Source organism: Phyllostomus discolor, chromosome 8 (genome assembly GCF_004126475.2).
Source record: "Phyllostomus discolor isolate MPI-MPIP mPhyDis1 chromosome 8, mPhyDis1.pri.v3, whole genome shotgun sequence".
Lineage (NCBI taxonomy): Eukaryota > Metazoa > Chordata > Mammalia > Chiroptera > Phyllostomidae > Phyllostomus > Phyllostomus discolor.
Window position 1 is genome coordinate 109930161 of NC_040910.2, and position 120852 is coordinate 110051012.

The 120852-nt window shown below is 62.7% G+C and overlaps 5 protein-coding genes across 12 annotated transcripts; 4 read left to right on the plus strand and 1 right to left on the minus strand.

Annotated features, from left to right (window-relative positions):
- The first annotated feature begins 12114 nt into the window (after positions 1 to 12114).
- TTYH2 (tweety family member 2) lies at positions 12115 to 43671 on the plus strand. 2 transcript variants are annotated; one of them, XM_028520188.2, is made up of 14 exons: positions 12115 to 12342; positions 19569 to 19741; positions 22509 to 22620; positions 27413 to 27633; positions 30954 to 31049; positions 31479 to 31551; positions 35736 to 35805; positions 36037 to 36092; positions 36591 to 36683; positions 36910 to 37002; positions 38788 to 38930; positions 39553 to 39738; positions 40103 to 40181; positions 41803 to 43671. In XM_028520188.2, the coding sequence occupies exons 1-14, from the start codon at positions 12214 to 12216 to the stop codon at positions 41881 to 41883; spliced, it is 1605 nt and encodes a 534-aa protein (XP_028375989.1). In that variant the 5' UTR covers positions 12115 to 12213; the 3' UTR covers positions 41884 to 43671. The 2 variants fall into 2 exon arrangements, with proteins under 2 accessions (XP_028375989.1, XP_035889976.1); XM_036034083.1 differs by having other exon boundaries at positions 12141 to 12342; positions 35736 to 35800; positions 36032 to 36092.
- A 955-nt stretch (positions 43672 to 44626) lies between these two features.
- DNAI2 (dynein axonemal intermediate chain 2) lies at positions 44627 to 62312 on the plus strand. Of its 4 annotated transcripts, XR_004904953.1 has the most exons (14): positions 45463 to 45583; positions 46636 to 46829; positions 48498 to 48659; positions 49616 to 49737; positions 50265 to 50407; positions 51264 to 51377; positions 53264 to 53403; positions 54276 to 54398; positions 56550 to 56773; positions 58335 to 58470; positions 58781 to 58927; positions 59603 to 59827; positions 61550 to 61770; positions 61815 to 62312. XR_004904953.1 is itself a non-coding variant. In XM_036034081.1 (13 exons), exons 2-13 carry the CDS (start codon positions 46647 to 46649, stop codon positions 61670 to 61672), a joined length of 1842 nt encoding a protein of 613 aa, XP_035889974.1. In that variant the 5' UTR covers positions 44627 to 44807; positions 46636 to 46646; the 3' UTR covers positions 61673 to 62312. The 4 variants fall into 4 exon arrangements, 3 of the variants coding, with proteins under 3 accessions (XP_035889974.1, XP_035889973.1, XP_035889975.1); XM_036034081.1 differs by lacking the exon at positions 45463 to 45583 and adding an exon at positions 44627 to 44807 and having other exon boundaries at positions 61550 to 62312; XM_036034080.1 differs by having other exon boundaries at positions 61550 to 62312.
- Positions 62313 to 67743: 5431 nt separating this feature from the next.
- Positions 67744 to 90135, plus strand: KIF19 (kinesin family member 19). Of its 4 annotated transcripts, none has more exons than XM_036034084.1 (20): positions 67744 to 67908; positions 69573 to 69653; positions 78571 to 78681; positions 79195 to 79282; positions 79609 to 79745; positions 80738 to 80863; positions 81118 to 81312; positions 81713 to 81859; positions 83048 to 83170; positions 84313 to 84478; positions 85334 to 85508; positions 85622 to 85820; positions 86399 to 86669; positions 86755 to 86879; positions 87348 to 87481; positions 87687 to 87792; positions 87970 to 88066; positions 88605 to 89005; positions 89214 to 89373; positions 89609 to 90135. In XM_036034084.1, exons 1-20 carry the CDS (start codon positions 67870 to 67872, stop codon positions 89737 to 89739), a joined length of 3012 nt encoding a protein of 1003 aa, XP_035889977.1. In that variant the 5' UTR covers positions 67744 to 67869; the 3' UTR covers positions 89740 to 90135. The 4 variants fall into 4 exon arrangements, with proteins under 4 accessions (XP_035889977.1, XP_035889979.1, XP_035889978.1 ...); XM_036034086.1 differs by having other exon boundaries at positions 88608 to 89005; XM_036034085.1 differs by having other exon boundaries at positions 86758 to 86879.
- Positions 90136 to 90504: 369 nt separating this feature from the next.
- On the minus strand, positions 90505 to 96252 carry BTBD17 (BTB domain containing 17). The gene is made up of 3 exons (XM_028520911.2): positions 95437 to 96252; positions 93684 to 93960; positions 90505 to 91984 (listed from the first exon to the last, which is right to left on the minus strand). The coding sequence occupies exons 1-3, from the start codon at positions 95579 to 95581 to the stop codon at positions 90910 to 90912; spliced, it is 1497 nt and encodes a 498-aa protein (XP_028376712.2). The 5' UTR covers positions 95582 to 96252; the 3' UTR covers positions 90505 to 90909.
- A 3712-nt stretch (positions 96253 to 99964) lies between these two features.
- Positions 99965 to 103317, plus strand: GPR142 (G protein-coupled receptor 142; the record flags this gene model as incomplete). The annotated part of the gene is made up of 3 exons (XM_028521466.2): positions 99965 to 100139; positions 101134 to 101292; positions 101967 to 103317. Coding segments are annotated over 3 exons (1227 nt in total), but the record flags the coding sequence as incomplete, so codon positions are not given.
- Positions 103318 to 120852: the final 17535 nt, after the last annotated feature.

Genomic DNA, 120852 nt, shown 5'->3' on the forward strand with positions numbered 1-120852 from the left:
TCGAGAAGAATGTCCGTTCGGCTGCTTGGGGATGGGACGTGCCGTGCGCATCAACAAGGCACATTTGCTCTCATGTTTCCGTGTTGATTTTCTGTCCGAATGATCCGTCCGTCGTCCAGAGTGGGCACTGAAGTCCCTCACTACTGTCACATTGCTGTTTCCCCCTTTAGATCCCGTAGCATTTGCTTAATACACAACACTTAGGTGCTTCGATATCGGGTACCTATGTATTTATCATTATTATGTCCTCTCGATAAATCGACCCGTTTGTCGTTACCTCCTGGCCTCCCCTGTCTCTCCTCACAGTCTTTGGCTGAACGTCTGTTTTGTCCAACACCCTTGTGGCTGCCCTTGAGCTCTTTCATGCGCACCTGCATGGAGTGTCTTCTCCCTCCTGTTCCCTTCAAGTTCATGTGCATCCTTCAACCTTGAACGAGTCCCTTGTGGGCAGCAGATAGTGGAGTCTTGTTTGTTTGTTTGTTTGTTTGTTTGTTTGTTTGTTTTTTAATCCATTCATCCACTCTATGTCTTTGGGTTGGAGAATTGAATCCATTTCCATCTGGAGTAACTATTGGCAGGTACGGACTTAATGAGGCCACCCGATGAACTGCTTCCTGGTTGTGCGGCGGCTCCCCAGTTCCCGTCTTCCATTCCGCTGCCTTCCTTCGGGAACGGACGCTTTCTTACGGCGGAGTGCTTTGGTTCCCTCCTCTTTGTCTTTTGCATGCCTACGGTGAGTTTTTGCTTTGTGGTTACCACAAGGTTTACGTAAAACATCTTATAGCTGCAACAGTCTATTGTACGCTGACAACAATTCCAATTGCATGCAAAAACTCTACCATTTTAATCCCCCTTTTATGTTTGTGATGTTACGACTAACCTCTTTTTTGTATTGTGTGATTATTCATGAATGACTGCATCCATAATTCATTATTTATTTTAAAAAATTTTTTAGCACCTGGCTGGCGTAGCTCAGTGGATTGACTGTGGGCTGCGAACCAAAGTGTTCCAGGTTCAATTCCCAGCCAGGGTACATGCCTGGGTTGCAGGCCATAACCCCCATCAACCGCACATTGATGCCTCTCTCTCTCTCTCTTCCCTCCCTAAAAATAAATAAATAAAACCTTTAAAAAAATTTTTTTAGTTATTGATTTGAGAAAGAAAGAGACAGATTTCTCGTTCCAATTATTTGTGCATTCCTGGGTTGATTCTTGCATGTGACCAGGGATTGAACCCACAACTTTGGCATATGGGGACAATGCTCTAACTGACTGAGCTCCCTGGCCAGGGTGCTGTATTTATTCTTAATATTTGCGCCTTTGAACCTTTATTCTAGAGTTCAGTGGTTCATACGTTGTCACATTACAGTATTAGAATATTCTCAATCTGACTGCACGCTGACCTTGTCCAGCGTGGTGCATATTTTCATGTGTTCTCATGTGACGAATTAGTGTCCTTTTGATTTCAGCCCAAAGGACGACTTTCGGTGTTTCCTGTGAGACAGGTCTAGTGGTGACGCGTCCCCTGCAGTTTTGTGTGTCTGGGGAAATGTCCCCTTCGTCTCCGAAGGGCGACTTTGCCGGACGGTGCTCTGGGTGGACCGGTTTCCCTTCGACGCTTCGATGCTATCAACCCATTTGTTCCTGACCTAAGGTTTCCGTGGAGGAAATTTGCTGATAGCCTTTCAGGGGTTCCCCTGGAAGTTACAAGCTCCGTTTCTCTTCCTGCTCTTCAAAATATCTCTTGTCTTTGGTTTTTGACAGTTTTATTGCACTGTGCCTTGGAGAAGGTCTCTGAGTGTGTTTGGGGACCTACGAGCTGCTTCTCTGTGCAGATCATCGCAAAGGCCCTGTCTTCTCGTTTAAAATTTTTTTCCTCCTTAATCCATTCTGCTGTCGATAACCTCCACTGCATTTCTTGTTTCAATCATTGTGTCTTCAGCGCTAGAATTCTTTTGCGTGTGTGTGATTTCTATCTGTTAAACTTCGAATTTTGTTGTTGTGCTGTTTTCCTTGTTTTGTTGAACTATTTTTCCTTGTTGTCTTGTAGCTCATTGAGCTTCTTTAAAATGGCTATTTTGTGCCCCGGCTGAATAGCTCAATTGGTTAGAGCATCATCTGGATACATCAAGGTTGTGGGTTCGATCCCCAGTCAGGACACATACAAAAGGAAAGCAATGAATGCATCAGTATGTGGAACAACAAATTGATCTCTCCCCCCCCCTTCTCTCATCAATAAAATCACTATTTTTGAATTCTTTGTCAGATGTATTACTGATTTCCTTCTCTTTGGGGTCAGTTATCAGATTACTGTGATTCTTCAGTGATGTTACAGCTTCTTGATTTGTGGGGGGAGGGGTGTCCTGAAATCTTGTATTTTTTTAAGTAAAAGTTACCTGCTCCAGTTTTTAGCGATCAATTTCAGGAGAGAAATACCTTCCATCAGCCCTGCCAAGGATTCTGCCGCTTTCTCGGAAGGGCTAGGGGTGCGCCTACTCCGAGCTTCTTGCTCCCCCTGGTGGCAGATTTCTGCAATTTGCCTGCTTCCTCTCAACCATGCAGCCCGCCAGGCCATTGCTGACAGCCTCTCTTTTGCTTTCTCAGGGGTTAAAGGGGAAGTTGGTGGTCTCTCCCTGGCCCACAGACGCAGGCCCGAGTTCTGTGCATGCTCCCAGGACCTCTGCCACAGCTGTCTGTCACCGAACCGGCTGGTCAGCTCAGTGTCCCGGCCGCGAGAGGACCCAGGAAGACAGGGCACACACTCATCTGTGCCTCCAGGTCTCCGGGGGGGCTCCCGGGAGTGGGCCCACGGGAAGCGGAGCCTTCCCCGTTTCAACACCCCGAGTCGGAATCCTTGGGGGTGCGCTGATATTTCTAAAGGAACTCAGGTGACATTAACGCACAGGGAAGTCAGAGGCTGAGTCCGGGACCTACGAGCCCACTGATGGAAGGTGACTGACACCAAGTTGTCTCGGAGTTTGCCCAGGGTCTCAGGTCCGGACCTCCAGCGCCAGCCCACGGCGCCCAGCTGCCCATTGCAAACCACCGCCTGCCCCCTAGCCGTGGGAGTCGGGGTCCCACCCCCTTCCCGAGCAGCAGCCCACAGCCGAATCCAGTTCCTGGACACTGCGCTGTGTCACCCGACTTGGCAAAGGGGAACTTTGCAGATATGATTACTTTGAGGATGTTGAGATGGTTACATTATCCAGACGGAACCAATATAATCACAAGTGTTCTTTTAACACGGGCGGAGCAAGGAGGAAAAGAATCAGAGATAAGATGTGATGACGGGAGCAGAGGAGGAGCAGGAGGAGGAGGGAGAGGAGGGGGAGAAGGAGCGGGGGAGAGAGAGTTAACATTCAAAGAGGCTTCAAAGAGGCAGGAAGGGGCCCTGAGCTGAGGAACGTGCAAAGCTCGTATAAACCCAGAAAAGGCAGGAAAATGGATTCTGCCTCCAAGTCTCCAGAAAGACTTCCGACCTCCAGAACTTAAGATAACACATTCGTGTTGCTTTAAGGCATTTATTTCATAGTAATGTGCTACAGTAGCAATAAGAAACCAATGCAGATTTTTGTAGCTAGACAGAGTGCTGCTGTAACGGTTTTAAAAAAATGGAGACGTGGCTTTGGAATTTGGCAGTGGGCAGAGGATGGGAAAATGTTGCGCCTGACGGAAGAAGCCCAGATTCCCTGGAACAGACCGTTGACGGCAGCAGAGAATGAACTCCCCCTCCTTGGCATGCCCGCCCAAAACAAAGCCCGTTGCCAATGAGCTGCGCTCCCTTTTCTTCAGGCACCAAGCAAGGAGTCCCGTGCGCAGCTGGTTTCACAATGTCCTGAAAGTAAATAGATGAGGCTTGAAGAGGGAACGTGAGCGGGTGACTTTGGGGGGCGGGGGGTTGGGCACTCGGGTCCACGGCCTCGTGGCCTCCCCTCCCTCTAGACCCCACGCCTCCATCTTCCTGGCGTGCTCCGTAAACTGCGTAATGACGTCCCACTGACTTGCACTCCACTCCCTGTGGCCCTTGGTACCCCCTGCCCTTAGCGATGCTCTCCTGACGGGGGTGGAGGCTGCAGATGCAGGAGGGGGGGCGGGCAGGGAGGGCTGCACGCCCAGCACCAGAGTCAGTGAGCTCCAGCCACAGCTGACTGATGCCTCCAGGCACTCGGGAAAGTGTTACTTGAAGCTTTGACGGCGCCCCCTCAGGGGGAACAGGACCCCCTCTCCTCCTCTCCTGGGCCAGCCAGGCAGCATTGACGTTTCCCAGGAGACAGCCTCTCAGATCTGAAGATCTAGGCCTCACTGGGCCCCCGTGTGTGTGTCACACCATCCTCCCTGTTTTACTGACGGAGACTCGGAACGCCCAGCCGGCCCTACGCAGCGGAGTGGGCCGGTGCCGGTTCCGCAGCCAGAACCCGCGTCCCTCTGGCAGGCCGGGGTCCTTCTCCCCAGCTCCGCACGCTGCCAGGGGCACCCAGCAGCCCCTGCCCCCTCAGACAGGGAAGGCCCGTACCACACAAAAGCCATCCAGCAAGGCCAGACGCCTGCTGACAGCTGGCGCTGCCCGTGCCCAGATGGGTCAGATGCCCCCCGCCCCCCCCGGCAGGTCGGATGCCATGCCAGGGGGCGCAGACTGTAGGCGGGCACTCGGGATAAAAAGTCCTGTCCATGCTCTGGACGTGGCCCCTGGGGGTCGGTCACATCGACGGTCTGGCTTCCAAGAGGACAACCTGCCGAGTGGCCCTCACCTTCCCCGGTGTCCGTCCCTGAGCCGGAGACACTGGTGGCTCTGCCTGGGAAGCAGCAGCAGCAGCCGACACCCACGGGGGCCCGTCCTGGGAGGAGGGGCTGAGCTGTCTCCGGGGAGCGTATCCGCTGGCTCCCCTCCCTCCGCTTTGCCATTTCCTCCTGGGTCGGACCTGCAGACGCACCAATGAGCCGGCTAGAGAGACCCCTGGGAGGAACGCTGCTCTGCCACCCACCCCCCCGTCCTGTTATCCACCCCGGGGCCCAGGGCAGCAGCTGCCACCCCGAGCACAGCTGCAGGCACCTCCTTCTCCGGCCCCGTGGGGGCCGACCGTGAAGCTGGCTGGTCGCCGGCTAGAAACATGGGTTTTGTCCTGACACCGCTGGGCCTTGCCCTGGATTGTGGGAGCTCTCCCCGTCTCCCTGCTGTGGTCACCTCAGGACACCTCGTCCCTCTGCTGGGGGCCGCTGAGGAGCCCCTGGAACCCCGTCCCCCTTGGGCTGCAGTCACATGGGAGACAGGGTGACTCCCTCCAGGGTGGGGAGGCCAGCTCTGGACGGGGCCTCTAGAGACACGGCCAGAGTTCCTTTCCACCCGCAGTTTCTTGGAGGCGAGTGTTTAGAGATGCCACTGGCCCCGAGGCTGGTGGCCAGGCGCCAGGAGGGGCAGGCGACCCTGGGGGGAGGAGGGGTGGAGTCCTCCTTCCCGAGGCCCTGTGTGTGCATCGGTGGCAGGAACGGGGAGTTTACTCTTTCAGGAGTCGTGTTACTGAACAGAAATTGGGGACCTGCTGCCCGCCGCCACCCTCGAGGCAGAATTCCGGAGGCGAAGTTTTGGTGATAAAGGGAAGGGGTGTTTATTCAAAGGCTTCACAATTTTTGAACAACTGCTTTCCACTTGCATTGGTCCCTTAAGCCTGTCAATTAAGGCTAAACTTTTTTTTTTTTTTTTTTTAAGAGAGAGGGAAGGGAAGGAGATAGAGAGAGAGAGAAACATCAATGTGCAGTTGCTGGGGGTTATGGCCTGCAACCCAGGCATGTGCCCTGGCTGGGAATCGAACCTGCGACACTTTGGTTTGCAGCCCGAGCTCGATCCACTGAGCTACGCCAGCCAGGGCCAAGGCTAAACTCTTTAACTCTTTAGCCTCAGCTTTAATCTCGGAAACCTACCAATTAAGGCTAAACCCCAACACCCGAGTTCTCCTAGCATTTCCCCCTGTTTATTTTAATTACCTTATTTCTCGAAGGTTCGTTTGAAAACCAAAACAACATCAGACGCAAAAGCTGCACGATGTTGGAAGAACGGCAGGCTTCCGCCTCAGGGCCCGACCGCTCTGGAGCACCCCAGGGAGAAAAGCCTGCACCCTCGGCCAGGCCGGCTGGGTCCTGGGCTGCGCGGAGCTCCTTCCCATCAAACACCGTCGTCCGCCAGGAAACGCGGCCGGGGTGAGCAGTCCGATGGTGCAGCTGCGCCTGGGGGCGGGCCTCGAGGCAGAGTCCGACCGTTATTTCAGCCTGGGTGTGGCCTGCAGGTTCCGTCTTCACCTCGCCCGCCCTCGCCCGTCTGGGTCGCAGCTCTGGGAGCCCACAGGCTCGCTCTAGCCAACATGAGTAAAAAAAATTAAAAAATTAAAAAAAAACCATTGCTGGAGAGTGTCTTTGGAAAGGGGGAAAGACCCAGTGACGACACGGCAGAAGACTCTCAGACTGCCAACAAAAACAAAGCTGCATTTAGCCCTGGCTGGCGTAGCTCAGTGAACGGGCTGCATTCAGAGCCAAACTGGACTTAGCGGGGCAACGAGTGGACGCTGGGACTTGGGACGAGGTTCACACGGGAAGGAGCAGAGGGTTGGACAGAGCCGGCGCTGGGGCCGTCTCTCCCCCAGCTGGTCTGGTGCGCCATCACCCGTCTCAGCTTTGAGAAGAGTCCAAGTGTGGTCACGGCCCCACCCCGAGGGACCCCGGCTCCGGGAAGGAGTGGGACCACCACGCATGTGTGCGTGCCGTGTGCTGGGGGAAGACGGACTGCTTGAGGTTGCAGATGCCGGTGGCCTTCCAAGTAGGTCTGAGACGACTTCAGATCCCCCCGCGTTCCAGGTGAAAGCTGAGGCGAAACACCCTGGGGTGCCCACAGACGCACCGAGGAGCCTGCTTCCATTCCCAACGCCCCGTCCTTGTGAAGCTGGGTTCTCTGTGGTGGCGGCGTCCAAAATGAGATCACGGAGTCCGCTGGGCGTAAGCAACACACTTCGGGGGTCCCTGTCTCCCATCACCCCCAAAGGGACCGTCTAGTTGCAGCAACACCAGCTCAGGACTCCCACTGGCTCTGCGTCGTCCCGGTGAGCTGTACAATTACTTCATTATACGTTACAACGTAACGATAATAGAAATAAAGTGCACCATAAATAAATGTAGTGCACTTGAATCATCCCGAAACCACCTCCCTCCCCACCCCCATCCCTGTCTGTGGAAAAAAACCGGCTTCCACGAAACTGGTCCCTGGTGCCAAAAAGGCTGGGGACCGAGGGAGGAACCACAGGGCCCGTCCTGGTGTGGCGGGACCAGGGAGCACAAATGGGGGGTCTCACGGCCGCCTCTTCCCGGTGGACAGGTAACCAGTCAACCAGTCTGCTTGGCTTTCTCAGAACGAATGGGGACCTCTTTATAAAGGATTTTTTAAAAAATCAAACACTAAATAGTTTAAGCAAAATCTCCCCGTTGGGCTTAATTTCTGATCTTTGTGAGCCCTGTTCAGCTAAGCACAAAATCCAGACAAGCAACAGTAGCTCAAAATGTACCCTCTGGGTTCCTCACCTTTAGGTTTGGCAGCGAAGAAGGAGCTGAAATGAACCAGGCGGGTGGACCTGTATCAAAATGTTAAACATTCTTAGTGTCTTGTCTTTGGGACGGGCAGGGAAGTGTTGTTACCTGGCGACAGCTTCTGTGGGGGTGGGAGGGAGCTCCCGGCTCCAACCTCCTCCCCACACTCCTAGTCTTGGGCTGCGGTCCCAATGGAGCCCTCCTTGCCTCAGCCTAAATTTGAAAATAAATAGGTGGAAATAGGCAGGAGGGCCAGACGCTTGTGGAAGGAAGCCAGCAGGCGGTCAGGAGATTTAGGTCACTCCGCTAAAATGAGCTCCCCGTAATGGAAATGATCGTTAAAAGTGGGAATTGCGCTCTGGCGGGTGTAGCTCAGTGGATTGAGCACGGGCTGCAAACCAAAGTGTCACAGGTTCGATTCCCAGTCAGGGCACATGCCTGGGTTGCAGGCCATGACCCCCAGCAACCGCACAATGATGTTTCTCTCTCTCTCTCTCTTTCTCCCTCCCTTCCCTCTCTAAAAAAATAAATAAATACAATCTTTAAAAAAAAAGTGGGAGTTGCTGAGCCTTCTTGGAAACCATCCTTGGACAGTGCAGCTGCTCTCACGCCGGCCAGGCTGAGGCCGAATCAACGTTCTATCCTGAGACGCCGTGCGGTTCCCACGCGCCCTTCCTGACGAAGGAGCTCGGGGACAGGACTGGCGCGTTGAGGCTGGTGCCGGTGAGAGCACAGTTTAGATGGGGGGCTCAGAGGGGGAGCCGCTCACGCTGAGCTGAGGACCGACGAGGGGGTGTCAGCCTCGCGGCATGGGCGGAGGGTTCCCAGGACGAGGGACCGTCCTGAGACTGGGAGGGAGACCTCGCACCGGAGGCAGAGACGAAGCTGTGAAATCCGCGGACATTCGAGGGGAGGAGCCTCACGGCAGTGGGGTGGAGGTGCAGTTCACGGGGCGGTGGGTGTGCGGAGGGAGCACTGTGCAAACACCGGCAGGAAGCCCCAACCCCAGCACGGGGTGGGTGGGGGATGGGGCGCAGTGTAGGTCCCAGCCAGGCCTGGCTCCTTGGGGACTAAATCCTGGTTCCAGCACTTGGTAACCCGCATCACCTGGGCAAACCACCTCGCCCCTGGGCGCCGTGCAGAGACGGTGTTCACGGAGCCTGAAGCGTTCCAGGCCCGCTGTGCACCGTGCACCGTGCACCGCGGGGCCTGGCTTCCCAGACTGTCGTGTCACAGAACCACGAAGCCTGTTTCCGAGGTGTGCTGTAAGGGTTCAGGGGCGTAGCCTCAAAGGTTTAGAAGAGCTCTCGGCGCTAGCAAATCCGACGAAGACGGGGTAATGTCAGGATCGACCACTAGGTGGAGACATACTCCAACAAATGAGCCCCTGGCCGGGCCGGTCTGGAAAGGGTTTACTGGCTGCAGTTCACTCCCAAGTAGCGAAGCGCCTCAGGCCGCTGATTTTTCTGTTAAGAGTTTTAAAGGCGTAAGGTAGTTCTTGAATTGGGTCATGAGAGACGTGGGTTTGTTGCCACGGGTGCTCAGTGACTTGAGGGCCCCAGATGCAGAGGCACCTCCAGTGAGCTCAGTCTTCCCCTTTCAAAGTTCAGTTCCCAGGAGGGCGGGTGCACCGGCTGGGCATCCTTAATCCCCGCGGTCGCCCGGAGACCAGCCCCTGCTCCTAGGAGACAAACCCTCTGTGCATCCTTTCTGCCCCGGCTCTCCACCCCGGGCCTTGGAGCCACAGTCTGCCCTGGCGGCCGAGGCAGGTTCCAGAGACTGTGGTTAAGCTGGTTAGGGGTCCAGGTGGGTTTCTAAGCCCTCCGGCGGCCAGGTCCACTGCAGCCTTGCTGAGGTCAGCCCGTCAGCCTGGGGAGCTGGTTCTGGCGGCACCGCGCAGGCCACAGGAGCCGGTTTGGGGAGGGCAGGGGTGCTGGTCTCCCTTCAGCTCCCTAACAAGTCCTGCGAGGCCCCCGTTCAACCTCTGCGCCCTGGCTCCCCCGGTGAGGTCCCAGGCCCCCGGGGGAAGCTGCTGGAATGCTGCTGGAATGGGAGCACACCAGCCAGGCAAGTCCGGGCGTTCCCCTGTGCCCGGGGGGCTGCAGCGAGCGCCCTGAGAGCCAGCTTCTGCAGGTGTTGCCGTCTCCACGTGGTGTTCCGGCCTCCCCCTCCCCCACCCAGCCCTCCCTGGGGCCCAGGCGGTGCCCAGCACCACATTCAAGGTCAGTCCCAAGGGTGGGACTCCCTGCACTTGCCAGGACGCAGACCCCTCCCTGGCCCCTGGTCCTGTCCCTCCTAGAGGACTGACAATTCCCAGTTGTGACCCTAACCTTCCTAGAGGAATGCCCAGTCCTCGCAACCTGCCAGTCCCCTGGGAGGCTTGGCAGGGACCAGCAGATGTCGCTGTGTATTACTGTGGACAGAGAGGGAGAGGGTCAGTGTCCATGTCACCTGGCTGTCCTGGTGCCGGAGGTTCCCGGGACAGCGTGAGCTGCGGTGGCTCGGTCCTGCCTGTCGTCACTGCCCACGGAGGGCCCCACGGAATTGCTCCAAGTCCCTTTTCCTCTGCAGCCAGCAGCAGTGGCTTCAAAGACCGAAACCCTTACCAGGGCCTAGGGGGCCATGTGGGACCTGACTTGGGCAAGGCTACCTCGCAGCCTCTTTTTTCCTTAAAAAATAAAGGTATGTCTTTTATCTTTTTATAAAGGTATGTATTCTAAAGCAAGGCCTCTTGGGGGTATAATTCACAGTGACATGCCCCCTGCTCAGTGGGCCAGTCTCTGAATTTTGACAAGCACCCACAGGTGTGTGACCGCCACCGAGATCGAGAGTATGTGTGCGGCCCCCCGAAGTCCCGGCACACCCCGGCCCGGGCACACCTGTTCCCTGCAGCTTCCAGCCTCTCCTCGTCACTCCCCTGACTTTGGGGTCTGCCCTCGCCTGGTTCCCCTTCAGCCCCCCCCACCCCCCACCCACTGTGGTCCCTGATCTTGCAGGTACTGCCCCTCTGCGCAAGCCCCCTGAGTCCCCGCCCCTCCATCACCTTTCTGCTCGCACCGTGTCCCCTGCTCCCGGAAGCATCCCTGCCCCACCCCGCCCCCGCCACACCCCCTCTGTGACACCCTCACAGGGACCCTGTGTGGGACCAGAGGCAGCCCCCGCCTGTCAGGCTGTAGACCCCCCCCCAGACAGGGGCCTGTGTGTTGTACTCATTCCTGTTCCCCGGACACAGAGGGCGCTCCGTCAACATTTCTAGAAGGAAGGGGAGCCCCTATGAGAGAAGAGATGTTTCTGGCCATCTGGCCACGTGCGGGCACCAGCCTTGGGCATGCGTGGACGAGAGGTACCCCCCCTTCCGGCCCTGTTAAATTCTGGGAACTGAGACTCACACTGACAGCCAGGAGGAGAGGCCCGACACGGGACAGGACCCCCCTCTCCTGGCCCGGGGGTCTCTGGAAGCCCAGGGCTGCTGAGTGCTGTCCACGTGTGTTTGCGTCTGTGGGTGTTTGCAGACCCCCGCATCCACCTGGTCCCTGGAGCCAGGACCCTGGGAGTCTCTGCAGGGTCTCCTGTGTCACCGGTGTCTGCCCCTGTCACTACCGCCCCTTAGGCTGGCTGTCAGGGCGCGTGCCCCACCCCCTGGCGGCGCCTTAGGCTCCTCCAATCCCGTCTTCCCAGCCGCAGCGCCCCTGTGCCCCCTGCCCGAGCCTCCCCCTCCCGCCCTGGCTGCCTGCCCGGTGTTCCCCGGTCACACTGTGCTCCTTTCAGGGGCAGACCCTCGGCCTCTCCTGCTCAGACCTCTGCAGGCCCTCGGAGGGCGGAAGGGGAGCGCACCTGCGAGGCTTTACCGGGTCTGCGGCTGCCCGCAACCGTGTGTGTCGGCGGACCCTGCTCTGCTTCTGCTTTTCCCCAGAGCGCCCCTCGACTCGCTTGGCCGCCCCTGTGCGTGGGCTGTCGCCACCGCCCACCGCAGCGCGGCGCACCCTCTGGGCAGGGGCTTCCTTTGCTCTCGCGCACTGGTGGGACGAGGGGGGGGGGCGGGGGCGCGCAGTAAGCGGGGGCTGCGGACCTTCCACGCGCTCCCCCTCTGCTCGGGACAGCTCAAGGGGCCCTCCCTCCAGGAGGCCCTCCCTGCCTCGCCTGCCAGGGGGGATCACGAGGCTCTCCTCGGTCCCCGGTGCTCCCTAGGCGACAAGTACCGAGCGCTGCTCCTTCTCGTCTCCGTCTTTCAGTTTCCCGCGCTCTAAAAGCCCTGGAGGCCGCCAGGCTGGCCTCTCTCTCGCCGGGAGTGCTGGCTGCGCTCACCGACACTTTCTGTCCTTAATTAGATAATAAGTCATTAATGAGAAGCCCAGGGGCTTAGAGAGTGCTATGAAGAAACAGATTTTTTCTTTTTTCACTTCTCCCTCCCTTTTCTCTGGCAGGGCCAGGACGGATCCCAGACCACAAAAGGGTTCCTGGGCTGGCCGCCCTGCAGACCGCTGGCGCCCAGGGGGCGGGGCCAAGGCCGGGGCGGGCTGGGGGTCTGGGCGGGGCGAAGTCGGGGGCGGGGCGGAGCCTGGGGGCGGGGCGGAGCCTGGGGCCGGTTTGCTTCCTGGGCTGGTGGCTGCTTGGGCAGCGGCGCCGAGCGGGCTCTCGCGGCCGAGCCATGCCGGCCGCACGCGTGGAGTACATCGCGCCCTGGTGGGTGGTGTGGCTGCACAGCGTCCCGCACCTCGGCTTGCGCCTGCAGCGGGTGGACAGCACCTTCAATCCCCGCGATGAGAATTACCAGGAGGTGAGTCGCGCCGCCCCAGATCCGAGCCACCCCCTCCTCCTCCCCAGCCCACCACTCTCCGCTAGCCTCTCGGACCTCCCCCTCCACCGCAGCCGCTTCTCTTCACCCCGCTCCCCCTTTCCCCCAGGCCCCTCGGCCCTGGGCCCTCCCGTCTGGGAACCTCGTGGGCCCGGGAGTTGAGCCGGTGGCGATGGGAAAGGGCGCGCAGACTGCCTGCGGGGGGTGGGGCTGGGCCTCCAAGGGGAGGGCCTTAGTGCTTGTACCCTGGTATTTCCTGCACGGGCCCGGGGGGCCCGGGCGATCTCCTTCTCCTGCGGTTTCAAGGCGAGCGCTCTCTCTCCGGGGCTGGGAGATCCGGGAGAAGTTTGGTCAGAAGATAAGGGGAGTCTCCCAAGTTCGACCCCGCAGCACCCCACCTCCCCAGCCCAGGCCTGCAGCGCGAGAGCCGCTGCCGACTCGTTTCTTCCTGGGCCACAACTGGAAGGCAGCAGGGCTGGGGAAGGCGGAGGCGGTGACTTCCTTCTGGTCCCCTGAGAACCCACAGACACGTGTGGATGTTTTGGGGGAAGGATGGTGGCCTCGGGCCCGCCCCATCTCACCGGGTGGCACCCTCCCGCCCTCTCCACACACACCGCCCCCACAACCCCCCAACTACAAACACGCCTCCACCCTGAAAGTTCGCGGTCTTTGCTTCTTGGCCAGACACTGCCCTCCCCGCTGCTCCTTGCACTGCTGCCCTTTCCTCTGTGGACTCTGCACTCCGTGGGCGGGGTGGGGGGAGTGGGGTGCTCCCCAGACCTCTGGTCCCCAGCAGAGCTGCGGAATCTTCCGGCCTTCGCATGTCTGGCCTAACCCCACTGAGTCAGTTCTGTGCAGAATCAGAGAGTTAGGCCGGGCGGCCAGGGGCCAGGGGCGGGGCCTACTTGTTTAGAGCTTTGGGGCCCTTTCGGGACTTTGACCCTGGGGCGCCGGGCCTGCAGTGTCAGGTTCTCAGGCAGCGTTTCCCTGTGTGGGGCCGTTTGTTGGGCCAGCCGGAGGCTGAGCCTGCGGTCAGCTGTTCGCCTCTTCCTGCCAGGCCTTCCTCCTGCAGGGCTGGGGACCGCGATCCTGACCCGGAGGGTGGGCCTGCCGAGTTGACTGGGACTCTAATAATAACCCCTGTTGCCCCCAGGCCCGGGCGCGCCGGCTCTTCCAGAAGGAACAAGAATCATTCCTCTCCCAGCCTGCAGCTGGCAGATCCGCAGATCTGAGGGTTTGCTGGCAAAGCTCCCTCCTAATCCGTGCTTGCCCCTCCCACTCCCATGTTTGCCCCGCCCTCTCCCGGAGCCTGGCGGGTGAAAGTCGTGTGCCTGAGAAGGCTGCTTGCCTGTGGGGACAGGGACAAGGACGGCCCTGGGGAATCTTCCCTCCCCCTCCCTGCACTTGCAGGAAGAGAGGCGATGAGATTTCGGAGACAGCTGGGTTGCAGCGTTTGCGCCCGTCCCAAACCCTGTGCCCCAGGTCGCCTGCTCTTGCGCCCAGGGTCTCCCTCCCGTCGTAGTTTCCCCACCCGTCTCCACTGGAGGAAATCTGAACTCCTCACTGGGTCAGCTGGCTCGCCCCCGAGGCTCCCAGAGGCAGCACCTGTCTGGCCGCCAGCTGTGGCTGGCACGGCCTGAGCCTGCTCCATCCCCCTTGGTTCCATGGAGAGGTGTGGCATCCGAGCCGGAAGGACCCACTCACAGCCCTGCCGCTGTCTTCCCGGGATCTGGAGCCTGGCACACTGCTAGGCACCAAGAGACCAGAGGGCATTGCCTTCCCCTGGGCCACTGCCCCTGGGCAGCCAGACGCCCAGCCCCACCCCACGCTCCTTGTCCGACTCAGGCCTCCTGAGGACACGGAATGGGGGATGAGTCGCTGGGCTGGGCCCATCCGGGCGGGGCTGGGCAGTCTGGCTCTGGGTGTTATTTAAGGTGGCTCCTATTTTGGTAAGTTCCCCTGTTGTCTGCCCTGGACATCCCCTTTGTCCATCCCCTTTGAGTGGCAGCCACAGCCAGTCGGGCAGCAGGCCGGTGAGCAGCGCGGGCTGGGCGCTGCTGCTCTTGGTCACCTCGGCGCTCAGCAGACTGGGCTGGAAACAAGCTCTGTGTCGGGTGTGGGCAGTGTGCTGACCCAGGGAGCCGGGGCCTGGGGCTGCGCCACCTGGCTTTCCGGGTTGGAGTCCCAGTTTCCTCACCTCCTGCGTGACCAGGGCAGGTGTCTGCACCTCTCTGAGCCTGTCCTCCCTCACCTGCGAACATGTGGCAAGGTGTCCCGTGTGCCATGCGTAGCACCTGCAGGGTCCCGTAGCACAGAGTAGGACCAGTGATATGAACCGTTACTCGGACTGGCGTTGAGTTTCGGCAACGTGTTCGAGTACGTGCCCCACCGCGGGTGCAGGGGGAAGACGTCTGCAGGCACCGACCAGAGGAGACTGGGAAACGGCTCGCACACCTGAGCGGTGCCGGCTGGCAGTGTGCCGGGTGTGTGTGTGTGTGTGTGTGGACGCAGGCGGGGGCAGGCCTGGAGCAGATCGCGGGAAGGAGGTGAGGAGCAGGCCGCCTGGAAAACGGACTGTCCTGAGCCACCCCAGTTCCCAAACTTCCCGGAGGAAGCAGGGGCCCCCACCCCCCAACTCTCTGGGGTCTTGGGGAGCTGTGGAAGGCTCCTGGTAGTGTGTCCTTCTTCCACCCCTCCGCCCCAGTGGACTGGACCCCACGTCCTCGCTCAGGTGCTGGGGAGGTGGCACTGGAGTCAGCAGAGCCAGGTCAGCCAAGCAGGGTGGAGGAGGGGGCTCCGGCCCCGCAGGACCCCCGGCGTCATGCTGCCCAACCTGGCTGCGTGTCCAGAGGGGAAGCGGCCGGAACTCCTAGCCTGAGTCTCCTCCCCTTCAATGGGCGGGAAGGAGCAGAGACGGAGTTGAGAGAGAACCCGATAAGCTAGTGGGTGTAACGCGTGTGGCCAGGGCCTGGAACCCCGTCGACTGCCACGGGTACTGCTGGCCAGGTGTGTCTGCTGGGCAGAGGCGAGGGCAGCAGAAGGGGCCCCCAGCACTGCCTCCGGCCTTGTCTCCTGGAACTAGCCACTTCACCTCCCCCCTTCAGTTGCCGCCGCCGCCCTCCCCTCCCCCACCCCACAGGGAGACCAGACACTAGGCAGCCAGTGTGCCCGAGATGTGCCGGTGGGTCAGTGGGCCCCAGACGGCTGTGCAAATGCGCGCCGTCGCTCTGTCACTGAGCAGGAGCCGCCCGTGTGCCTCCGGCCGCCCTCCCGGTCAGCGGCCCGGCCGTTCTTCTGGGGCATGCGTGAAGAAGCAGACGTGTTTTTCACTGTTCATATTTAGGCATGTATGTTCATGTCTTGACTTGGGTGGTTCTGTTTGTAGTCTCCCCAGAGGGTGCCAAGTGTGTGTCCCCAAGCCATGGGAGGGGACAGAGTGGGGCCTGGACCCAGAGCTACAGGCTCCCCTCCCCCACTACCTGCCTCCCCGCCTTGGGGGCAGGTCTCGGGAGGAAAGGCCAGGCAGGGGCCCCCCAGAAGGATCTGAGAGGAGCCTGGGATGAGGAAGCCCCATCCATCCCGTCTGAACATTGAGTCATGGTCATCAGACAATCACGCTGCACCCTCCCCCACCCCCAGCCCCCAGAGGGGAGGGGAGGGGAGGGGGACAGGCTGGTGCTTAACCCTTCCAATCTGGGACCTCCAGCTCCCCTCCCCCGACCTCACCCCTGGGCTGGCTCACTCTGTCTCCTGGTAGGGTAGAGGGGCTCAGGTGGTTGCCCCTCCCCCACTGTGCGCAGCAGCCCCTTGGGGTCCAGGTCTAGCCTCAGCCTTCCCAGAATGCACCTCGGCCCCTGCTGCCCCTGCTTGGGTCCCCGGTTCCCGCTCCGGGTTTCTCGTGGCAAAGCGACAGACTGGAGCTAACCCAAGTCACTCGGACGAGGAGAGACGCTGGGGGCTGAGCCCTGGCGCGGGGCTGTGGGCGCCGTGCGAGGTGCTGGGTGGGGTGGTCAGCTGTCCTTCCCAGGCTCTGGCCGAGCAGAGCTCCTGGCTCCCTCCACACGGGGCTCCTCCCTCCTCCGTCCGCCCCTTACGCCTTGCGTACGGGGACTGGCAGTGTTAATTAGAAGCAGGAACATAATTGCCTGTTCGAGGACGTCAGGGGACACCGAGGTGGCTGCGGAGAGGGTTCCGTGGTTAACCGTCCCCCGCCCCTCCCCTCCTTCCTCCTCCCGTCTTCCCTCCCCACCTGCTGCTTTCCCAGCCCCCTCTGCTCTGGCCCATCCTAGCCCCACCCCCAGGACCAGGGAGAACCCCAGAGGTGAACTGTTTACAACGCCCTCCGAGTCTGGATTCCCCACGGCTGCGCTGCATTGTCTGTGACCTCAGTGGGGCCAGCTGTCCGGCCCGGAGAGGCCCCGTCAGCCACCCACCCCACTGGGTTCCTGGGAGGTCAGGAGGCCCGGGTGGACGGTGAGAATGGGCAATGAGGGGGCCAGGAAATGGGGGAGCCAGCGCAGGGACCGATGGTGGGGGGCCAGGGGCTGCGCTTGGAGAGAAGAAAACGGCACAGCCCACAGGTCGCACGTCTTGGGGGCCCTACCATACAGGGTGGGGACGTGTGGTAGAGGCGGTGGCCTTTCCTGTTTGGGGCAGACTGGGGGGCCGGGGCAGAAGTCTGGGTGCTAACCAGCCTCTAATCCATACACAAGGCTTGTCTGGGTTCAGGTCACTTGTTTCCCCCACTAGGGGTAACTTACAGGAAAGTGAACAGGGGTGTGGGGGGGAGTGAGTGTGGGATGCACTCCAACCAGAGTCTATTTCTGGGCCCCAAGAGGCCCATTCCCGCGGGCTCCCCCCCAGTCGGTGAGCCCCAAAGGTAGCTACTGTTCAGACTCTGCCCCCACGGATGCACTTCTCTGACTTGGCGGTTTACATGAATTGAAGTGTGCCGTCCCTGCTGTTCTGTTTCCTCCAACGTGGCGTCTGGGGTCATCCACGTGGTCGGGGGTAGCCACGCATCGTGTTCCACACCGCGGCTGTAGCACACGCTCTGTATCCCTGCCCTCGCTGTGGGCACCCGGGGCGAGTCCGGTGTTTGACGTGGCCTCTGTATTCGGCTGCTGTGGACTTTCATGTGCGTCTCCCCTGGGGGGGGGGGGGTGAGCCCTCCCTTCTGTGAGGTGCACATGCAGGAGAGGGGCTGCTGGGTGCAGCGTGGGGCGAGCACGCGGCCCACTGGTCTGCCAAGTGTTCAGGGATCCCCGGGCTTTGGCTGCAGGGCCTCAGAGCCCTGCCCTTCCGCCCACTCCCCGGTGAGGCCGGCAGGGTACCGGTCCCCGCTGAGCCTGTCTGAAGAAACGGCTGAGCCATGTGGGAAAGGGTGAGAAAGTCTGGTGACACCGATCAGTGCCTCCCGGACTTGAATGGGGGACAAGTCTCCTGGGGCGTCTCCAGACGCTGGGCCCCGATTCGCTGGGTCTACGGCGGGACCTGAGAGCCCATATCACTCCCCAGACCCTGCACTCCAGACGGCGGCGGCAGTGCCGGCCAGTGCGCTGCACTCCGAGTAGTGAGGTTCTAAACCGCCCCTGTGCTTGGCCCCTTGACCTCGGTCAGACTGAGGCTGCAGGGACTCCCCAGAATGCCGTGGGCTGGGGGCAGGAAGCGGGCCGCTCCTCCACCTTGTCCCGTAGGGCAGGGACCCATCCCCTGCCTCACTGTGAGGACTTCCAGCCGGTGACACGGGCAGGTCCACTAGGCCTAGTCCCCCCTCGGCCTGCAGGGGGACTGAGCATCCACGCTGGGGAGTCGGGCAGGCGAGTTCTTGCTCACACCTGTGACATCTGTCCCAGGCGAAGGTGGAAGCCACACTTCAAGTCACATTGACCTCCCCGCTCCCAAATGAGCCACCTCCTCCGTCTTCTTCTGGGATGTCCCCACCAGGATGGTTGTTGGTGCCTGAGGCTCAGAAGCCTGTCGGTCCAGGTGACCAGCAGAGCAGGTCGGGTCAGGGATCCAGGAAGGGTGGGTGGACCCAGCAGGCGGCCTCACCACTGAAAACCGCCCCGAGCACCGGGGCTGCAGCCACCAGCCTCCAGTTCCCAGGCGGGTCGGGTCTCGGTGGTGCGTGTCTTCTGTCTGTTTGCTGCATCAGGCTTGCCTCCCCTGAAGCTCCGAAAGGCCCCCACCTGCCCCCCACTCTGCTGACTGCCCCCACCAGCGGGGCGGCTCCCTGAAACAGGCTGCCCACCCCTGACAGCCCAGACTGGAGCACCGGGGGCCCTGGGCCGGAACCCGCTGGGGGGCCTGTGGGAAGCCGGGTGAGGTTCTCACCGCAGGAGCCTGACTCCCAGCCAGGTCCAGCCCTGGCCGGCGGCCACCAGTCCTGGTGCCATCTGGTGCCCATCTGGCTGGACACAAGATTGGAGGGCACAGCGTGGGGCCCAGGCCCCCCGACAGACAGCCACTTTCTACAGGCCCCTGAGGTCCTCCATGGGCCTGAGGCCACACCTCCCCCGCTACAGAATTTGGGGCGCTGCCGCTGCCACTGGCCCGTGGGGGTTGCAGTCCTGTTCAGATGTGGTGAGAGGGACTCCATAGGTGTGTGTGCTGACGTCTCCCCGCCCCCTAGCTTAGCGCTGGCTTCTCCTTTCTCTGGATGGACCCTGACACCTGGGACAAGGCCCCCGAGAAGCAGACCCGCCAGGCCGCCCCTCCCTGGCCCTGGCCCAGGTCCCACTGGGCCTCTGAGCTCACCAGGTGGCCTCGATGCCCCGGTCCGTAGGGATGGCCCTCTCCTGTCTGCTTCCCTCTGCCACACCTGTCACCTGCAGCCCTCGCTCCCAGCAGACGCCTCCTGCCTGGGGCGCCCATCCGGCGGGCCTAGTCCATGTCTCCGTCCGGGTGTGTCAGCCGCAGCCCCCGCGGCCGCCCTTCAGCTGTTCCTCGTCCCTCATCTCCTGCCCGGCTCACCACAGCCTGCCCGTTCGTCGTTCTCGGGGCCTCCCCAGGCCCCGCCGCCCGAGTGCCTGGCGCTGTGCTCAGAGCAGGAGCTTGGGTCAGGAGGGAGGACGGCAGACACCCCACGCGCCCCGCTCCTACACCCATCGCCCCCAGGGGGCTCCGGGCCTGAGGACTGGACCCTTCCCCCCACCCCACCCCCACTCCGTGGGAGCAGCGCTGACCCCGGTCCTCTGCCTCTGCAGTCGCTGCTGTTCCTGGGGCTGGTGGCCGCCGTCTGCCTGGGCCTCAACCTCGTCTTCCTCACGGCCTACCTGGTCTGCGTGTGCTGCTGCCGGCAGGACGGCGCCGTGCAGACCAAGCTGCGCAGGTCTTGCTGCGTCACCTGGTCGGCCGTGGTGGCCGGGCTCGTGTGCTGGTGAGTATCCCTCCGCGCCGGACCTAACGCACGCGGCTCGCGGTTCTCCGTGTGCAGGAGGCGAGGCGGACCCAGTGGGTGGGAAGCCCACCTGACCCCCTGCGTCTTGCCCACACTTAGCCCATGACCGCGACGCCCCTTCCTCACCCTCCACCACCAGCTCTCCCCACAACCCCCAAACGGCTGGTCTGTGGCTTTCTGGCCCCGTTCTCCTGACTGAGCTCAGGGACCTCCATCAGAAAGCCTGTCCCTAGGGTGAGCGCTGTCCCTTTTACTGCCAGGCAACAGGAATTAGATGCCTGGATGGGCGATGGGGACCTTGCTAGTTGCCTACCCCCTGCCCGGGTGTGAGCCTGTCCAGTCCGGCAGCCCCACAGGTAGCTCCCTGCTCAGTGTGTTGAGTGTCACGGCCGAACAGCTCTGCCATCTGGGTCCCTGTCCCCTCCCAGCTGCTGCCTTGAGTCTGTGAGGTCAGAGGAAGTCCGACCCTGGCCCAGACCTGTTCCACCTTCCGGCTGGACCGACAGGGCTCACTTACTGCCATCGGCAGGGCCTTCTTCGCTTCGGGTGAGGAAGCGTGGACCTCTAACTCCAGGCGAGAAGTCCACACACACTCTGGCCCTGCTGTGACTCGGGGCATTTTTCTCACTTCTATATCTACAGTGGTTTCTTCCAAAAGCCTCAGGTCTCCGCCCGGAGACCTGCTGGGGGTGGTCACCCTCCAGGGGTAGAGTCCCTTACAGCTTTAGCATCTGTTTCATGCAAGACCCCGTGGCGGGAGCCACTGCAGGAGGACAGAAGGGGACACCGTGAAGGATGCTCTGCGTCCCAGGAGGCCCACCTGCCACTGCAGCTCCCTCTGTTAGGGCACGTTCCCTGTCACATCCTGCCTGCAGCATCTCAGGGATTGCGAAGCGCTGAGCATATCCCCAGGGCAGGACGCCAGGCCAAGTGAGACAAGCAACTGGGGCCCGAATCAGAGATGTGGAGGCAGGAGCCCTAGCCCAGCTCTGGGGTCTGAAGGCCGGATGGGTCCCTGCAGACAGCAGCTCCTTCGGCGGCACCACGGCACCGGGCTGCCTGCTCCTGGGGCTCAGCGCACCCAGGTGGGCGGGAGGGGCGGGGCGTGAGACGGACAACAGGAGGAAGTGCTGGCATGCAGGGAGCCCTCTCGTGTGAGCTCAGTTGGGTTTTTAAGATTTTATTTATTGGTTTTAGAGAGAGGAGAAGGAGAGGGAGAGAAACATCCATCTGTCAGCCCCAAACGGGGACCCAGCCTGCAACCCAGGCATGTGCCCTGACTGGGAATCGAACTGGCGACCTTTCGGTTCACAGGCCAGCACTCAACCTGCTGAGCCACACCAGTCCGGTCTGACTCAGACTTTTTTAAAAAGCATGACAAAGGACAGAAGAAAACTATGGAACAGTAAAAAATAACTTTGGCGGGTCTGTTCCAGTAAGAAATCAATGACCTGCCATTGAAGGAAAACTCAAAACAGAAGGATGGCACTTGGCATGACTCGTTCTAGAGAATTCCACGTGTCATTTGGGCCGGGCACGAGGGAGCCAGGGGTAGGAGAGGCAGGCGCCATTCCTGCCTCCCTGTCGCTCCCGGTGTACCGGGAAAGACATGTTCCCAGACCACACCCGTACGTGGGCGCGGGGCGGGTGCCCCCCACCTGCACTTCCAACAGGCCCTCCAGGTGGTTCCGCCCTGTGCCCCATGGACCCCGTCCTCAGGAACACCGAACTAGGGGTCCAGGGCGCCTGGAGGGAGGTAGGTTTCTGTAACAGTCTCCCAGGAGATTGCACCCTAGCTCCTGTCCTGTTTAAAGGAAAAAGGGCCCCCCACACGCCTGCATGTGTGGGTCTGTCTCCCCCCGCCCCCCCCGGACTGGTGTTTTGGAAAAGACCTCAGGAGGCTGCCTGGTGAACGTTCATAGGACCCCCAGGGGGTGGGCCGCATAAAATGTGACCGATGCCAAAGGCAAGGTTTGAGGTGATGTGTGCAGCCTGGAATGTTGGACTAAAACCAGCCAGGTGAAGTCCCACAGAGAGACAAAGGGCTCCCCTTCGTGAAAACAAAATAAAAACCAATTCAGCGCCCAGGAAGGAGGAGAGACTGGGCTTCGCAGCAGCTCCTAGGAGGGAGCCCAGGGTGTTGGGGGACCCCCAGGTCAGCAGGGGGTGGGAAACGAGGGTCTCAGGACACCGGCACCCCCCACCCGGTGCCCAGAGCTGTCTGGAGCACTTGGGGCTGGACGTCTCGCTCAGAGGCCATGTTTAAGGGCAACCTTGACCAGTTAGAGGGAACCTGGAGCATTGCAATGAGGTAGACGAGGGTCTGCAGGTCGCGTGTCTGACTTGGAAGCAGGAGAGAGAGGGCGACCCAGAGACACGGTCAGGGGTCTGCCAGGGCGTCTTGCAGAGGTGGGGGCTTCCTCTGGGCCCTGCACGGTGGACGCCTGCCATGACGCATCGTCCCGCCCCTGGAATGCACATGGCGCAGGAACCCGGATGTGCCCCGTGAACTTCAGTGATGTGATGTGTCGATGTAGGTTTGTCCGTTGTAATTGTCGCCTGGCTCTGGGGGGCGCTGTTGACAGTGGGGGAACCTGGGGGTCAGCAGGGAGCGGCAGGAGATATACGGGTCGTCGCTGATCTTTCTGTTCAGTTTTGCTGTGAACCTAAACCTACTCTTAAAAATAGTTTATTTAAAAAAATGCTCTGGTGTTCCCTCTAACTCCATCTGGGGTCTTCCCCCTAGTGCTGCGGTGGGCATTGGTTTCTATGGAAACAGCGAGACCAACGATGGGGTGTACCAGCTGATCTACTCCTTGGGCAACGCCAACCACACCTTCTCCGGGATCGACGCACTGGTAAGGCTCTGGGCGGCCGGCCGGGCCGGGCTGGGTGCCATCCAAAAGGCCAGTGTGGTTGGAACGGGGGCCCCGGTGGGTCCTGCCAGGAGCAAACAGGCAGGCAGCCTCTGCTCCTCGGGCGGGCGGCATGTCAGGGGTGTGAGCAGGGACCAAAGCGGTGGTGGGGTCAACCCCACTCATCTTCAGGAGAGCCACACACTCTCCCGCTGGGCCTGGGAGACCCTGGACTTGGGGCATGCGCCTCATGCTCGTTCTGCATCCACATTAAGTGCTGCATATAGTCCGTTGTGGGGTCCAGGACGTGGCAAGGGAAAAACTCTTCAGGGACAGGTCAGTGCCCCCCGGTGGGGGATGGGGGGCTGGTGAGACTGCCCGAAACCCAGCGAGGTGTCCTCCGGCCCTGGGCGCCGTGGGTCCAGCTGGGGGCTCAGGGTGAAAGGCTGTGCTTGGCTGGCCAGAGGAGGTGCCGGACATTCAGGGAACGAAAGAGCTACTCTGCTGAGCCTTCCGCCCGAGCGACCGAGACCGGGAGGGCGGGGAAGCTGGGTCTCATCAAGTGTAGACCCTGACCCCCAAGGGTGCGTGACCTTCGTCGGAAATACCAGGTCCCATGGGCCGGGGTTCTAGGCAGTCCCGGTAAGGGCTCCAGGGGCAGCTGTCAGGAAAACCGGTCCTTGGACATCATGCCCTTCCCAACCCCTCTGGCCCAGCAGAGGGTGACCTCCTAAGCAGGTGGCCCGTTAGGGTCAGATGGCCTCAACCGTCAAAGGCAGCCCCAGCCGGAGCGTGGGGACGTTGCCCTGGCACCGCTGGGAGAGGCTTCGACCTCATTGCCTCTCCTTCTCCCTTAAGCTCCTCTAAGGCCTTAATCTCTCAGCCCTCCAGGAGGGGCGTGCCTTAAAGAGACAGCGGGGCTGCTTCTCAGCACCCCGGGTGGCAGGGGACCGTGGCCCTGGCCTCCGAGAGAGCCTTTCTGGGGCGCTGAGGGGCACATGCCTGTGGGCACTGGGACCCGTCCCTGCAGAGTGGGAGCTCCCTGAACGCTGGGATTGGGCGGCTCTGTGGGGCGAGGAGAAGCGGCCGGGACAGGGACGCTGAGGGTGGCCCCGTGGGCCGAATGCGCGCTGACCAGCGCAGGGAGGCCTAGGGGTGGCCTGGCCTGCCGGGAGCTCGCCCCCGGGCCCTTCCTCCCCCTCCTCCACGCGGCAGCATCGGGACCCTGGAGGAGGAACGCGGCCCCAGAAGGAGAATCCCCTGCCCAGGGAAGTCCCAGACCCGTGACCTTCACTGTGCACTGGCTGGCTCGTCACCGTTGTAAGGAGTGGCCCTGCCTCCCCCTGGGGTTGAGGGGGAAAGCCCCAGAGCCCTCGTGATGGGGGCCCTGGAGCACCTGACACCCTGATCCCACCGGAGGAGGGCTGTGCAGGGGGCTGAGCTGGGAACGAGACCCCCGTGGGGTCCATCCGCCAGGCCAGGGGTGAGGGCCCCGGGCCAGGTCCAGGCGTGCGCAGCAACCCCGTCCCCTCGCTTCCCTCTTGCTCCCAAAGGGAAGAGCTCTACCTGTCTCTGGGGCCAGCCCCTCGCCCTCCCTCCACCATTTCTGAAAAGGGAGGGCAGAACCCCCAGCTTTTGTGATGGTGCAGCCAGTGGGACGGCTTTTGTTGTGACCACAGCCAACTCCTGGGCTCCGCGGCAGAGGCAGGGCCTCCGGGGCTGCTTTGGGCCTTGGGCTGGGCACCCCTTGTTCCCGGTCCCAGGGACTCTGGGGCAGGCGGCAGATCCCGAGGGCACCCAGGTGCGAGGGGCGCAGGCTGAGTGTCAGATGAATGGTGTCAGAGGAGACACCGTCCCTGACGGTGCCTGGCAGTCTGCAATGTGTCCTCTGAACAGGGCTGAGGGTGATGCTGGGTGTTATAGTAACTACTGGAATCAGCCATATTACCATAATCCGCTTAGAGGGCAGGGAAGGCCTGAACTGGCGGGGAGGACACTCCCCGAGGTGACTCGGACCTGAGCCAGAGTGAGTCGGGCCCTCCCGGGTCCCTTTCCTGGACCGGAAGCCCCTCGCGTGTGCCTGGGTGGGAGGGGGCCGGGCTTGAGGCTCCGGCTGGCGGAGCAGGGTTCTGGGTCAGCTACACACTCTGACGTGGGGGGTCAGAAAGGGTCACTTGGGACCCTGCCGGTGGTCCTTTCTCGGGATCCAGTGCCCCCCATCTGTGTCCCAGTTACCCAGGGGACCTCTCACCCCTCGGGGTCTCAGCCTCAGGGGCTGTCACGTGAGCCTGCAGCAGGCCTGTGGGCAGAGTAGCTGGGGCACAGGAAGGTGGCGGCCCTGGCCCAGGCTGGAAGCTAGCGTCTTCAGAGCAAGAGCTAGGACGCAGGAGGGGTCTGGTCTGCACCCTCCCCTGCAAGGGTTTGGGATGGGGCTCCTCCCCACCCCCCTGCCCAGGCTGCACCCCTTCGACTGCCCGCTCAGCTGCCCTGCTGGAAAACCTCATTAAGCGGAGAAGGTCCTTCCTCCCAGAGGCTGCATCAGGGTCCCCCCGAGGGCAGGCCTCATCCCACATTTTCTCGTCCTGTAGGTCTCCGTGGGGCCGGGGGTTTGCATTTATAACGAGTTCCCAGCTGAGGCCCCTGCTGCTGGTGGTCCAGGACCACCGCTCCATCCGTTGGGACAACAGCTGCCCCCACCTGCCCATTGGCCTCTAGCCCACCCCAACCTGGGCAGCTGAGCTGGCCCTCTTGTCTACTGACCCCGTTCCCCTTCCGGGGTGTCCCCCCTCTGCCTCCCTGCTGGGAGCTCTGTCTGTGCTGAACCTCCAAAGAACTGGGGGAGGCATGGAGAAGGGGGTGTAAGCAGGTCAGGACTGTATTTTCATGTTTTTATTGTTCTGTTCGCTATGAAAAGACACCAGGAGGGAAGAGAGGGCCTGGCACGTGTCACCGGCTTTTGGTTTTTATCCGAGGAGGGATTTAAGAAAATAGAGAAGTTAAAAATGTAGAGAGAGCTACAGAAGGGGAAGAAGTGGTCTTACAGGAAAAGTTGACGGATCTTTTACAGCTCCTCGCCCTCACGGGCGTAGTGCAGGAGTGTGAAAACGCCACGTAGCACGAGGTTGGCACGAAGGTTAGCGTTTAGCCGTAGCGCCTTCTGGAGCCCTGGCTGCCACGCACGTGTGCACCGTTCTTCCTGCAGTAGCCCAGGACGGCTTATCGGGGCGGGGCTCACTTTCTGTGTTCCCTTTCACACGGCCTTCGCCCCCCTGGGAAGCGTCACGCCCCCAGATCCCTCAGGTGCAGGCGCCTCTGCGCCCTGCGATCTCGGGGTGCCAAGGCTGCTTGCGAGAACGAGGAACAAGCGGGAGAACGGAGCCAGCCGCTGGTGGTGGAAAAAAAAAAAAAGAAACAGCGAGACAAAGAGGGCTATTCTCCTTCCTGGAACCAGGAACTCGGAGAGTGGTGCAGATGTGAGAACCCGCAGGGCCGAGCCGCTGCCCCACCCCGCCTTCGTGGGGGGGCAGAGGGGGGTGTCGGCGGCTTCTCCTGCCGAGCGCGGGCTGTGGGAAGCGCCTGCCCCTTCTCCTGAGTCATTTTTATGTTCCCTCCGGGCCCGGGATCATCAGCCGCGCTCCCCCTCCCAGCCGGTTGTGCGTTGTGCCTCCTGGTTTCAGCGCGACAACCTTAGATCAGCAAAGCTCTTTCTGCCCTTGGTGCCAGCACGCTGGCCCCCAGAGGGAGGGCTGTGCTGGGGGCTCCTCGGTGGCGACCCCACGTCCGAGCGTCTTCCCGTGCCACGCTCTGTGTGTTCCTTCCTGTCAAACCTCAGGCGGTCACTGGTGGTCACTGCTGTTGTTCTTCCCTCTCTACCTTTTTTTTTTTTAAAGATTTTATTTATTTTTTTAGAGAGGGAAGGGAGGGAGATAGAGAGAGAGAAACATCAACATGCGGTTGCTGTGGGTCACAGCCTGCAACCCAGGAATGTGCCCTGGCTGGGAATCGAACCTGCGACACTTTGGTTTGCAGCCCGCGCTCAATCCACTGAGCTACGCCAGCCAGGGCTGCTCTCTACCTTTGAATGGCAAGTCGCTCTCCTTGGAGTCCTCCCGACTTCGGGCCCTTCAGGCCCAGCCAGGGGACGGGAGCCTGTCTGTCCGCCTGCAGGACAGACGGGCGGGGCCAGGGCGCAAGCACACAGAGAAGGGGCTGGTGTCCTCCCCCCCCCCCCCCACACACGTGTCCAGGAGGCGGGGCTGGGCTGTCTGTCATTTCGAAGCTCCATTGTCTGCCTCCACCCAGGCTCAGGAGCTGTCGCTGTTGCTAGGTGATGGCAGGGCTTCTCTTGAGGGCCCTTCCCAAACCCCCAAACCCTGTCGGGGGAACCCAAGGCCGGGCAGCAGCCGAGGGACTCTTCGGCTTAAACGTGGGATTCCCCACTCGAAGAAAGAACTCGTTATCCAAAGTGTTTAAAAAGTTTTAAGAGCACCTGCAAGGCAGAAACCTGGGTATTCATTCATTTCCCCTTTAGAGTAAGGTGCTGGGTCTCGGGGCCCGGGGCCTGTCCCCTGGGTGCAGGGACAAAAGGGCTGGGTGGGTTGTGGGGCTTCTCTCATCCACCTTCCCCCTGGGCAGCAGCCCCCCGAGCCCTTCAGGGCGGGGGGCAGCAGGCATGGGAGGAAGCCCAAGCAGCTGTTTCCGCCACTCACAGGCCCCTCCAGAGTCAGAGCCCAGGGCTGGGCCTCGCTGGCTGCCCTCCGCCCGGGCCGGACCCCCACCCTCAGCCTCCCCCCAGGTGTCCGGAACCACCCAGGAGATGACGGTGGACCTGGAGCGGCACCTGGCCCGGCTCAGCGAGATCTTCGCCATGCGGGGCGACTACCTGCAGACGCTGAAGTTCCTGCAGCAGATGGCCGGCAACATCGTCGCCCAGCTGTCGGGGGTGCCCGTGTGGACAGGGGTCACCGCCAAGCTGACCGAGCTGGCCGACCAGACGGGCTACGTGGAGTACTACAGGTGAGGGGCCGGGCGGGGGCAGAGGTGGGGCGGAAGGGCTGCCCTGGCCTCCTTCATCCGAGCTTGAGTCTTGGGGGCCAGGCAGGGACGCACCACCAGGCGGTCATACTAAGCGCTTAACTGAAATCGGAGAACGTGAGAGCTTTCCGGGGGCGGAGGGGTGGGCATGTGGAACAGCCTCCTGGCACGCAGCGTGGCGCTCCCCGGGACCAGCATTCTCCCCGCTGGGGCTGGGTCAAGGGCAAGGGGTTTGTATGTTCCTCCCCTGCCGAGGTTTATGGGGCAGGACCCCCTGCATCTACAGGCTCAGCCGTGGATGCAGGGGTCGGGGAGATGGTGGCCGCTCTGCCTGCACCGAGTCTCCCCTGATGGCGGTTGCTTCGCAAGCCCAGAGACGCCCCCCGGCCCGAGTGCTGGGGGCTGCGGGAGACCAGCGTACCTTTGCCGCGTGCTCAGGCGTGCAAACTCACACCCATGTCGTCTGTCTCTTGGGGGTCTGTTTATGTCTCCCCTGCCTCCGCATTCCTCAGATTCCCCCCCCCCCCACCCCAGTGCAGACACTGGACACAGGTCAGCTGACCAGGGGCCGGCTTCCCTCCCCTCCCCCTTGCACAGGGTCTAGTGAAGGTCTGTCTGCAGAGAGCCAGGGAGGGAGGCCGAGGTCTGGGCTTTGGGTGTCTGCTGGCTGGGGGTCGGCACGCACTCCTGAAGTGCACGTCACCACACCCAGAGCCCAGCGCGGAGGAGGCTGGTGAGGGCGGAACGGATACCGAGTCCTGACCAACAAGTACCAGCTCTTTGGAAGCCCTCCCCGCCCGTTTGTTGGCTCCTTTTCAAACCCTTTGCAAAGGTCAGACCCTTGACGGCAACATTGCCCAATTTACGCTGGTGCTCTGGATTCATTTCCCCTTTCTGAGAAAGCCCCAGCCCAGACTGAGCGGAGACGGTAGAAAATGCTCCTGGTGGCCGCTGGCCAGAGACCTCCTTGCCCTGGGCGCTCGCCTCCCCCCACTCTGCAGCGCACCCAGCCCCTGTGTCCCCGGGGCGTCACGGATGGCTGGATTGAGAGGGACCTGGTCCGGCTTCCCCCCAGCTGAATGCTCAAGGGCAACAGTGCCTTTCTCCCAGGTGACAGGAAGAGGCCGTCAACTCAAAGGCTGTGACTTGTGACCCAGAACAGTGGCATCTGTTTAGTCCTGTGACACGAGGGCCATTCACTGCCTGAGCCTTCGAAATCTCTTTGTTTCCTGAGGGGTCGGGGAGGTCAAACGTGGGCATCGATTTCGACCCTGCTGTTCCATCTAAGCGGACCCCACGTAGGGCCGTGTACACTTAGGGACCTGATGTGGGCATTTTGAAAATGACTAGGAGCCCTGGCTGGCGTAGCTCAGTGGATGGAGCGCAGGCTGCGAACCAAAGTGTTGCAGGTTCGATTCCCAGTCAGGGCACATGCCTGGGTTGCAGGCCACGGCCCCCAGCAACCGCACATTGATGTTTCTCTCTCTCCTTCTCTTCCCTCTCTAAAAATAAATAAATAAAATCTTAAAAAAAAAGAAAATGACTAGGAGGAAATAAGTCAGAATGTCTATATCAGCAGGAACTTATTTTTAAGGTGATTTCATTTAAAAAAGGGGAGGGGAGGGAGGTGGCAATGGCCCAGAAGCTATTTCAGTCTGGCTGATGGACAGGGACCCCTGGAACTCCCAGCCCCAGCCCCCCCCCCCCCCCACCCGTTCAGGTCCGGTCAGCAGAGGTCTCCTCCAAGGTGAGCGCCTGTGGCTCCTGAACACCGACCACGGTGCTCTGTCTCTTGTCCTCGCCTGCTGCTGTTTGCTCGCTCCCTCTCTCACCCGAGCTGCTCTAGAACAAGGCTTTACTTTATTCTTTGACAATCTTTTTTAGATTGTCTTTATTTTTGGAGAGAGGGGAAGGGAAGGAAAGAAGAGAAATATCGCTTGGTTGCCTCTTGCACGCCCCCTACTGGGGACCTGGCCCACAACCCAGGCGTGTGCCCTGACTGGAGATCAAACCCGTGCAACCTTGGTGTACTGGGATGATGCTCCAACCAGCTGCGTTGCCCGGCCAGGGCAGGGCATCCCCGTTATTTTATTCTTGCACTAACCAGCCTCGGGGGCTGCGTCTCCCCCACACAGCCTCCCCACTGTTGCTTTTTGGATGGTTCTGAAGCACAGCCATCCAGCTAAGCAATTATACTTCAGCACTTTTATTCGAGGCCTGGCTAAGTGTTAGAGGCGATAAAAAGCCTGAACAGACTACCCTCTGGGAGAGGCTCCTTGCTGGTGAGCGAGCACCTGAGAGCTTCCCCGGAGGCCGGATGTGGGAGGGGTGGGGGGAAGCAGGACGGGAGAGGCCCCCCTGAGAGCCCCCGTCCGGTTGGGAATACATCCCTGGGTCATCAGCGGCCCCTCTGGGAAAATGCACCTGCCCGGTAGAGCTGTTTCCCAGAACTCCTTGCAGCTCGAGCTGCAGCTGCAGCTGCAGCGCGAGGCTCCCAGAGGCAGCCCTCGTCCTGCAGAGTGAGTGAGAAGCAATCCTAACTGGATTTCCTGCTGAGGGGGAGAGAAGTAACAAGAAACCTGTGGGTTTGAAACATGAAACCAGAGCGTTGAGAGGGACCTGGTGGGCTGGCCTGGTCTCTTGCGGGAAGGCAGGCGGGAAGAGGTGGAGAGGCGGGCCATTCCCAGGCCAGGCGCCCCTGCCGTCGCCTCAGTGTTCCAATCCGTGAATGTGGGGTTCTCACACCAGACGGTCCCCCAGATTCCTTCCAGCTCTGACTCTGATTCCGAGAAAACTGGCTCCTTGGTAGCCTCATCCTAGTAGAGGGCGGGCTCTGCCCGTGCCCCAGAGCCCCCGACTCCATTCCTGGGCCCCTGGTAGGGGGTCTGCCCTGCTCTGTGCAGGGAGTGAGTGTTTTGATGGGGCTCTCTTGGGGGCGGAAAGGATGCACATGGCTGCCGGTGGCCTCCAGCGTGCTCCCGCCCCCTGGGAACCCCTTTCTCCCAGCTCCACCCCCCTTCCCACCCACACTCCAGGCTCTTTTCCCTCGTTATGGTATCAGTGGAGCAGAACACCCTTGCTGGGGAGGAGGGGTCAATGAATTGGTTTGGCTCTTGCATTGAGAAAAATAATGAGTACAAGACTTCCCTTTGAGGGGCTGGGAGAGGTCCCTTCTCCGCCCCACACCCCCGCTCTGGGCAGTTGTTGTAGCGGAGGGTCAGCGGGCCTGGGGGCTGCTCTCGGGCCTGCTGGATGGGGAGCTCTGCCCTGCTCCACCTGAGCGCCCCCCTCCCTCCTCCCAGATGGCTTTCCTACCTCCTGCTCTTCATCCTGGACCTGGTCGTCTGCTTCGTCGCCTGCCTGGGCCTGGCCAGGCGCTCCAGGTGTCTCCTGGCCTTGTGAGTAGCCCTGCCGGGGGGCCTGGGACAGAGAGTGGGCAGGCATGTGGGGCAGCAGCACCATGGTCAGAGAGATGCAGTGGGGGCAGGCAACAGCCTGAAGCCACCAGCTCCTTACCTGGGCACCAGGCAAGGACTGGGCTTTCCTCCCTGTGTCCCTCCCCTCCTGGGTCCCCCCAAGCAGCAGAGCCTCCCGCCATCCCTAACCAGGACCCCGCCGCCCCCCCCCACTCAGCTGGTGCCCTCACAGCTGCCTGTGCAGCTCAGGGGCCTCATCCCAGGCTGGGGTCCATCTCCCTGTCCCAGAAGTCAGCAGGGGCCAGCGAGGGCAAGTTCATGCTGAAGTCGGTGGGCGGACAGCCGTCTGGGGGTCCCCTGCCCAACGACCTCCGCCTGGGTCCCGCCCACCCACGGCCACCTCTCTTCCAGGACGCTGTGCTGTGGGCTGCTGGCCCTGCTGCTCAGCTGGACGGCCCTGGCCGCGGACACCGCTGCTGCGGTGGTGAGTTCGAGGGTGGGTGGGGGTCGGCCTGACCGGGACCGTCTCAGGGGGTGGCACATCAGTGCGTCCTGCCCAGCGTCCCTAGGGCGGGGTCAGCTTCTGGCCTCGGTCCCTGAGCTAAAGCCCCAGAATCTCAGAGCTGAAGGGGCTGGGCTGTTCCGCACTGGGCCTGTCACTCTTTAGGGGGGACACGGCCCGGAGAAGGAAAGGGGCTTCCACAGGATCATGAGGCGTTTAGGGCCAGAGCCCAGGGAAGACCTCGGAGGCCTGTCCCTTTGTCACCCACTGGCCTGCTCCCAGCCACCTGCTCACTGCTCATAAGGACATGCCCTGGTGACCAGGTGACTTCTCCCTGGTTCTGGTGGGGTGGGCGGGGTCTGACCCTTGGGCTGGAGGAGCCCCCCACCCTGGCTGCAGCTGCACAGCCCGGAGCACTGGGATTGTGGGAGGTGGCACGTATCTGGCTCCGCCCCTTGCCCTTGGTCTCACACCCAGTCTGACACAGGGGTGCGAGTTCCTGGGGGTGGTGCCTCAAAATGTCAAAAAGCTCAGGTGGGGGAGCTTCCTATGGAGGTGTTTGCGTTAAGCTGTGTGCATGAGTCACTCGTTCATTCATTCATTCATCCGTTCGTTCAGCTGTTGCTCGGCTCTGGGGCAGCAGGGTGCCTGGTGCAAGGACGAGTTCTTGGCTGAGTGGCAGCCTGCAGGAGACAGACTTGGGGCCGGGTAGTTGCGGAGGTGCCTGCTGGGGGGTGGCAGGATTTACCGGGGGATCTCGGGGAACCCCTAGCCCACTCAAGGGCCACAGACGGACCCTGTGCCCTGCGTCTGCTCTGCCCGAGCTCCCTGCGGATAAAAGAACAGGGCTCCTGCTGGAAGCCCTCCACCCAAACTCCAGCCTCGCCCAGTGAGTGGCCAGGGGTGAGGGGGAGGTGCCTGGCCGGGAGCTCAGGCCTTGGGCAGCTGGCCCCGTGGTGCCCACGGAATGAATGGGTCCTGGTGCTGCTTGGCGCACGGCAGCTTCGGGCAGAGCCCCTCCGGAGGGGAGAGGGGGAGGCGGGCAGCTCCTGTGTGGGGTCGTCTCCCCAGCCGTGCAGCGTCCTCTTTGGGCAGGAGGGAGAGCTGCACAGGCAGGAGCCCGTGTCCCGAGGGCGGGGGCCCCTTCAGATATAGGGAAGAGCAGGCCGGATGACGGGCCCTCAGCCCGAAAGCATCCTGACGTCGTCGGGAGCCGGGAGGGCTGTGCACAGCGCAGGGCAGCGGCTGCTGGCGGAGTGACAGGCACAGCTGCCCGGCCCCCCCCCCCCCCCCGGCCCCGCCTCTCCTCGGGGACAAGGGGAGCTCAGGGAGGCTCCCACGTGGTGCGCCTCCCTGGGGCCCCTCCTGCCGCCTGGGCAGCCCCGGCCCCCTGGAAGCAGCAGCAGCAGCAGCATCCAATGCGCCCCCATAAGCTGCCCTTTGGGAAGCAGCCCCCTCCTGGTGGCTCCTTCTCACTGGGCTTTGGTGTCCAAGGAAACCAGAGGCGGGGGTTTAAGCTCCCAGCTGAGCACTGCGGAATGCGAGGGCTCCCAGAGAGAGAAAGGCCATTCCCCTGGCTGGCTCGGTCAGGCCCCTGGTGCCGGAGCCAGTGTGAATGAGCCTTTGATTGGGTTGCGGGGCCTGCTGCATGTCAATAGGGAATGGGGGGAGGAGACTGTCAAAGGCTGGGGCAGGCAGCTTTTGTGGCCTCCCTGCCCTTGCCCTCTGAGGGCAGAGCCCCACAGCTCTCCTGGGCTGTGCCCTGCCCGGCCCCCACCCCCTGCCTTTGCTGTTCCCAGAAAGAATCCCGCCCCCCCGCCCCCAGGGAGGGACGAGGCCACTGGGAGCTTTGGCTGCACACCAGTGCTAACTTGAGGGGGGGCCCCCTGGAATCTGGGCACCCCTCCCAGCCGTGCAGCCCTGGGGGAGTCACGGAGGTTCCCCAGGCCTCGGCTTCCCCCCGAGTGAGGCGAGGCGGGTCGCATCCCTCACCACAGAGGCTTGTGGGTGGGGTGAGGTGGGTGGCCAGTCTGTGGGAGGCAGGCAGGAAATGTTCGGTCCACGGCAGCCACCACTGGTTCCCACGCGGTTCCTGTCATTATGTGAGGGTCAAGCCGAGTCCTCAGACTGTCACCTCTGCTCTCAGGAGCTGCCCCAGGCTCTGCCACCGCCCGGGCTGGGCACCGGGGGGCTCCTGGACCTGCCCTAACTGTGCTCAGGGCCCCACCCTCACCCCGGTTGCCTGCCCTAATGCACACCCAGGGCCACATCCTCGTTGGCAGGAAAGGTGAGTCCTCATGGGACAGTCTGAGGGCAGGACTGGCCTGAGGAGGGGACAGGGAGGCCACGTCCCCAGTGGAGCCTCTGTCGGGGCCTCCTGCCCGTCTTGGAGTCCCAGACTTCTTGGGGTGACCCAGACCCAAATGGTGGCCTTGCTTTCTCTCCACCCCCAGCTCGGGGTGGCTGCCCTCTCTTCAGTGACGGGGTGGGGTGCGCTTGGGCCGGCCGGTGCTGTGGCTCCAATAATAGAGCAGTAAACCAGTCTGGTCGCTGACACACGTCAGCGATTTGCAGAGAGCCGTTCTCACCAGACCCTGAGCCCGTGGCTGTTTGCACAGGTGCGTGTGTGCAGGCATACGGCTCGGGAGGGGGGGAGCCCTGTATCTGGAGGGGTGTGTTAGTCCCCAGATACCTGCATTTTCTAGGCCGTCTCATGGTGCAGCTCCCACAGGGCATGGCGCCTCGTAAGCGCTCGGTAGATATCTGTCAGCTCCGTGGGTGAACGAGGGATGGCCCAGAGTGGACCCTGGGGCGGCCGCCCCTGAAGGGGAACAGGACACTGGCCAGTGCAGGGCCGTGGGAAGGGGTCCCCTACTCAGGAGCACACGCTGGCACAGGGGTGGCCCCTAGGACCAGGCCAGAGGGCTGCAGCTTACCTGGCCGCTCTCAGAAGTGGAGGTCCCCTTTACCGGGGCCCCCGGCTGGGTCTGGGGATGGCTGGCTCAGCGGGTGGCATTCTTGCTGCCACCTCTCCCAGGGCCTGGGGCTGCTCCCTGTGGTCGCCTAGCCAGGCCGTGCCGCATGGCCCGAGCCCCCCGTTCACCGCCGGCAGAGCCTGGAGCTCCTGCCCTCTGACTCCCGGCCCCGCAGGGTTTCGTGAGCAGGACCCGCCCTTGAAAGCTCAGCGACGGACTCGGCGCCAACAGAGTTAGATAGAGTCGGTCCCGGGAAGGCTTCACAGATTGACACCCCAGACTATGGGGGACTTGATACCAGCGAGACAAAAAATAAAGTAGAGATGAGCCAATGACCCCCCGACGCCCACCCTACAGTGCACCCCCGGCCCAGGCCCGCCCCAGGCCCTCCCAGAAGAGGCATTGGGAACATGGGCTACTTTACGTAGATGAATTCATAAGGGGATGGTGTTTTTCTCTACACGTCATAGGGGAGGCACCTGAGACACAGAAAGAATGAGTCACCTGCCCGAAGTTACAGAGCCAGGACCCAAACCCAGGGGGGCTGAGTTTTCTGGGTGTTCTCCTCCCTCTGCCCAGGACGGAGCCCAGAGGCCCAGCTGCCCAGGGCTGAGGGCACAGGGCCCCTCCCAGGGCCCTGGTGCTGTGCCCTCCCCGACCCCTCTTACTGTCACAGGTGGGCACAGGTAACCAGGTTCTTAGCGATCGAGGACAAAGAATTGAACCGAACACACAAAGTTTATAGCATAAAGAAAGAGGGAAGATTTATTAAGTGATAGTACACTCCACAGGACACGGGAGTGGGCCAGCCCTGAGCAGAGAAAAAAGGGGCACGTGTGCTGGGGAATTCTATTCTTATAGGGCAGAAGCCCCCTTGCTAATCGTTGGCGGGCTTTTCCTGCGCAGGTACAAGGAGTTGGATTTCAAAGCTACTGCGCCTGTGTGGTTTCCCATGATTTTCTTGATTGGCTACTGGAGAAGGGAGTCCCACAATGTTATTTCATTATAATGATATTATCATGAATCAGGGGTAGTGCGCAGGCGCATTCTATGATTCAGAGTTATCCCAGAAAACAGGAACAACCCATCTTAGGGGGTCTTTGTCATGTATAGATGTTTTCTACCTCAGCCCTGCGGGGGCCTCTGGAGCTTCCTTCCTATCTCCTGCCTCATTACCTCTCCCCGGCTTAGGGCGCCAGCGACTTCTGCGCAGCTCCCGACACCTTCATCCTGAACATGACGGAGGACCAGCTCAGCACAGGTAAGGAGCGTGCGGGCCTCCGGTCAGAGCCGTTGTGGCCGGCCCCACTGTGCGCCGCTCACCATCTCAGCCCGGTGGCCACCCGGTCCCTCCCAAACCCCGCCCTCCGGGGCCAGCGGCCCCTCTGGGCCATTTCACAGGACCTGCCTCCTTGGGGGGCTCGGGAGTGGCCTGGCCCCTGAGGATGGAGGAGGGCCCAGTCCCCTGCCTGACGTTGTGTTTGCCTTGCAGAGGTGACCCGTTACTACCTGTACTGCGGTCAGAGCGTGAGCAGCCCCTTCCAGCAGGTACGGCTCGCCCTGCCCACAGCCCCCTTCGTCCGCCTGCTCTCTCCAGACCCGCGGCCCCGGCCCTGACCGGGAAGGTGGAGGTGGCGGGGTGCCCTTTGCGCCACCGCGGTCCTCCGAGGGAGGCAGTGCTCCTGGCCCAACTCCAGATGGGTGTTTCCCGCACGTGCACCCAGCACCCAGAGTGCGGTTAGCACGCAGATGCTGTGGAGCAGGTCCGGGGTGGGGCCTGAGGGTCCGCATTTCTCACAAGCTCCAAGGCGAGGCCAGTCCGAGGTCCACTCTGAGTGGCAAGAAGCAAGAGGCCTCTCCAGAAGCCTGAGGGGCGAGGGGAGGCTCTCCGGCAAGCAGGAAGGGCCATCCGTAGTCAGGGGTGTGAGTGCAGATGCAGCGGGGGGGGGGGGGGGTGGAGGGGGGCTGCAGAGGGACGGGCCCTGGGCGGCTGGGGGGCTTGGGAAATGCGACCTCACCGTGGGGCTGCGCTCTGTCCCGGCCCAGGCGCTGACCGTCTTCCAGCGCTCGCTGACCACCATGCAGATCCAGGTGGCGGGACTGCTGCAGTTCGCCGTGCCCATGTTCCCCACGGCACAGGTGAGGCGGTCTCCCCAGCTGCTTCCGCGCCGGAAGGGGGCGGAGCTCCGGGGTCAGGGCTTGGGAGAGCCGGGCTGTAGGGGGCGTCCTCTTCCCAGAGTCTGGCGCCTTCGTTTGGCTTTGAAGGTCGCTGTTTGTGGTTTTATCCACAAGCCCCGCCCCCACCGCTGTCTCTGTGTCTGTCTGTCCGTCTGCATGTTTGCCTCTTTCCTTCCTCCTGCCTCAGAATGAGCTGCTCAGGATCCAGCTCCTGTTAAACTCCTCGGAGTCCAGTCTTCAGCAGCTGACGGCCATGCTGGATTGTCGCGGGCTGCACAAGGTGCTGGGCAGGCCCAGGGGGCGAGTGGGGGGTCGGGATGCCCTCGCTGGCCGCGCGTTCCCAGAGAAGCCAAGAGGGGCTGGAAGAGAGACCCCCCTGGGCTCCCCGAGGGCCTGGGCAGTGAGGAGGGAGCTGGACAATAGGAAGGTGGGAGAGGGCCTTGGCTCCTTGCTGCTCTCCGGTAGCTGAGACAGGGAGACCCAGTGAAAATAGCAGGACTGGATCAGGTTACCTGCAGAACACCGGTGACGGCCATCTGGTCAACCCATCCACCTCCCCGGGTTGCAAGCGGGCATCCCGATCTGCTTGCCAGGGCCGTCTCTCTGGGGATTTGAACGGTCAGACACTGATGCCGGACACACACTGGGAGTATGGGAGCCCTCCCTCCCCCCAGAGCAGCCCGCCAATGTGTGCTGACAGCGCTCACATCTCAGGTGGACACAGGGCAAACAGTCGCGCTCACAGTCGTGCCTGCCTCGGTCCGAGGACTCGGCTGTGCACGCCACCTGGTCCTGTGCACATTGTGTCCGACGTGCCCTTCCATCCTTGCAGTGGAACTGATGTGGAAAAGTCACTCACACTCGAGGAAGATGATGAAGCACAAACTTGATTACCCAGGGGGGCCCAGAGGGTTAAATCCCCAAATTCTGAGCCGAAAAGGCTGGGTTAGGGGTCCTTTTTATATACCAGTTACACAGGCAGAAAGGGAGGGGGAACCAGCTGCTGAAAGCAAGCATTCAGAAGCAGGAGCAAGGTCAGTGGCCTTGAGATAACCAGCCGTTGCCTTGGTGACAACTGGTCAGCTTCTCCAGTCCTGTGTGAAATTTTGCAAGTGTTACAGTCACAGAGGAACTTTTGGAGTTTTTCTTTTCCTGCCACAGTACTACCCAGCCCACATCATTTCATGGGGAGTTTTACAGACGAGGGAAGCGTCTGTGTGGATGGATAGGTGGAAAGACCAATGGTTCTTTGTGTGTAGATAGATGATAGGTAGGTAGACAGATACAGACAGACAGAGTGTGTGCGACTCGCTGAAGATTCCAGAGTTGCTGAGTCAAGCTTGGGTGCTGGGTCCTGGCTGTCTGGCTTAAGAGCTGAGAACACGAGCATCAACCCGGACCCTCCCTCCCCGTCCACGGCCGGTCAGCCCCTCAGCCTGCACCAGCCGCTGCCCTCTCAAACACGTCCCGAGTCCGTCCGTATCGCGCTCCGCCGCTCCCACCCTGGCCCTGGCTTCCTGCCTGGTCTCCCGTGTTCTCCCACCCCCTTCCCACCCGTGTCCTTGCGTGAGCAGCAGCCAGAGCAGTTTGAATTAAAAACAAACTGGATCACGGCCCTTCCACCCCAAACCCTCCGGTGTCTTCCATCGTGGTGTGATAAACTGTGAGCCCCGCGACGACCCGGCACCCACTTAGCCCATCTCCTGTTGGCCTCGTTCCTCTTTCCCAAACCTTGCAAGCTTGACCCTGTGTGTCACCGCTCAAGGTGCCGTCCGCTCCGTCTTGCCCCCCAACCCCCGGCCTCAGATTAAACACCCCACTCCTCTGGCTCCCCTGCCCAGACCCCCACAACCTGGCCGTCCCTGTTCAGAGCCAACCCTCCAGGGCCTAGCACACAGTAGGTGTTCAGCAGGTGTCTATAGAGTGACCCCGAGGAGCCCCATCGTGTTGGGATCCAGAGTGTGGGCCCTTAAGGCCGTCGGGGTGCTGAGGATGTGAAGGGTGGAGCTCCGGGGCCAGGCTACACCCCGCTCCCTTCCAACCATGTGTCCTTACCACCCCTCAGGACTACCTGGACGCCCTCACTGGCATCTGCTACGATGGCATCGAGGGCTTGCTCTTCCTCGGCCTCTTCTCCCTCCTGGCCGCCCTGGCCTTCTCCACCATGATCTGCGCGGGGCTGCGGGCCTGGAAGCGCTGTACCACCAGGTGGGCTGCCTGGGGGGTGGGGGGGCACTTCCCCGGGGAGCAGGCGGGAGGCTCTGCCCTGCCTGAGCCGAGGGCTGATAACCCAAGAGGGACCAGAGCAGCCCAGGGCCCAGGCGTCTGGCCCCGGCAAGCTGCCTAGCTTTCTGCTGAAGCTTCCCCGAGAGTCCAGACAGACCCCCCAAAAGGGTGCTCTGCAGGAGCCCGGGCAGGAGTGGGTCTGAGGAGGGGGGCAGCCACTCCTCTCCTCCTCCGCAGGACTCCGTGGCGTGAGGTAAATGAGGAGAGCTTTCACTGCGGGGCAGGGCGCCCCCAGCAGGCCAGGGAGCACAGGTTGTATCTAGCACAGTCACCAGGGACCTGCAGTCTCACTGGGGACATAGACGGAGGAGCAGGTTAGGGAAGGTCAGTGTGCACGTGGTCAGCACAGTGGGCTGCCTGGAGGAGGTGGGTGTGAACTGGGGATGTGGCTGAGTGACCTGTGGGAGGCGCCGCCGAGGACCGTGTCTCAGAGGAAGTTCAAGGACACACCCGTGGCCAGAGGGAGCGTCCTGGGCCGGGACCCCACCGCCCTGGGAGCCTCCCTCGCCCTCCATGGTCCGCCGTGTTCTGCGTGTCGTTGAAGGGACCGAGACTATGATGACATCGATGAGGACGACCCCTTCAACCCCCAGGCCCGGCGCATCGCCGCCCACAACCCGCCCCGGGGGCAGCTTCACAGCTTCTGCAGCTACAGCAGCGGCCTGGGCAGCCAGACCAGCCTGCAGCCGCCGGCCCAGACCGTCTCCAACGCCCCCGTCTCGGAGTACATGTACGGCGGGGGCTCCCGGGGCCTCCCCCCCCACCCTGCCACAGCCTGGCCCAGGGGAGATAGGTCTGCAGGTCCAGAGAGCCAGGCGGGGAGGGGGGCATCGAGGGCAGGCGGTGGTCCCCTCACTGCAGCCTAGAATGCCTGGGAGGAAGGCAGCCCGCGAGCATGTGGTCACGTGACCCCTGCACAGCCTTCCACACGTGTGGGGTGAAGACCTTCCCAGACAGATGCCAGGCCTCCCTCCATGAGCCCGCGGGGTGGGTCTCGGGGCCGAGAATCGGCATGTCTCACAGGCCCTCGTCTGAGGACATCTGAGTGCCTTCCCCACGCCTTCCCCTCCTAAACTCTCCTCTCGGCCCCCCAGGAACCAAGCTGTGCTCTTTGGAGGGAACCCCCGCTATGAGAACACGCCGCTCATCGGAAGAGGCTCGCCGCCCCCCACGGTAACCTGGGCTCCCGCGGAGGGGGTGGGCGGAGGAGTGCCTGAGCCAGGCGCCGGTGGGGGAGGGGCCTCTGCCCTCGCTCAGCCGGACGCGGCGCTTCACTCGCCCCTGCAGGGGGTTTGGGAGGGACTGTCCCGAGGATAAACTGGGAGCCCGGGAGACCCAGGGCCCTGGTGTCCGTGACACCGGCCTGGCCCCTGAGGACCAGGATGCTCACGGGTGTCCAGCAAGGGCTCCTGGCGAAAAGCACAGCGCCAGACCCTGGGGGAGGAGACCGGACCCAGCCCCGGTCTTCAGGAAGCGCATGACCCGCAGGAAGGGAAGGTCAGCAGAGCTGCGGGGAATCGGTGCCACCGGCACTGGAGGGGGGACCGTCCCCGCTGCTCTGCAGGACCTGCAAAGGTCCCGTGGAGTAGGTGGTGCCGAGGCACATGTACCTCAGAGCAGCGGCCTCACCTGGCGATTATGCCCCCCAGGGGAAGTTTGGCCACGTCTCCTGGCATTTTGGTTGTCACCTGGGAGTAGCTTCTTCCGGCACCTAGTGGGTGGGGACCAGGAGTACTGCTATGCCCCCTGCAGCACACGGGATGACCCACCACACACTGTGACCGGCCCCAGGGGTCCCTAGCGTGGAGGTTGAGAAACTGCTCTGACCAACCACTGCTCTCTCCCTGCGTGACCCCGCCTTGCAGTTTTTGCCCCGGGCACCTCCCCCACTAGACCCAGGCCGAGCTCTTTGAGTCCAGGGCCCCAAGGCCGGGAGGGTGAGTGGGTGGGTGGGTAGAAGTCAGCACCTTTGGAACAGCCCCCTAGTTTTTCTAACCAGAAGCCTTGGGGTTCCTCTTCCTCGCCACCTGCTGCAGGGGACCCAGGGGTGCAGGCTGATGTTCATGTGGATCTGAGCACAGATCATTAGGGGGAGTCTGCCGCGGTGAAAAATGAGTTACTCAGAGCACCGCAATGCCAAATAAAAATGACTTTCAGATTACCTTCCGCTCTGAGAGATCCAGGCCACTCTCCCTGACGTTAGCAGACACCAGCAAGGACTGGCCTTATTTGCAAGGCTCAAGAACAGGGAGCAAGGCTGAGTCAAGGGGGACTAGGCAGGCACCTCGGAGGGAGAGTGGCTGGCCAGTGCGGGCACCGTGCATTCGAGGCTGGGAGCCAGGGGTCCCAGTGGTCCCTGGGGCAGGCTGCTGCCCGGGCCACTCTAGTTCCTCGGGTCCCCGTGATGCCCTGTCATTAAAACTTGGTGCCCGCCCCGAGGTGCAGTGGCCCAGTTGGTTGGGTGTCCCACAAAGCAAAAGGTCACCGGTTGGACTCCCGGTCAGGGCACACATGCCTGGGCTGCAGGTGCGGTCTCTGGTCGGGGCGTGTAAGAGTGGCAACCAATCGATGTTTCTCTCCCTCTCTTCTTCCTTCCCTTCTCTCTTGCAATAAATAAATACAATCTTAAAAAACAAAAAAATCGTGGTCCCTGACCACTGTGGCTAACGAACTGTGGCCGGTCCGGCTCTCTCTTCCTCAGAAATTCCCGGCACCTGTGCTAGGACGGGGTCCAGGGTGACTGGTGATGTGTATGACCCTGATCTGACCGTCCCCGCCCCTCTCTCTCCCACAGTACACTCCCAGCATGAGGGCCACCTACCTGTCCCTGGCGGATGAGCCCCTGAGGCACTACGGCCACGAGTTCCCCGCCTAACCGCCTGCCGGAGGGCGCTGCCTCCTTGGCCCGCTCTGGTCTGTCATGGACTCCCACGAGAGCTGCGCTTCTTTGGCGGAAACCAAAGGCATCTGGAAAACGGTCGCAGGACTGGGAAGGCCCTGTTCCCACAGAGGGGCTGCCGAGGGTCAGGCAGACTGGCCTGGGAGCAGCTGCCCTGGGGCAGACAGAAGACCAGCCCCTCCTGCTGTCGGCCTCCTCTCCACGCCAGGACTGTCCCCAGCTGCTTGGCTGTCCCTACGCTGGCAGCCGGGCTCAGCCCACCCCTACACCCCGCCCTGGCCAGGTGGGGCAGAGCAGTGAGGAGGGGCCGGGTCAGGCTCTCCCCGAGAGCACAGCCGGAAGGCCAGGCGACCACTCTCTGAGTGACCTGTCTCCTCCTGGCCGCGTGGGTGGCAGCGTTTCCCTGTAGGCAAAGGTGGAATTGTTGATCGGGAGATGCTTTTAAGGAAGGCGGTGTCCCCAAAGAGATCAGAAACTGTCCAAATCGGTCCCCCCAGGGCCTGGTGGCCTCTTCCGGGCCACAGAGAGAAGGTGTTGGAGAGCTCTGTGGCCCCAGGGCCGGGGGACCGACCCTGGTAGGTGTCTACAGTGATGCCAGGTGGGAAGGGGGTGGAGCCTGCCCCATCCCGCCGGCCTTTCTGCAACCCTCCATTCCAGAGCGACGCTGTGAGTTTGTTCGCCGCAGGTAGGGCGGTCTCAGGTACTAACACACACTTTGAACTCAACTGTAACTCTTTTCTCCCCCCCCCCCCATGTTTTAAATACTTTGATGGTCCAAAGACTTGAACCTCATAGCACAACCAGTTTTTACAATAGACTTGGGGCTCATTCCTTCCACTCGATTTGTCTGCCATTCTTTTTCAGAGTTTGCCGCCCCCAGCCAGTTCTGTAAGGATCTGGGGGTGGGGGAGAGGGGAGCTTTAAACAAAGTAAAGATCAGTGAGACTTCCTGTTCTAAGCTGCTGTTTGATGGGAAGGTGGGTTCATCCCCCCACCCCCTGCACCCCCACTCCAGATCCTTTAAGGGAGGAAGGGAGGGCAAACAGCGTGGACGGCCCCCTCCAGAGGAATGAGTGGCCGGGCCAGGGTCCCCTCCCTCTTGTCTGCAAGTCAACTCGACAGTGAAGGTTTTAGCAGAGCGGGACAACTCGGTATCAGGTGTCTTCCTCACCTCCCCCATGCTGTTCTGCCAGCCCCCTGCGCGACACCTGCCAGGTGAGGAGGAGCTTGTGAACCAGGAAACAGTAATGACCCATCCCTCTGCCCACCGAGGAGCCAGAGTTCGGGTCTGGTGCTGCCAACATCCTGCCCAGTAGTTGGAGGACCCAGCCCTGGAGCCTCCACAGCCTCACACGCCAGAGCAGGGACAGGGGCTGGCATGGCTTGGGACAGGGGCTCTATCTGCATTTTGGAAGAGCCACCTTCTCATCAGAACAATGACAGCAGTGTGGGTCTCAGCCCCAGCCCAGCCCCCACAGCAGAATGGGGCCGCAGGGCAGCCAGGACTCAGGGGCATTAACCTGGAAGAACGGTCTGCCATGAACACCCCTTTGTGTGGCCACGTTGTGGGCAGGTAGAAACACTGTGACAACAAGCTGTTGCTTCTTAATCTTTCATCCTTGGCCACTACAGAGTTGTTTTTAACGCATGTAAACTAAACTAGAACCCTCGCGTGGTGCCCGGAGAAGCCAGGCGGGCGCAGCGCTCCTTGGCGCACGTGCGCCCCCACCTGGACAACAAATAAACCACTTGTACTAAAATGTGCGCTCGGTGTCTAGTTTCCTCCGCGGCGGGGATGAGTGGTGGGGCAGGGCTGCGGGGCCCCTTTTGGCTGGGTTATGTGTTCGGAGCTTCAGAGCAGATTTCAGTATGAGGACTGAGAGATGGGGCTACCGAGTGAATGTCGTGGCCTCATTTGGCCCCTGGCTACTTTGCCCTCAGACCTCGTTGCTGCCTGTCTTTCTCCAAAGGTCTCTGAAGCAGTCATCGCTCTTAATGTTGCTGATAAGAAGCCGTGTGCATGGAACCCCTGCCCTGTGCCAGGAACTGTTCCAAGTATTTACGTCACCTGTTCATCAAACCCACAGTAGCCCTATGGAGTCCCTCATGTTGCAAATAAGCCAACATAAGCGCAGAGAGGGTAACTTGGAGCAAGTGCCAGAGCCCCAGCTGGGTGCCTCTGCAGCGCTGTGGAGTTGGGAGTTGGGGTTGGTGGTCACACAGCTGGCTGCTGCCCCCCTCCCCGCGCCCCCGACCCCGGCTCTGCCATGGGTCCTTTCCGTGGTGGCCATTTGGTCAGATTTCAGATTCTTACATGACACGCTCAAGGGGGCGATAAGGCAATCAGAGTGGAGGCTGGGGTTTTAACTCCCACGTAGTGGCTGAGGGAGGGCCCTGCAGAGTGGGGAGGCAAACGACCTGCCAGATCACACGCAAATCAATAAATATCAGAATTCGGCATCGGCATCACCAGCCAGGGCTCAGGACTTCGGAGCCCTGATTACAAATGGGCGTTCCCTCCGGATCCTGCCCAGGGCACGTTTGAAGACTTGGCTGCAAACGCTCTTCGTGACTGGCGTTTGGCTAACTTGTTGCTTAACTTCCCTCCTAACCCGAGAGACCTCCAGAGGAAGGAGGAGGGATCCGCGGCGCTTGGGTCTTTCTCCACTGCGAGGTCACGTGCTCCACTCGCCCCAGCGCCTCCGCGTCCTCGGGTCAGGCAGGTTGCTAGGCAACGGGTAAACGCAGCGGCCAGGAGCCGTTTGAGCGACGCTGGGGGGCAGCCCTGCAGCTCGCGCGCTTCCCCAGCGGCCCGGCGGCAGCAGAGCCCACGGAGGTTAAGCGAGGGCGCTGGAGGACGTCAGCGGCTGAAGAGGGAGTGAAGGCGGGAGCCACTGAGGGTAATAATCACCGAGAGTGCAAGGAATTCCTGATGGGGGCATCCTCCGGGGGTAGCTCCGACAGGTGGCGGATGCCAGGACTAGCGCTCTTAGGGTGCCCGCCTTGTTGGTCCTCGATGCCCTCGGCGCCCTCCAGTCACAGGGCCCTGCAAGTTATATGAACACCTTGCCTCCTGAACCCCTGCTCCCAGCCAGCAGTCCTGATCCCCACGATCTGTCTCCTGGAGGGGTCGGGAGACCGCCAAAGGGTTTTACGGCTGAACGCAGGGGGAACACGGCCTGCGCTGGGGTGGCGCGAGGGTGGGCGGCCAGGAGGAGAGCTTGCTGGTGCGAGTGGAGGGCAGGGAACTTGCCGCGAGTGGGCACCGGCCGGGCGGCAGGTCCTGGGAATGCACCCTCTGTCTAGTCCTCGGGGCTAATCGCCGCTGTAGAGCCGGAGTCCGGCGCCGGCTCTGTCTGGGCTGAAGTGCTGTGACCTTGGACAAGGTACTTAATGTCTCCGGGTGTCGGTTTCTCCATCTGTAGAATGAGAGTTGTGATCACTGTTCGGGGGACTGTGGGAGGCACACAGAGGGCCTGTGCACGCGTTCACAGGGCCTGGGACCCATTTTTTACAGAAGGTTTTATTTATTTATTTATTTATTCTTAAAGGGGAAGGAACCCACACCCTGAGCCCTCGGGGACTCGCGTCGGAGGCCCGCTTTCTGAGAGGTAGGAGGGGCCCGCACAAGGACAGCTCCGCTCCGCTCCACTGTGTAGTGGACCGACCCCGTCAGGTGACCAGCAATTTAAGCCAATGAGGAGCATTCGGATCCCACAGAGTCTGTCGGCTGTGAGGGGGGTTAGTGGGATCAAGGGCCCTTTTGGGGTGAGCGGAGAACAAGTCGTAGGAAGCGTCCACCGCATATCTAAGACTTCCAGTCGGCACCAGTAAGGAGCACACTCCCTTGCACTGCACCCGAGCACTTGCGGTTCACGCTTCTCCCAAGGGTGTCAGGTCTCCCAAGGACTGCGTGGCCCGGCCAAGGTCAAACAGCTGGTGAGCGTCAAGGCCAGAACTTGAAGTGCAGACGGCCCGGTCTGCTTTCCAATTCCCCAGCGTCGGTCATGACCGCCAGTACAGATCCGAGGGCTTCTCTAAGGCCTGACCATTCTGCCGGTTCAGGAAGTGGTCCCGCCTTCCCGGCTCCCATCCTGGGCGGAGCACGGTGGGGTGGGAGGAGTTTCCAGGGGGTTCCCCGGAGGGTGGAGTCCCGTAACCTAGAACTGCGGAATGGTGAGGCTTTGGACAATCCGGTGGTTGAGGGGGAGACTTTCTAGAAAGGCCCAAGGCCCTCAAACCTGTGTGCCGTGTGATCAGGTCCAGTGCCGGCAAGGAATGTAGCCCAGCAGAATCGCCGTCAGGACTTCCTCCTGCTTTGCAACCTGCATGTTAGCTCAGTGCAAACCGGGTCCTGTCGGCGGGGCGGGGGTGAGCGCTTTGGAGCCGGGCAGACCAGCCCTGCCACTAGCTCTGGGATCCGAACACGGCCTCGGGGCATCTCTGCGATCGGATGCCTCCCGGGTGAGATGGAGATTTTGTGGTCCCCTCGGAGGGCCGCGGCAGGGGCTGAGCAAGGTGACTGATGCCTAGCGCGTCCTCATTACTGAGGGAATGATTTCTTAAAGTCAAGATGCAGCTTCTGGACAAATCCCCGAGAAGCCCTCCCCTCAACCAGATAGGGAACCTGGAGTGAAGTTCCTCCCGGTAAAGCCCACGCGGGGACCGGGGAGCAGCAAGCAGCAGAACGGGACGCCTCACTGCACCCCCTCCCCCCTGCCCCCGCAGTGGTCGTTACCATGGAGATCGTGTACGTGTACGTGAAGAAGCGAAGCGAGTTCGGCAAGCAATGCAACTTCACCGACCGCCAGGCGGAGCTGAACATCGACATCCCGCCCAACCCCGAGCTGGCCGAGCTGTACGTGGAGCGGAACCCCGTGGACACGGGCATCCAGTGCTCCACCAGCATGTCCGAGCACGAGGTGGGTCCCCGCGCCGGGCCTGTCCTGGCCAGCGAGGGTGTGGTCTGGGTGACTTCCGCCCCCCGGAAGCCGGGTACGGTGAACCACTGTGTATGCTGGAAGGGTGGGGGCAGGAGCGCCCCACAGTGGCCAGGGGCCGAACCAGCCCCTAGCAGTCCCTGGGCCAGGGGGGTGCTGGTCAAGATGCTCTCTCCCCCAGGGTCTCTGGCCTCCCTTTTAAGGCTCTGGAGTCATTTTAGGCATCTGGTACAGATGGAAGAGGTATTCTGAGGGGGGTGGCGTTTTATTTTATATTATTATTATTATTATTTTTTAGAGAGAGGGAAAGGGGGAGAGAAAGAGAGGGAGAGAAACATCAATATGAGAGAGAAACGTTGAGTGGTTGCCTCTCGTACACACCCCACCGGGGCACTGAACCCACAACCCAGGCACACGCCCTGACCGAGAATTGAACCGGAGACCTTTTGCTTTGCGAGGCAAGGCCCAGCCCGCTGAGCCATGCCAGCCAGAGCATCAGGGCACAGAGATTTGCATCCGGGCGATGCCCAGCTGAGCCAGGAAAGGTTGCCGTAGAAAGTTCTGGTCAGAGGGGCCTCCTCCGGGACAGGAGAACTGGGTCACGTTGCCGATCGGTCTCCTGGCGAGCCCCTCCGGCCTGTCTGAACCAGGTGGCCAACTCCCAATTATCGGGGGGGGGGGGGGGGGACTGCCAGGAGGAAGCTAGACAGAGGAGATAACCCGTTTACCGTGTGTCCCGAATCGGCCGAGTGAGAATCAGAACTCTGCTTTAATCAAAGCACACGGTGAACGGGGTAAACAGTTCCGATGAGTCCCAGCTCAACAGGGACAAACACAGCGTGCTCCGGGGCTAATCATGGTCACGGGGGAGGGGGGGCAGGGGCAGTTTTGTCTGTGGCGTAGAGGTGGCCAGCACAAAGGCCGTACCACGTTTAGGGTCTCCTGTCAGCAGCTCTGCCCTGCGAAGACGGCTAACGTTTGTGGGAGCGGGTCCCCAAAAGGGACGGGAGAGGGGGCGTGGGGTCTCCTGGGGGGGGGGGTGACGAAAAAGCTCAGGAAGCAGAGCGTGGGGACAGTGGCGCCACACTGTGGACGTCCCCGACACCACTGGACTGTACCCCTCCGGTATTGACAGCGGTGAAATTTGTGTCGCATGTGTGTTACCACAATGGTCACAGTGGGGGAAATGGGAAGGAGGCAAACTGGTAAGTGCAGGGGTTAACACTGCCCCCCGCCGCCCCACCCCCCACCACAGAGAATAGGCAGAGCGAACCCAGGCTCTCAATGGTTCCTGCGTTTCAGTCCCGTGACACTGTAAACGGCGGGATGGAGAAGGATGTTCCCTTCTTCCTCCTCCGGGATCTCACACAGCCTCATGGGGGTGGGGTTCGGATGAAGTCAGAAGTGGGTTTTCCGTGACCGGGGGCACCAGTGACGAAGCTGCCGGCTCCACGCAGCGGCACGTCCGTGGTTGCCCGTGAGCCCTGAGGACCAGCGACCCCCTCCCTGGTCCCTGAAAATCTTGTGGTTTTGGCCAAAGACACCTCACGGGCCCATCCCTGGGCGCTTGGGGCTCCGGACCCTGGGCTGCAGACCTGGCTAAATGCTCACACCCGGGGCGGGCGTGCTCCCCCGGGGCTCTCCGTTCAGGCCAACACGGAGCGAATCGAGATGGAGACCCGCGGTGTCAACCACGTCGAGGGGGGCTGGCCCAAGGATGTGAACCCCCTGGAGCTGGAGCAGACCATCCGCTTCCGGAAGAAGGTGGAGAAAGACGAGAACTACATCAACGCCATCACGCAGCTGGGCTTGGTGAGGCTCCCTGCAGCTCCGGCAGTCAGAGCCGCTGCCGTCCCTCTGCGGCCTCAACTGCATGTGGAGCCCTGATGTGCCCTGTGCTCAGCCCTTGTGGCTGCTCGGGGGAACTACACACGCTACCATAGGGACCTTCTGGCTGGGAGCAGGCAGACAGTCCACCACAGCCGACCTGAAGGGCAGCTGGGGAGGTGTGGGGGCTGGACAGGCTTTAGAAGGAGTCTGGAAGTGGCCCCTTGGGGCAAAGAGAACCCCCAAGAATCCCACCCACCAGCTACCTACCAGTAGGGAACATTCATGCATTCAACACATTTGGTTCAAACTTCTGAAGCCAGGCACAGTAAGAGAGTGCAGAAATCAAATTCACGTGTATCCTGCTCCAAAGAGTTTATCATCTGCCAGAGGTCAAAGACAGACACAGGGAGAGCACCGCAGGATGTAGAAGGACACGCTGTAAAAGTCGGGATGACAGGCCATTTTGCCCCATGAGGAGAGAGAGTTGATTTCCCGCTGAAGGCATCAGGGAAGGCTTCCTGGAAGAGGTGGCCCTTGAGCTTGGGCTTTTCCGTGACGGGCATTTGGAATCATAGGGAGGGCTTTCTGCATGAAGGAGCCAGAAGGTGGGCGCTCTGTATGGAGTCGAGAATACTTCTGTTTGGCCGGGAGCCCTGTGTCTTCGCCCTGTTGTCATTGTTGTCCCCAAGGAACCTTTTTAGACGGTCTTTTCCTAACGGCCTCCCCCCATGAAGTTCCAGTCTCCAAAGCCATAAGTATGTCATGCATCTGTTCATGTACCATGTGCATATCTGGGCTTTGGACATAAAAGGTAATATTTTACCACTGAGAATCAGTTTTCACCCCACTGGGGGGGATACTGGCCCACTGAAAATGCATGGGCTGGCGGGGGGGCAGGACCCCCTCTACCGCCAAGAACCCCCAGTGTGTCCCCCCAGATCATGGAGCACTGCATCAAGCAGAACAACGCCATCGACATCTACCAGGAGTACTTCGATGACGAGGACTCGGTGGAAGTGACGGAAGAGGCCCCTTCAGCCAAAACCATCAATGTTTTCAGGTATTTCTAGAGCCAGGCCGGAGCTGGCCGCCCCCCGGGGGGGTCTGCGGGTGGGTGTCCCCAAACACGGCTCCGTAAGCAAGCTGGAACTTAGTCTTTTGTTTCCACTTTTAGTATCAGCTTTTATTTATGGCTCATAGAATTGGTTTTCTGATTCAGGGAGTCTTGTAAACTCTGTTTTTAAAATACATTTCTCTGCCTGGCTGGCGCAACTCAGTGGATTGATTGAGCATGGGCTGCGAACCAAAGCATTGCAGGTTCGATTCCCAGTCAGGGCACATGCCTGGGTTGCAGACCATGGCCCCCAGCAACCGCACATTGATGTTTCTCTTTCTCTCTCTCTTTCTCCCTCCCTTCCCTCTCTAAAAATAAATAAATAAAATCTTAAATAAAATAAAATAAAATAAATTTCTCTGAGTGAATGCTTAAGCATGTGTAAACATGTTTGAATGTTTTAAAGAAAAGATTTAGTCAGACACGTGGGGAGCCTCGCACGGCAGCTTCCTGCCCTTTGCTCTCCCCTAAAGGGATCCCCAGGAGATCAAGAGGTCGGCCACCCACCTGTCCTGGCACCCCGACGGCAGCAAGAAGTTGGCGGTGGCCTATTCTTGCTTGAATTTCCAACGGGCGCCTCCGGGCATGAGCCACGATTCCTACATCTGGGACCTGGGTGAGAACCGGGGAGGCCCGGTGGCCAGGGGCGGCAGAGGAGAGGGCGGGAGGAGCAGCGCGGGTGGGGGGGCCCTAGGGGAGGGGCCGGGGGCCAGGAGGAAGCCTCTCATTCCCCCCTGTGGGGGGCTCAGGCGTGGCCATGCAGTCCCATCAGGGAAGCAGGTAGCCCGATTCATCTCCCCCACAAAGTCCCAAGTCCGGGCGCCTGAAGAGCCAATCAGATAGAAACCCTGGCAGACCGGCAAGGGACCCAAGGGGGAGGGGAGGGGACTCACTTCTTCCCCACCTTCCCAAGCGCTCGTCCTTAATGCATGGCCTATAGGAACAGCGTGCACGCCACCCCCCTCCCCCAGAGCAGGGACCTTGACAGAGGGGCTCACTCCAAGGGCAGAGCCTGGCGACGGGGGGGGGGGGGGGGGGGGGGGGGGGTGTCTCACGCTCTCCGATGTCCCTCACTGCTGTCACTGAGAAAATGAACGTAAGCCGTTGTCAGTGGGGGTAGGCGCCGGGCACAGAACTGGGCACTCCGCGCTGGAGCAGCTGGGCGTGCGGTGGGGCGGGCCCACCGTCACCCTCAACACAGCCCGGAGAACCTCGGGTCAGACCCCCGATCCACACCGAACCTGGGGAGCGGACTTGAATTACAACAACCCATGTGCACACACGCACAATCACCACTGTGACTCCCCAAAATGAAATCAAGGGAAGGGCGCCCAGGGTTGGCTCTGGCCGTGGGACCTGGGGGCAGGGGGCGGCCCAGAGGAAGGCCTCCAGGCTCTCCCCTCCTGCTGGGCCCCCTGCGTTCCTTGCCGGGCCTGGTGGGGCATTCTGGGATTCCTCCTCCTGCTTTTCAGAAAACCCCAACAGGCCTGAGATCGCCCTGAAGCCATCGTCTCCCGTCATCACCTTGGAGTACAACCCCAAAGATTCCCACGTGCTCCTGGGAGGCTGCTACAACGGGCAGATCGGTGAGAGGGGCCGGGGTTCTTGACCACGGATTACCGCGGTGAAGCTCGGAGTCAAGTCGAACAGACAGCCTTGCAGTGGGGTCTTGTGGGGGCGGGGGTTGGGCACCAGGCAGGTCCGAGAACGACAGTGTTTCGGCCGGGAGACCTGAGCGCGCTCCGGTCCCACAGCGCCCCCTCCTGGCTGCCGGGCTGCGGTTGCCGCAGGAAAGCAGGGCGTCCTTTTCCGAGGCTGCCACGCAACGGAGAGCGTGCGGTCCTAAGTAGGGCAAGTCAGAATGCAACAACACTCACTGTTCTTGCCACGAGTCAGCTGGTGTCCTGGAAGCAACCCTTGCTGCATTCCTGCGAGCCTCTGTCGAATGTCCAGGGCTGTGAAAAAGTCGACTGTGACAGTTTTCGCTAGTTTTTCTCGTTGCTTCTGTGGAGGAGAAGGCTGTCAGCGGGGCTCACTCCGCTCTCCCTGCTGCTCACGCAGCCAGGAACCCGGGCCTTTGGATTGTTAGTGAGATGAGAAGAGACCTGCCCACGTGGGCCCTGAACGCCCGCCTGCCCTCCCCCGCTGGCCCCCAAGCAGCCAAACCCTCGTCCCACCCCCGTCTGCACCCCTGAGCCAGACTCAGTGGGCATGAAAGGGGCCCCCCACCCTCCGGCCTGCACAGGCTCTTGGCCCCCCCTTCTTCCTTGGGGGTGGGGGGTGGGTAGGAGCCAGATCGGCGGGGTCCCCTCTTCTCAGAAACAGTGTGTGGCCAGGCTGCCTCCCGGCCCGCTGACACCTCTGAGCTCCCTCTCAGACATGCTGGGGAGGCTGCCAGGTTAGGGGATGGACGCAACCCTCCTGGCCACGTCCGTCCCCTGAGGGGCCAGGGCTCGGAGAGCCAGTGCTGCCATCTTTTATTCCGGAGCCCCGCCTTACTCATTCACCACCCTCTCAGTGGCTGTCGCGCCCCCCGGCTCCTCAGCTCCTGTAAGGACCACCCGAGCAGGACCCACCCTCAGGCTCTCCTTTCCCGAGCAGAGCAGGCTCCACGGAGAAAACCCCTTTGCGGGCCAGGCAGGTACAGGGAAAACGCTCTAGGCTTGGATTCCGTAAATCAACACTTAAGGGTCAAGGACTCTTGTTGCTTGTTCTACAAAGTCCGCTTTCCTAGAAACAGCTCTGAGCAACGGGGTGGGTCCTCGCTGTTCCCTCGTGGGACAATGGAAACAGAATCTATTAGGACAAAAGGCAGCTAAGCTCCAGTGTTCCTTGGTAAAGCGGGAGAGAGGGAGCAGTAATGACTGGTCTGAGTACAGGGCAAAGCTGCCTCCGTGAGTTTTGGTTTCCTGCCGGAGCCAGCAGAGGCCCAGAGGATAAAGGGAATGAGTTTATGCAGCAGGAGAACTTCACCCAAAGGTGCCTTTACTTTCGGGAGCTCCTCCCCGTGGTGGAGACGCTCCTCTCCCTGCCTGGCTCACTCCATCCCAGGCTCTTCCTCAGTCTTAGTTTTCTCTCACCTCCTCCAGGAAGCCTTCCTTGACCACCCCCCCCCCCGTGTCCCCCACCAGAGAAACTGCATCATGGGCTGTATTTGCAGGTCCCCTTCCTGCCTCCCAGGGGCCGTGCCTGTCCTATGCCCAGTGGCTTTCCCAGGGCCCAGGGTGGCACTCAACACGTGGCAGGGGCTCAGCAGAATGAAGCGTGCACGCTGGCAGCCTTTCCACAAAGGTTGTGTGGGGGGCTTCAGGGGCTGGCAGGAAACTCGGGCTGGTTTGAACCCAGCCCTGATTCTAAACACCCCCACATCTGCCCAACCACAAGCAACAGCTCCCCTCTGTGCCCTTCTCCCTGCGACAGGGAAGGAAGCCTGTGCCCCCATTCACCTGCCCCCCATTTCCCTCCCCACCAGCCTGCTGGGACACCCGGAAGGGCAGCATGGTGGCGGAGCTGTCCACCATTGAGTTCAGCCACCGGGACCCCGTGTACGGCACCATCTGGCTGCAGTCGAAGACGGGCACCGAGTGCTTCTCAGCATCCACCGATGGACAGGCATGGGGGTGGGGGGGGAGGCTCAGGTTCCGACAGGCCAGGCGCTGTAGGGGTGAGGGGTGGGGAGCAGTAACAGTTACCCAGCTCCCCGCTGGGGTCGCCAGGAAATGTTTTCTTCTGTATCTTATTTTTAAATGGAACAATAGGCCACACATGCACAGGGGATGGAATGCAACAGGTGCAAAAGGGCAGACAGGCCTCCCAGGGACCCTCCCAGCAGGCCCCGCCCCTCACCTCCCCCCCCACCCCCCCAGCAGGGATAGTCTGTGTGCAGAAGCAAACACACTTGTCATTTTCGCCTGCTTTTTGCACACCTGACATGTGGATCTGCCCTTGATGTTTTCCATTTAACGGATCTTGGAGCGGATTGCATATTTCATAAAGCACTGCCCTGTGCCTGTTAAGGACCTCCCTGGGTGTGGCATCATTTCTTTGTGTGCATTGCAATACTTGGTTGCTACCAAACCACGTAGCAAAGAGCAATGCAGAGGTGCATCAACACAACACAAGTTCCTGGCCGTGGGGTTTCTGGGTCAAAGTGCAGGTGCATCTATAACGTTGCTACCTTGTGGGGAGCCTGTGAGAACAGAGACGCTGGGGCCCACACCTGGTGACCTGCCTCCGCAGGTCTGGGGCCAGGCCCCAGCATGTGGATTTTATGACACCTGCCCATGACTCTGATGACCAGGCAGGTTTGGGACTGTGGACCAGAGAAGCCACTCTCCAAGCATGTTTGTCCCTGCGGCAGCCTCTGTCACGCACCCTGAGGACCACAGAGTCCAGGGATTTGGGGGAGGCGAGGGAGACATAACAAGCCGGGAGAATCGCAGGGCCTCAGGTCTCAAAGCTGTCCCCCCCCCGGCCCCAATCAGGTCATGTGGTGGGACATCCGGAAGCTGAGCGAGCCCACCGAGGTGGTGATCATGGACATCACGAAAAAGGAGCAGCTCGATAACGCCCTGGGGGCCATCTCCCTGGAGTTCGAGGCTACTTTGGTGAGTGTCCCTTCCTCCCTCTTCCCCTGCTTCTATCGCCTGTCACCAGGGCCACTGGAGCCTGGAGCGGAGAGCGGGCTGTGGCTGCTGCAGCAGATGCTTGCGGACCTCAGGCTGCTGCTTACCTTGCGCCCAGGGCAGCTCCTCAGAGGCAGCATCTTCCTAGACCTGGGGCGGGGTCTTTACAATGACTTGCCAGCAGGGGGCAGCAGAGCTTCCTGGGGGAAGGAAGCCATCCTCATTCCCAAGAAGTCCCTGGCAGGGGGCCGGGCTGGACCAGCTTTCAGGCAGGACTAGATTCCAGAAAAGCCCCTTCTACGTAAGAGGACCGCCCTGGACCAACATCAGGAGGCCGGGCGCCGTCTCGGCTTTGCGTGGGACCCTGGGCTGGTCAGTTCACATCCTGGAGGGGCATGCTTGACAAACCACAGCACAGGCATGGTTACGAAAGTCAGGGGCTGGGATTCCCACAGTCAAGACCACAGGCGAACAGTCATGTGAATGTGTCCAAAGAGGGAAGCTTCTAGAAGCAGCAAATGGAGACTCCCTCCAAAGCGGGGGTGCGGGTGGGAAACCAGCTTTCTTTGACAGCTCTTGGCTTGGGCTGGTTCCTGTCTGTGTGTCAGTGAAGCCCTATCCTGGCTGCCCCCTGGGATTGTCACTGGTTTGCTTTTGGTTCCCGTGACGGCATTTCTCAGCCCTTGAGAGGTGGAGGCTCTCCGGCCTCCCCCTTGCCCCGGGAACCTTCCCCCCCAAGGCTGGTGGATGCATGCCGGTGGGGTGAGGTGAAAGACGGCTCAACCGGCCCCCAGCCCCGGGCACGGGGGCTGAGGTGGAGGGGGGGGACTCAGAAAACCATTCTGTCCTGGAACCAGGCGTTTCTGGGCCACGAGCTAGATGTAATGATGACGCCGCCACTAATCCCCACACCCCGCCCCCCCGTGCCTGTCACCGATGGCACACTGTGAGCCAGACACTTGTCCTGCCCCGTGGGATGAGCTGGTCGAATTGCCCGTGCCCGGGGTGGGGGGTGAAATTGTGATCCCCAGTTTACTCAGAGAAGCAGCGAGTCTTCGTGAGGTTAAGCATGTGCTGTAGACCATGAAGCTGGGCCACCGCCCCGGGGGGCTCCCACCCCAAGGCCCAGCCCCCACCGTGACCCCTCTGCGTCAGAAGCTGGAGGCTCAACGGGCCATCCGCATCACGGGGACCTCATCTCCCCTCCTCGCCTGCAGGCACCTGTTGTAGCCTTTGTTACTCACTTCTCAGGGCCTCTCAAGCTGCCTCTCTTCCTTTTCCTTTGACCTCCAACCTGTAGCTTTTATTTTTTTTAAATTGTCATTGACACCACCCAACCTCACGTTTAGCATCGCAGCCCTTGGCAAGCGCACGATTCAGCCGCGGGAAGCACATCCACGCCGCTGTGTGCGGGTCTCCAGCTCCTCTCCATCCCGCAGACCGAAACTCTGCACTGACCGCACTCGTGAAACGGCCACTCCCCGGGTCCCCTCCCCCGCCCCTCTGCTTCCTGTCTCTGTGATATGTGCCCCGCCTCCAGGCACCTCTTTAAGTGGACTCAGCTGGGTATCCTTCCTTTTGTGACTGGCTTATTTCACTCCGCATAACATAACGTCCTCCAGTTCATCCACACGGCGGCCGCAGGCGCCGGGGCGTCCTTCCTTTTTAAGGCCGAATAATTCCCCATTGTGCAGATGGGACACACTTGGTTTCCGGTTCATGTGTCGCCGGACGCCTGGGCTGCTCTCACCTCTGAGCCCGTGAATAGCGCTGTCGTGAACTCGGTGCACAGCGTAGCAGCCCAGGTCTTCAGGGAGCAGCGGGGGGTGGGGGAGCTCTTCCAGACCCGGGTTTTCCATTACTCGTTCCGTCCATCACTCTGCCCGTAAACAGGAGTTCGGGATCTTTGCAACAGATGCCTCGTGGACATCTCAGTGGTGCGGCATGGAGAGGGGGCTGGGCATGAGTCTCCAGAGCCGGAAGAGTTGGGGGCGGGGGGTTCCTTAAGCACGGGGGCGGGGGGGGGGGGTGCCTTGAGCAGGTCCTCAAGAAGGGTGGGGTCTGACGGGGCTGGGAAGCGAGGCCTGAGCTGGTGTCCCACGGAGTCTGCACCCCTGCCCGCCCCCACCACAGCCAACCAAGTTCATGGTGGGCACCGAGCAGGGCGTCGTCATCTCCTGCAACCGCAAGGCCAAGACCTCGGCCGAGAAGATCGTGTGCACCTTCTCCGGCCACCACGGCCCCGTCTACGCCCTCCAGAGGAACCCGTTCTACCCGAAGAACTTCCTGACCGTCGGCGACTGGACCGCCCGCATCTGGTCCGAGGACAGCCGGGAGTCGTCCATCATGTGGACCAAGTGAGGGGGCGGGAGAGGGATGCGGCCGGGCGGAGGGGGCAGAGAGGGCAGCCCAGCCCAGGAGGGACCCGAACATTTGCATGCTCACCCATGAAAGGGAGAAAACTCCCCTCCGCAAACACCAGGGCCCGTGCTAGGAAGTGGCTTCATTCAGGCACTTCACAAAGAGGCAGGCTGCAGACCGCCTGGGTCAGCAATGACGACAGCCACGACTCATTTCCATAGCCCCCAGGACAACACTGGGAGTAGGGGCACTTTGCACTCCGGTCACCTCATCATTTGCATAAGGGGACCGAGCTACCTACCGGGAAGCAAAGCCACTTGCCCCTGGTCTCCCGGTGGGTGACCACAGTTTGCCTACCCATTTATGTGTCGCCCGGCGGACACCCGGGGTGTTGCACCTCTGCGTGGTGGTGACGGAAGTTGCTCTGAACTCGCTGCGCGGGGAAGCCCAGTCTTGCAGCAAGGGGGGGTGGGGGAGGGGCGCTTCCAGACTCGGGTTCTGCGTTGTTTATTCAGTCCTTTCCGCCAACAGACATCCAGGGTCTTTATGGCAAAATGCCCCGTGCACACACTTTCTTGGGGGGCCCCCACGCTGGTTTCCACGGTGGCCGCACCAGTTTGCATGCCCCCCGATGGCAAAGGAGGGTGCCCTTTTCTCCACATCCTCGCCAGCACGTGCTACCTCTTGCCTCTCTAACAATAGCCGTTATAGCCGGCAAGGTGCGGTCTCACCGAGGTGCTGATTTGCATCTCCCTGACGGTCAGTGGTGCTGAGCCCCTTTTCACGTGCCCACTGGCCATTCCTGTGGCTTTTTTTGGAGGGACATCTGTTCAGGTCCTTGGCCCATGTTTCAACTGGGCTCTTTCATTTCTATTGAGTCGTATGAGTTCCTTGTAGATTTTAGGTAGTGACCCCTTCTCAGATACCTGGTGTGCAAATATGTTCTCCCCTTCCAGAGGCTGCCTTTTTGTTTTGTTGGCCGTTTCCCTTGCTGGGCAGGAGCTTTCAGCTCCACGTGCTCCCGCTTGCTTCTCTCTGCTTCCGCTGCCCGTGCTTCTGGCGTCGTGTCCGGAGAGTCGCTGCCCAGACCAGGGCAGAGGGGTCTCTTCCCTGGGTTTTCTCCTGGGAGCTTTGCGGTTTCCGGCGGTGCCTCTAAGTCTTTACTCGGTTCCTCATCGGCCTGTGTGCATGCTGTAAGATGAGGGTCCAGGGCCCTCCCTCGCTGCAGGAACCGTGTCAAGTTGAGATTGCACCTTGGGGGAGGTGTGACCGGCTCCTGGGCCCAGTGTCAGGGACTCTTCCAGGCCCCTCCTTCCTCCAGCGAGTCCCAGGACGCAGCTGCAGGGACGCGTGCCCATTCCCCGGGGTTGGCTGTGGAAAAGGGCGGAGCCCTTTGCAGTGCAGCCCGTGGGCTGTGGGTGGGCAAAGCCAGACATGAGGAAGGACTTCCTGGACAACATGGGGAGGGGCTGGGTGAGCAGAGCCCTGGCGCAGCAGCCTCCCCACCCCTCCTAGCCCTGGTGCGCCCTGACCGGCGGCACCGCCCCCCCCCCCCAGGTACCACATGGCATACCTCACCGACGGCGCCTGGAGCCCAGTGAGGCCGGCGGTTTTCTTCACCACCAAGATGGACGGGACCCTGGACATCTGGGACTTTGTGTTCAAGCAGTGTGACCCTGCCCTCAGCCTGAAGGTCATGCTCCCCCCCTCCCTTTGCATCCAGGCCCTCAGGCCCTGGCAGCATGGATGGCTGCGAGGCTGAAGGGCGGGGGGTGAGGGTGTGGGGGCCGGGTGGAAGATGAGGCCGGGGCGAGGGGTCAAAGGCTCCAACAGCCAGCCTCAGAGTGTGAGCCTCGTCCTGCGGGTCTGGGGGTCACTGCGGGTGTTTGAACGGGGCTGGCTGGCCGGCCCTCCCTCCCCGGGAGCCAGGCGGTCACCGGCCAGACACAGGCCTGCGTGGCCCCTGCCGCCCTCTGAGTGTGGTCGCCCGGCCCCCCCAGCAGGTGTGCGACGAGGCCCTCTTCTGCCTGCGGGTGCAGGACAACGGGTGCTTCGTCGCCTGTGGCTCCCAGCTGGGCACCACCACGCTGCTGGAGGTCTCGAGCGGGCTCTGCACGCTGCAGAGGAACGAGAAGAACATTGCTTCTTCCGTGAGTGCCCGGCGCCGGGGGCCTGTGCCTGCAGGGCGGGCCGCTCCCCCTCACCTCCCCCTGGTGGACACTCTGGGGTGGGGGGCAGGGGGCGGGAGGATCATGGCGTCCTGAAATGAGCACTGTAAATGGGTCCAGGGCGGGGAGGGGATGTTGGTCTGAATCCTCCCTGGCGTGGTCACTAAGGAGCAAGGTGACCTTGGGCACGTTCCTTCACCTCCTTGGGCTTTAGCACGTCCTGTCCATCAAAGCGGTTTGACTAGCTTGGTGTGTCCAGTGTCAAGCAAGGTACAGGGTCCGGCCCAAATAACGCCCCCTTTTTTTTATTATAAAACCATAAGCATGTGATTGTGTAACACGACCGTGTCACACTCAAGCACACCCCGTGGCGTGTCAGGTGCGCGATGTTCAAGGGGCTGTCCCTCGTGTGCGAGATGCTCACGTCCCCTCCCCACCACACCCACGCAGGCCTGCCTTCTGCCGGACGCTGTGTATTTTTCGCAGCAGAACCCAGCAAGTGAAGGCTGAGGAGAAGGCCAGTGGAGGGGACAGGTGGCAGGGACAGCCCCGGGGATGGGGCCCAGGGGGCTGAGACCCATCACGACTCCTCGCCCTGGCAGGGAACCCTGGCCACCACCCTCTCCCCACGGGCCTCTCTGACCCTGTGCGCCCCAGATATTCGAGCGGGAGACCCGGCGGGAGAAGATCCTGGAGGCCAGGCACCGAGAGATGCGGCTGAAGGAGAAAGGCAAGTCGGACGGCAAGGAGGAGGAGCTGAGGGAGGAGGAGACCGCCGTGGACCTGGAGGAGCTGGTGGGCAAGGCCGAGGAGGAGTTCTTCGACATCATCCTGTCCGAGCTGAAGAAGAAGGAGGCGGAAGCCTTGCGGAAGTCCAAGCTCGTAAGGGCCTCGGGCGGGGCCCCTGGGGGCGGGTAGGGGGCCTGGCGCCGGGTTCTGCCTGTTTGCTGATCTGCTGGGTGACCTCGAGCACGTAACCTTATCGGATGAACCTTAACGTGTCCCTCTGGCCCAGGGGAGGCCAATGTTATTCCTTCCTCCAGAGGAGCCCTAAACCTCCAGACGGACGCCGGCTCCGGGAGGGCAGGAGCTGAGCTCCGTGCTTGCAGAACCCTCTTCTCCACTCCCCCCCTACCCCGACTGTGGGTGCCTGGGATGTGCACAGGACCCGCCCAGTGAGGGTGGGGGCTAAGGGAGGTGTCCAATGAGAGGGAGCCTTGAGGCCCGGGGAGGCGGGGCTCTGACAGGGAGGCAGAGCCGTGACCTCGTGGTGTGGAGGACATTCAGGTGTCAGGGGTGAGGCCGCGCCGAGCTCGGGGTCCGTGGCCCGGCTCTGGAGCACTGCCAGCCTGTAACCACCGGACCGGCCGCTTCACTTCCTGGTCCCTCATTTCCGTTCGGCAGCCGAGGAGATGAGCTAGAAAGGTGGTGTCGGGTCACCTTCGGCACCAAGGGACAGAGGAAGGGAAGGACACCGTCATTCTGGGCCATCGCCCGGAGAGACCGACAGACAGGGCGCCACGATGGGCAAGTGCGCAGCGCGCAAGGGAGAGAACATGGGAGCGCGCGTCTGGGTCCGCCCTTGTGCGCAAGATCACGTGCGTCTTTGGGGGCGTGGCCTAGTGCAGCGTGGAAACAGACGACCCCTTGTTCAAAAAGTCTTGAGAATGGCAAGACAGTGACAGATGAGCTGGAAAGCAAGCGTGGGGCCTCGTGGGGCCGCACAGGGCGCCCCCCCAGGGTGCCGGTCCTGCTCACGACTGCTGTGTGGCGAGTCCTCGGGCACAGACGCAGTGGCCAGGGCCGCGGCGGCGGGGCGAGCACAGGGAGCGGTAACTGGCTCCTCCTCCGACCTCTTCTCTCTCCCGTCGCCCTCCCCCTGGGTCTAGGCACAGGCTGCAAGCTCATAGGTGCATTTGCTTCTGGAGGCCTGGGGTGTGAGTGGCTGTGTTCTCACACTCTTTGTGCGGCAGGGGCAGGGCGGGGCGGGGCGCTCCCTCCATGTGTGGCAGGGGCGAGACTGGACCGGAGCCCTGGGCTCCCCGCCACCCCGCTGCCCCGGGCTGCCCGCCCCTCCAGAAGGCAAGGGCGACACTGGCCACCTCCCATGGTGCAGCGTGGCTCACAGACACGGTTCTTGGGCTGGAGGTCCCACAAGGTGCCCCTCACAGGAAGGTTCAGGTTCACCGAACTTGGCCTCTCCTTCCTCTTTGACCTCCTGGCTTCCGACTCATGGTCTCTGAACTTGGCCAGCACTTTGGGAATCAGAGCTTAGAAAGCACTGCGGGGTCCGTAGCTCACTTCCCACCCCAGCCACAGCCCCGTGAGGCGTGCAGGTGAGGGGACCCAGGAGGCTCAGCAGGGGCAGGCCGAGGTCACCCAGGCCGCAAGCAGCGGAAGCAGGACTTGTAACCTGGGCGCCCGCTGTCCCCGCCATGCACGCCCGCTGGCTCTGCGTGTGCACCTGGCCCTCGTGGCCACAGCACCAGCACCCAGGCCTCGGCCCATTGGCTGCTTTTGGCCTCGGGGCTTAGCCGCCAGGGCGCAGGGGAGGCCCGCCCCCACACATGACTCTGCTCTTCTCCCCCTCTCTCTCTCTGGCAGCAACAACCAAGTCTGAAGCCTGAGGATGAGGCAGAGGGAGAGGAGGAGATGGAGGCAGACGACCTGGTGGAGAGAGAGGACCAGGCGGAGGAGGAAGGGGGCTCTGAGGAGACTCCAGCCTGAAGAGTCAGCCCTGTGGGCGGCGCCCCCACATGGGTGCCTCCGTCTCCCGCCTCCTGGCACCGCCCCGGTTTTATAAGTGGGGGGGCTGAGCGCCTTCCTTAAAGTGTCCCTGGGGGAGGGCCGGGGGAGCGAGAGGGCCCTGGCCCAGCTGCCACGCTCGCCCCACGAATGGCTGGTCCCCACGGACTCGCTGAGCCTGGTCCCCAGCGACCCCTTGGAGGGCCGGGGCAGAGCTCATCCCTGAGATAGGTGCCCTGTCTCGGCCACCGCGGCAGCTCCACCCCCGGTGTCCCCAGCCTCTCAGCCTGGCCCCCCACGTCCCCTCCAGCTTCTCAAGGGCCATCCTGGCCGTCGTTTCCCTCCACGAGCTTGCACGGCCTCCTCTGGGTGGGTCGCAGCCACGCAGAGCCTCGGACGGACCTGGGGTGGGGGGGGCTCTCCTTCTCCTGACCCTCCCCGTCCACATGCACCCCGGGAACAGGAAGTCTGTCCACCCTGAGGTGTCCGTCCAAACAACGCCCCTGGCCTCTTCACCTCCAAGAGGGTCCGACAGGTCCATGGATCCGGCCCAGTTATTCCCCTGCTCTGCAAGCTCCCTGCTGTCTGCATTCTCATAAATTAAATCAGTGCTGACGATGCTTGCGATGCGTCCCACTGGACGGCGTGCGCTCTTATCATCCTCACCCTCCCCTGCAGAGGAAGGACCGGGTTCCAGGAGGGCTGTGGGGACCTGCCCAGGGCCCAGAGGCAGTGGGGGGCCTCACTCCCAGCCCCGCACATCAGCCCCCTGTCAGCCAGGCCCTGGGCGGGGCTCTCGGAGCCCTGGCGGGCGGCCCTGACCCTGCGGCACCATAGAGCTTTCGGTGACCATCGCTGGAAGTGTCATGGGCAAGAGGGCACTCGGAGCCAGCCGTGTCCCAGGAGAAGTCCCCGCCCACCATTCATTCTGTGGCTGCTGGGTGCTCCTGACCCGGCAGGGACCCTAAGTGCCCTTGTTAAAATGCCTGTGTTGGAATCTTATTGGGGGGAGGCCTGGGGCCAGCTGCTCTGCTCTTGTACCCGGGGTGGGGGGAGGAGTTTGTATGTCCGCTGTGGCTAGACCTTGATAAAATAATCTCGGTGAGTCACCTTTATTGGGCGCTTGAGCTTCAAAACAGCCCCAGAAGGAGTATTATCACCACGTGCCGCCCCTGAGTCACGGATGTGCCCAGTGAGATGCAGAGACAGGCGGGTGGCAGGCCCAGACTTTGGCCCACAGTCCCAGCTGCATCGACGCCCAGATTGCCCAGGAACAGGCTTCCAGGCAGAGGGCGGCCACGAACCCGTGTCCCTCCCTGGACGGTCTCCTGTGATGGGCTGGCCCCTCGCAGTGCCAGGACGCAGGGAGCCCCGGGGCGTCCGTAGAGCAGTGGTTTCAACTGGGTGTGGGGGGGGGGGCGTTGCCCCCGGCCAGACACTGGCAACACCTGAGCTCAGGATGGACGTGCCTGGTGGTGAGGAAGACACCGGCACTGACCGGTGCGTAGAAGTCCGGGGTGCTGCTGGGTGTCCGCGGTGCCCAGGACAGGCCCCAGACAGAGAACGGTCTGCCCTGAAGGTCAGTGCAGTCCAAGCGGAGAACCCTGGCTTGGGGAGAAAAGTCTGTCCAGACGAAGCATGCCAGGAGCAAGGCCCAGCTCCCCGCCGGCCCAGGCGGACGAGCTCCGAAGGAGAACGTCCTTTTCCTGCAGCAGGATTTCGGCTCTTGCCTGTGCTGGTAAAGGTGGGTCGTCTCCTGGGGCCGGAAACCCATTCGCTGTGGATACGGAGAGTGACACTGTGCCGTGAGGGCCTCAGAGGAGCAGGTGCGGGGGGAGGAGAGGGGGCCCCACAGGCGGCGCTGGGCACGGGGGCTGCATGAGAGCTCTGGGAGGGCAGTGCCCACTGCCGCCCATCCTCGTCGCCAGCCCCGCCCGGAACCTGCGGCTGCGTTTCTCCCCCGGGAGTGAAGCAGAGCCACGGTGCCTCACCCGAGAACCAGAGGCTGCCGGGAAACCGGCCACCTCCGTGGGCGTGGAATGTGGACTGTGGAATGCGGGTGGCGGCCTGGGTGCGGGGACATATCTGAGTGGGGTCGGGGAGTGGCAGAAGCAGTGGCAGGACCCGAGAGTCCACAGCACAGTCAGGTCCCTTCTGTCCACCCACGTGTGTGTGTGGGGGGGGGGCGTGCTCCTCCTCTCAGCCCTGCTGTGCTCAGCTGATCTGGTAACTGGGCCACGTAACTGATGGTGCCTCAACCTGCAGGCAGGCCATCGCTGGGGGTTATGGCAGGGTCCCTGTCCCACTCTTCCTTCTGGGTGGCGGCTGGCTGCTATGGGCCCCAGGGCAGGACCCTGCAGAGGGACCCCCTGGCCCTTTGTTGGAAGCAAAATGAAAGTGTCCCTGGGGTCCGGAAGCCTCTGGGGTGACAGTGACCCAGGGGGAGGCAAAGGTAACCCACAGGGTCAGATGGGCACCCCTCGTGACTCTCTCCTGGCTCTTCCCAGAGACCCAGGCGCCAGCCCCTCTGGGCGCCAGGGGCCTTGGGGATGGAAAGGGGAAGGTGGACAGCGTGGTGGTGGTTTATGGGGCTCACGGCAGGCGGAAGGGTCTGGGCTTTGAGGTCTGCGTCCAGCTCAGGCGCTGGCCGCCCGGGGCACGTGCCTTCCCTCGGCACCGTGCCGGGCCCCCAGGGCTCGGACCTGCTGTCCCGGAGCTTGTGTGCCAGCAGCAGAGACCGAGAGCGGACAGACGCAGAGAAGTACAGAATGACGGTTGCGCAAAGGGACCTTTTAGGGGAAGCACTGGGGGCCGTGAGAGGGGTGATCAGAGGAACTGCCTAGGCTCTGGGGGTGGGAAGGCGCTGTCAGGAAGGCTTTCGTGTGAAGGCAATGACGACGCTGAGACCCGGAATACGTGTGAGGCAGCCAGGTGGTGTGTGTGCAGGTGCGTGCACATGTACACACACGTGTGGCTGAGGGGCTGCACCACGGAGGGGGCGTTGCAGGCAGAGGAGGGGGGACGGCTGGTGCTGCCACTCTGGTGACCGACGAGGAGAAGTCAGTGTGGGTGAAGCACAGTCGCCAAGGGCTGCAACGAACCTGGAGAACACGCAGCGGCCGGGCCAGCAGGGACCTGGCGGTCCCATTAGGGATTTTCACCTTTCTCCTAAGATCACTGAGAAGCAGGACAGAGGTGTGGTCAGACTGGCATCTTTTTAAACAAAATCGCTGAGCGGGTCATGGAGGAGTGCCTGGAGGAAGGCGACCCTGAGGCTGGTTGGGGGACAGACGTGGGGTGTCCGGTGAGACAAGATGGCGGCGGCTTGGACTGGGGCGATGGCTAGAGTCACTCGCCCGCCTGCACTCTGTTACCTACCCCAGGGGCGTGGGGGGCAGAGTAAAGGACATAACTCATCAACAACACGGCTGGGCTCAAGCAAACACTCCGGCAGCCCCCTCCCTCACGTGGAAGCATCTGGTATCCACCCCAGACAGCCTTCCCGGGGGCACCAAGTTCTAGGTCAGTAGGGACTGACACTAGGAAGGTGTGTGAACTGGCTTCCCAGGACCCCTTCAGCATCAGAGCCCCAGCCTCGGGGGCTGCTGGGCTCCTCCAGGGAGAAATCCCCGGCGGGTGTGCGTCCCCCCTCACTCCACCTCCCGAGCTCTACACAGCCGCCTGCGGCTGCAGAGCAGGGGCCTTGGGTACCCCTGGAGGGTCGCGGGGCTTCGGGACGCGCTCAGAGCTCATCGAAGCCAGCAGGTTGCAGCCGCAGGTGGGTTTGGGGGGAGGGGGAGAAGGTCACACATCTCCGATGGAAAATATCGCTGCTGCTGGGGAACGATGGTCACCGGTGACCCTCACACTCGGCGGGGCAGCCGTGGCCTTGGGCGAGGGAGCTTTCGTCCCCTGGAACCTTCGGGGACGTGAGTGAAGAGCTCGGTGTGCTCGGAGAAGCCAGGAGACAGGGAGGGGACATGCAGGTGAGTTCTGAAGGAGTCAGCCAGACCAGTGAGTGGGAGGCCGGCCTCCAAGGCGGAGAGGCGGGAACCACGCCCAGGGGATGGGGGAAGAGCACGGCCCCTTAGGGGGGGTGCTCGTGGGTGAGCGCAGCCCAAGCAAGGGCAGGGGGAGGGGACGAGCCCAAGACGGGGCAGTGGAGAGGGAGCCCGGCTCCAGGCGTAGGTCAGACTCCCCACGGAAGGCAGTGGGGATCTTAAGTGAAGTAGCAGCCGAGACCTGTCCTCCGGAACAAGGGTGTCGGCAGCAGATGGGCACGGAGAGAGACCGTGCGGGCTGCTGTGGCCGTCTACACTGGACCCAGAGGCCCCAGCAGAGGCGGAACCTCAGGATGTGATTGTAGAGGGTGAGCGGAAAGGGGAAGTTCAAAGGGATTCCCCGTCCGACCAGAGGGGACGGGGGTGGGGCGGTGCTGATGAAGGCTCGGAAGTCCCGCAGAGGCGAGGGCTTGAGACTGAAGATGACTTTGCGATGAGTCTCCACCTGAGAGGGGCGGGGCCCTCCTGCCTAGAAGCTTCTCTTACTTCTGCCGCCCTGGGCCGTGCTGGTGGGGCGTATGCGCCTGGAGGGGCAGAAAAGAAAGAGAAAAGGAGCCGTAGTCCCATTGACCCAGGGGCCTCCGGTGGCTGACCAGAACAGAGTAGATTCAGGGTCTGAAATGCAAGTCCCTGACTCCCGTTTTCTACCCAATGGCACACCTTTGACCTTACCTGGTGCTTGTTGCAGCCACTTGCAAACCCGCCTCCGTGCGCAGCCTGGGCCGGAGAGCGGGACAAAACCCCACGACCCCCTGCAGGCATTTTTGGTTTCTACCAAGCTCCCCTCGCTTTACCCGCTCATCCAGCCCAAGGCCACTGGGGGCCTTCTGCGTTGCCTATTAATAGCAGTAACACGCAAGCTCCGGGCAGCTGGGGAAGCCAGTCCCCAAGGCAGGCTGGCATCATGCTCTGCCTCTGGCTGTGTGCCAGGCTGTCTGAGAGGCCCCCCGGGGGACAGCTCTGGCTCACCCAGCTCCTTCCACGGACGTGAACCTCACCGGCTCCCCTCGCCCAGTCTTTGCGGACAGCGGTGGGGGGGGGGGCGCTCTGCTCCACTTAGTGGGGGGCAGGAGAAGACAAGGAAGATGGACCATCAGAGGCAGAGCAGCGGCTCCGCCTTCCCCAGGAACCCAGGACCCTGAGGGGGCAGGAACCCGTGGCTGCAGGTGGTTGGGCAGTAGCATGCACAGCTGGGACCAGAATCCTGTGTTCCCGGGCCCCCTGAGGCCAGACATCTTCCCGCTGTGCTCCCTGGTTGTGTCAATGCTGTTATTCTCACCGACCATGGAGCCGGCTGCGTCTGGCCTACGCTGCCTTGCTCAGCCAATCTGGGGGCGCTTCCGGCAGGCAGGGAGCAGGAGGGCACACAGACTCACCCTCCTGACCTAGATTCGGGGCTTCCCACAGGGCCTTGCTTGCCAGGAGGGTACACTGAGGCGGGCCGTCACGTGACACGTCCGTAGCTGGTAATTCAGGTGCTCCAGCCACCACTTGGGTGGGCAGCCTGGCTGAGGTGCAACTGTTTACCCCGTGTCATTGGAGACGGAGACTAGACACCAGCCGCAGCCAAGATGCCTGCAGCGCCCATGGAAACGAGGCCGCCGGCCACCACTCCGGAGACGCCAGGAGACAGACAGGCAGGCAGGCAGGCAGCGGAGGCGCCAGGAGCCCCGGGAGCGCCGGCGTCCAGCGAGCCGCGCGGCCGCAGGGCGCCCCCTGGAGGGCAGTGGGAGCAGGGCCCCGGCCGCGAGCGAAGGGGCGCGGGGAGGCGCCGGGGGCCACTAAACCGACGCGGCGTCGCCGGGCGGACGCAGGGCCGCGCCCAGGGCCGGAGGGACGCACAGGCGGGCTCTCGCCGGGAAAGCGGCTCAGGCTCCAGCGCCTCCCCGGCGGAGGCTGCCCGCTCTTCGCCGAGGCGCGGGAGGGGCGGGGGCGCCGTCGAGGCCCTCCCCTCGCCCCGCCTCCCGGTCGGAGCCCTTGGCCGCGGGCGCGTCGTTGGTTTCGGGTTGTCAGGCAGCAGAGGGCCACACAAGCGAGGCTGCGGGGGACCCGGTGACGGTGGGGGTGCGGCTCGGCCCTGCCCGCTCTTGCGGCCTGAGCCCCTCCATCCGCGCAAGCATGAAGGACAGCGGGGACTCCAAGGACCAGCAACTCATGGTGAGACGCCCTCAACCTCCACCCGGACCCCACCTGCGGCCCAGACTCTCAGCTCCCCGCCTCCCACAGGGCAGCCCTTTCCCCTCACCCCCACTGAGAGCACACTCAGGATCGGGGAACGGGACTCCGGAGCAACTCCCCCCAAGCCCTAGAGGTCAGGAAGGAAGGCACCCCGGCCATCCTGCTGAGGCCTGAGAAGCCGCTGGGCTCCACCTTCCCACGGGGGACCCCCATCCCCGAAGGCTGTGCGGATGGGTCTCTGGGCAAGACTGCTCTCTGGTCCAGAAACACCAGGGCAGGCTTGACGGACCCGCCCAGAGGAGGTAGATGGGAGTTTTCTGGTGAACCCAGGCTTCCCCTACCCTAAGGGAGTCAGGAGGTGAAAGGGACAGGGGAGCACAGGCAGGCAGACCAGAGGCCCCAGGTGCCGAGGGAGGCGGCTGGCGTGGGGGGCTGGGAGTGGCTGGGTATCGGGTTGCAGTAAAGATGTGGTCCGAGTCCGGACTTTAAATATTTCAGAGAAGCGTTGGAAGGGTCTGAAGTGGCCTCCCAGAGCCCTGCGGTCTGGGGCCGCTGAAGGGGTGTCAGTGGGGGATGGGGAGGGGGTTACATAGAGACTAAAGACAGATTCCTGATTATCACTGGCACCCCGGTCAGAGTGATGAGGGGGGAGCCTCAGAGCCCCACGGCCCCGGCCCCCTCCCAACCGCTGAGATGCAGGAACGCGCCTTTGTCTCCAGCAGGCGGGCGGTGGTGTAGCTGGAGGATAATGCTGGCCCCAGCCCAGACGCCCAGCCTCTCTGTAGGGCGAGCTCACTGCTCCAAAGAGCAAGCCCCAGGCTCGGGAACACCCTCTGTGCCTGTTTGGAAAGCCGTCTCTTTGCAAACAGTGTGATTGGCATGTGTGGTGTGCCCCCACCCCACCCCCACCCCCTGCCGCAAGGAGGGAGGGTCCCCCCCTCCCACCTGTGGGGTTTGGCTGAGGAGTCTGGTCCAGGTGATGTGACAGGCCCCTGGCAGGCCCTCTGAGGGTGAAGTTACACCCACACATGCAGCAGGTGCTACTCCGCCTCTGTCAGCAGACGCACACATGCCCCCGTTCTTTTCGGGGCGGGGGGGCTCATGCAGAGTGAAGACCCACCATCTCTCAGTGGCTGGAGAACAGAGAGCTGTCCTCGGGCAGGAATACGGCCACAGGTTTAGGACGCGGAGGGGAAGTTCTCCGGGCCCCCCTGCCCCATCCTGCGATGTCCAGGGCTGTGCCTCTGGTTGCGGTTCCTCATTCACGATGCAGACGGGCTGCTCCAGCGCCAAGGGCTCCAAGTTCAAAGCCCCAGGGAGCTGCAGTTGCTTAATTTGCACATATAACCGCTGCAGCCTAGAGGAGCAGACGGCTCTCTCCCATGGGGATCGCCCTGAGCCACGGGCTCCTGGGGAAATGCACAGACTCAGACAGAGCCCCGGTGTCTGGACCTCCTGCCCTTGACCCCGGGGATTGCCCTGACCTGCTGAGCTCTCCTTACAAGGAAGGAGGCCTGGCATGGCTGGACAGAGGAGACCCCAGGGGGCTTGCCCACAGGGAGTCCTGGGGTCCTCTCATCCTTCTCTCCGTGGCCCGGCACAGCCCGCTGGTCCAATCTCACTGGTCTGGCCTTCCCTCGCAGGTGGCGCTCCGGGTCCGGCCCATCAGCGTGGCGGAACTGGAGGAAGGAGCCACCCTCATTGCCCATAAAGTGGACGAGCAGGTATGCGGGGCTGTGGCTGGGAGCTGCGGGCCAGGGCCTTGGCCTGTTCATGCCCCTTGGGGGAAGGTACCTGCTCACCAGGTAGGGACAGGAAGGGCTGCTCTGGCTTACAGCACCGTCCTTCCTCTGCCCACTGAACTCGGCTAACACTGAATTGGCAACGTGGTCAAGGAAACCAGGGTCCTTCTTCCAGGAAGCCTTCCAAGATTGATTGAAGGAGAGCAGAAATCTTCCCAGCCCTGGGTGGGCCCTGATCCCCAGTCTAGCCCTAAAAACTTCACACACTCTCCATGTGCCCATGACCTGAGTTTCCCACCTTTACATGTGCACCACCCATGAACATGTGTGTATGTGGTCTAGAGCCTCAGTCCGCCTCTGGGGTACTCGTGATTTGCAAAGTCCGGGGATGTCTTCTTGTTTTCTCGATCCTCATGTCACCGGGGTGAGCAGGGCGGGTCCCACCTCTGTTTACACGGGAGGCAATAAATATTTATCAAGCGCCCACCACACGCTGGGAAGCCCTGGCACACGGAAGAGACCCTGCCCTCCCTTCCTGACCTTAGAGTCCAGCATGGGCAGATGAGACGTCAGTCAAAGCGCCGAGTCGCAAACAGGCGTGGGTGCGTGGCCAGCACACCTGCAGAGACGTGCGTAGTGCCGCGGTGGTCCCAGGGGACGTGACCTCGCCCAGAAGGTCGGGCAGAAGCAGTGCTCGAGCTGGGACAGGAGGGATGAGAACGGGGCGGTCGGGGCTGTGCTGAGAGGGGGACGCTTCCCCCGGAGGGACTGGCACGTGCAAAGGCCCAGTGGTGAGAGGGGTGCTGACGCGCTTGGGTGGCTGAGAGAGCGGCTCAAGCAGGAGAGGGATGCAGAGAAGGGGCTGGAGGTGTGAGACGGGGCTGGAGGCGTGGGCTGGGCCACACCGCACTTTCTGGACATGGCAGCCCCGGTGTTCGCTTGGGTGGCAGTTGAGGACTGCGGTGTGGGGTGGGGGCACCGGGGCAGGTCTGGTGCCCGGGCAGGAGCATCATGAGGGTGTGGCCTGCGGGGCGCCCGAGAGTGGCCACGGGCCTCCGTGCAGCGAGCGGTGGTCACACTGGCTCCTCCTGAGCACCGGTGCTCTGCAAGGCAGCGGGATGTGCCAGTGGGTCGGCGCAGTGGCCATACAGAGAGAGAGGGGCACGGGTGGGCACCCGCTGGCCCTGGGCCAGGCAGGCGAGACTCGGGAAGCCCACGGCCACCCCCGAGGGGCAGGCGGCCCCTCCAGCCTTCGGCCCCACGGGTGGAGTTGCGGGCACAGCAGAGCTGGGAGGTAGCAGCCTCCCTGGGTCCCCTCCTTTGTCCCCCCCTTCAGAGAGCAGCCTCCCTCAAAGACCTCAGGGGGAAAGCAGGGCAGGACTGGGAAGATCCTGTCTAAACCGGCCAGGTCAGTGGGAGCGGGAGGAATGCGCAGGCCAGGCCAGTGGGGTGGGCTCTGCCATTCGCCAGCTGTGCTGCGGCCTCGGGTGCGCTGCTCGCGAGACCCTCGGTGGCCTGTCCTTGGTCACAGTAATCAGGAAGCCCCCTCCAGAGGGTCTCTGTGGGCTAACGGATGCTCGGGCCGTCCCCAGTGCCTGGCACTCAGGGGGAGTCTGACAGAGGGGTGACCGCCGTCTGTCAGAGACTGAGCGTGCCCGGGGCTGCTGAGCAGGGCCAGGGGGCAGGGCCAGAGACCACCGCAAGGGAAGCTTCCTGCCAGGCAAGGCCACTCCCTGTTTGTCAACTCGTCCCTGAGGATATCAGGTCCCCAGGGTTGGGACAATGACGGCTCTCTCTCTCTCTCTCTCTCTCTGGGCTGCTCCTGGCTTCCGGCCGGAATGGGGGTGAGCAATACTGACCAATGCCGATGGAAACGCTCGGGCCGGGCCAGCCCACTGGTTGGGGGCCCCCACGCGGCAGACACTGGCTCCTTTCTGCCCCTGCCAGCGATCGGGTGCGCTGTGCCCTGAGCAGGCCCCGGGCTGGGCCGTCCCAGCAGGGCTGCTCCTTTGTCAGTGCGGGGAGGCTGCCGGCCGGCTGGACTGTCTGACCCGCGTGGGCTCGGGGCCCCGGCACTCCCGCCCGTGGGCAGCGCGAGGCTCCCAGTCCCCAGCAAAGGGCAGGCCGTCCCCAGTGGCTGTATCAGTAAGGCCCTGGCAAGTGGCGGTGGGGGGAGACCCAGGAGCCCAAGAAGGACACTGGACAACTGGACAGCTGACTGCCCTTGCCTCCCACGCTGCCCAGTCCCCACCCTGGACCTCTGTCCCCCTGCAGGGACCAGCCCCCAGCTTGTCTGTGGCCTTGGCCGGGAGGGAGCCTTGGGGTGCTGGCTTGGGCAGCAGCCCCAGTGACGGGCCAGCTGGCCGGGTGTAGCCCTGTCCCTTCCCCCTGAGGCCCGGAGCCCGGTGGGTTGGCGGGGTGAGTGTGGGGGCGTTTCCAGGACAACACGGCCATGGAGTCAGTCTCTTCCCAGCAAAGGTGCAGCGGGGCCCGCACAGGCCTCCCGGCGCCCGGCCCCTTTAAGGACACCTCTGGTCGGGACGCAGACATAACCCCCCACCTGCTCGGGATTGTCCCCTGGTTGTGGCTGTCACGACCCAGGTGGCCCAGCCCCACGGAGGGGCTCTGGGCTCTGCCTCTTGCCCCCTACTGCCCCTCTGTGAGGGGAGGGCTCCTTCACCCCTGCCGGGGCCATCTGCACCGGGGGTGGGGACCTGCTGAGCGGTCACTATGGAGGGCCAGCCCCTAGTGGTTGGCATGGGGGTGGGTGCTGCCAGAGCCCCCTGAGTGGGGAGAGGTGGGCCAAGGACCCTGTCACCCTGTGGATTAGGCCACCGTGAGGAGTCTGACCTAGAACAGCCCTCCTTAGAACCAGGCCTTGTGGGCCTGGGGACGGGAGGGACCACAACAAATAGGCTGTGTGGAGGGGGACAGTCCCTCAGGCCGAGTGTCCTTTGGAGACACGGGCCGGTGTGGCCGCGTTCTAGGGAGGCTGGAGTCAGGGCCGGATCTGTGAAGGGGTTCAGCTGCCTTGGTAGGCCCGCGGCCCTCGGGACAAGAATCACGGCAACACCTCCTTCAGGCGTGTGTGGGTCAGCGCGCACCCTGTCTGGCTGAATGGGTGTCCATCTATTGCAAGGGCTGGACTGCGTGTGGGCAGTTCTGGGTCACAGAGGTCAGTGAGGCGGGGCCCACCGCCTTGCCTTCCTGGGGCCTGTGCCGAGTGAGCTCTCGGGCCGGGGTCCCCCCGTGGCCACCCCCTGCGTCTGTGCTCCCGGGGGTGCTGCAGGAGCTCGGTCCCCTGGAAGCCTCAGGGGTGGGCCCTGGCCCTGATAACAGGCCATCGATGACCAGAGAGTTGGGGGAATGCAGCCCGAGAGATCTGGGGAGCGAGGACTCCCAGGGTGGAAGCAAAAACCCCCAGAACAGCCACCTTCTCCCTCCCTTGCTCCCCCACCAAACCCCCAGGCTGCTGACCCTCCTCCCGGCCTTCCGACAGGATCTGAGCCACACAGCACCACGTACAGTCCTGTTATTAGCCGTCAGCTGCTCAGAGCCCACCAATCACCCCCTGTGCTCCTGTCTGAGGAGCCACGGAAGGGCCCCCCGTGCGCCCTGGGCGGGTCTCTGTCCCCTCGTCAGAGGACAGGACGGTACCCACTCCGCCCGCCCAGGAGCCCTGAGAGGATTGCAGGCCGTGTATCCAGGGGAGCTGCGGCCGCACAGCTGGGAGGCTATTGTGAACGATAATTGGAGTATAAGGTGACAGGTGCGGAGTGTCCGGGGACAGTGAGAGCTGGGGGCGGGGAGCCTGTCTCCTGCCCAGGTGGGTGCTCCCTTTGCACCCGCCGTCCGGATGCTTCACGCTCCCGTCGCCCCCGGAGAACTAGGCCAGGCTGCGCGTGGCTGGGAGAGGACGGCATGATTGTTCACCGCTGTTCCCTGTCACCACGGTCTTCCCAGCTGCCTCCCGGCCCCAGGCCACCTCTGACCTGCTTCCCATTCCTATGGATGCCCCCCCCCCGGGCTGGGCATTCCGCTCGAACGCAAGCACACTGCATGTGGTCTCGAGGCTGGCGTCTCTCACGGAGCATAGCGTGTTCGAGGTTTGTCCACTCCGGAGCTGGACACTATTTCTTTCTGTGGCTGGACACTATTCCTCTCCACGGAGACCCCGTTTCATTCCTCCTCTCGTCCTCGGAGAAGCGTTCGGGTCCTTTCCCGCTCGCCAGCTCTGGCAGCTGATGCTGCCGGGATGCACGGGTGCCTGTACCCAGCCTCTGGGCGGCCGAGGGGCAAGAGAGCCGGTTGCAAGGGCGGATTTGCTGGCCCATTTCTCCAGAGTCCGACTCAGTGAGTCTGGGTGGTGCCTGGGCATCTGCATTTCTCGAGCTCCGCGGGGGCCTCTGACAAAGGGGTCCGCAGACCCAGGAGAGACCCAGCCCTGGACTCTGGGTCACGCCTCTTCTCGTGCTGGGCCTCGGGGTCCTCTGAGTCCTGCAGGCAGGTGGGGGACGGGCCAGGACACCTGCCAAGGGCGGCTCCGTCTGAAGCAGCCAACAGGGCATCAGCGGGCGGCTGTGTGAGCTCAGCAGGCCCCTTTCCCATCCATCCAGTCTGGCCTGGGGGCCGCTGGCGGGGCCAGGGGACACCCTTCCTGGACCCAGGACTCTCTCCTGAGCCCTCGCAGAGTGAGTGACACACCTACAACCAGAAGCAGGGCTGGTAACAAACTCTCTTTCACAAAGAAAAAGCAAACGAAACTCCGGGGACGGCCTCCCGGAGGCGCTGTCCCCCCGGAGTCAGGCTTTTGATCGGTTTCGTCTTGTTTTTCTGCCCTGAGATGAAGGGGGCGAAGTCTTCCAGGCTGGGGGCTTCCCATTACCGTCCTGCGGGGGCTTCGAGAGCAGCCTGCAGGCGCTAGTAGGATTTCCCCACTCCGGGCCCACGTGGTCCCCCCTGCTTTCCAGCCTGGAGCAGCTCCATGAGGCTCAGGAGGCCGTGCGGCTTTCCCAGGGTGTGGCGCTTGCCCCCCACTGGGGGGCCCCTCTGCCCGTGGGCATCTGTGCCGCCAGGGTTGCAGGTGTGAGGAAGAACAGTCTGGTCAGAGGCTGTCAGCTGGGGTGACTTGGCTCCTCCAGGGACAGCCGGCAATGTCACAGCAGGGGGAGGCTGCGCCACTAGCACCCGGTGGGCAGGTCCGGCTGCACATCCTAGTGTGTCCAGCACGGTTCCCGACGTGATCCAGCCCGAAGCGTCAACGGTGCCGATACCCCGGGGTGGGCTCAGCCACTCGGGGGCCAGAAAGAAGCTGGTTTGCACGACCGACCGAGCCGCCCAGAGTGCTGGCGGCCTTATGGGGGGGGCGGCAGGAAGGCCTCCTGACCCACCTCGTTCCGGGCGTTTCTCACCTAGGAGGTGCTGGGGCGGGACCTGCCGGGCCCCTCACGGGGACACGGTTTACGGATCAGCCACCCTCGCCCCCTGCTTCCCTCGCGGATCTCAGGCTTCTGGGCTCAGAGTCTAGAAGTGTAGAGTGGCCCCAGCCTGCAGGGAGTCCAGAGCAGGTCTGGGAGTGCAGGCGGTGGGGGCAGGGAGGGGTCACGCTGGGGCCTCTGCCAAGGTAGGCCTGGGACTGTGGGCTGGAGCCCCCCACCCCCACCTGGGGTGAAGCTGTCTGTCCACCTTCCTCATTCCTGGACCCGCCCCTCTCCCTGTCCCCAGCACGGTGTGGAGCGGGGCGGGGGGGGGGGGAGTGGACACTCCTGTGTGTCCGGTATGATGGATGTCCCCCGCTAAAACCCCCTGAGGAAGGTGCCCGGCGTGCTCGGGCATGAAGACCGGGAAAGAGAAAGCCCACCACCCTCGGACTGAGCGGGGGGGCCTGGCCGAGGGCCCGCCTGGGCGTGCGGCCAGCCACACCCCCCTCCCTGCCGCAGGTGAGCCTGCCCTGGGAGGCCCGCCCGTTCACAAAGCAGCTGTCACCCAGTGCCACAAACTGGGTGACTTAAACAATAGGGACCTAGTCCTTCACAGTTCTGGGGGCCGGAAGTCCGAGGGGCCGGTCCCTTCTCCGGGCTTCAAGAAAGACCCTGGGCTGGCGCGGGCGTCTGTCTGTCTTCTCCCCGAGTCTCTTCCCGCCGTGTCCCCTTGCTTGCTGGGTGTCCGTGTCCAGACTTCCCCTTTGCATAAGGACCCCAGTCATTGGATAGTGCTGAGTGACCACACTCGAACTTCACTGCATTGGCCTGGACCCTGTTTCCAAATGAGGGCGTGTTCTGAGCGCTGGAGGTCAGCACTTCCAGGCTCAGATGCGGGAGAGGCCGCGAGTCAACCTCCTCCCGGGGCCAGTCACGTGAGAGGCAGGGCGGGCAGCCTGCTGGTTGGGATCCCAGCAGCTCCAGGTCCCGGCAGCTCCGTGCTTGCAGGGGGGCCCCGGGCGCGCTCCCCAACAGGTTCCTCGTTGCCGTCCGGCCCTCGCGGGAGCGCCCACTCCGAGTGGTCGGAGAGAACCAGAAAAGGCGTGCAAAGCGCTTAGCGTGGTGCCGGCATGCGCCAGTGTCCGCCACGGGCCGCTCTGTTCGGCATACGCCCCCTTGGGCCTGGGCTGCGTGCCGGCCGGGGTGACATTTGGGGGGTCTTGGGGGGTGCACAGGAGCCTCCCAGAGTGGGGGCGAGCACGTGCCCACAGGGGCCCGGACGCCTCGGCCTTCGTGGCCGTCCGGGGCCTGAGCTCTGCGGAGCCCCGTCTGTGAGGTCAGGGGAGAGAATGCTTCAGGTCGATCCCCAGCGTGGGGCCTGGGGGTCTCACAGGACCCCCCCAGAGATTCCGAGCTGAGCCCTGCTGCCCCCAGCCTGCCCCTCGCGTGGAGGCCTTGCTCACGCTTTTGTCTGGAAGGCCCTCCTCCCCTCGCATCTCCCAAGCAACCCCTGCTCATCCTCAAAGACTCAGTGCTGGCGCCACCTCCTCCGGGAAGCCCTCCTCTGGGGGTAAAACTGGACCAGGCGCCTCTCCTCTCCGCCCCCACTGCCTCCCGGGGCCCAGCATTTGCCGTGAAAATGATCTTCTCCCGCGCGGCTGCCAGGGTCAGAGGCAGGAAGCTACACCTCTCTCTGCCCAGGGCCTTGCCCAATGCCTGGCCCCTAGGAGGGGCAGAAGGGGTGCCGAAAACACGCTCCCCTGGCCCGACTCCCCGTGCCGCTCCCTCCTACCCCCCGGTGGCCTAGCGCCCTGCGGCCCGGCTCCAGCTCACCTGGCCATGGGCACAAGGGCCCCGTTGTGCACCAGAGTGGACAGGCGAGGGGATGCCCTGGAGGGTGGGGCGTGGGCGGGGGCCCAGGCAGCTGGAGACCCAGACAGAGCCCTCTGTAAGAGGGACCGCAGCGGCCGTGCTGACAACGAGACGATTCAGGAGCCTGGATATCAAAGGAACCAAACGCCCAGGCACCATGACCTTGGCAGCGCCAGGAGGTGGTTGGGAGGTCGTTGGGAGGTGGGTGGGAGGTGATCCGTGGGTTATGCACAGCAGTGAATGCCGCTCTCCCCCCCGCACTGGCGCCCCCCCCAACCCAGGGTGCCCCCGAGGCCCTGCCTGGGTGCACACTAGCTGGCACCCGGAGGTGAGAACTGCCGCAGCCGGTCCTGCTGGGACCCAGTGTCGCTGGGTCTGCCCTCACCTGGGTCTGTCCTCACCCGGGCCTGAAACGTGATCGGGGCCCCAGCTGCTGCTGCCTCAGGGCCCGAGACGGGAACCGGAGCCTGGGAGAGGCTGGGTCTGGGGCAGCGGGGCTGAAGCCCCGAGGAGGTGGCTGGGGACAGGCAGGCACCCCGGGTGGCAGTGCAGACCCAGGCGACCTGTCCCCCCAACCCCGACCTTGGGCAAGCTTCGAGGGGGCCTGAGTCAGGGGTCTCCTTCTCTCCCTGCACGAAGCCCCAGCCCAGCCCGTTTGGAGCCCTCCCCCCAACTGAACCTGGAATCCCCTCTGATTGGACGAGGCTTCCGGGTGAGACTCCTGGGGCCGGGCCTCTGGGGTATGCCGCACACACCGCCCCCATGCTGGCCCCTCCCCCTGGGGGTCTCGGGCCAGTTCAGGTGCAGCCAGCCCAGGTGTGTCCCTACGGCAGGAGGCTAGTGGTGGCAGAGGGGCTGATGCCAGGCCGAGAGTAGAATGCTGGGGACAGCTGGTGGCAGCCCCACGGCTGTGGCCCTCCCGGGCCGAGCCTCCTGTTTCCTGACCCCTGTCACGGAGCCACCAGGGGCTCTCTGCCCCACCCCTGGGTCTGCCCGCTGGCCAGGGAGGGGGCTGTGAGGGGGTGAGGCTGGGCTGAGGCAGGGCAGGGCCCTAGGTGCCTCCCGGCTGCAGCGAGGTGGCGAAGGGTCCGCAGGCTAGGACCCCAGATGTCGGTTTCCAGTCTGATCCTGCCCCTTGCTGGCGTGTGAGCTTGGACGGGTCCGCGCTCCTCCCTGGGGGAGCGGGAGCCACAGTGGGCCTCACCGCCCGCCCGTGGGGGCGCTGGCTGAGTCTGTGTATGTGATGGACTCAAAACAAACCCCGGCACAAAGTACATGCTCACTAAACAACGGCCGTGGTCCTTCCCCCTCCTCTGGGGAGGCACTGCTGGAGGGAGGGCACCGGGGCACTCTCGGCTTCTTTGGGCATCCAGGGCCATGAGCCCAGATGGGGCACTCAGGAATGGACAGGGGCAGGGCTGGGCCCGGGGCTCAGGGGCCTAGGGCCCCCCAGCTCTGGGACCTCCTGCAGGGCCTGACCGTGGCCCCTGGCTCCAGCCCGTTCCGCCCCTTCCCCACATCCTGAGTGAGCAGGGCCGAGGTCGGTGTTGATGGTGTGGACCTGGGGCCCCAGGGTGACTGCCCGCCGCCTCGGGGGGCCTTTGCAGATGGTGGTTCTCATGGACCCCATGGAGGACCCCGACGACATCCTGCGGGCGCACCGGTCCCGGGAGAAGTCCTACCTGTTCGACGTGGCCTTCGACTTCACTGCCACGCAGGTGAGAGGGGCTGGCCCTCTGCCCCGCCTGTGAGGGGGCCCCCAGGGGACCTGCCCCCGTCCCTCAGCCTCCCTCTGCTGCTTGCTCTCTGGCCCCCCACCTGGCTGTGCGTGTCCCCACGCCCGCGTGCCTCCTGCCCGGACACACCCGGGCTGGCACGGTGGCCCCAATGGGAGCTGGAGGGAGGCGCGGGAAGCCCATCTGGTGCGGGGAAGGCACCCCGGGGAAGCCGACACCCTCCCAGGGACTTGCCCGTCTGTGGGGTGTCCCCCAGAGCAGATGTCATGCGTCCTCAAGGCCAGCCCGCCGTGGGGGGAGGCGTCTCAGGTGTCCTGTGCTCTCTTTCCGGCTGCTGTCCCCCCGTCAGGTGAAAGTGGAGACACCCATCCCCCACTCCCACCCCCACTCCTCCGGGCCCGGGGGACAGGCTCTGTCCCCCGCTGGGAGCAAAGGGAGTGGGTGCTCTGCCCTGCCCGTGGCCCAGGCCCCTGATGGGTCCCCTCCTCCTTGCAGGAGATGGTGTACCAGGCCACCACCAAGAGCCTCATCAAAGGTGTCATCTCAGGCTACAATGCCACCGTCTTTGCCTATGGCCCCACAGGTGAGGAGCCCGGGCAGCTGGAGAAACTGTGTGCCTGTGGTCCCCTTTGAGGGGCAAGCCCCCTGCCCTCCACCAGAATAGCCAGTTGGCCCCTGCTGGGGCAGGAATCAAGGGTGTGGCTGACCCGGGCCCCCTACCTGGGCCCTCAGGTCCCAGCCCCACTGAACACGCTCTCCTCCCCGGCCCCCACCTGCCTGCCACCTGGGGGTCCCAGCCCTGAGGACGCACCCAGGTGTGCCAGCAAACCCAGCCCAGCAGGGCTGCACTCCGGGCCCCCCCACCGCTCACCCGCCCCGCCCCCCCCCCCCCCCCCCCGCCGTGCCCAGGCTGTGGGAAGACCTACACCATGCTGGGCACGGACCACGAGCCAGGCATCTACGTGCGGACCCTCAACGACCTCTTCCGTGCCATCGAGGAGACCAGCAATGACATGGAATATGAGGTGTCGATGTCCTACCTGGAGGTGAGCTCTCTTGCCCCCACCCGCCAGCGGAGACAGGCGGCCGACCGGACAGGCTGGCCCCTTCCCTGGGCAGTGTCCCCAGCTGGGCAGTGTCCCCCGGCCGCTCATCACTGCCGCTCTCCACCCCCCGCACACTGTCGACCCCGCTCTGCAAACATCTGAGGCTCGGAGGAGTCGGGCAGCCAGGGCAACCGCACCCCGTCCAGGGAGGGAGCCACGGTTCCAACCCAGGAGCCCTGCGCACCGTCCCGCACTCCCCCGCAGCCTTGCCGCCGAGCCGGCCCGGCCGCCCTCCCTCTCGGGGTCCATGTCCCTGGGCCGACCCCGCCCGGCCGGCTGGGTACGTGGGGACAGGTGGGAATTGCACATACACGGACGTGCCGGAACCTGCCGGCCTCGCTGCCCAGCTGCAGCCCCCAGAGCCCACCTGTGGGAGCGCCGCCATCAGGCAGCAGTGGGGCAGCGGGGGTGGGCATTGCAGAGGCCAGAAGAGGGGAGAGAGCCAGTGGGCTGGACTCCCTCTGGCTGCTGGCCACCCGGCTCCCTCGGGCGCTGATAATCTCCTGGGCGACAGCTCAGGAAGGGCAGTGAGGCGTTACTGCCCGCAGCTGCCCGGAGACCAGCGGCCAGTGTGGTGTTGGCTCGGCCAGCAAGGCCCACCCGGTGTGTGGGGGAGGTCAGGGAGATGCAGCTGAGGGTCACCTAGCAGCAAGCAGGGCTGGCCATCGGTCAGGTCCTCAGCCTCTGCCCAGTGGCCTGCCCGCCCACCCCCAGAGGGAGCCCCCCCCTTGGTCTCGATGTCTTCTCTCCGTCGTTCTGGCCACTCGCTGTTTCCCTGTGGACGCCGAAGCCCCCCGCCCCCACCCCGCAACGAGGAAGGGGCCTGTGAGCTCCTGTCCCCCGCTCCCCGGGGAGGGACGGGCAGCCTGCGCCTTGTCTGACCTCCTGCCCCGAGTCTCCCGTTAGCGCCCGTCACCCACCTGTCCCGTCAGATCTACAATGAGATGATCCGGGACCTGCTGAACCCCGCCCTGGGCTACCTGGAGCTGAGGGAGGACTCCAAAGGGGTGATCCAGGTGGCCGGGATCACCGAGGTCTCCACCATCAATGCCAAAGAGGCGAGTCTTATGCAGCCAGCCAGGGCAGTGGGGACGGACCCTGACCCCTGACCCCTGACCCCAGTGGGCAGGAGCGGGCCAAGAACTGGCCAGGTGGCCAGCCTCCTGTGTGCACAGAGGCAGAGCCCCTGTCCCCCGCCACCCCCCCGCCCCCGGGCCCCTCCACACAGAGAGGCCGGCCCGCCGCCCCCTGGGCCGTTTCCCAGCCTGCGGTCCCCCAGAGCGGCCTCCCTCCCGCCCGCCCGCCCGCCCAGATCATGCAGCTGCTGATGAAGGGGAACCGGCAGAGGACGCAGGAGCCCACGGCCGCCAACCGGGCGTCCTCCCGCTCCCACGCGGTGCTGCAGGTGTCCGTGCGCCAGCGCAGCCGGGTCAGGAACGTGCTGCAGGAGGTGCGGCTGGGCCGCCTGTTCATGATCGACCTGGCCGGCTCCGAGCGCGCGTCCCAGGTGAGGCCCGCCGGCCTCTGTGTGTGTGTGGGGGGGGGGGGGGGGAGTGTGGCTTCCCAGGTGAGGTCAGCTCCCCCAGGCCTGGGGCGGGTGGGTTTGGGGGGAGGAGGGGGTGGTGGGAAAGGCTGCCCCAGGGTGGGGCTGGGGGCGCCCAGGGACGGGGCGGAGGGTGCTGCAGAGGAACAGGAGGGGAGGGTGGGGGCGCACCGCCCTCCCGGAGCCTTCCTGTCCTCAGAGGCCTTCTCCTCCCCTGACCTTGGAGAACGACCTTGAGGGGAGGGGGGCGGGACAAGGCCCCTCATCACCCGTGCATTTCAGAGCCCTGGGCCAGCGGGGAGGGGTTTGGAACCCGGGATCCCCGGGGTGCCGGTGGTGACAGCCGCGCCCTGCCGGCCCCCAGACCCAGAACCGCGGGCAGCGCATGAAAGAGGGGGCGCACATCAACCGCTCCCTGCTGGCCCTGGGCAACTGCATCAACGCGCTGAGCGACAGGAACAACAACAAGTACATCAACTACCGCGACAGCAAGCTCACGCGGCTCCTGAAGGTACCAGCCGGGGCCGGAGGGGGCTCCGGGCTGGGCACCCCAGGGGGCTGCCAGACTCAGCAAATGAAAATAATAGGAGGAGGCCACATTTGCACTTCAGATAAACAATGAAAGATTTATTTTTTTAGCATAAGTATGTCCCCCCTCTAAATTGCATTGTATTTTATCTGACGACTGTCACCAAAGAGTGGGCAGTGGGCAGGAGGGAGGGACAGATGCCTGGCACCCCCCACGGCTGTGGGTCTGAGGGAGCCAAGAGCTACCTGGATTTGGGGTCCAGGGGGGCAGGCGGCCTCGTGGCTCACAGAGCCTGCTGTTCAGGGGGGGCCCCCTCCTGGCTGCGCTCTGTGCCGGGTGCTTCACCCTCTAGCTCCTTGCGTGCTGCCGGCAGCTCTGTGGGTTAGGGGGCAAGTGCTTCCACTTGCAGGTGGGGAAACTGAGGCACGGAGAGGCTGAGTAGCCTTCCAAGGCTTGCACTCCTGAGTGCTGGGGGTGGGGAGGGTGCAAACCCAGGTCTGTGGGCCCTGACGTCCTCGCTGCAGCTCACACCCCACCCACCCCCAGCCCGCCCACAGCCTGGGAGGTGGGGACAGTCACAACCCCCGTGCTGCTGTAACCGGGGAACAGTCTGCATCCTGTCCCTCGGCGGCAGGGACAGGGACTCCAGGGCACGGGCAAGGCCGGGACCAGGGAGGGGGTGGCCACAGACCAAGTCCCATCTCCACACGAGGTCCCCATTCCTCACTCCAGCCAAAACAGTGCCTTCAGCGGTCAGAAGAGGGGGGACCCAGGAGGCCAGAGGTGATGGGGGGGGAAGAGGGGAGGGCCCCCTCTGGCTCCCCGCCAGCCCCCAGTGTCTTCCCTCGTTCCTCCGTGTGGGGGTGGGGGGAAGACAGCCGGGACACCCCGCGTGGGATCCTCGAAATGACCAGTGCGGAACTTTGGAGAAGACAGTGGGAGTGGGAAGTGGGGGGACAGGAGAGGGGGAGGGGGTACCTGGACTCGGGGCCCCTGTGTTGTTCTGCACCAGGACCTCTGTGTGTGTGTGTGTGTGTGTGTGTGTGTGTGTCAGAGAGAGAGAGAGAGAGAGAGAGAGAGAATGCACACCACGGGGACAACCCCGAACAACCAGGCAGGCGTAGTGTCGGGAGGCGGTTCCCGGCTGACCCCGGGCCCGCCCCCCCCCAGGACTCCCTGGGGGGCAACAGTCGCACCGTGATGATCGCGCACATCAGCCCGGCGAGCAGCGCCTTCGAGGAGTCCCGGAACACGCTGACCTACGCCGGCCGGGCCAAGAACATCAAGACCAGGGTGAGGGCCCCACCTGTCCCCCCTCCCTCCCTCCGCTGCCCGCCGGGCTGGCCTTCCTGGGCCGATTCCACTCCTCCCCACTCTTGCTGGAACCAGCCACCATTGCCCTGGCCTCAGCCCCCGCCCTGGTCAAATGTCACCCCCACACCCTCCTCTGCACCTCTGACACCTGCCACCTGCCAGGAAGCCTGGAGCTTGCAAGGGTCCCCTCCCTCTTGTCCAAGGCCTTTGCTGCCCGGCCCGGCCCCCTCCGCCCCCCCTTCTCTTCAGAGACTCACTCAGACGTCACCTCCCGAAGCACCTCGTCATGTTAGTCACACACCTGAGCCCTTGAGCACCGTCTCCCATGCTCCTCAAGGGGCGCACGCAGGAGCGGCCACAGCCACACCGCACTGTGCAGCTCAGGGAGATGAGGCTGGGACTCCCCGCTGGGCGGAGGTGGCGCTGAGACTGTCCCCGTTGGCCCCGCTGTCTGTCAGGGGGTCTGCCACGGTCTGCCCGTGGGGGGGCAGAGGGACACGTGTGAGACGGGCACACTCTCATGACCCCTCAGCCCTCTGGCCACCGCTCCCTTCTGTCCCTCGAGGAGCTCAGAGTGGGAGGGGCACGTCCTGGGACCGTGGACAGCTCGGGGTGTCGTGAGTTGCAGGGCAATGATGCCGACAGTCGGCGGGCTGGCGGGGTTCCCTGCGTCTCTGTGCAGGCTCTGAGCCCGACTCTGAAGGATGGGGAGAACCTTCCGGAAGGGAGGAGCCGCAAGGGTAGAGGCTCCAAACACAGGAAGGAGGTGGTGTCCGGTGGGGGCGGGGCGAGCAGGGGGTCAGTCCTTCGCTCACGCAGAATGTTCAGGACAGAGCAGTGGGTCCAGGGGAAACCCAGACGGGCAGTGGCGGGACTCCCACGCCAGGTGAAGGACTCAGGGCATTTCCCCAGGCAGCAGGGGGCCGCTGACGGGTCAGCAGGGAGCGGCGTTTTAGGAGCATGGCTCTATCGGAGGCGTGTCGGGTGGCAGGTTGTGGGGTCACCCAGAAAGACCGGGGAGTGCGGTGGGGGGAGGGGAGAGAGAAGGGAAGACCCGGCAGGCAGACCCCGGCACCCCGGGTGACTTTGCCCACCCTGCCCCGCCCCGTGGCCCCCCGCAGGTGAAGCAGAACCTGCTCAGCGTGTCCTACCACATCGCCCAGTACACCAGCATCATCGCCGACCTGCGGGGCGAGATCCAGCGGCTCAAGTGCAAGATCGATGAGCAGGGCGGGCGGGGCCAGGCCCGGGGCCGGCTGGAGCAGGGCGACCTTCGCCACATCCCGGGTGTGTGCGTGGGTCCGCGTGGGTGGGAGCCGTCTCCCGCAGCCCTCCCAGGAGGTCTCAGATTGCTCAGGGCGGGGTGGGGTGGGGGTCAGACAGGGCGGGGCTCAAGTCCAAGGTCCTGCTGGGTCGCCTTGGGCTACAACTCAACTGCTCTGAGCCTTCAGCTGTAACGTGGAATCGTGACCGCTGAAGGTTAGGTGGGACCGATCACGGGAGTGAGGGACACGCGAGCATTTCGCTGCACTGGGCATCACCCCTAGGGCTGCAGTGCAGGGCATGACCAGAAGGGGCACCTTCCACATTCTTTCGTAGACTCGTTAGTGTGCAGCGATGGTTTTCCAGCTGACGGCAGTGAAGTGTCTAAGGGGCACCTTTTTTAAAATAATTTTTTAAAAAGATTTTATTTATTTATTTTTAGAGAGGGAATGGAAGGAGAAAGAGAGAGAGAGAAGCATCAATGTGCGGTTGCTGGGGGTCGTGGCCTGCAACCTGGACATGTACCCTGACTGGGAATCGAACCTGTGACACTTTGGTTCCCAGCCCCTGCTCAATCCACTGAGCTACGCCAGCCAGGGAGGGGCACCATTTTAAAGCTGACATGAGGGTGCTGTGAGGGCCGGTGGGAGTCCGGTTCATACAGAGGGGCTGGGGATCACCTTTGGGCCACAGCCCGAACACTCAAGGTCGCAGTGTCGTGTGGGAGGAGGTACTCATCCAGGAGGTCTTTCTGGAGGAGGTGGCTAGACAAGTGGCTGGGGGAGAAAGGGAGGCGAGGGCTCCAAGCGGGCCCCAACTTTTTAGCCAGGTGCCTCCCTCTTTACCGAGCCCCCCCACCCCACCCCATCTGATGGGCAGCCGAGGGCCAGCAGCGCGGCGGGCCGCAGGAGCAGGCCGACATGGGGCAGCTGCGGACACAGCTCATCAGCGCCTTCCGGGAGCAGATGGACGTGCGCAGGCGCCTGCTGGAGCTGGAGCACCACGCCATGGAGGTCCAGATCGACAGCTCCCGCCACCTGCTCACCATCGCTGGGTAGGCACCCCCCGGCTCGGGCGGGGGCCCGGTCCCACCGCACAGAGGGGCCGGGAGCCGCCTGCTCCCAGGGCCTCACTCCCACGTCTCCCCCTGGGGTGGGGCTGTGGCAGCTGGGAGCAGGAGAAGTCACGCAGGGCGCTCAAGTGGAGGGAGGAGCAGCGGAAGGAGTCGTACACCAAGGATGACAGCGAGAAGGACTCGGACACCGGGGACGACCAGCCGGACCTCCTCGAGCCCCCCGAGGTGGCCTCGGCCCGGGAGAGCATCGCCGCCCTGGTGGGCGAGCAGAAGGACCTGCGCAAGCAGAAGGTGCCCAGGGGTCAGGGGAGCGGGTTCGAGAGGCAGGAGTCCAAGGGGCTGGGGGCAGGGCTGGGGAGGAGAGAGACCTGGGAGCCCAGGCCGCACATCCTGCGTGATGGGCTAAGTTCCTCAGTGACCTCTTTGCACCTCAAGCTCCTCACCTGTGCCATGAGCAGGGTCGTGGCCTCTCACATACCAAGGCCTCACACAAGAATGGTCGCCAGTGTGATAATCCGGGTTTGCTGGATCAGGGATTTTTGGCTTCTGTGCGGGAGCCTGCCCAAACTAGGGGCCTTCAGGGCACCCCGGGCCCTGAGGGCACCGGATGGGCTGGGGTCGAGGGGCAGGCTGTGGCCAGAGCAGCCAGAGGTGGGCACAGAGGGGCCATGAGGGGGCGGCCCCTGGTTACAAGGCCCAAGATACAGCTTCGAGGGTGGGCGTCGGACTGGAGCTTCAGCCGGGAGCCTGGGAGTCCGGGGACAGGAGGGACACGGGTGCGAGTATGCGCGCAGACAGGCTGGGCGGGGAAGGAGCGCCCCCTGCCGGCTGCCTGGCGCTGACACCCCCCCCCCCCCTCCCGCTCCCAGCTAGCGCTGGAGCAGCGCTGCCGCGAGCTGAGCGCGCGGGGCCGCCGCCTGGAGGAGACGCTGCCGGGACGCATCGGCTCCGAGGAGCAGCGCGAGGTGCTCAGCCTGCTGTGCCGCGTGCACGAGCTGGAGGTGGAGAACACCGAGATGCAGTCGCACGCGCTGCTCCGCGATGGCGCTCTCCGCCACCGCGGCGAGGCGGTGCGCCGCCTGGAGCAGCACCGCACCCTCTGCGACGAGATCATCCAGGGCCAGCGGCAGATCATCGACGGTAGGTCCCGCGCTGCGGAGCCGCCCAGGGGCCCTAGAGACCCGCAGAGCCCGAAGGCGCGGCCTGAGCCCTGTGCCGCCTCCAGCAGACTACAACCTGGCCGTCCCCCAACACCTGGAGGAGCTTTATGACGTGTACCTGCGGGAGCTGGAGGAGGGCAGCCTGGAGCGGGCCACCATCATGGACCGGGTGGCCTCCAGGGCCCTGCAGGTGGGTGTCTGGGCATGTGGTAAAGGGTGGGGGGGGGGGGGCAATGCCCCAGGTGACACATGCAGGGAGCTGGGGGGGCCAGGGAGCCAGGCTGCCTGACACCCCACCCCGGGCAGCCAACTCCCCTTCCTTCTTACCCCACCCAAGCCCTGCCCAGCCTGAGTTCGCTATCACGGGCATCCTTCTCTGGCACTTGTCTTCACTCAGGGTCAGAGGGTCAGGGTTGGCATCTGAGATATCACGAAGGGTGGCCCCAAATGCCCTCATGGGAGTCCAGGCCACCAGGCCCTGAGTGCCACTGGGGATGGTAACAGCCACAGCTCGCCCCTTGGGACTGGGAGCTCTGCCCCCTGGGACTCCCAGCCCACACCATGGCCCTGCTGTCCCTGTGTGCCTCTGCCACCCTGTGCTGCCCTCTGGTCCGGGGCCAGGTCTCCTGACTGTCCGCCCCGGCCCCCCTCTCCCCAGGACAGCTCCTTGCCCAAACTGACCCCGGCAGGAACCATGCTGACGCCGGAGTCGGACCTGGAGAGTGTGAAGACGCTGAGCTCCGGGGCCCAGCGCCTGCAGAACAGCACCCTCCCGCCCCTCAGCACGGAGAGGTGAGCCCAGGGCCCGCTGCCGCTGCCCTGCCAGCCTGGGCCACCACAGGGTGCCAACCCCGACGAGGGCTTCCTGGGGAAGATGGAGCAGGAGCAGAAGGGAGGAGGTGGCACAGGCCTGGAGCCTCTGTCCTCTGGTGTGGGGGTGGAACCTCTTGGGGACCCACTCGGTCACCAGGTGCCTATCCTCCTCTGCCAACCTCAGTGAAGCCAACCTCGCATTCAAGGCCAGTCCCCGGGCGTGGCAAGCGAAAAGTTCCTCTGTGCCCACCCCGCCACCCATCCAGATCAGCAGCCTGGTGACCCAGGAGGTGAGCACTGGGCCCCCGATAGCCCCACGGGCCCCTCTGCCGAGGGTGGAGGCACAAGGGTGGACACCCCGCTGCCCCAGCACGACCACCGCCACTGAGCCCCTGGCGTCTCTGCCAAGTGGGTGGGGTCTCTGCCGTGCCCACCGCCTTTCCCTTCCCCAGGCCCTCACCCCTCAGGTCCTCACCCAGGACAGCCTGCTCAGCCTGCACAGCCGGATCAACTCTTCCCCGGACAGCAGCGAGCACCTGTCGGAGATCCCCTTGTCCCACACAGGTGTGCCCCTTGCCTGCCCCGTCACCCTGAGCCTGGCGTCATGGAAGCCGCTCAGACCGCCCAGCGGAACACCCTCCCTGCCCTCTGAATGCACCCACGCATCAGGTGCTAGGAAGGAGGCACGGATACCCAGAGGGCGTTAGCCATCGGGACGGGGGGTGAGGGCACAGTGGGAATCAGGATGGGGGACAGACAGCACTCGGTGTTGGGCTCCCCCAACCTCGCCCCCCCACCCCAGTAATAACTGTGACAGCATCTGGGGCGGATCAGATCCAACTTGCCGTGGGCTAAGCCTGTTATCTCAGCTCCTGCTCGCAGTAGCCCTGTGCGGTTAGTGTTATCAGTTTACAGATGAAAGCGAGGCTCAGAAATCTGCCGCAGGTTTCTTAAATGTCGAGCGAGTGGGGTGCTGGCGCTGAAGCCCAGACATGCTGGCTCCCTCCCCGTCTCTTCCTGGGCTGCGGAGGGGTGTTGGGGGTGCACGCAGGAGAGGACGGGGAGGCCTAGATCCCGGCCCGGTGCGCCCTCTGTCCCGCTGCAGAGAGGACGGAGATCCTGAGCGGCACCAAGGGCATCGCCGTGAAGGCTGCCCGGAGGCGCTCCAGGGCCCTGGGAGCGGAGGGGTGCCACCTGCTGGCCGCTGCGGTGCAGCGCAGCAGCCTGTCCCTGCACTCGCTGAGCGAAGCCGACGACGCCCCGCCCCCCGGCCCACCGGCCTGCAAGCGGCCCTCCAGCCCCACGCTGCAGCACGCTGCCAGTGAGGACAACCTGTCCAGCAGCACGGGCGAGGCCCCAACCCAGGTGGTAGGGCATCGCGGCGACGGCCCTGGGCCCTGGCTGCGTGGCCAGAAGAAAAGCCTGGGCAAGAAACGGGAGGAATCGCTGGAAGCAAAAAGGAGGAAGCGGCGGTCCAGGTCTTTCGAGGTCACAGGACAAGGGGTGAGGCTGGGGAGGGGATGTTTGGGCCCCTTCCTTGTGGGGGGGGCCCGAGGGCTGGGTTCCCCCAGAGGCTGAGAGGCACGTGCACCGGTCCTGCACCACCCTCTGCGCCTCTGCCACCCTGGCTGCCAGTAGCTGGGGCAGGTGCCTGTGGCACATCCCCATGCGGGTCAGGCCTCGTCAACCCACTGTCCTCCAACCAACACAGCTCGCCCGCCCCAAGGCACACCTCCTGGGGCCCCGTGCCCTGGAGAACATCTCGGACCACAGAATGCCGGTGTGCAGGCACCCAGCCCCTGGTATCCGGCACCTGGGAAAGGCCGTGCTGCCTTTGGCCAAAGTCCAAGTCCCTCCAAGCCAGAACACAGGTCAGCATCAGCAGGAGGGGGGTGGGGAGGGAGAGACCTTGGTTTGCTCAGGGAGGAGGCGTGCAGAGCTGTCTGCCTCTCTGGCCACCCCTGGCTGGAAGCAGGGTCCTTGCAGAATAGCTTGGGGCTGGCATTTTGGGGTTGTGCCCCCTAGGGAGTTCAAGACCACTGGGGGATCAGAGAGGGGAGGGGGAGGCAGTCCTAGCCTCTGCGTCCGGCCCTTCCCCTGTCCCAGGCCCCGGAGTGTCCTCCCCCCTCGCTGTTCCGGCCAACCCAGCTGGTGGTTCCCGGCGAGCTACACGTGGGCCCCGCCTGCCCCACGGCGCAAGCAGCCACGGCAAAGACGGACACTTCCGGCGTAACTGAGGGGCCCTGCCTGGAGCCGACTCTCCTGCCTGCCCCCCCCCCCCCCCGCCCGAGACTGAGTGGGGCGTAGTGGGGAATGGACTCTAGGTAGATGGGGTGATCTGGAAGCAGGAGCTCGGGATCTCAGAAGGCCGGGGCTCCGGAGCCCCAGGAATTCTGAGGGGGCCTGCCCAGCCCTTCCACGTGTGCGGTGCCACCGGGGAGTGGGGGGGGGGGAGCCCAGCAGGCATGGCTGTGGGGACAGGGCTCCCCCAGACAGAACCCTGTTGCCAAAACTCTGCACAGACCTGCAGCCAGTCTCGGCCTTGGAAATCGGAGAAGAGTTGTTACTGGGACAGGGCTCCTGGGCCCGCTGCTGGGGCAAGAACACCCCGGATGGTGGGGGAGGGGGCCAGCAGGACTCTCTCACCCGGTGGGGGTGGGGGAGGGGGAATCTGGTTTCCTCCCTTGGCAGCGGCTTCCTTTTTATCAGTAAAATCCCGTTTGGGCCTTGACTGTCGAGTTGGAAACTAGACCCTGTCTGGAGCGGGGTGTCCGTGGCGGGCTAAGATGAGTCCCAACCCCTCTGCCCCCCCACCCTGCCCACACCGGTCTCACTCTGGCTGGCAGCATAGCACCAACCCACAAACACGTGGGCGAAAGGGGTGTTTCTCTAAACCCTGAGGCCCCCACCCCAGGAAAGGGGGGGCTGGCAAGGCCCGCTCCTGCCCCGGCACACCTGTCCAGGCTCCCGCGCTAGTGAAGTGCACGCTCAGGGATCGCCCAGGGTTCCCAGCCCTGACCACTCGGACGCCCTGTTCCATGTGAGGGTGGGGAGCCTGGGGAAAAGTCAATGAGACACAGGGAACCCTTAGATCTGTGCGACCCCGCTCCCTCGGGCTGACTTTTCCAGAGGCCTGGATGGGTCAATCACCCCCTTGCTTCTCTATCAGTTTATTCAACCAAAAGCAATGTCTTTGAGTCAGCCGTGAAGCAGCTGCTGGAACCAGGCATCTGGTCTACCATCCCTCGCCTGGCCTCCCTCTGAGGTCACCAGCACCTGGTTGGTTGCCTGGAGGGCCAGTGTAGGCAACGCCGTTTGGGTGGCCCCTCCCAGTCCCTCCAGGCCAGCTGTGCCGGGCTTTCTGGAATCGTCCGGGACACCAGGTTCCCTGTCCCCACCCCGCTTGGCTACTTGGGGGTCCGGATGAGGGTGTGGTAGACAGGTTTGACGATGAGGTGGAGATGCAGGGCATTCTCCACCAGGTACTCGGAGTTGCGCCGCTGCAGGTCGGCGTGCGCCAGGAAGTCGCCCGCCTCCTCGCTGCTCTGGTGGAAGCTGTAGGCGTGGCGGACCAGGAGCCGGCCGTGCTGGCGCGCCCCCACCAGCACCGTCTTCTGGAAGCTCACGCCCGCGGCGTCGCCGCCACTGCTGGCTGGCGTGACCACGAGCCGCGGCCGGCCGTCCTCGGGGCGCGCCGCGGGCAAAGCGGTGCCCGGGGCGTCGGCGTAGACCGGCCGCAGGCTGACCGGCAACCAGCGCGGCGAGAAGAGCACGTTCCACGTGACGCGGCGGCCAGAGTCGTGGCCGCTGGGGCCCAGCTGCGTCTGGAAGCTGGTGCTGCGGTCGTCGCGGGCTGGGTTGTTGATGACCCACGGGGCGCCCCAGGCGGGCGCGAGGTAGTTGCGGGGCAGGAAGGCGCTGCCGTTGACGTCGAAGAATTTGGCGTAGTGCAGCGGCGAGGCGGCGTGGAACTGGTAGGCCTGAAGCAGCAGGTCGGCCACCGCCTGCCCGTGGCGCGCCAAGGCGGCCGAGCGCGCCTGCAGCTGGAACAGCTGCGCCGGCGGGATCATGGGGTAGCGGATGGCGCGCAGTGCCCGCTCGGCCACAGCGGTTGGCGGCCGCGCGCGGCCCAGCCACGCCTCCAGCGCGTGAAACAGCTCCAGCTCGTCCTGCAGCACCAGGTCCGAGCGCGGCAGCAGCTGCGCCAGCAGCTCGGGGCTCACGGCGCCCCACTCGGTGCTCCCTGCCACCGCCGACAGGTTCCAGGCCAGGAACTGCAGACAGCTCTGGCGCAGGGCCTCGTCCCCGGTGCTCACCGCGTAGTGGTACCAGCCCACCGCCGGGCCCGCGCCGCCCGCCAGGTGCGCGCGCATGTAGTCGGCCACGCCCCGTTGCAGGGAGGCCACTCCGTACTTGGTGGCCAGCTTATGCAGGGGGATGGCCTGGGCCAGCAGCACCACCAGTTCCCCGCAGTAGAGGTACCTGCGGAAGAGGTGCAGATAGGGGGCGGGGTCAGAGCGGGGCCGCCTCCGCCCCCAGCCTGCGGCTGTGCTTTCCGAGTCCAGAGGGGACCCGGCCTTGGGTGGAAAGAGCTTTGGGATCAGGGTGCTCACAGAGCACGGGGCCCTGGGGCGTCCCGTCATCTCCTCGGTCGCTCATTCTACTCCCCAGCCTCCTCCTTCCATTTCCCGTGGGGACAGACAAATAGCACGTGTTTGTGGAGCTTCTAATCAATGCCAAGCTCAGTGCCGGAACAGGGCGGGCGTGGTTCCCAGTTCTGGGGGATGCAGGCGCTATCACCGACTTGCCGAGCGTGCGTGGGCAAGTCATTTAGCTTCACTCGCCGCTGGACCCTGTATCGAGCCTCTAGGAGAGGGGCAGTAACACCCCCTCCGTCGGGGGTCTCGTGACAGTTGGAGAGGGAATGGTGCTCGCTACAAAGCAGGGGTCACACGGGTTCACTCCCACTTCCCCCTCCCCCTCTCCTTGTAGCCCTGGTTTTCTCGCTGTGCCTCTGGTCATCTGTCGTCACTCCTGCTCACTCCTTCTGTTTTCTCCATCTGCCTCGTCCCCCTGCTCACCCTCCTGCCGGTGCCCACCGGCACACACTCGTGGGGGGGGGGGGGCAGCGAGGGTCAGATACAGTGCCAACACCCATGCCTCCCGGAGATTCAGCCCGGCAGCAAGTTGGGAATAAACGATGTCCGCCCCCCTCCCCCCCTCCGCAGCCTCCTCAGAGGGAGTGTGGCCACGTGACTAGGTTCCAGCCAATGAGAGGTCAGCAGAGGTGCAGCACGGGATTGAGGGGAAGGATGGTTCAGTGGAGCCACCTGGGGTGAGGGGACGATCCCTCTGGCCCTTCTGTGTTGTCCCTCTTCCTGTTGGCCTAGAGCTTGGATGCGATGGCTGGAATCCCGGCAACCACATTGTCTAGGTCATTAAAGCCGTTCCTTTCTCAGACTACAGTGTGACTGGCCCCCCGCGTGCTGGGCACTGGCAGGAGGCAGAAGGGGCGCAGCGCTGGCTGACTTTTTCGGCTCCCTAGCCCTGTGGTTCCCCCACCTGGCTGGAGAACAAGCCACACAGAGGCCTTGAGAATTAACAAATGACGGCTGAAGCCCGGACCGGGAGCCGAGGATCCAGGACAGCGCCCCGGAATCTGTAGTTGTGAAAAGTTCTCCTGGCTTCCCTGGCTGGCGTAGCTCAGTGGATTGAGCTCGGGCTGTGAACCAAAGTGTCACAGGTTCGATTCCCAGTCAGGGCACATGCCTAGGTTGCAGGCCATGACCCCCAGCAACTGCACATTGATGTTTCTCTCTCTCTCTCTCTCTCTCTTTCTCCCTCCCTTCCCTCTCTAAAAAATAAATAAATAAATCTTTAAAAAAAAAAAAAAGAGCTCTCCTGGCCAGGATCAGAAACAGTTCTGAGGGCGTTTGGTGACGGACATCAAACCCCTGAGCTCACAGGCGGGGCAGGGACTCACGCTGCACTTGCAAGAGAGAGGGCAGAAGAGAAGGGGTGGAGGGGGTAGTGGCATCCTCACCCTAATGCCCTCTGAGAGATGGATGTGATGACCTCTAAGGGGCCGGGGCCTCCGTGACCCTGTGCACGGAGGATCCTGGAGCTCCGGGAGGGAGGGAGTGCCCCGCCCCCGCCCCGCCCCCGCCGCGCCCCTCCGCACCTGATGAACTTGTCGAAGACGGCGGCGCAGTCCCTGGGCTCCTGCAGCACCACCTCGCTCTGGTTCCTCAGCAGCTCCCGGAGCAGCGCGCTGTGCAGCCCCAGCAGCAGGCGGTGGGCGTGGAACACCCGGACCTCGTCGGTGCCCGCGGCCTGCACCCGCAGGACCACGTCGCTGGCGTTGCCCTGCCGCAGGAGCTCCTGCAGGCGCTGCAGCAGCATCTGGGAGTGGTTGATGGCGGTGCCCCCTGCCTCGCCGCCGACCTCGGCTCTCTGGGCTGCGGCAGGAAGGGACACAGCACGGTCTGAGAAGGCACCTGCGCCGGGGGCCACCTGGAGACGCACGTGCCTGGCTGTGGGCAGAGGGCGGGTGGGCCTGGGGAGGCCGTGTGCACACCTGTTTGTGCCTGCGGAGTGTGTGGGTTCCTGCGTGTGCCCACAGCACATCCTGGGGGGGGGGGGGGGAGTTGTGAACCTGACCCTGAGCAGACCCTGAGAGGATGCCCGGGGAAGGGAGGTGGATTCCTGGCAGGGGAGGAGGGATAGGCATGGTCCCATGTAGGACCAAATGCACAGAACTGGTCTCCGGAACGCCGGACCCCCAGGCAAGGGCCGAGGAACCCCCACTCCGGAAGAACTCTCCACCTGGTCCGTAGGATGGGTTGTGGGCTAGCCTGTCTCCCAGGAGCTTAGCATGTGGCCGAGATCCAAACAAGCAAGGTCCTTATGCTCAGAAAAGTGTACAGCAAGCCCCCAGGCAAGCGCTCTAGTTTCAGGGTGGGATGCCCAAGGGAGGCAATGGTGGCAGCGGGACTGCAGCTGCGTTAGGTCCGGGACCCCGGGGTGGGCTGGCTGAGGGAGGGAGAGGGGGCCAGGAGGATGAGTGTCAGGCTGAGAGCTGGCCCCCTGGAAAGGATGGGCTTGGGGTGCTGGGCGCCGAGAGAAAGTTAGGGGGCTGGAGGCTGCGAGGGCGGGGAGGGGGAGCGTGAGACAGACTTCAGGCATGGAGGGAGCCACTTTCATGCCCAGGGTCCCCCTCTGGGACAGAGAGTCCTCGCTCAGTGGCTGGACTGTCGGGGACCAGAGGGGGCACAGAGGCTGAGGCGCTGCTGGGGTGGGACTCTCGCGGGACTTGCATGTCAGGGCGGACACCCCCCTTGGAGGCTGGCCCTTCCGTCAGGTTTCAGGGGCACCGTGGGGGTCAGATGGGGACACACACTCAGTGACAGAAAATTCAGTGACAGAGAATGCCGCCAGCAGCTTCCCCAAGCTGAGAGGGGTGTGAGGAGCCTCACAGGGAGGGAAAGGGGGCATCCCTCTGTCTCCCTGCCCCACCCCTGGGCCCAAGCAGCTGGAGGGAACCACTGGAGGGAAGGCTCACCCAAGAGCAGAGCATCTGGGCGTGAGCAGGAGGGAGACAGAGGGAGAAAGGGGGAGCGAGAGAGGGGCCCCGCCTCCCCAGGCTGTCACTTTGAAGGACCTGAGTGCTGACGGCATCCCGTCGGCCTCCGACTGGGGCCAGCTGCCCTGGACAATGGACAATGGAAGGGTCTCCTTGTCATCAGGACCGGACCCCGGCCCTGTGGGCCCAGCCCCCCTCCCGCTGGGGCAAGCTGCCCTCCTCCTGGGCTGTGTGAACTCCGGGCTCCTCCTGGCTGGCTGGACACTGCCCCTCCTGCCGGTGTGCAGCCGGGACAAAAAGGGCCTGCCCCTGTTCCCCGCCCCCCACCCCACCCCACCTGCCGCCCACTCACCCGCACGAGTGGCCAGGCCCACCAAGGTCAGGATGGCCCAGAAGCTGCCCCAGGACCCGGGCTTGGTGCAGCCCAGCCTCGGCATCGTTGCGGCCCCCTCGAGCCCAACGGAGGGACAGGGACGCCCAGGCCACCCCTCTCCCATCCCTCCTCCTTATATAGGACTGAGGACAAGGGGATGGCGGCCCCCGTCCTGGCCGGGCTGCCCTCCCCCCACCCGGCCTCTGCCTTGGATTGGTGGAAAGCGGCCCCAGCTGTTGCCCAGGCAACCTCTTAAGCCAGAGAGTGGCAGCCCCAGGGGCTATTGTGCCGCTGAGGGCCCGGAGCAGGGCAGATCCGGCACCCTCCCCCACATCTCCTGCCCCCAGCAGAGCTGGCCCTCTTCTCCTGGGAAGTTTGAGGCTCCCCAAGGGCAGGCGAGAGGCGAGAGGCTCCAGGCTGACTGACGGTGCTGGCCCAGAGGGTCCCCGCCCCCCGACCCCAGCTCCAGGCCTGGCCTCCGCGCTGGCGCAGAGCAGGCGTGGCGGCATCTTGGCTGGAGAACCGAGCTGAGCAGGCTGCAGAGAAGGGCCTGGAAGAGGAGAGGGCCAGGGTGCCTCAGGCTCCCACCCCCCCCCACCTCCCAGGTTGGGGCGGGCCAGCTCCCCAGTGAGGAGGGCAGGGGTGTGGAACAGGGACCCATGGGTAACTGGTGTCACATTCATGATTTTTGTGGGGGAGTGTCCCAGGCACACTCTGGGGAGGGTGGCAGGCTGTGACCATCACCGCCCCCCACCATGGGTCGAGGTGAGCCAGGGTGGCAGGGCTGGGCATAAGGCAGATGCACCCTGGCCCCTGTGTCAGCACAAGGGGACATCCCGCCCGGAGCAGGGCCGGCCACCCCCGCAGGCCGCCCTCCCCCTGCCCAGCCAGCCCAGCCCGCCCGGCCTGGGCTCGGGGGCTGGAGGTGCTGAGGCGCACCCCTGTGTGCCCCGCCACCCCCTCCTCTAATTCACCTTCCCGTGTGGCCTCGGGCCTCCAGGGGCACCTGCTCATCCGGCTTCTCTCACACCAGCTTCTGTCCAGCTGCCAGCTGTGGTGTTTCCCTCCCCAGCGTTCCAAGGAGACACCCAGAAGGCCTGGCCCCCCCCACCCCGACCATAGGGGACACTGAGGTGGAGAGCGAGGGCAGGCCCTGCTGGGTGGGTGCGGATGAGAGCTCTTGTGAGAACAGAGGAGCAGAGCGAGGAGGGAGGGGCCTGGGGGAGTGTGTTGGGCGGGGGGCAGGTGCTGTTGAGACCTCCTGTTTTAGGGAGTCAGTGGGGCTTGGCCCCATCCCCATGGGAGGGACTCCTTAGAGGCAGACAAACTGAAGGGGGTACCCCCCCCGAGATCCCGGGGCCAGGTTTCAGCCTGGGGGTGGGCTGGGCAGAGCCTGCCCACCCTCGTTGTCTGGATCCCAGGGGCCGGCTCGATGTATTGATTTCTGCCCCCGGCTGGCACAGAGAGACCCGACAGCTCCACCCCCTCTCTGGTGCCCTGGACAGATCAGGAGCTGGGGCTGGCCCCCGCCTCACCCAGGCTGGCAGAGATGGGGCAACCAGCACAGCAGAAACCGCTTCCGGCTGCCCTGACCTCCAGGCCCGGTTCCCCTTGTCCAGACCCACCCGCCCTTCCCGTGGGCTGCGGCTCCTCCCCGGCCCGGACCAGCCCAGCCCAGCCGGACAGAGCCTCGGTGGGACGGGGTCCGGGCCTCCGAGGGTGTGCGGTTTCCATGCACAGTACTTTTCAGTGGGAACATTACTGATGGGGGGGGGGCAATATGAGAACCCACGACTCAGAAGCTGGTGTGTTGGTACGCATGCTCCTGAACTCCAGCCATCTTTCTAGAAGCGTGCGTGGCCCACCTGCAGCGGTGTTTGTGAAGCACCCAGATGTTTGTCCGGTGCTCCCCGAGCTAAGACCTCCCTACCAGGGTTAGACGGATGGCACTGCAAGTGTGCACAGGTTGGAGGGGCCCCACGTTACCGAGAAGACCCAGGAGGGTCCCCTCTGGCACCCCCATCCCTGAGAGGCCCCCCTTGCTACTGCTTCCAACTTCCGTTAGCCCTGAGCCTCCTCCGCTGAGGCAGAAACTGTCTTTCCAGGCATAGGTGCTCTCTGCTCTCGTTCCGTAGTCTGAGGGTTGCCAGAGCATGTGCGTATGTGTGTGTGCATGTGTACAGGTGTGTGTACATGCCTCCATGTACACACGTGTGTCATGTGCGAGCATCTCGGAACAGGAGAGAGGAAAGACTTGTTTGCCTCGTCCGGTCCTGCAGACGGAGGATTTGAAATACTCTGTGTCATTTTGCCCTGAGGATCTGGAAGCTGGAGAATTCCTTGAGAAGCAAGTCCAATGAGCTCACGAGCTAAAACAGTTCCCAGAGAGTGGGTCCCTTTCTGCCCGGGACACGAGTGTTTATAACCCCAGTGACTGGGTCTCCCGGCCAGGAACAGGCAGAGCCGGGACTCAGATGCCGCTTTTCGACTCGACTTTTCTTCCCGTAACCCCGTGCCGCCCGTTCTGGGAAGCTAGCACAGTGCCCTCAGAGGACCCCGTGGGACTCTCTCTGGCGCTGGAAAAGCAACGGGAAATGCTTGCCAGCCCGCGGCAGGGTGGCGAGGGTCTGCACCTGCAGAGCCGGGGGATCAGACGCTGGGCTACAGCGATGCCCCCCCCCAGGGCAGCCCCAGCCCCAGTCCTGCCCGGACCGCAGCCCCCCTGTGCACTGTGACGTCTCCCCTCCTGCCCTAGTGTTTCCTGGGATGCTGAGCTTGGGGAACAGGGAGTCATGGATTCAGGGTCCAGGCCCCGTGCGCTGGGTGCGGGGTCAGCGGACACCGTAATGACGCACCAGAGGGAATCCTTCGCTGAGTCACACACAGCATTGAAAGCTTTCCGGGAGGCCGTGCTGTCTCAGTCCAGGGGCACCCCTAACACGCTGTCTCCCCTCCCCCTCCACTCACCCCCCCCACAGAAGCACCCTTCCGCACCTGAGGGCTGTCCCTCTGACCCACGCACGTCCCCCTCCTCCATGCAGCCTGAGCTCAGAGTGGCGTCGCCCTCCCTGCGCTCCCGTTCTTCCAGAGTAGGTTGTGGGCGGCAGGGACAAGGGACCAGCTCAGGCAGAGGGACAACCCGAGTTCAGTTCCATTGGCCACATACTAACTCTGGCCTTGGCCTGGTTGCTGAGCTTCTCTGAGCCTTGGGCCCCTCTTGTGGGCAGCGGAGGTAACCAGAGTTAGCGAATGGGGCTGCCACGGGGGTGACGGGTGTAGGGACGTAGTAGGTGCTCAGGAAGCGTTGGTGGGGCCCCACACCCATGGCTGGCCTCTCCAACTCGACTGTAGACAGCTCCTTGCTCACCCAGTGCCTCACGGCGCAGGCAGGGAGGTGGCGGCCTGGGGAATTCTCCGTGCTCGCTGGGAGCTCACTGCATTCTGGGGCTGGGGTCCTGGACCCTCTCCCTGGGGGTCTGAGTGGGTGGTTTCTACTCTGTGCCAGGCAGGGGACCTGGCCAAAGCCCGTGCATTCTCAGAGTCTTGCAGGGTTAGGACGTGGCCACCAGGGGGCAGCAAGACTCCTGTGGTTGCAGCAGACGTGGCCTTGGAGGTGGAGGTGAGCGCAGGGCTCAAGGTATACCACTCCTGCCCCAGGTGTGAGGCTAGCAGCTGGAAGCCAGGCCGCTGTGTTGCCAGAGGGGGAGGGTGGGAGGTGAGTCCAGATGGGGCCCAGCTCTCCTTCTAGTCCACTTGCGCAATTCTGGGGGGCCCGCTGTGGGCCGTACCGATCACTTCCGCGCCCCGCCGAAATGGCGGGAGCCAGCCAGGCACAGATTCGCACACCGGCTGGTGTTTGTTTGCCCGTGAGTGACACTCCTTGCCGGATGGCCCACTTCACCAGGGCCAGGAAAACAACAGCTTGCAGGGGGCCGCTGGGTCTTGGTTTCCCAGCGCCGCTGGCAGCCTGCCGGCCTGCTCCGGCTTCTCTCCACGGTTGTAGCCACTCCTGCACGCCCCTCCAGGCCACGCCCCCAGGGAGCCTCCTCCCGGTCTCACCGTGCGCCCGCCCGCCCGCCCGCCCGCAGCCGGCTGCAGGGCTGACTGCTCCAAACCTGGCCCAGGAGACTTCCCTCCGGACCTGGGTGCTGCCCAGGGCGACCTCCCCTCTCCCTCCCCAGCACTGGTTTCCCCCGCCCCCCTCTGCAAACCGGCCCTTGTCTCTCTGAGGCCGGTAGAGTCGGCTCCCCATACCCTCCTGCCTTTCCCCCAGGTCCTCCCCCAGGGTGCGCCGCCCCGCTGAGCGCAGGCCAGTTCCCACAGTGTAGGCGCACAGAGGGAGCGCAAGGCAGGCCGTCCAGAGCCTGACTTCCCTTCTCCCAGCCGCACCTTGCCCTGCCCCTGCGCCCTGGGGATTCTGGTGTGCTCCAGGCTCGTCAACTGTACCAGCTTCTCCCCCCCTCCCCAGGCTCAGCCCCACCCTTTCCTCCCTCCTCCTCCCTCCTCCCCACCATCCCCCTCCCCCCACGAACAAGCCCGGTGCGGCTGGAGAAACTTCAGAGCTCACAACTGCTTGGAGAGCTGGTGGTGCTGGGAGGGACCTGCAGGGACACCCAGGAAAAGCCACAAGGGGACCCTGAATTCAGGACCCAGGAGCATGAGGCTTGAGGGACAAGAGACAGGTAAAGTATGGAGAACCAGGTGGGAGGGCAGACTCGGGTGGAAGGACCAGCGTGGAGTCCAGCGGCCCTGGCTGGGGCGCCAGAGGCTGGTAACGAATGGGCGGCGTGGCCGGGGAACTAGGTTGAGCAGGGGGCCGGGCGAGGGGGGTTTCAGCGGGAAATCAGAACTAGAAGGTAAAACCTAAAGACCTAACGTGTGGGCTGAGGGGCGCAGGGAGGTCACCTTACCCTTTCGGACTCAGTTTCCCCGTCTGAAAACCAGGGCCGTTCCAGCCCCAGAGGGGTGTTATTTAGTGTAGAAAAGGGGGGAACCTAGCATCCTCTCTCCTCGAGGAGGGGCGGCTGTGGAGGAGCGCCGGGCAGCTGCTGCGGGTCACCGTGGGTGGGGACCGCCTGGCATGCTTACAAAACGCACAGCCCCGGCCGGGGTGGCCCAGTTGGTTGGAGCGTCATCCCCGGCCTAGGTGCATGACCCCCGGTCCGGGCACACACAGGAAGCAACCAATCGATGTTTCTCTCTCTCTCTCCCTTCCTGCAATAAAAAGGTGTCCTTGGGTGAGGGATAAACAAATAATAATACATAAACAATGAGAAACACAGCTGCTCAGGCCCCTCGGCGGGCCCCGGGGGCGCAGGCTGCCGGGAGCGGGGTTCGGGAGCCTGTATGCCCACATGTGTCCCCCGTCCCGCCCCAGCTGTGGCCTGTCCTGCCGCGGGACCCCGCTTCCCAGGCTGAGGGCGCACCAGGAGCAACGCGGTGGAGAGTCCGTTGAGGGCTTCTCCTCATCATGGGGCAAGCCGTGCCACTGTGGGGCGGGGGTGGGGTGGGCTTGGCAATAGGGCCTAACATTGGGCTGGGTCTGATCGAGGGTCTGCCCAAAGCAGGGGTGAATACAGACCTCAGGGTCAGGGTCAGGGTCAGGGCGGGGGCGCTGCCAGGCCAGGCTGGAAGGGGACCAAGTGCTCTAACCCCACACCCTTCCGCCCCCCCTAGCTGGCCTGCCACGAGTGACCATGCTGCCCACACCCAATGGCAGTGGGCCCAGCCAGGAGTTCGGAGGCCATTGGCCAGAGACCCCGGAGAGGTCCCCATGCGTGGCCGGCGTCGTCCCTGTGGTCTACTACAGCATCCTGCTGGGCCTGGGGCTGCCTGGTGAGTGGGGGCTGGGCCTGGGGCCTTGGGCTGGCCAGGAACTGGTGTCCTCCTTCGAAGGGAGCCGGTCCTTATGCCGACCCCTGGGACGCAGGATCACAGGTCCCACAGACCCCCAGGCTCCCCTTGTCTTTATGGGGGTGACCTGGGTCCCTGGGGAACAAAGCAGCGTGGGAGCATAAGTGAGGGGCCAGAACTTGGGGTGTGGAAGCTACACCCAAGGTTTCAGCGGAGCCGAGAGGCCCCCTCCCACCACCAGCAGTGGGCCCTGTCCTGGGGGGACCGAGTTCACGCAGGACTGCCCTCTGCCGGGGCGAGAGCTCCCTGTTTCAGACGGCAGAGCTGGGGCTGGGGTTGGGGTGCAGATGCAGGGACGCACAGGTGGTCCTGGCCTCGGGGAATTACCCTTCCCTGCCTGTTGCCGGGGAAGCCTGTGTGTCAGGCAGAGGCCTGGCCCAGGTGCGGTCAGTGGCCGGCAGGACAGTGTGGACGGACAGGGCAGGGCTAATCTAGGTAGTCTTCCAACCAGATGAGTTTTAAGAAGAGTCTGGAAAGAGGTAAAGGAGCCAGACCCAGCAGGTGGGGAGGCACAGGGGTGACACCTTGGGAGATGAAGTCTGGGCGGCCCTCCTAACCCTTTGACCTCTCCCCTCTGGGACCTGGGCGGCCCCCAGTCAACCTCCTGACCGCGGTGGCCCTGGCCCGCCTTGCCGCCAGGACCCGGAAGCCCTCTTACCACTACCTCCTGGCGCTCACGGCCTCGGACATCATCACCCAGGTGGTCATCGTGTTTGCAGGCTTCCTCCTGCAGGGGGCGGTGCTGGCCCGGGAGGTACCCCAGGCGGCGGTGCGCACGGCGAACGTCCTGGAGTTTGCCGCCAACCACGCCTCCGTCTGGATCGCCGTCCTGCTCGCGGTGGACCGGTACCGGGCGCTGTGCCACCCCCTGCACCATCGGGCGGCGGCTTCCCCGGGCCGGACCCGCCGGGACATCGCCGTGGTCCTGGGAGCTGCCCTGCTGACTGGCATCCCCTTCTACTGGTGGCTGGACGTGTGGAGGGACGCGGGGCCCCCCTGCCCCCTGGACAAGGTCCTCAAGTGGGCCCACTGCCTCACCGTCTATTTCATCCCCTGTGGCGTCTTCCTGGCCACCAACGTGGCCGTCGTCTGCCGGCTGCGCAGGCGGGGCCGGAGCGGGCTGCCGCCGCGGGTGGGCACGGGCACGGCCGTCCTGCTGGGCCTCACCGCGCTCTTCACCTTCCTGTGGGCCCCCCGGGTCTCCGTCATGCTCTACCACCTGTACGTGGCCCCCGTCCACCAGGACTGGAGGGTCCACCTGGCCTTCGACGTGGCCAACATGGTGGCCATGCTCAACACGGTGGTCAACTTCGGGCTCTGCTGCTTTGTCAGCAAGACCTTCCGGGCCACCGTCCGAGGGGTCCTCCAGGACGCCCACCTGCCCTGCGGGGTGCGGTCACAGCCCAGGGGCCCTGGGGTGGAGCCTGTGCTGAAGCCCCCCAGGGCTCCCCAAAGGGGCAGAATCATAGAGGAGGGGCCCAGCCAGTGAGTCGGGGGCGGCCCCGGGCCAGGTGTACGGGGCCTTGGTGGTCACGCCCACAAAACTTGATTGACACCCTACTTTGCAAGATGAGGGCAGAGGGACAGGCTCCTTCCTATGGGGGTGGCCTCCCACATGGAGGGGAGGACAGTTTACGGAAGTCTTGCACCAGCCTCACCCCTGTTTCCCGGGACAAAGCTGATCGTGTCAGCTGCTGTGGCATTCCTTGGTGCGGGACATGTCACCTGGCACATTCGAAGGCCAGGTTCATGCTGTTGGATGAGTGAGTGAATGAATGAATGAGCAAGTGAATGAATGAGTGAAAAGGTGTATGGACCAATGGCTGACTTGTTTCCAGCCCCCCCCCTTTCGAGGGGCCCACCTCCTCTTGGTCCCTAAATGGGCCACTTCTCTGGCTTCCAGTGGCCAGCGTGAAGAGAGGTGTCTCCAGGATTCCGGGGCTGGGGGAGACCCAGCGTGCTGGGCCAGGCACCGAGAGGGGCTGCTGGGGAGGGGGGTGGCCCTGAAGCAGACGCCCAGCTCCGAGGAGACACAGCTCCCTGGGCTCCCGGGAGCCAGAACCCCCCTCAGGGGGTCTGCCCATTTCCTGGGGGTCTGCCCATTTCCTGGGACCCCAGTTTTCATTGTCGCTGTGACCACGCCCAGAAGGAAATGCCCTCCCAGCGCAGGGGCCAGGGAAGGGAGGACACGGCCCCGCCCTCCGAGCCCACTCCACTCAGGGAAAGGCCTCTTCTCCACCACACACCACCGGGAGGAAGGAGAGGGCTCTGCTGACCTGAGACTGACCCTGAGGGGCCCCACGGGCCCCTGCTGGCCCCCGTCTCCTGGAGTGGCAGCTGGGAGAGAGCGGCAGATGGGCCACCCACCTGCTCCAGGCACTGGGTAAACACATTAGCAGCAGGCTGAGCTGACCTTCCCCCTGAGCGGGAGGCTCGGGCTGGGCCCCCACCCTCACCCCCACCCAGCCCCGTAATGGGCTTTTGTAAGTGAGAGAGCCAGATGGATATTGGGCATACAGTCAGTGCACAATCAATGCTCAGCTTTTCCCCCTTTTGCATCTCTCTTTCTGCCCAGAGCAGGGCCATCCACAAAAGACGTAGCCATTTCTAGAGGGGGAAAAGACAGGTTCCCAACCCTTTATCTACAATTCTAAATTCCAAAAAAGCTCAGAAACCTCCGGAGTTTGCCACTGACACACTGCGTGGCGAAGCCGGACCAGCAGTGATGGGAGATGACGCACCGTAGGACCCCGTGCGGGCCGCTGCCTGGGCTCTTGACCGTGTGGTTACGGGCTGTAGCCCCACACCCGCTGGCATCAAGACCCAACGCCTCGACGAGGCCACACGTGACTTCATTCCGAAACATCCCAAATTCCGAGGCGCCTCGGGTCCCAGGAACTCAGAGAAAGGACTGAGGACCTATAAGTCCTGCCCTTCCTGCCACCATGTGGTCTCAACAGACCCTGAGTAGATTGGGGGCTCGGGGGTCCCCCGCTGGAAGAGTTGATGGACCAGGGCTTCATTTCTTGCTTAAGGAGGAGGGGGTGCAAGGGCAGGCACCCCCAGGGGAGAAGGGAGCCCTGGAGGGTGAGAGGATGTCACCCCACTCCCCGGTCTTGCCCCAGGGTCCGAGTCCACCCTGCAGATGGAGGCTCTGGGAAGAAAGGTGCCTTTTGGATGCAGAACCGAATGCAGCACAGCTGGGGAGGTACCTTCTTCCTCGTATCAAATCAACAGGACCCGGCCCTGGCTGGCGTAGCTCAGTGGATTGAGCGCGGGCTGCGAACCAAAGTGTCTCACAAACCAAAGTGTCTCAGGTTCGATTCCCAGTCAGGGTACATGCCTGGGTTGCAGGCCACGGCCCCCAGCAACCACACATTGATGTTTCTCTCTCTCTCTCTATCCCCCTCCCATCCCTCTCTGAAAATAAATAAATAAAATTCTTTAAAAATCGACAGGACCCTGAAGGAGAGACGCCCCACACCAGGGGAGGCCCCTGTCATGGAAGGCAGCCGTGGAGGGGGCAATGGCCAGGTGCCACTTTCTTTTTTTTTTTTAAGATTTTATTTATTTATTTTTAGAGAGGGAAGGGAGGGAGAAAGAGAGAGAGAGAAACATCAATGTGTGGTTGCTGGGGGTCATGGCCTGCAACCCAGGCATGTGCCCTGACTGGGAATCGAACCTGCGACACTTGGGTTTGCAGCTTGCACTCAATCCACTGAGCTATGCCAGCCAGGGCCAGATGCCACTTTCTACTGGCTGCTGAGCTGTCCTCAAGGACACAGACTCACTCACTCGTCCCTGACACCGGTGAAACCAGGAACTGCCCCCCCAAAAAAGAAAAAAAACAGGCGGGGAGGCTCTGCGGACTGGGGAAACACACGCAGAGGGAGGTCAGGCGACATGTGCACGGCCCTGAGCCGGCCGAGAGCAACACAGACTCGAACCCAAGTCCACCGGCTCCAGGTCCATCTCATCTGCCACCCCTCAGCGGCCAGAGACCTAGAGGAAGGAAGGGCAGCCTCAGGGACCCTGGGCATCCCGTCACTCTTCAGCCTTGGACTGATCAGATGTGGGAGCTGATACCATATTTTCCTAATAAGTTGCGTTAGGGAACAGTGTCTTTTTAATATTTCGGTAACCTTCCATGAACTGAAGAGAGCATCATCGCGTTGGTAAGCATGGCATTGAAAAGTATTACTAACACTGCTCTTGCCCTGGCCGGGTAGCTCGGTTAGTTAGAGCATCATCCAGATACACCGAAGTTGCAGGTTCGATCCCCAGGCGGGGCACATACAGGAAGCAACCACTGAATGCATGGATGGGTGGAGCAAGTAACTCCCTGTTACTGTTTGAGAGCAGTTATTCTTCAAGCTTCTTTCACGTCTCCGCAAGTCTGTGTATCATTTTTGCTGGTTTGGAAGTTGGTTGAAAAGTTGGTTGCTGGTCTCTCCGTCTGGGTGTATTGGGTTCCCGGGGCTGCCTTGACGAAACACCCCAGTCTGGGTGGCTCACACAGCAGACACGGATTGTCTCACAGTTCCGGAGGCCGGGAGCCCAAGGTCAAGGTGTCAGCAGGTTTGGTTTCTTCCGGGTCCTCTCTCCTGGGCTTGCAGGTGGCCGGCTGCTCCCCATGTCCTCACACGGTCCTTCCCCTGTGTGGGCGCGTCCCTGGTGTCTCCGTGTGTCCCAACCTCCTCATATAAGGGCACCAGTCCGACTGGGTCCGCGCCCACTCTGACAGCCTCCTTTGAGCTTAATTCCCTCTTTATGAATTTAGGGTGGACAGAATCAGTCCATAACACTGGTGGTTTTAAAGAGAAATGTTAGTCTGGGCATCCAGGTTTTTTTTTTTTTTTTATGAAAGTAACGTTTAGCTTTATTTTGAATTATATTTTATTGATCATGCTATTACAGTTGCCCCAATTTTTCCCCCTTTGCCTCCCTCCACCCAGCACCCCCCCACTCCCTCAGGCAATCCCCCGACCATTGTTCATGTCCATGGGTCACGCGTATAAGTTCTTTGGCTGCTCCCTTTCCTGTGCTGTACTGTACATCCCCGTGGCTACTCTGTAACTACTATTCATACTTCTTAATCCCCTCACCTCTTCACCTATCCCCCACGCCCCCTCCCATCTGGCAACCATCAAAACGCTCTCCGTATTCATGATTCTGTCTCTGTTTGGTTAGTTTGTTTTTCAGGTTCAATTGTTGATAGAAATGTATTTGTTAGCATTTTATTGTTCATAGTTTTTATCTTATTTTTTCTTAAATAAGTCCTTTTAACATTTCATATAATAATGGTTTTGTGATAATGAACTCCTTTAGTTTTTTTTCTTATCTGGGAAGCTCTTTATCTGCCCTTCCATTCTAAATGATGTCTTTGCTGGGTAGAGTAATCATGGTTGTAGGTGTCTGCTTTTCATGGCTTTGAATATTTCTTGCCAATCCCTTCTAGCCTGCAAAGTTTCTTTTGAGAAATTAGCTGATCGTTTTATGGGAACTCCCCTGTAGGTAACTAACTGCTTTTCTCTCTTTTGTAAACATTTTTTAAAAAGGTTTGTTTATTTATGTTTCAGAGAGAGGGAAAGAAAAGGAGAAAGAGAGGGAGAGAAACATCAATGTGTGGTTGCCTCTCATGTGGTCCCCACTAGGGACCTGCCCCACAACCCAGGCATGTGCCCTGACCGGGAATCGAACTGGCGACCCCCTGGTTCACAGGCCACGCTCCATCCACTGAGCCACACCAGCCAGGGCTAACTGCTTTTCTCTTGCTGATTATAAGATTCTCTCTTTATCGTTAACCTTTGGCATTTTAATTATGATGCATCTTGGAGTGGGCCTCTTTGCATCTGTCTTGTTTGGGACTCTCTTTGCTTCCTGGTCTTGCATGCCTGTTTCTTTTATCAAGTGGGGGGAGTTTTCTTTCACCATTTTTTTGAATAGATGTCCAATTTCTTGTTCTTTCTCTTCTCCTTCTGGCACCCCTATGACGCAAATGTTGGAATGCTTGAAGTTGTCCCAGGGGCTGCTTGCACTATCCTCTTTTTTGGGGGGGGGGGGATTCTTTATTCTTTCTGTTGTTCTGATTGATTGTTTTTGTGCTTCCTTATGTTCCACGTCATCGATTTGATTCTTGGCTTCATCCACTCTACTGTTGTTTCCCTGTAAATTGTTCTTTATTTCCATTAGGGTAACCTTAGATCCTGACTGGATCTTTTTTATGCTGCTGAGGTCCTCCCTAAGTCCCTGGAGCATCCTTATCACCAGTGTTTTGAACTCTGCATCTGACAGATTGCTTGTCTCCATTTCGCTTAGCTCTTTTTCTACAGTTTTGATCTGTTCTTTCATCTGGGCCATGTTTATTTGTCTGATCGTTTTGGCAGCCTCCCTGTGTTTGTTTCTGTGTATTACATAGAGCTGTTTTGATTCCATGTGGCCTAGTGTAATAGGTGTCCTGTAGGGTCCCGGGCACCACCTCCCCTGTCACCCAAGCTGGGTACTCAAGGTGTGCCCTTCATGTGGGCTGAGTACACCCTCCTCTTGTAGTTGAGCCTTGGTTGCTGTTGGCAGGTCAGTGGGAGGGATTTATCCAGGCCAGTCAGCTGCAAGGACTGGCTGTGACCACTGACCACCCACCTCTGCCCTCCATGGAGGATCAGCTGTGCAGGGGTGGGGTGGTGGTGCTCTGACGTGGTCAGTAGCTGTCCACTGGGCATGCAGGCCCTGGGGGTTCTCAGGTGGTGCAGGCTGAGGTCAGCTCCTACCTGCCTTCTGCCCGGGGCCACCCTGCCGGAGCTATAAAGCAATCTGCGATGGCTGCCACTTGTGCAGGGCTCGGAGGTTCCCAGGTGAAACCAAGCAGTGAGTCTAGGCTGGCTGCTGCTGGTGCTGGGCCCGGGGCTACTTAGCCAGAGGTATGAGGGCTGGTTGCTCATTGAGGCTGGCTGTTGCTTGTTTGAGCAGATTTAGGAAATTGGGCCCAACCCACCTTTCACCTGTTGCTATCGATTCGGACAGCAGGGGGCGCTGCAGGATCAACAAACGGGCTTGGAAGCAGCTGGCGGGCCTTAGGGCAGATTTATGGGAAGATATAAGCCAAGGCAAGGAAATTGCCCTGGGGCCCAGTGCCCGCGGGGAGTCGCTGGACGTGGCTCAGCTGTTCCCCCGGTCACTCTCCTCCACCCTGAAGCTGTGAAGCCACGAAGCCACGTCTGGCTGCTGCCAGGGTGGCTGTCCTTTTCTCAGGCCATTCTGGTGGCTGGAGAGGTTCCCAGTGCGTGGCACTGTGTGACTGGCCTTTTCATGGCCCTCCTCCTTCCACCCTCCATCAGCGGCCTCAGGTCCCGCGGGCCTGCCTTCCCCACAGGGCGGCTGGGCCCGCCCGGGCTCAGAGCCCCCGAGCCTGGGTCAGTGTCTCCAGGCTCCCACACACCCCCTCCAGTCCGGTTCTCTCTGACCCGCCCCTGGCCAGTGGGTCCTGTCCAAGGCAGCCACCTGGGCAGCAGCCCCACACGACAGGGGTGGAGGGACAGGGGCCAGGAGGGTGACGGAGGGAGACCGCCAACCCCACAGTGAGTCAGGAGCAGAGCGAGACCCGGGGGCAGGCGGCACCCCGCTGGCCCTGTCGCTGCTGCTGGCCCTGTCCTGGGCTGGGGCGGATTTCCTCCCTCTGGCCACCACGCAGGAGGGGCCGTCTGTTACCTGCCTCAACTTCCTCCCCCGCCCCCAACAGCCCCATCCCCCCAGCCAGCTGTCCGCTGGCCTTGCCAACCTGAAGCCTGGGGTGGGGGCAGGGACAGGATGATTAGGGCCACTTTGGGGGGGGAGGAAGAAGGGAAGGTGGTGTGGCTAATCCCGGGAACTCTGAGCCTTCTCCCCTGAGGCTCACTCCAGCTTTCACACCCCTATTCACGAAACCTGGAAAGGGGACCCACCCTGGGGAGTCAGGGGGGCCACCTGCCTGACACTCTCTCACCTCCATGCAAAAGGATTGCTGAGGCCTCCTTCCAGTTCTTTCCAAAGAAAAGGGCGTTAGGGCCTGACTCTCCCTTCCCCTCCCTGTGAGGTGTGCCCAGCAGGGCCCCCCCTGCCCTCCTCACCCAGCTTCCTCCCTCTGGGCCGGAGTGGGGGAGGGGAGAGGTGGTGAGGGCACAGTAGGTCTCCCCCTCACTGGTCACTCCTTCAGGGGAACCCCAGGACCCCATCCTCCTGGCCAGGTGTGAGGAGCTGGGTCCTCCCCACCTCCAGCTGAGCCTACAGGGGCTCCGGATGGCTGGTCCCGTCCGTGCCTTCCCGCCCGCCCTCTGTGGCTGCTGGAGAAGAAAGAGTTAATGAGGCCTGTGGTATTTCTTCCCCGACTCCTCCTAGATGTATATTTAGCAGGCAGGGCAGGCAGAGGGAGGGGAATGCCAAGATGCCCTCACACCATAGCCTCTGACTTGCCGCGCCTCTCCTCTCGAAGCGGGGGTGGGGGGTGGGCAAGGGAGCGGGTCCTGAGGGGTGGGGTGCTGGGAGAGGACCTAGTGGGGGGAAGGGGCACGGCCTGTGTGAGTTGGTTTTCAGCAGAAAGCTGGGGTCCCAGAGAGGACTTGGAGGCCCCAGAGTGTGGAAGGCGTGGCTCTTCTCTCGTGGTAGAAGGACCAAGTAGTGACCGAGTCTCCCGGGGACGTGGGCGGACGGTGGAGAGCAGTCGGGCGCAGGGCCCTCCACCCGCCTGCGGGAGCGGGGGCGCCGCTGCCCTGTCCACCTGCCTCCTCTGGTCCTGAGCTGACCTTTCCACCTGGAATACCCCTCCCTCACGTTTCCAGAGCTCTGGGCTCCTGACCAGCTCCCCCACATTCCCCGACTCCTCTGACCCCAGTGCGGGAACAAACAAAGGCCACCCAAACGAGGACAAGCAAAGGATCTGGGTGCCAGGCTTGCTGGACACAAGGGGGCAGTGCCCATCACCCGCCCCAGGCAGGGCCCCACCCCGAGCAGCAGCTGCGAGCTCTCCGGCAGAAGGAAGCCGTGTGAGGCTGTCGGTGTGGGGACGGTGTGGGGGGCTAACCAGAATCGGGGCGTCCTATGGTGCACTAGAGGTGCGTCTTTGGCGTTCCCTGCTTCGCCCTACGTTGGACTCAGGGTGAGAATTAGGGGAGCTGTCAGTCATAAATCAAGCCCCGGCCACCTGGGGCCGAGGGCTACAGAGGTCATCGGGGCCTCCCAGGCCAGCTGCTGGAGACAGAGGTCCGACTTCCTGCTGTCTGACTCACAGATAACGGGCGGCGGCCGCCCGGGCGGGTTTCCGCAGAGACGGCGGCAGAGTTCTAACCGAGCAGGGACTCTGCGTGGCCCGCCGTACCCTCCGTGTCCCCCCGACAGCCTGCACTGTCCCCCAGCACTCAGCTGAGCAAACCCAGAAGCAGAGAGGCTGCCGACAGCTAAGGCCTCGAGCCAGTCCCGGGTTCAGAACCTGGACAAGAGCCCCGGCGGGGAGGGGGGGTGCCCCCACCTCAAGGTGGTCCCATGCCCTGGGCTCCAGCTCCACTCAGGACCCTGAGTGGGTCGCCAAGAAGTATTTCTTTCTTTTTTTCCTAAAGATTTTATTTATTTATTATTTTTAGAGAGGGAAGGGAGGGAGAAAGAGAGAGAGAGAGAAACATCAATGTGCGGTTGCTGGGGGCCGTGGCCTGCAACCCAGGCATGTGCCCTGACTGGGAATCGAACCTGCGACACTTTGGTTCGCAGCCCGCGCTCAATCCACTGAGCTACGCCAGCCAGGGCAAGAAGTATTTATTAAGTGGACGAAGACTAGTTTCTGTGACGTCTGTGAGGAGAAGCAGTAGAAATGCAGAAAGTGCATGCAGGGCCTGGTGGCCGAGGCGGCTGTAATCGGGCGCGAAGCTCTCGGCCCCACCCTCCGGGCCACCCCGTGACCGCCGCAGCCGCTGTGCTCCTGGTCGGGAGCTGACACCACAGGCGGGCGGGCGCCCGGGGCCAGCGGGGCCGGAGGGAACTGGCCTCCGGAGGTCCAGAGCAGTCTGCCTGCCGGCCTCTCCGCCCCACTGTTTACTCCGCTGCTCCGGCCCACGCAGTGCAGGTCCTGGTCCCGCCTCACCGAGTGAAGGGGGCAGCCAAAGGCAGAGGACGCTGCCCCCACCCCACCCCCCCGCCGACCCGGGGAGCTGGCCTGGGGTGCAGCCACATGGGAGGACAGGAGAGTGCTGAGGTGGCCCCGTGATCTCCGTCCCTGCCCTCACGAGGCACTCCGTGACTGTGTGACATCACGCCGTCAGAGGGCTTTTCAGTGTAGGGAGAATGGTCCTGCAGGGGGCGGGGGGGTCAGGTGACCAGGCTGCCCGAGGGTGTCCTGTGCTGGCCCCACGGCTGCTGCGGCGAGGTGAGGCCCTGGCCGGAGGAGTGTCACACTCCCTATTGTGGCCCGCATTCTTCTGGGCCCGAGAGAGGCCAGGATTCAGGCCGGCTCCCCTGGGTGACCCTGGTCAGGGCAGGCAGGTGGCCCCTGGGTCCCGAGGGAAGAAACAAGGAATCATTTCCGCGTGCGAGTGCTCTGTCGGTGGGCCCCTCCCCCTCCAGCCTCGCTTCCCCTCTGACCTCAGGGGGGAAGGGTCACGCCTAGGAAGGAAAAGATTTCAGGTGAGCAGCAGGTGTGTTTATCGATTTGTTTTTCTCCCAGTGGCTGGGTGGTTCTGCTTCCTGGTATGTGAGCACCTCCCGGGGTCAAAAGGAGAAGTGTGGTCACGACCCAATAGAGAGTTCTAGAATCCCGGATCTGGGGACCACCCAGTCCGCCTGCTCAGTTCACACAGGGTTGTGGCTCCGGAGCCCAGGCCCCAGGCAGGGAGGTGACGGGCCCGTGTCCACCACCTCCCCCGCCCCCGCCCCGGACCTCCTGGCCGAGGTCCCTCCAGGGAGGGGCGTGGACAGGGCCTGCGGTGGCCTTCAGACATTTCAGTGGGTCTCCACCCTTCGGCCTCCCCTCCTCCTCCTCTTCAGAAAGGTGACCAGCAGAGGGTTCGGTCTTTGAAAACCCGAAGGGGAAAATCTGGTAATGTGGGCAGACACAGGAGGAGGAGGAGAGAGAGCAGGGGCCCGAGGGCGCTCGGAGGAGGGGCTCCAGGGAACCAGGAGAACCAGCCGGCTGAGGGGCCGCAGGGCCGGGTGAGAATGTGCCGAAAGGAGCGGGTCCTGTGAGAGCCGGCGCTGCCGCGGCAGAGAGGCTGGGTGCCGGGTCGGGGCTGGCAGAGCGCACCCCGGTTTTCAGTGCAGATGCAGTTGGTGCGGGCACGGGCGCTTCCTCGGAGGAGGGAGCCTGGGTCCAGGACTCCAGCAGCTGGTCCCGCCCCCACCCCCTGGCCTCCAGGCCTGTCCCCTCCTCATCTGGACCCGGCCCTGACCCTGCCACGGCACCAAGCCGTCAGGAGTGTCCCGCTGCCCCAGGATGGAGCCCCGGTTCCTCCACAGGCGGCCCTTTGTGGCTTGGACTCCGGCCACTCGGTCCTGGCTTTCCCGTGTCGCCTCCCAGCCGAGTTCCGGCCAAGCTGTCCGGCCGACTGTCGGGTCCCAGCGCCTGGCCCATGGACGCCTCTGTCCGCACCCTTGGGCAGACACGCTCCGGGTGCACAGATGCGGACCGGCAGTCCGGCCCACGGGCTCCTTTCCTCGTGGCTTCAAACCTCCGGGCAGGGCTGATGTCACGTCCACGCACACCAGCCGGGCCCCTGCCGTGCTGCTTCTGTCCGGTGGCTCTGTGGCCGCGTCTGGGGCCTGAGGGACTGCAGGGCTGGCTGTCTGGGCCCTCCCCACCTGCATCCCCGCTGCCTGCAGAGGACCCCACGTGCTCCCTTCCGTGGGGCCCCGGGGGAAGGGAGAGGCTCCAAGGCCCTGCAGATGGCTTTCCACGGGAGCTTTGGTGAAGCTATGTGACTACCCAGAGAGGGGCCTTCTTGCAGTCCTCCAGGTCCTGACACCCCACCAACAAGAGGGGAGGCCCCCAGGTCCAGGCCGAGGCGGGGCCACCCAGGTAGGGGCGGGGGAGCGCACAGAGGTGGACGCGCTCCGAGGGGCCAGGCGGAGGCCGGCAGCTAAGAAAACATTTTTAGCGGTTTTGCCGCCGGCACCTACATTCCTGAGCCACCGAAGGGGAGAAGGCCCAAGGTGGGGGATTGGAGGCGGGTGAGGGGAGGAGGCTCCCTACCAGGCCTTGCCCCAGGACCAGCTTTGACAGGAGGAAGACCCAGGTTAGGGGAGGTGCTGGGCAGACCCTCCAGGAAGCCGAGAGCCCCAGCCAGGCCAAGGGGCGGTGGCGCAGCCAGGCTGGCAGTGGGCGCGGGTGCCGGGGGCCCCGCTCCTCCTTCCCCTGCCCTCCCCAGTGGCGGGCCATCTGCAGGGGAAGAACCAGGAGCTACCTCTCTGAGCTGGCACCATCTGGGTGGCCAGGAGGTGAGCCAGGGAATGCCAGGGTTGCCGCCAAGTCCAAATCACTGTGTCCAGGCCTGCCCTTCCCTAAGCGGGGGTGTGGTGGGGGAGGAGTGAGGCAAGAGGCTGGGGAGGCTGGAGAACTCTGGGGCTCCCTTCGGGGCGTGAGGCCTGAGTACGAGGGTGGGGCCGTGATGGGTGAGGTCCCCGGCGTATTCCTATCGGGTGGAGAGGGCTCTGTGTGGCGTTGAGCTGCTGCTTGAAGGGAGAGCAGGGGATCCAGTGTTCATGAGGCTGTCAAAGCGGGGCACTCGGGGTGGGGGGTGGTGCATTTCCTCTCTGTTCCTAGATCCCCCAGCTCTATCGTGAGACCTGGGGCCAGGCTGGTCAGTCCCCCCACCACGGCTGGGCGGGACCAAGTGGGGCAGCTCTTGGGCCAGAAGACAAAAGTCTCTTTCGTGCCAGGGACACGGCTCGGGGTCCTGGATGCCGAGCCTTAGGCCCCGTGAACAGCAGAATTGTCAGATGCTCCACGATCTCCGTCCCTGGGTGTCCCTCCTGTGGGCGTTTTACCTTAGGTGGCCAAAGGGCTGTGCAGCGGAATTAAAGGCACTAATCAGCTGACCCTCAAACGGACTGGTTAGTCACACTCCGTCTGGCCTAACCACACGAGCCCTTTAAGAGCAGGAGCCTGTCTGGGGGCGGAAGGGAGGTCCGAGACTGCAAGCCTGAGAAAGATGGGATGCTCCCCATCCCTGGCCTTGGAGGTGAGGGCTGCACCCCAAAAGGATGTGAGCGAAGAAGCCCTTAGGGACTGAGACAGACCGTGGGCCAACAACCCACAGGGGTCTCCCGGGGGTCTCAGTCCTGCAGCCACAGGGAACAGACCTGCCGACAGCCGAGAAGAACTCGGGGGCAGGTTCTTCCTCAGAGCCCCCGGTGGGAGCTCAGCCTGGCCAGCACAGCAGTGTCGGCCATCAGGCCCTAAGCAGAGAGACCCAGCCGAGCGCCCCCAAACTTCCTTCTACTCTGTGACACCGTGAGCTAATTCACACACGCCTGTTAGGCCTCCAAGTCTGTGGCACGTTGTTCCCCAGCAATAGACAACTAAGGAGGGTTCCAGGTCATGCCCATTGAGCCCAGGTGGGGAGGCAAGGGCAGCATCCTGATCCCCCCACCGCCTGGGGATTGCAGCCTCCCCCCCCCGCACTCTGGCCCCGCCTCCACACGGACACGGCCCAATCTCGGTCCCCGCGGCCTTCGCCCGAGGCCCTGGCTCCAATGCCTGGGCTGGGAAATCTGGACACAAACTCTTGCATGAGACAGACTGGTTGCAGGTGAGCAGCACAGCTTCCTAGGCCTAGGTATCCAGGTTTCTTACTGTGTTTGCTTCTCTGCTAACTTCTGCCTGTTTCTATCTAGTTCTGACGCCGTCAGGTCTTTGAACTAGCCTCGGCCAAAGCAAAAGTCCTCTCCAACAAGTCAACTAGGGAGGATTCCCTAGTTTAAGACCCGGTTCGCGCTTCCAGGTAGCACCTTAGAACGTGGGATGAGTTGCTTTCTCTTGGTCTCATGACCCAACTACCTTGACTTCATCCTTTGGCGGAGATGGTTAGCTGTTCACCCAAATCCCTGCCTCCCTTTCCCAGAGTAGAGTTGCCACCAAGGAGCAGAGACAACATTTCCTGGTTGCCCTTGCGAGGAGGGGTGGCCATGTGACTAGCTCCCGCCAATAGAATGTAAGCAGAAAATGTATATTCTGAGCCGAAGCAGTGGGTACGTGTGCTTCCCCACATTTCCTCCTCCGCTCGCTGGATGCAGATGACACCGGGGGACAGCACAGCCCTGAGATACAAAGGGCCTGAGTCCCCGAGTCACCGCGTGGAGGAAAGCCACCGACTGATGGAGAACGGTCCTGCTCTGGTGTGTCATGAGTAGGCGATAGATTTCTAAGGCATTCGAACCGCTCTAGGTCCTGGGGTCTATTTGTTGCTGTGTTTCAGCCCAGCCTTTATGATTTGCATCCCTCCGCTTGGCCCTCAGCCCGAAACACGCTGCGCAAGGTGCTGGCTGAGCTCCTGTGGTGAAAGCTCCCAGATCTCCCCGGGTTTCACTCCCCTGCTGGCTCCCCTCCCCGTCTTCTCGGTTCACGCTGTCTGCTCTCTCGAGTCTGGCTGACTCAGCTGGCCCGGGCCACCGTCCGTCCTCGCGCTGTCAGCGAGCACCTGGCTCACGGAGAAATGCACATTTATTCCCCCGCCCCCAACACACACACAGGGCTCTTTTCTTCAGCAAAGGTGGTGCAGCGAGACATTTGCAGACCTGCACTGCCATTCAGCACACGGCTCCTGGTTACTCTGGGGTGCAGCCAGGGGGCCCACGTCCTTAGCCCCGACTCTAAGCAAGAGCCTCCAGGGGCTGGGGAAGAGGTGCCTGGGGAGGGGCAGGGGGGTAGGGTAATGTCATGGAGAGGCGGAGGAAACCAGAAGGAGGTGACAATTCTCTCAGAAAGCAATTAAGCATCGCTTGGTGGCCTCAGGGACAAGCTCAACTGTTTGTACTTTTCCCCCAGGGAGGCTGAGGCGTGGGGGACAGGAGACTCTGTGGCCCTAGTGAGAAGCTCGAGGCAGGAAGGCAGCCCCATCTGGCGCCAGCTGCAGCACGGGGGAATGGGCCAGAAGGGGGCCCCAGATGCAAGGAAGCCCCTCCCCACTGACCACTGCTGAAGGACACAGCTCAGGACCCCAGCCCAGCGGGGAGGAGAGGCTGGGGTGGACGACAACATTGCCTAAAACAGGCCTGGACTCTGCTGTGGCTCACAGATGCCTCGGCCCAGGTCCCCGGGGGGTCAGATGCCCCGGAGGTCATAAAATTACACAGCATCCAAGCTGCAAAAGGCTCCAGGATGACTCTGCCTCAGCAATTTTCGGTGCAAATTTGCTTTTTGTTTGAGTCTGGAAATAACAGCGGCAGACTCCCCAGGGCCCAGGAATGCAGCCACTGGCTCCTCCTGGCTTCTGTCCGGAGCAGGACTCCGCCAGATGCACAGCGCAGCGCCGAGGGCAATGACAGCCACCTGGCCTGGCTGCCCCCGGGGGCCGAGACCCCACTAGGAGAGGTCAGCGAGGGTTGCTGGGCCTGTCCATGCTTCTCACTGGTCCAGCGAGTGGCTTGAATCCTCCTCCATGGGCAGCCAAGGGGGTGTCTCTCTACTTGCGGTCCAGGCAGCTCTTAGCACTCACCCCAAAGGGGCGGCGATGAGCTGAGGAGCCAGGAGGGGGTGCCTCTCCTACAAGATGCGTGTAGAGGTTTCGCTGAGAATCTCTACCCACCTTCCGCAGTCCCTTCCCTGTGGCTCCCCACCCTCCCTGCCCAACGTGCTTTCCACCAACTTCGATCCTTCCTCCCGGATGCGGGGCCTGGCTCCTCCCATATTTGCTCAGAGGTGACTCTGCTCCTCAGTGCCTCGCAGATGCTCCCTCTCCAATTCCAACTGGTCCCCTACCTGCAAACCCCCATTTGTTCCAGGGGGACCCGGGAGCCCCGGTCTGACCAGCGCTGGGTGCCCACAGGGAGTGCCAGAGACCGAGGTCTCCCGGGGACGGGCAGCTGGGATGGCTCCGGCGAGCAGAAATAACTCGAGCCCTCTGCCCTTTCCTTCCTGGGAGTGAGTCAGCACGGAGCTGGCAGAGAGAAACGCGAAGCTAGACCTGGGCCTAGCAGAGTGGACAAGGTCAAGGGCAAGGACAGAGACAGGCCAGCCGTAGGGGTGGGCGCTGTTGAGACAGACGCTCGGCCTTACTAAGACTGAGAGAAGTCGGACAAAAACGCCACCCAGACGCCACCGTCCGCCGGTGGCAAAGATCAAAGGCTTGACTGCCGCCGCCCCAGCTGTTGAGGGCGGGGACGGCGCTGAGCTGCTTCGCAGGCAGGATCGCAAACCCGCAGAGTCCCCGCGCGGAGGGCGCTCCGGCGAATCTGCTGCGTGCACACATTCTTCCACCCAGCACTTCCGCTTCCAGAAAAGTGGCGTCCGGCTGTACACACATGTTTGTGAAATGACCTGGGTGGCATTTTTTTATGTATAATATTTATTTATTTCTAGAGAGGGGAGGGAGAAAGAGAGAGAGAGAGAAACATCAATGTGCAGTTGCTGCGGGCCATGGCCTGCAACCCAGGCATGTGCCCTGGCTGGGAATCGAACCTGTGATGCTTTGGTTCGCAGCCGGTGCTCAATCCACTGAGCTACGCCAGCCAGGAGTTGCATTTTGTTTTGTTTTTTTATACGAATGACAAGGCATTGGAGGGGCCCTCCATCAGGGACCGATTCCACACACACATGGTATCCCCCGGGCCAGGGACAAAGACTCAGAACCAGAGAGGCCTGGCTGTAGACGCGAGGCCCAGAGACACGGCAAAGCGGGAAAACAAAAGAAAATCAAAGCCGGGCGGATCGGCGGTGCGGCTGGCTGATTTTGGGTCTCCGCGGGGGAGCGCCCTGGCGTGCTAGTGTGTGGGCAGAAAGACACAGAGAAAACCAGTGCGCGGGCTTGTTGGCTGTGTCTGCCGAAGACCCTGCGGATGGAGATGTGGGAAGCTGGTTTCATCGGTCACAGAGGAGCAAGGCTTTTCGTTGGTGACCTTTCTGCAACTTTACACTTCTGAACTGTGTAACTACGTCACCCGTTGAAAAAAAAAAAAGGCACAGTTGCGCACATGCGCACCTGACCTCCGTACTGCACCGAGACGGCCCCCCCACCGAACCAGTCCCAGGACCGAGGGTGAGGCGGTGGGAGGCCAGGATCACTCCGCCTCACGGTCACGTGGCGCGTGTGACCGTCCGCAAAGCGCTTCTCTCGCGTTGCCACGTTCGAGCCTCAGGGCAGACCCTTTTTTTTTTTCCCAGAGGAGGGAGTGGGGGGCTCAGAAAGGCAGACTGAATTCTCGGAAGTCCCCCAGCAGGCGGCGGAGCCAGGGTTCGTGTCCAGGGTTTCGGGCGCTCGGTCACGTCGTTCTGCTACCTCCCCCGGTGGCCGGGGAATCCCGGGGGGGCTGGGGTCACGGACGTCCTCATTTCCACCCAGGACACGAGCGACCCGGTCGCTTCACCTCTAAAGCGAGAATACTACTACTACTGCCCATTCGGAGGGTGGTGGGGAGGATTCCATGGGCGAAGCAACAAGACAACGGCAACCCTAGAAGAACACCCAGGCCCAGCTTCCTGCAGACCCGCGCTGCCCCCTGAGAACTTGCCTGCTTTCCCGGGATCTTGCCCGAACCAGGAAGAAGTGTCCCGCCTTCTCTTGTGTTTGTTCTGCACCACCAGCACCCCGGGCATTCATCCCAACACTCTTTCTCCTTCTCCTTCTTCTCTTCTCTCCTTCCCGCGGTTTGTCCTGCCCACGCCTGCACCGGCTCCCCGCAGCCTGGAGAGAGGAGGCCTGAGATTCTGCAGAGATCCGGGCCAGCCCCGCGCCTGCAGGGGAGGGAGCCGTCGGTGCCTCCCCGAGTGGGAGCCCTCTTCTGCCCCTTCTCACCGCCCCCCACCCCCACCCCACCGCCCCGCCCCCAACGGCTCCACTAAAATATCCAAGGCGGGTTTGCCTGGGAGATCACAGCCAACCAGAAATAGATGATGGAGGGGAGGAGTGAAGAAACGACAGTTCATCTTCCTTTGTTCCCCCACCCGATGGGTTCGCATGCTATGCCTTTATGTAGCTGTCATCCTTGTGGGTTTTTTTTTTTTTAATATAGGACAGAGCGTATTTCTCTCTCAGACAGTGGCCTGGCAGTGGGAGGTCGTGTCCGTCGGGGGTTTTCTCCGCCACCAGGCCTCTCCGAGAGCCAGGTGCGGTCCCGGGAGCCGTCCTGCCCTTCTCTCCCCTGGGCATCCTGGCTGCGGGGCCGGGACCCGCTCACTGCCAGCTGTCTCCGTGCCCGCCCGCAGTCTCCCAGCTTCACAGCCCAGAGTGCCTTTTTGCAAATGTTCAAGGGAGGACGTGCGAGTCTTGGCCCGGTGGAAAGCCGCTTTGCTGGAACACAGGGACACCTCCCGTAGACAGACACACTCGAGGCGGCAGCATGAGGGAGAAGGTCGCCCCGTGGCACAGTGGCTAGCAGGACATGTATTCCGTGTGAAGCAAAAGGGTGGCTCGAACCCATGACTTGGCGGATGGAGAGAGGAATTCACCCTCATGTCTGCATTCCTGCAGTTTGGGAGGCTGGGAAGTCCAAGGTCAAGGTGCCTTATGCTTTCCTCCTGGTGAGAGCCCTCTGCCGGTTCAACACAGGTGCCTCCCGCCCGCCCTCACGTGGGGGGAGGGAGCTATCACCCATTAAATAAAGAAAAGATTGATAATTAGAACCCATTTCTTTCTCATTTCAGTCCCCCCTTCCTTGTTCTGATCTTTCTAAAACTGACGTATAGTGAAACTGACTTGAACCTTTTTTGGTGTTTAGAGGTGTGTAGCCACCACCCGAGTCGGGGCACAGAGCCGGTCCTCTGCCCTGAAAGCCCACCTTTAAGCCTCCCTTTGGGGAGCCACACCCTTGCCCCACCCCCGGCCTGCCTGGTGTTCTCTGTCACTGTTGTCTGTCTCCTTGGGAATGTCGCACAGAAAGGGCATCGGACAGTGTGTGCCCTTCGGTTGGCTTTTCTCCCTTAGGATGATGCCTTTGAGAGTCACCCCAACCGTCGCCTGTGTCATCAGCTTGTCCCGCTCACTCCTGAGCGGCGTTCTGCTGGGTGGCTGCGCCGCACTCCTCCTGTCCGTCCATTTGTGAAGCACCCGGGGTTGTCTGCGGGGTGGGGCGATGGTGACCAGGGCGGCTGGAAACATCCGTGTCCAGTGTGTGCATGAACAAAGGTTTCACTTCTGCTGGGCAGGGGTTCTCAACTGGAGGCGATTTGGCCCCCCACGGGGACACCCGGCGATGCCTGCAGACATTTTTGTCGTAAGCTGGGAGCGCTGCCCACATGTAGTGGGTAGAGGTGCCCACGACTCTGTCCCCGGGTTTGATTAATTTGCTAAAGCAGCTCACAGAACCCAGGAGGATCGT

Coding starts and splice junctions, on each gene's coding strand:
- TTYH2 (XM_028520188.2), top strand. CDS start 12,214: ATGCCGGCCGCACGCGTGGAGTACATCGCGCCCTGGTGGGTGGTGTGG. Junction 31,050..31,478: donor TCCAGGTGTCTCCTGGCCTT/GTGAGTAGCCCT, acceptor CCTCTCTTCCAG/GACGCTGTGCTGTGGGCTGC. Junction 35,806..36,036: donor GGAGGACCAGCTCAGCACAG/GTAAGGAGCGTG, acceptor TTTGCCTTGCAG/AGGTGACCCGTTACTACCTG.
- DNAI2 (XM_036034081.1), top strand. CDS start 46,647: ATGGAGATCGTGTACGTGTACGTGAAGAAGCGAAGCGAGTTCGGCAAG. Junction 46,830..48,497: donor CCAGCATGTCCGAGCACGAG/GTGGGTCCCCGC, acceptor CTCTCCGTTCAG/GCCAACACGGAGCGAATCGA. Junction 48,660..49,615: donor CCATCACGCAGCTGGGCTTG/GTGAGGCTCCCT, acceptor GTGTCCCCCCAG/ATCATGGAGCACTGCATCAA.
- KIF19 (XM_036034084.1), top strand. CDS start 67,870: ATGAAGGACAGCGGGGACTCCAAGGACCAGCAACTCATG. Junction 67,909..69,572: donor CCAAGGACCAGCAACTCATG/GTGAGACGCCCT, acceptor CTTCCCTCGCAG/GTGGCGCTCCGGGTCCGGCC. Junction 81,313..81,712: donor GCTCCGAGCGCGCGTCCCAG/GTGAGGCCCGCC, acceptor GCCGGCCCCCAG/ACCCAGAACCGCGGGCAGCG.
- BTBD17 (XM_028520911.2), bottom strand. CDS start 95,581: ATGGGAGAGGGGTGGCCTGGGCGTCCCTGTCCCTCCGTTGGGCTCGAG. Junction 93,961..95,436: donor GGGCCTGGCCACTCGTGCGG/GTGAGTGGGCGG, acceptor TTCCTGCCGCAG/CCCAGAGAGCCGAGGTCGGC. Junction 91,985..93,683: donor GTCTTCGACAAGTTCATCAG/GTGCGGAGGGGC, acceptor CCTCTTCCGCAG/GTACCTCTACTGCGGGGAAC.